Source organism: Pinus tabuliformis, chromosome 1_1 (assembly GCF_031772625.1).
Source record: "Pinus tabuliformis cultivar Carrire ecotype Pingquan chromosome 1_1, CPIR1, whole genome shotgun sequence".
Lineage (NCBI taxonomy): Eukaryota > Viridiplantae > Streptophyta > Pinopsida > Pinales > Pinaceae > Pinus > Pinus tabuliformis.
The window spans coordinates 976,173,103-976,317,281 of NC_142297.1; the positions used below are offsets into that span (position 1 = coordinate 976,173,103).

At 38.0% G+C, this 144,179-nt stretch overlaps 3 pseudogenes; all 3 read left to right on the top strand.

Moving 5' to 3' along the window:
* The first annotated feature begins 592 nt into the window (after positions 1–592).
* Positions 593–96,754, top strand: LOC149217777 (uncharacterized; annotated as a pseudogene).
* A 4,010-nt stretch (positions 96,755–100,764) lies between these two features.
* On the top strand, positions 100,765–102,092 carry LOC149217778 (uncharacterized; annotated as a pseudogene).
* Positions 102,089–116,197, top strand: LOC149217779 (glycine dehydrogenase (decarboxylating) 1, mitochondrial-like; annotated as a pseudogene).
* Positions 116,198–144,179: the final 27,982 nt, after the last annotated feature.

Sequence of the window (144,179 nt, forward strand, 5' to 3'; positions counted from 1 at the left end):
CCAAAATCACACTGTCATTAGAATCTATGGCTGTGAGCTCTGTCCTTACAGGCTCCCAAGGTATGTGCCAATGAGACTTTTTGCCTTGGAATACTATAGGCAGCTCATTAGTTCTGATCTCACTCATTTTCATAGTGCCAAGAAGAAAGCTCACCTGAAATTCAAAGACCATCTAGGCCCCTTCATTATGAACAAGAAAGAAGGCTGGCAAAATGCTGATCAAATATTGAGGGAGAAATTTAAATTGAAAAGGAGTTTCTGGTGGGTTCCCTATGACCCGGATGGCTTTATCAGTGCCAGAAGAGTTAAATATAGGCTGACAGCATATAAGCACTGTAGAACCCCACAAATTGAACAATATGCCAACAAAGATGAGTGGGTGGCAGGGACACTAGTTGAGGAGTTTACTAAAGAAGAAATTATGGAGAAAAATGTCAAAGATTTAGAAAAAAATCTTGACTTAGATTCTTTTGACCATGTAACTTTCAAACTGCCACCACAAGTTGGAGAGGGCACATCCACCGCTGCAGCTTCACAAGCTGCCCAAGGAGCATCTACATCAGCGACAGGTACAGCAAAAGGAAAAGAAGTGATGGATGCCGAGCAAGAAATAGTTGCAGAACAACCTGCCACTTCAAAGGAGCAAACTCAAGAACAAGCTCCTCCACAGCAAACAGAGGCACTGCAAGTGCCAGCTTTACAAACACCGGTTAATGAAGAAAGAGGTAAGAAGCGAGACCGAGAAGACACCACACCTGCTAGTGGGTCTACCCAGCAGCCCGAAGCCAAGAGGCAAAAGGTTGATTCTCCAATTGAGGAGGAAGTTAGTGAAGAGGTCCTGGAAAGTCCAAGAAGAGAAAGGGAATCAAGCCACCAGTCACCTACTATCTCTTTCCAGCAAGAGCAAGAGAGGCAGCATGGCATGGAGGTATCTTCCTCAACACAACAAAGCAAGCGGCCACCTGGTATCAAAACTGCTTTCATGGAAATCAAGGCTCAGAATGAGCTGTTAAGAGTACAATTATATGATCAATTTCTTAAGGCAACACCTGCCAAATAGCAGAGGTTGATGGCAGCATATGATTTCAAAGAAGAAAAAATGATTCTCAGCCATTTCAAGCCCAAGGTACAGCAGCCACAGTCAGCTGCAGATTATGTGAAGACAAATCTAGAGGTCCTTGCCAAGGACATTCACCCCATGGATCAAATAGAGTTGCATAAGCAGACAGGTGAGATGGTTTATGCTACTTTAGCAGATAAGGCCATGCTGGCCCATGAATTGAAGGAATCTTTAAAGAATACAAACACTCAGCTAGATTTGGAAAGAATGTCCTCCACAGCCAAAGACAATAGAATAAAAACATTAGAGGACATTATTGTGGACTTAGGACATGATCCTAAGGATCCCAAGGGTGTCAGAGCCCTTATGAAGAAAAAGGAAGATGATATTGCTGCCCTCAGAAAACAATTGGGGTTGCCTCCTACTGTGCACGCTCAAACTGCAGAGCTGGTACAAGAAAAAGATGTTGAAGATACAATGGATCTATTGATGAGAATGAACCAAAGAATAATTCAGATGGAGAAAGAATTGGAAAGAGTAGTCCAAGGCAAGCAGGGAGAGTCGTCCTCCCAGCCACCTCAAACAGTTCCAACTGATGTCCCTGTTCCTCCTACACAAGCAGCAGCAGTCCCTCCAGTCATCCCAACAACTACTGCAGCAGCAACAACAACAACACATGAGTCTAGCATGAGCATGGATGAATTGATGAAAGCTGTCAAAGAGCTGGAAGGCCAGGCAACAGAGATAAAAGACACTAAGGAAAAGTTGGCCAAACTGGAAGTGAGCTACGATAAGTCAAAGGTGACGGTAGCTAAAAAGACAAGAGAAATTAAGGCCCTGAATGACAAAATAAAGGCCTTAGAGAAGGAGCTGAATTTGGAAAAGAATCTAGCTGAAATAAAAAAGATTTTGTGGACCAAACTTTACCACTCTATCACTAGACAATGGAAATCAATCCGATTTGTGCATGAACAAATTGAATTAATAGGCATAGCTCAAATTGAGAATCAAAAGGCTAGAGCAGCATTGGGAAATATGCCTGAGCAGGCTAGCAGAATGATTCATTTCCTAAACACTCACACCAAAGAGGAGTTGGCAGCCTTAGACATCAGTAATAGGACAAAAACTGTTCTAACAGAGAAAAAGGTGCTAACCCTTAGAAATTTTTTGCAAATTTTGGAGAGAAAGTGTCAGGAAATGCAGGCAGAGGTAGATGATTACAAGCTGAGGATTGGAGCATTGCAAGGCAAAGGATTGCCCAGCCTATTGACCAGCGCTGGAAGACTGCTGACGCGTGAGCAGTATGCCACCAGGATGAGTAACTTTATTTCAAATCAGATCACAACATCCACAAGTAACTCAGAAGAAATAGGACCTCCATCAGGACAGAGCCTTTATGATAAGCTGGAAAATTTATTTTACATTGAGCATGAAATCAATCACTTTTTTGAGGTCCCACCCAATTTTTACAGGTATACTGAGGCAGATGAGACATTGATAAAGATACAAAGACATCAACTGCCTAAAGAAGAATGGTGGCAAGCAATGCTGGAAATTTTGCCAAAGTAATCTCGGTCCTTTCTCTTTTTGGTCAACCTCAGGTCATCTACAGGTCAGCAGAGTTGAGTATGCAGGCAGCATGCATAGCATGAAAGCAACAGGCAGAGCAGGTTGAAGTAGTGACTCAACAAAATGCTGGGACAGCAAGCCCGAAAAGGAAAAAATGCAAATTTAAAAGCGCAGCCCCAGCCGACTCAGTTGGTCACAAAAGTCAAAATTATCTGACAGAATGGACATCTAATACATTAATATTTACTGCAGCATTTACTCTTTCAGCTACTATTCCTCAAGAGTTGGCAAAGAAGTTATGAGCTATTAACTCATCAACTAGATATTTTGTATCTTATTTTTTGTATATATACCTCCCCACAGAACGTATTTGGGGTTGGTGATTTTCTCTCTAAGACACTGCGCTGTAAATTTTCAGACTCTCTAATACAAATGGCTGGGAAAGTTCATGGTCTCTACACTGTTTGGATGTGAAAGTGATGATCTGTGTTCTGCTACAGAATTCCTGTGTTGTCTAATGGAACAATAAGTTATCCTAAACCACGTTTTGTCTTTCTGTGTTTGCCAAATTCACATACATGTTTCATTATCTTAGCAATAGAGAAGAAGAATAGCTCAGGACTTGCTTGAATGCACCCTCTGCTCAATCTCTGTTGTTAACTGTGTTTTCTTCAGAATTAATCATAAATATGAATTCTTAACTGCTCATGTTTGTATTGATTCTCTCATTATGAATTCTGTTTAGGAATTCTTAAGTGCTCCTAGATAATATTCCCACATTTTCCCTCTATCAGCATAGTGAAAGATCCTTGGCTGCCTTTCATTCCCTGATTTCATGCCATCATATTCCAGATTTGAAGAATTGTTCCATGGATGCCTATCTGGCTCTGTAGCATTACCTTTTTCCCAAGAAATACTTTCAGCAGTACACCATCATTGACTACATTGCCCAATGGTCTGGACTGTTCTGAGACTACATACCAGATCTGACTGAAATCATCATCCAACCAAATTTATAACAAAGCCTATTACATCATAACTAGCCTAAAATTATTCCAAAGCAAAGCTAAATTATACAGAGAGAGCCCTCTCTGGTTGCAGGTAGGCTAGGACCTGCAGCTAAAAGATTGGTTAGTGGTTACCTCGGCCGTATTCCCTTAGGAGCCAGGGAACAACCTGAGTGATGACATCATTGGCGACTCCACTGGAGACTCTGAATGAATTGCTACAATCACTATCTATTCCTTAAAGCTACAGATGAAGCCTGAATGTCAGCCAAGAAGCATTTGAAACTGTTCTTGCTTTGCATTTACAGGAGTAAAAAGCTGCTTCAGTCAATCTTCATGCTAGTTCTAAGCTACAGATAGCTGTTCCAAAAATTTGATTAGTTCCTTCTTAATTCTAAAGCATTCCTAGAAAATACCAAAACAGATTTAGAAGTTGGCTCCAAAGAAGAAAACTCGTTATACTAGGTCAAATCCTGACCCAGACCCACCAGTTGTTTTTTACAATCCCAACTTAATCCCAAAGATCCTTAGGAAACAAGAGGAACAAGAGGATTTTGCTGATTCAAGCCCTGAAACAGTTCAGAAAAACTATATTCCAACCCCTGTTAAACCTTTATTTCATCCTCACATTGTTCCTTCTTCTCCTTCTCCCTCATCCACCTCTCAAAACACATTCTCCACACCTCCATCCACTACACAAATTTCCATTGTTGTCCCTGTTGTTCCAGCTGTTCCATTCCTTCCTCTTGTCCCATTTGTCCCTGTAAATATGGCAAATAGATATGCCCCTTTACAGTTACCTGGAAATCCTGGGGCTATGCCTCAGGATTACCAAAGTAAGATCACCTACTTTGACGGTATAGGTACATATACTGCCTTACATCATACCAAGAAAATGCAAGACTATTTTGAGAACTATGAAATAGACGATGATGATGTAAGAATGAAGATTTTCGTCCAAAGTCTAACAGGTGAAGTACGAACTTGGTTTAGGGCACTTGCTGCAAATTCCATAGCTAACCCAGATGTTGTTTACTAATCATTTCTCAACATATGGGAAAATAAAAAAGATCCACTACATATCCTATCTGAGTATGACAGCATAAAAAGAGGCCCACAAGAAACTGTTCTAGAATATTGTGCTAGGTTCAATAATGTTTATAATGTTATCCCACAAAACCTTAGACCTCCACCCGACTTAGCCTTAATCAAATTGCGTGATGGATTTGATTCTGACATGGCATATCAACTAAGGGAAAGAACCCCTCCAACCTTAGTAGACATGCAAAACATAGCTGTTAGTGTAGAGGAAAACCTTATTGATAAAAGAAATCGGGCAAGAGCTGAAAGAAGAACAACTTTCAAAGAGGAACCTTCAGCGTTTGAACAAAATCTTGATGCAATCATCAAAGGCATGGACAGACTTGGGGATAGGGTGGAAACCATCGAAAGGAAATCATCTTCGGAAGGGCGGCCAAGCAATACAGCAAGGAACCCAAATTTTAGAAAAAATCAAAATCCAAATGTTGGGAGAACCGGCCCCGACCAGAACATCAGATTTCAAGAAAATTATGCCGAAGCCTCAACATCTAGTGAACCAACAGAGGACCCTCACATCAACTTAATGGGCTTAGACAGTGAACAACAAGTCTTTCTAACACAAGTAGATCAAGAGGCCCATAGTTTCAACCAATTTCAAACCAAATCAGGAGAGTCATTTGACTTTAGAGAAGGTTATGGTGCAGCAGTCTATGAGGTTCATAAACAGTACAAGTTAAGAAGCAGAACCATAGATGTGCCTGAACCTACCAAGCTCAAGGATACTAAACAGCCAAATAAAACAAAAGAGAAAGTTGTCCCACTAGAACCCTCTTCTAAAAAAGGCCCAGACCCAAAGGAAGTCTCTGTGGAAGATATATCAGATGTACAGCCTTTAAAAAAGTAGCCAGTTGCCTCCTATCCTGCTGAAGAAAATTCAAACAACACTCCTGAAACTAATTTCAAAACAGATCTGACTCATAACAGCATTAGTAACCAAGAGAATATCACTGAAAGTTCAGCTAAAAAAGAAAAGTTTGTTGCCCATAATGCAAAAACACAGATAGAAAAACCATTCAATTTAGAAGCAGAAATAGGTAAGTTGAAAACAATTATTCCTCTTTCGGAATTGGCTAAACACAAGGTTTATAGACAACAGATCAATAGGTCACTGCAAATACCAGAGAATAGGGATGCTGTAAATGTTCTAGATGATCAACCTGAGTTAATTTTTGGTCCTGAGGTCAATGGTAAGGCAGTAGATGGAGGAGTTCCTCCATTTTATGTGAGCTTAAACATTCATGACAAAGTGCTGCATAATGCAATGTTTGACTCAGGGGCTTCCCACAACCTAATGCCTAAATCCGTGATGGAAAGTCTGGACCTAGACATCACAAGACCCTACAAAGACTTGTTCTCATTTGACTCTAGCCAGGTTAGGTGTCTAGGCCTAATAAAAGACCTTTGTGTATCCTTAGTCCAATATCCGGCTAAGACAATCTTGATGGATGTGGTAGTAGCTGACATTCCACTCAAGTATGGCATGCTTTTATCCAGATCTTGGGGTGCAAAACTCCAAGGATCCTTACAACTAGACATGTCATATGCCACTATTTCAGTCTTTGGACAGCCAGAGAGATTATACTGTGAAACACTAATGAAATACGTGGTTAGTAGTCATGAAAAGCCCAAAATTTCCCCATATATGCTATGCATTCCGACATGGATTCATTCATTTTATATAATGCCGACATGTGTCCCAAAACTGACATCAAATTACTAGTAGCAGCACAGACAGAGGGTTTGAATGAACAATATGCTGCTCAAAATCAAATTTTTTTTGATATGATTGATACAACAAAGGAGGATGACACATCACATGAATTACATGACCCAAAACTGCCCATTGAACCAACTTCTAAACCTCTCAAGGATAATCATAACCAAGACATCTTATGGTACTTAGAGTTTGATGGCTCTGTAAACAAATTAGGAGCAGGGGCAGGGGTTTGGATTCACAACATGCAGAATGACCAGGCTGAAGGTCATGCATATAGGTTAAACTTCCGATGCACAAACAATATGGCCGAGTATGAAGCCCTTTTGTTAGGTCTCAAACTCATCAAGAATCTAGGTGCAACCAAAGTCTCAATTCTAGGGGATTCAGATCTGATCATACAGCAGATAAAGGGAAATTTTGTCACAAATGATCTGAGATTGAGGGCTTACAGAAGGGTAGCCATTAAAATACTTGACACCCTCTCAGAATCTCAGTTAACTAAAATTTCTAGAGAGCTCAATTTACATGCACATCGATTGGCAACTTTTGCTAGCACTTGCAAGCTACCTTTTGAGCCTAACCACCATTTCACTGCTGAAATCAAACATAGGCCTGCAGTCCCAAATAATGTAAAAAATTGGCAGATCTTTGAAAATGACACACAGATAAACAACTTCCTGACTTTGAAAGAGGAATTCTCCAACATGAACATTGATACAAGCACTATGGATGATCAACAACAAAGTCACAAAATTGAACAAAACATATCTGCTGAAACAACAAATCTGATTTTGCATCCAACTACTTTTAATGACAGCAATTTACAACAGCTGAAGCAAACAGATTTTGATGAAATAGCTTAGGCAGAAGCTGAAGTAATTGATCTAAAAGACAATTTTCTGCCCATAGGTTTAACCCCTTTGGAGGATCTATTCGATTCAAATGACATCTCAAGGAAGCCAAAAATGCAACCACTGAATGCTGAAATTGAGGACTGCAATATTGGAACCACAGAAAATCCCAAAATGGTAAAACTATCCAAGGCATTACCCGCTGATCAGAAGTTGAAATACATTGAATTGTTCAAGGAGTTCCAAGATTTCTTTGCCTGGAGTTATGAGGACCTCAAGTCCTATGATACTTCGGTCATCCAACACACTATACCTTTGAAAGAGAATCAAAGACCTTTTAAACAAAAGCTTAGAAGAGTGAATCTTTTCCTCCTTTCCCTGATTGAAAAAGAAGTTAAACGTATGTATGAAGCAGGAATCATTGCTCCAATCAGGTTCTCAGAGTGGATCTCAAATCTAGTGCCTACTAGGAAGAAGATGGGAGAGATAAGATTGTGTGTTGATTTGAGAAATTTGAACAAAGTCTCTCTCAAAGAACACTACCCCTTACCAAAGATGGACCATATCCTACAAAGGGTAGTAGGATCCTCTAGGATCTCATTGTTAGATGGATTCTCAAGATTCAATCAGATCTTAGTGCACCTAGATTATCAAGACAAAACTGCCTTTACAACGCCTTGGGGAACCTTCAAATATGTGAAAATTCCTTTTGGGCTTAAAAATGCAGGGGCCACTTTTCAAAGAGCGATGGACATAGCCTTTGCCAAAGAAATCCATGATTTCCTAGTAGTCTACCTTGATGATCTTACTGCCTTTTCAAAATCAGACCAAGAACACTTAGAACATTTGAGGCAAGTGTTCCTAATTTGCAGAAAATATGGCATATCATTGAATCCAAAGAAATCACTGTTTGGCCTAGAGGAAGGCAAGCTCCTAGGTCACATCATTTCAAAATATGGCATTAGGATCGACCCAGACAGAATTCAAGCTATCCTTCAAGTGCCTCATCCAAGAAACATCAAGGAACTACAAGATTTTCTAGGGAAGATTAACTTTTTGAGAAGGTTCATTCCTAATTTGGCCAAGCTCATAAGTCTGTTAAACAATATGCTGAAGAAAGATTCTAAAGTAAAATGGACCATGGAAGCCAAACAAGCCTTTGAGGACATCAAAAGAGCTTTGACAAATACACCAGTCCTCACAAGTCCCCGGTTTGATAGAGATTTCATCATTTTTTCCTTTGCATCTGAGCATACTATTGCTGTTGTCCTGTTACAAAAAGATGACCAAGGGTGTGAAAAGCCCATTTCTTTCTTCAGCAAAGCTCTTAGAGATGCTCCCCTAAAATATCAGATTATGGAAAAGCAAGCTTATGCCCTTGTAAAGGCCATCAAAGATTTCAGAATTTACATTTTATACTCTCATGTGATTGCCTATGTTCCAAACGCTGTGGTTAAGGATATTTTAACTCAAGAAGGAATTGAGGGCAAAAGTGGCAAGTGGATAGCCAATATCTTAGAATATGAAATTGAAATCAAACCTACAAAACTGATAAAAGGACAAGGGCTAGCCAAACTGATGACTGAAACCAATTTCCAAGCCCTTGATATCAATGAACTGGACAACGAACAGGAGATGGCGACTCCATAGATCAATCAAGCCTTTTTACAATCCCCATGGTATGCTAACATATGTTTTGTATTGTTAAACCTGCAAGCTCCTCCAGGGTTGTCCAGAACCAAAAAGAGATTCTTGAAAATGAAGGCATCAAAGTTTTGCATTATAGGTAGCACTTTGTTTTGGAAAAATCATGAAGGAATCTTACTTAATTGCCTAACATTGGATGAAACTGACAATGTCCTCAGGGAATTTCATGCAGGTGACTGTGGAGGACACTTATACTAGAAATCAACAGCTGATAAAATCCTAAGGGCTGGATTTTATTGGCGCTCCCTGTTCACTGATGTGAAGAAATTTGTTGTTTCATGCCATAAATGCCAGATCTTTGAGGGCAAGAGGAAGTTGTTACCTTTACCCCTCAAACTTATTTCGACTGAAAAACCATTTCAGCAATGGGGTTTAGACTTCATTGGTGAAATCCATTCCTCATCCTCTGGCCAACACAGGTGGATTTTGACTGCCACCGACTATTTTACCAAATGGATAGAAGCCATCCCATGTAGGCAAGCCAATGATTCAATCATCATCCAATTTTTAGAAACCAACATCCTGTCAAGGTTTGGCTGTCTAGAAAAGATTATCACAGACAATGCTGCTGCTTTCAAATCCAAAAAAATGATCAACTTTTGCCACAAATACCACATGAACTTGGGCCATTCCATAGCATATTACCCCCAAGGCAATGGCCTAGATGAGTCCTCCAACAAAAGCCTCATCAACATCATCAAAAAGGTCTTGGAGGAGAACAAAAAGAATTGGCATAAAAAGTTGGTAAATGCCCTATGGGCAGACAGATTGACCACTAAAAGATCTATTGGTACAAGTCCATATGAGCTGGTTTATGGAATTGAAGCAGGATTCCCTTCATCCTTTGGAATCCCTGTGATCAAGTTGCTGCAGGAAATACAAGAAGAGCCAAATGATATCTAAAGAAGGATCAATCAAACAATTCACTTGCAGCAAACAAGAGAGAAGTGTCTCATAGAACCTAGGTTCTACAAGATAAACTCAAGAAGATATTTGACAAAAGAACAAAGGCTGAAGATTTCTTCATAGGGAAAAAAGTGCTGAGATGGGATTCTAGAAGTGAAGACAAAGGGAAACATGGAAAATTTGATTTCTTGTGGAAGGGACCTTATGTCATTCATGTTGTACAAGGTAATAATACATATTTTCTGAAGAGTTTGGATGGTACAAATACTGAAGAAGGCCCAGTCAATGGGTGAATGCTCAAGCATTATTTTGATTCCATGTAATAAGCATAACACCACTGTGTATTGTACATAAATATTTGTATTTCCAGCATTTTTTTATTTTCACAGCAGTTTTATAAGGAACCAAGTACAACAAATTTGGAGGAAAATCATGAAATTGCACCATTTTTGATATATATTTTGAGTCTATCATAAGAAATCAAGAAGAGCACTTGGGAAGTATGGAGATGATGACAAACACTCAAAGGAACCAGCAAATGCAGAGCTGTATTTTCACAGCAGATCAGCTCAAAGGATACTCCATACAAGTTACAAGGATTCAAATCAATGGTCTCCAAGACAAGGAGGTTTCAGACTACAGCAAGAATGGAAAAATAAGGCAATCTGACCTGCTGTTCTTGGCCTTTCACAAGGAAAGGCCATCCCCAAGTGGAGCCACTGTTAGGTTCCTATACCAACAGGTTTCATTTTTCATGATTGACCTAGGAAGTGCTAAATATGTTCATCTTTTCATGCTGCAAAGGTTCCATATTTTCTATGCAGAGAGACAACATTAAAAAATGTGAAGAGGGCATGCCCTAAAAGAATTATCAAAGGGAAAAAAGAGTAAATTGGTCAGGAAAATAATAAAAATGAAACCCAAAGAATGACCAGGAAAGTGGCTAGCCAAGATGCCACCACTAGCTTGATGGATGGCCCAACAGTTCAATCTGAACCATGCCATGTCTAAATTGATGTTGTAGAATAGTGAAAGAATGCCTGTCCAAACAGTTCAAGCTTGGCAGAATAGTAGATAGGCAGGGAAATGAAGGAGCCCAACTGCTTAATTTGGGCCCTTGGAAGAGATAAGGGTAGATTTAGATAGGAGGGCAGTCAAAAGAAAAGAAGATAATCAGGGTTTGCAAGTCTAAGTACACCCATTCAAAGGAAGAAAAAATGTTAGTTGTATTAGGCTAAGTAGGTAGTTTGAGGTTACAGAAGTAGGGTTTTGATCACCTTATGTATTATCAATCAGGTCTCATCTCATCAATCACAGAAATGTCAAAGCAGTTGTCTAAATGGAAGAACTATGGAAGCATGTCTAACTTCCTTTCACCTCCCCCTCAAAATTTCTTATTAACACCCCATGGAGGACCTTGGTTTCTGCCCAACCAGTCCTGCATTCACTTCATTCTTGAGAAATATCAAGTCAAGTGTTGGCTTTCTTCCATGAAAAGAAGCCACATTTCTTGTGTAAAAACCACTCCTCCACTTTCCATTCAATTCTTATGTCTAAGTTTCAGTCCATAAACTTAGCCTCTGCCCTACTCTTTCACCTCACCAACTCATATTAACTTCTAATTCTATTATATAGCTCCCTAACTACTTTCCCATCCCTATTGCTATAAAAGCTATATAAAATTCCAAAAAAAACTAAGTATCCTACCCTAAAGCACTATAGCTTTGTAAAGTTTTGGGAAATAATAGTCCATTTGGGACTAGTATGAACCCTTCCGCGTCTTAAATCCAGAGTTAACTTAGCATTTGGTTAAGTTAATAACCTTTTCCCCTCCCCCTCACTCATAAGCCTTACCATTTTACCCTCTGCATTCATTTTTCAAATGTTTGATGTTTAAATATTTCAATTAAGCATTAAACTGTGTCCCCCCGCATAACCCAAAAACCTACATTTCCAAAGTTTGGACCCCCCCTCTGCTTGCAATAAAATATTAATATATCAGGCAGGTCCCGCGCCTAACTGCACGCCACCCTGATCGCCCCGTCTGCCATCCGATTTCCCGATCCCCAGATCAACGGTGGGCGGTCAATCTAAAACCCTGATCTGCCAGAGGTTAACGTCCAGGGGATGGGTGGTTTCCCTGCCGTACCCCTGCCATGTGTCGGCCTCCCGGCGTGTTCAGAGGCCCCTTCCCCAATACTGCCTATGCTGAAAAGCGGTGCGGGAGAAACCATAAACCGCCCTCTGCCCTTGCCGTTAGCTCCACGTCGCCACTGACGTCATGTCCCCGCGTCCCCGCCGCAACTCCGTGTCATTGCCACTTCATCCACCCGTGTCCCCACCCTGCCACCGTGTCACCGCCACATCACCATCCCCGTCAGATGCCACATCATCCTTTCGTACCCGGGACCCGCCGATGACGTCATCGAGGAAAAGCTCAAAAAAGCGCCAGAAGCGCCAAATTTTCATAGAAACACGCACATTCGACCATTTCATGTCATTTTCATTGTCGAGTTGGAGAGTTGCACACACTGTTTCATGCCATTTTACCTCCAGAATTTGAATTCGAACAATTGAACCGCAACTGCCTGCAGATTCACATCCGTTGTTCACCACAATACCAGCTCAATTGCCCTCGGCGACTTTAACCAGGTATTTGCCAACTTTCACCCATTTTGCCCTACTTTTCACAATTTTCTCCATTTTAGTTGCTTGAATACCTGCAAGTACCCAAATTAAAGACACCTCTTGCACCTAAATGCTGCTTAAAATCCATTTGATAAACCCCCAGCTAAAAAGAACCCGGTGAACCCGTGCCCACCTGCAATTTCACCATCAAAAAATGGTTTTTAAGTTTGTATTGCCGGCAAATTTTCGTATTTACCGTGCATTCACCCCTTTTTGCCAAATCCTCTGCAAAAAACTTCACTCATTCGGCTAAAATAATCCCCTTTCCCCTCTGCATTTTTCCCACAGTCCCTTAATCCACATAATTCATTCAAGAGAAGAGAAACCTATCTATACTCTACAGAAATTTACCTCTTTCATCATAATTTCAGACAGCCAAGACTACTGATTCACTTAACTCAGTTTCAAACTCATTTGCAAAATCTCAAAAGCAGTTATCCTCAGTCTGTTACTGTCCTACACCTGACTTCCAATATAAGCTCAGAAAGTCTCAAAATGGCCACTCCAACAGCTCTAAATATCACTCGTATGAATCCACCAAACAAAGAGCTTGAAGCCATGCCCCTAGCTGATAGAGATTACCTTATTCAAGATTTGGTTGGAGGCAGGAATCACTTGCAGACCTTCTGTCAGTTGAGGAACAGTTTTCTAAACAACTGTGACACGTATGGTATATGGGAGTCCAATTTTCCTTTTTACTTCCTTCCCTCTGTTAATATTTTTCCTGAGATTATCCGTCTGTGTGCTAAGAACTATGAGCCAACTTAGAGAGTTGTTAAGTCTCCATCAACCAGATTCTTAACTTCAAACAGACTCAGCTATTGTTTCCTTTCTCCATGAACTATTTGCTAGATGAAGGCTCCAAGCTTTCCAGCTCTGAGACTGCAAGAATTACCAAGACATTCATGAGGGCAGACCGCTAGCCTACAGGGCCACCTCCTTTCTTATATGACAATTTCAATGAGGTGGGAAAGCTGCTTGTAGATATGATTTCCTCTGTGCTGGGTTTTAAAACAAGTGAGCACATTGATGAAACAGTGTTGGTTTTATTGTCTGCATATAGTCCAAGACAGCCCCCTGCTTACAAGTATAACTATGCCAAGTTCATAGCCAATAAAATACATGATCAGCTAGTGAAGCTGGATAGGGAGGGAGTCTTCAAATATTCATCATATATCTACCATTTTTTCATGTATTACCAGTCTGAATGCTTCCAATGCCCCATCAAAAAGTTGGATTCTAAGGGTGAAAGAAGGTCTGTTATCTTTTGGTCATCAGTTTTTCATGAGGTTCAAAACTCTCCATTTTCCTACTGTGAGTTTATTGACCAATTTGTATACCCAGTCTCTTGCCTCCTAATGACGACTCCGGCTCCTAGATTGTCATATGACTTACAGAAGATCTTGCAACTGTCCAGGAGTTACAAAATAGGTGATTAGTATCTTTACCAAAATCACACTGTCATTAGAATCTACGGCTGTGAGCTCTGTCCTTACAGGCTCCCAAGGTATGTGCCAATGAGACTTTTTGTCTTGGAATACTATAGGCAGCTCATTAGTTCTGAAATCACTCATTTTCATAGTGCCAAGAAGAAAGCTCACCTGAAATTCAAAGACCATCTAGGCCCCTTCATTATGAACAAGAAACAAGGCTGGCAAAATGTTGATCAAATATTGAGGGAGAAATTTAAATTGAAAAGGAGTTTCTGGTGGGTTCCCTATGACCCGGATGGCTTTATCAGTGACAGAAGAGTTAAATATAGGCTGACAGCATATAAGCACTGTAGAATCCCACAAAGTGAACAATATGCCAACAAAGATGAGTGGGTGGCAGGGACACTAGTTGAGGAGTTTACTCAAGAAGAAATTATGGAGAAAAATGTCAAAGATTTAGAAAAAACTCTTGACTTAGATTCTTTTGACCATGTAACTTTCAAACTGCCACCACAAGTTGGAGAGGGCACATCCACCGCTACTGCTTCCCAAGATGCCCAAGGAGCATCTACATCAGTGACAGGTACAACAAAAGGAAAAGAAGTGATGGATGCCGAGCAAGAAATAGTTGCAGAACAACCTGCCACTTCAAAGGAGCAAACTCAAGAACAAGCTCCTCCACAGCAAATAGAGGCACTGCAAGTGCCGGCTTTACAAACACTGGTTAATGAAGAAAGAGGTAAGAAGCGAGACCGAGAAGACACCACACCTGCTAGTGGGTCCACCCAGCAGCCCGAAGCCAAGAGGCAAAAGGTTGATTCTCCAATTGAGGAGGAAGTTAGTGAAGAGGTCCTCGAAAGTCCAAGAAGAGAAAGGGAATCAAGCCACCAGTCACCTACTAGCTCTTTCCAGCAAGAGGAATAGAGGCAGCGTGGCATGGAGGTATCTTCCTCAACACAACAAAGCAAGCAGCCACCTGGTATCAAAACTACTTTCATGGAAATCAAGGCTCAGAATGAGCTGTTAAGAGTACAATTATATGATCAATTTCTTAAGGCAACACCTGCCAAACAGTAGAGGTTGATGGCAGCATATGATTTCAAAGAAGAAAAAATGATTCTTAGCTATTTCAAGCCCAAGGTACAGCAGCCAGATTCAGCTGCAGATTATGTGAAGACAAATCTAGAGGTCCTTGCTAAGGACATTCACCCCATGGATCAAATAGAGTTGCATAAGCAGACAGGTGAGATGGTTTATGCTACTTTAGCAGATAAGGCCATGCTGGCCCATGAATTAAAGGAATCTTTAAAGAATACAAACACTCAGCTAGATTTGGAAAGAATGTCCTCCACAGCCAAAGACAACAGAATAAAAACATTAGAGGACATTATTCTGGACTTAGGACATGATCCTAAGGATCTCAAGGGTGTCAGAGCCCTTATGAAGAAAGAGGAAGATGATATTGCTGCCCTCAGAAAACAGTTGGGGTTTCCTCCTACTGTGCATGCTCAAACTGCAAAGCTGGTACAAGAAAAAGATGTTGCAGATACAATGGATCTATTGATGAGAATGAACCAAAGAATAATTCAAATGGAGAAAGAATTGGAAAGAGCAATCCAAGGCAAGCAGGGAGAGTCGTCCTCCTAGCCACCTCAAACAGTTCCAACTAATGTCCCTATTCCTCCTATACAAGCAGCAATAGCCCCTCCAGTCATCCCAACAACTACTGCAGCAACAACAACAAAAACACATGAGTCTAGCATGAGCATGGATGAATTGATGAAAGTTGTAAAAGAGCTGGAAGGCTAGGTGACAGAGACAAAAGACACTAAGAAAAAGTTGGCCAAACTGGAAGTGAGCTACGATAAGTCAAAGGTGATGCTAGCTAAAAAGACAACAGAAATTAAGGCCCTGAATGACAAAATAAAGGCCTTAGAGAAGGAGCTGAATTTGGAAAAGACTCTAGCTGAAATAAAAAAGATTTTGTGGACCAAAATTGACCACTCTATCACTAGACAATGGAAATCAATCCGAACTGTGCATGAACAGATTGAATTAATAGGCCTAGCTCAAATTGAGAATCAAAAGGCTAGAGCAGCATTGGGAAATATGCCTGAGCAGGCTAGCAGAATGATTCATTTCCTGAACACTCACACCAAAGAGGAGTTTGCAGCCTTAGACATCAGTAACAGGACATAAACTATTCTCACAGCAAAAAAGGTGCTTACCCTTAGAAATTTTGTGCAAAGTTTGGGGAGAAAGTGTCGGGAAATGCAGGCAGAGGTAGATGATTACAAGCTGAGGATTGGAGCATTGCAAGGCAGAGGATTTCCTAGCCTATTGACCAGCGCTGAAAGACTGCTAACCCATGAGCAGTATTCCACCAAGATGAGTAACTTTATTTCAAATCAGATCACAGCATCCACAAGTACCTCAGAAGAAATAGGACCTCCATCAGGACAGAGCCTTTATGATAAGCTGGAAAATTTATTTTACATTGAGCATGAAATCAATCACTTATTTGAGGTCCCACCCAATTTTTACAGGTATACCGAGGCAGATGAGATATTGATAAAGATACAAAGACATCAACTGCCTAAAGAAGATTGGTGGCAAGCAATGCTAGAAATTTTTCCAAAGTAATCTCAGTCCTTTCTCTTTTTGGTCAACCTCAGGTCATCTACAAGTCAGCAGAGTTGAGTACGCAGACAGCAGGCACAGCATGAAAGCAACAGGCAGAGCAGGTTGAAGCAGTGACTCAGCAAAATGCTGGGACAGCAAGCCCGAAAAGGAAAAAACACAGATTTAAAAGCGCAGCCCCAGCCGACTCAGTTGGTCACAAAAGTCAAAATTCTCTTACAGAATGGACAACTAATACATTAATATTTACTGCAGCATTTACTCTTTCAGCTACTATTCCTCAAGAGTTGGCAAAGAAGTTATGAGCTATTAACTCATCAACTAGATATTTTGTATCTTATTTTTTGTATATATACCTCCCCACAGAACATATTTGGGGTTGGTGATTTTCTCTCTAAGACACTGCGCTGTAAATTTTCAGACTCTCTAATACAAATGGCTGGGAAAGTTCATGGTCTCTGCACTATTTGGATGTGAAAGTGATGATCTGCGTTCTGCTACAGAATTCCTTTGTTGTCTAATGGAACAATAAGTTATCCTAAACCACGTTTTGTCTTTCTGTGTTTGCCAAATTCACATACATGTTTCATTATCTTAGCAATAGAGAAGAAGAATAGCTCAGGACTTGCTTGAATGCACCCTCTGCTCAATCTCTATTGTTAACGGTGTTTTCTTCAGAATTAATTATAAATATGAATTCTTAACTGCTCATGTTTGTATTGATTCTCTCATTATGAATGCTGTTTAGGAATTCTTAAGTGCTCCTAGATAATATTCCCACATTTTCCCCCTATCACCATAGTGAAAGATCCTTGGCTGCCTTTCATTCCCTGATTTCATGCCATCATATTCCAGATTTGAAGAATTGTTCCATGGATGCCTATCTGGCTCTGTAGCATTACCTTTTTCCCAAGAAATACTTTCAGCAGTACACCATAATTGACTCCATTGCCCAATGGTCTAGACTGTTCTGGGACTGCATACCAGATCTGACTGAAATCATCATCCAGCCAAATTTAAAACAAAGCCTATTACATCATAACTAGCCTAAAATTATTCCAAAGCAAAGCTAAAATATACAGAGAGAGCCCTCTCTGGTTGCAGGTAGGCTAGGACCTGCAGCTAAAAGATTGGTTAGTGGTTACCTTAGCCGTATTCCCCTAGGATCCAGGGAACAACCTAAGTGATGACATCCATCATGGTGGACAATTCTTGCTTCATATCTTCATCAAAGATTCTGATGAAGAGAGCAGAATTTGAGGACCCACTTGTAGAAGTTGTCATTATGCCAATGAACAAAAAAAAACTTCAACAAGATAAATAAAGAGCTTATTTAAGCAACCTCTTGCAACAAACCTCTTGTGCTTTGGATTGCCTTGAGGTCCTTTGGGATACAAGGATGCCTTCATCCCTTCTCCTTCTTGTCCTTCCCGGACTGAGCTATCAATAGCTTTCCCTTCACCTCTACAAACTCAACAAATAGTCAGTTTGCAAACAAGCATACAATCAACCTCTTATTATTCAAACACCTTTCAGATAAGCAGTCTTTGCTCTGTCAATCAAGCATTCTGATATAACTTTATTTGAAGGTGGGGTTAACCAAACTTAAGCTCTGACACCACCTGATCTAAAAATGGGGCTCTTAGGCTTCTTGTCTAGCTTACAAGAACCTCTCCCACTTCCAAATCTTGAATATTCCCATGTCTTTAATGATTAACCAATGCAAAATTAAGAAATGCCTGAAAAAATGGGTGTATGCTTGTATTTGTTTTCAACTGATTACTTGCTTTAATTTCTGTTATTATGATGTAAATTAGTGTGCTGATACTGATCTATAAATACATATAAGAGAAAAAAATAGCAGAGATAATGCAGCAATAGAACACACATAAAAACAACGATTTAATTTCGATTTCACCCACAACTCTTGGGCTTCGTCTTCGTGAGCTCTAGTCAACTCAACTAGACTCTCTAGGATTATGGTATTAGTCTTTTTTACAAGCTCTTGGCCCAACTCCTGCTTTTCTACACAAAAACAGCGAGTTCAGGCACCATTTAATCCCCTGGCTCTTAAAGCTCTGGCTCTTGGCTCTGGCTCTTGGTTCTAGCTCTTAGATCTGACTCTAGCTGTTTGGCTCTGGTTCGGGCTCTTGGCTTTGACTCTGGATCTTGGCTCTGGCTCTGGCTCTCTGGCTCTCCACGTTGGCTTCTTTCTACCTTCTGCAACCTTCAACTCTTTGGCTTTTCACTTGAACTTCAAGTGACCCCAAAGGCTCCCTTAGCTGCTCTTTTCTTTTGTGCTACCTCTTTGGCTTCTACGCTACCTCTTTGGCTTCTACCTCGTAGAAAAGCCCCAACAGTGACCTTCAACAGCAATAGCAACCCCGGCCACCATCAACAATCCAGTAGCCCACAGTCTTTGACATTCATGGCTTAAAAGCCAAATCAACGTTGTCTATTGGTTTTCCCTTTTGGGCTTTCTGTCTTCCTGCCACAGTTCGTTCAAATCCCGTCTCTGGGCCTTAGCAATATTTGCTAAACACCCTCGGGAATGAATGCCACCTATTTGGTAACAAAAGGGGTCTATCAACACTTTGAATCCTTCAAAAACAGTTGCTCTGTGTTTACCCAGAGAACGCTGAATACATGGAAAAATCCGCAGAACACTGTTCATCTGGACTTGAAATTCTCATAACCCTACTTTATAGCGCCATTGGGTCTGCCTAGGAATCGCTATTACATATCAGAATTGGCCTACCCCTTTGTATTTTGTTAAATAACGAAATATGCATAAATACATTGAAAAATGGCATTTGGTGGATCTCAAATCTCATGAGATAGCGCCTATTTTTCCATCGGGTCTGGCTGATCGCATCGCATATATATAACATATGTGGCCCCACTCCAATGTGTTGTGTCGACGCAATACTGCGATGTGACAAGTCGTAATCACAGATCACACAAGTCTGAGGCCTCTTCATATGATAGGGTCGATGCAGCGCCGATTGCGATCCGCCGATATTGGCAATCATGGTATCGCATCAGCCTAGTCCCCTCGCGTATTATGCCGCCGATATCTGCCAACTGCCACCGCTAATTGCGATTGCCGATCTGATCTAAACCGTTGATCGGCCATATCTGACGGTTCCTGTTTATTGCCTCCAATAGCCTTGTTTTCATGGTTTTCTTCATGTTTTTAAGGCCCGATGGTGTTATCTGATAAGTCCAAGACTTCTCCTTTTTCGGTGGTTTTGCCCTTTTGGGAGATTTGGAAGACTTAGAGGGTTTTTATACCCATTATTCAAGGGATTTTGCCTCTTTTCCTTTGAAAAAGGGCAACTGCATTTTATAATAGCTTTCCCATCTGAAGTTTGTTTTCTCCCATTTAAGTTATGTTGGATTCAAAATAGACGGATCCTTGCAATGAGACTATTTCTGAGAGCAACCTGTGATTCCCATTTTCCTCTGATTTACAAAGGATTTGTACCATTTGGCACCTTTTGCCTCTTGCATGAAGTCTTTTAGACTTAGAGGTTTATCCAGGATCCATTTTTGGATCATTTCCTTTTGAAATGTATGAGTGGATCGCGATGTTAGCCGATAGCCAAGGAAGGTATAAGCTCAACCAACCGATAGTGTGGACTCTGGAATTAGTGTGCAGACTAGAGGCATAAGATGATAAGATCGCATGCGCTGTGGACCAATGGCTCGACTGGATAATAGGGGGATTTATCACTAAGTTTGCGATAAACATGACCGTGAGCTACAACGAAGCGAAACGATTGGGACCTACACATACCTGCCGTATTATGGCAATACAGGACCACGTGCAAGAAATTGATGGGTCAGACACATTTCAGGTTAGTCTATGGCACGGAAGTAGTCATGCCAATGGAATACATCGTACCTAGTTTGTGGATAGCAGCAATTACAAGCATGTCAGACCGTGAAGCCTTGGAAGAGAGACTTGCACAATTAGAAGAACTCAAGGAAGAACTATTTCTGGCGGGATTCAATCAGTAGGTATAGAAATAGCGCGAGAAATCCTGGCATGATCACCATATCAAGTTGCACACATTCAAGGTAAATGATTTAGTATTGTTGTATGATAGCAAGTTCAAAAAATTTCCTGGAAAATTTAGAATGCATTGATTAGGACCATATGTAGTAAAAGAAGTCACAGACGAAGGTGTGGTCCAGCTAGTCAAACTTAATGGAGAACCCTTCTTAGGAAGAGTAAATAGTAGTGACCTGAAACCCTACATGGGTGGGCCGAGTGTCTGACTAACCGACCACAGTACAGTCTTCGTGACTCGACAAGCTGGATAAAGTTGCGGGGCTATAAACACAGGTACTAGAAACCGGCATCAAAGTAGAGAATCAAGTCAAACGCAAATGATTCAGAAGAAGAAATGGAGTAGATCCAGATGACAGCAGCGTGGTTCATTGTGGACCTTCGCGCAACATACGCATAGTTAGATGGACTTCGTGCAAAGATCGTCACACCAGCAGAGTGACTCAAGATGAGTCATGATGATTGTGTTGGGGGTCTGTTGGGCAACGAATCCCCCCATAGTGGGTTTTTAGGGCTTGAAGCCCGAATTTTGTTCAAGTATAATCTAAAGACCCCGTGAAATGCGGGTGTGGAGCATGAGAGTCTAGGGTTGTCTGCCCTAAAATAATGTAAGTTAATGTATGGTATCTTGGCCTACCCATGGTCCGTGGACCATGGGATTGTATAAATAGAGCGAGGCTCTAAGTGTAAAGTCAGTCTTAGCTTTGAGAAGAAACAAGAAGTTTTGGATAATGAATTAGCTCTAAGTCTGTAAGTCCGAGGCTTGGGTTGTAGTAGTAGGAAGAGGCTATACATCTATGTGTGCAGAGGCCTGGTAGAGTCCGTAGTTGTGTGCGCGGACCCCTGTAGCTGAGTGTGTAGAGTGGAGTTGGGATTGTACTTGGAAAAAGAATTAATAAAAGATAAGTTGGTTTTGAAATATTGTGTGTCTATGCTTTTGTTATATTTCTGCATCTCTTTATAGTTTTATGTTTGTGCGCACTTGTTATGAATGTTGAATGAGTAATACGAATATTGGGCCCACACAATTAAGTTAAGATCTTTAATACTAACATAGTAAGGGTAAAGGATCTAGACAACACCTCTCTGTGCTCTTTACAGAGCTGCTTAGAAGCAGTTGCAGAAGTTGCGAAGTACATACGGCTGCGATGAGCAGCGCAAGCGTGCAGGTTGGGTTCACGAACTTCATAGAGTTCATCAAGACATCGCTAGGGTGCGGAAACCTACTTCCAGCACCCTCCCATACTACCTCGGGTGAGACTTCAGTCTGTGCACTGTGGATTGTTACCGAAAGGGCTGGTAGTTTCGGGATTTGTTTGGCTAAATCACTTTTCAACCTGGGTCAGGCCCCAACAAGCCAACATGCATATATGATGATTTATATATGAAAATAAACAATCTCAACCAGGCATCGTAAAATAGTGCAATTAATGCTTAATAGAAAGAACATATCTCATATAAAATTCATGAAAATAAAGTGTTGTCACTAATTAAACAAAAACACAACTAATCATACAAGATAGAAGTACCATATATGTGCATTTCTGCTAATTTGACTAATGGCATAGATCAAATCCTTTCTTCAGATCAAATTATCTTCCAAGTATACAATAGTGCATCAAAAAAGGAAAGTAGTCTGATATTTAAAATAAATGATCATGTTCCATAAATGCATGATAAGGGTATAAATACTATTCTAACTAATGTTCAAAAATAGATTATACAAAATTTGAGGAGGCTTCAAACAACCTTCCTCCTAACTAGTTAACTAACTCTAAAAATAAAAAGTTACTTTATGAGTAGAGGCCATGATAATAATTTGTTGTCTGCCAACTTGTCTTTCAAATCACATATATCGGCCATTGGCTTGACTTGAGGAGGTGCCCCAAACTGTGTTCTGACCTGTCCTGTGAAAATTGCATCTGTGATAGGTGGCAACATCCACTGAGTTGAATGGGATGAGAAGTTAAGGGCCATGATTTGATTGTGTGGCTTGATGAGGTATTGCCAATATGACTCCCAATCAGTTGTTGCTAACTTTGCGATTGCTTCCCTTTGAGTTTCCACTCTTTTCTTTCATCTTTTATGCAAGTCATTTAGATTGGACTGTTCATTTTGGCTGCCTTCCTTCACCAAGTTGGTGGCAAACAAACTATGGTTTACCACCTTTACTATGTTCTTTGACACCCTGGCCACTCTTGCCACTGCTAATTTGGCTTGTTTGATCCTTGCATCCCAATCCATGAAAAGAATGTCCTTGTGTGTCTCCTCAATCTTAGGAAGATTAGGTTTCCTTCCCTCTTGTGTTTCTTGCCTTTTGATGAACTCTGATATTCTTGTGTTTAGATCAATAAACTCAGTTCTCTGGTCAATCGCTTTATCTGTTAGCTAGTCACTAGTGATCACATAAGAAGCGATATGTGACATCTTTTGGAAAAAGTGTTCTTGATGTTCTAATAAGAGAGAATTTATCTCTAGCACCTCTTTGATGAATTCCTCGACAATAGGAACATCCTTATATATTTCCATGGCTTGTTGCAAGTCTTGGAGTTGTGTGTTTTTGGCCTATATGTCTACTTCATGGATTATCTTCAGCACCTCCATGCTCTGTTGCAATTGGGCTAGCTGCTCAGCAGCTTGCCTGTTCAAACCTACCTTCTCTGTTTTGATTTGTTGCTCAAGCTATGCAATCTTCTCTTCCTTTTCCTTCAACAAAATAGATATCTCGGTAGCTTTGTCCATGGTGGCAGTTGCATACACTCCTGTAAACTGTGACAATATAGTCAAGTTTTTAGCTGGGTTGGAAGGGATGTCCTTCCAAACTATGTCCATCGGCTCATTCTCAGGTGGGAGCTCAGGTGTTTCTATCCTTCTCCTTTTCCTTTGTCTCCTTACTACAGGATTTTGTAGCGAGCTGTAAAACACATCAAGAGGAGGGATTTTAGTCACCTTTAAGACAATTTCCAATGTGGGCAGAGCGAGAATGATTTCAGTCTACTGAGACGTCATCGCTTGCTCCTCCATCAGTTTAGACTCTGCGTTTTTTTGAACATGCAGAGGAGTTTGATACTCCATAATTTCCTAGGCATCTGTTTTCTTGGGAGTATCTTGTAGTTCTTATTGAATTGATCCCACTCCTGCTCCAAACTTCTACTTTTGATCTCAGAACTGATATCTTTAGGTGGGGTACTCATACCCTACTTTTCGGCTAACTTCCTGCTAAATTCTACTATATTCTCGATGTCTTGGGCCTTCCCTGTATCCAATGCTTTCCCTGTATCTACTCTATGTGAAAATTAGGTCCCTCATTGTTGACAGTCACATGGGCATAGGCTTGTCCTTGATTTTTAACAAATGCAATGGAATTATTTTAAGCCTTTTGTTTCTAAACTCTCGAAAGCTTTCAAAATCTTCAAGACTCAAATTTGTCCTCGCCCATTCGAACGATTGTTCAAAGGATTGAACTGACTGTAAAACGTCTTCAAAATCATTAGCCTCATGGTTATAAGGCTTGATCTTTAATGTAGTAGTGATGTTATATGCTATCTTGTCTAGATCAAATTGCCTTTTTGGCAAAGTATGGAGCATGAGGCTTTCTAGGCTTACTAACTCCTTGATTTCACGGTTAAAATTTTCTAATGAAAAGGAAGTGCACCTAATAGGAAAACATGGCCATAATAACTTCTTGTTTTCTTTTAGGAGCTTGGTCGAGCCTTTTCCCACAGTCTGGTGGGCTATTTCTCTTGCTAATAATTTATCAGAGACATACAAAGGGAGGACATGTGGGTTTGTTGTACTACCAAAAACCCTGATGTATGTAAACCATTCTTCAACAAAATATTTTCCGACTGCGAGAAGGTATGTAGCAGCCCCTTTGGAAAACCTAGGGCCTTTCTTATTGAAAACTAATTGATGTAATGGCAAAATAACAACGTTGCATATTTTATAAAAATGGGGTATATAATGGGATTCCCAAATTTGTTTATGGCTAAGATGGATAGGATAGGGGTCCTGCAAGGTCCATTTCCAACCCATGATTGGAAATTTAGTGTAGAAACATTTGGAATCCATGATGTAGGCACTAAAATAGAATGGAGGAAGGTTCTTTGTAGAGGAGGATCTCTTCTATTGATATTTAGTGATGACAATGGCTAGGTTATCATATAGGATGGTGGCCCAATTCATAATGTGGGAATTGACACAATCATCAATCAAAGGAATCCATTGTATGGAAAACTTAGCATTAATAGGTAACCTATATAGTCTACATAACATAGCAGTTGCATAGTTGTAGGGGTTTGCCAAAGAGGCTACAGGATACATACCCATTTTATCAAATTTGAACTTGTTCTCCAGTACCCTCCAGCCCTGGATCATCTTGAAAGGTTCTTCGTTCTTCTTTGCAAAGTTGGCCACGTATGATTTATCATATATGTCTTGAGGGTCAGGTATATGGTACATTTGCTTCAGGTCTTCCGCTTTGAATGACCCCATGAGTTCCATTCTCGAGTTCCTGAATTGCCTATCTTCAATAGTGAGGTTTTCCACCACCCACCTAATCATATCAGTGTATGGGAGGATTTTTTCTCTCGCTCCTATTCTGTGAAGGAAAGAATAGGAAGCATCCTTGAATTGGAGTCCCGAAGGTTTTATTGAGTCAATCGTTGCTTTTGTGACAGTAATCTTGGGATGCTCATCCTCAAGCCTATTGTATATGACCTCCCAAGCTGTTGCTCCCCCATCGACACTGCAGACTATATCAAAGAATATAGGAGACATTTCTGATAGCTTGAACTCTGTAATGCTCTACTTTTTCTATTTCTATATCACTTTCCACAATGACATGTCTTTTGTAGCTTTCATGAAATGGAAGAGATATATTCAGTGTAGACAATATAGGGTTAAGGTTGAAAACTTTCTGAAATGACTTTGAATCGTGGGAGGATTTCGAATGAGATATTCAGTGTTAACTAACCATAACTTCAAACATCATTACCTCTCCTTGGGCCACTAAACATTAATTACCCTGTCAAACCATTCATTATTATATTAAAACACAGGTACTTCCCACGCTTGGTGCTTTATTCCCGCATCGCAACTTTTGAAACGATGTCATATAGTTTTTTTAGTTGATAATACGAAATGTAATTGAAAACATCGCAATATTGCATTTCACAAATCGTTAACGGATGATACAATGGCATGACTTATTTATTTGGGACTCTTGCGAAATGCAATTGTGAATTGCTAAGGCATTTTGATCGGAATGTCGCAGCGGGGGGTGGTTGATCGCATTTCACAATTTCTTTAAGGTGTTTATGATTATCACATGGAAAAATGTGATTTGCAATTTGTGATGAGGATCCTAAAATTCGGTTGTTTTCTAAGAGTTTTCAAGGCAATTTCTTAGAGTTAGGATTTATTTTTCAAAGACTAAAAGATTAAAAAGGTTCCCCATTTATATGTCTAATATTAGCTATTACTATATATAAATGGGGTTTTGTTACATAATACAACATACATGTAGCTTTCATGTTTTTAACATGTTTAAAAAAATGCTTATCATGGCTAATAGGGGTCCAATCTAGTCCTTCTCAATGTTTTTTCAAATGTAACATTGTTTCAATTTGATAATTCAGTTATGAACTCGTCATTGAGTTTTGGGAAATTACCTGGGCTCTAGGCCTGAGAAAGTGGCACAAATCCTAGAGTCGCAGGCATAGGTCTGAGGAGAAAAGTTGCCATATGCATGCATAGCCATGTTGTGGGAGCGTCTAGAGCCTCCTAGACGCATCCTTATCCATATCAAGGGAGCACCTGGGTTTAATGGTCTAAAATATCAGTGGGACCCAGGGGTTGATTACGTGAATGGTTAGGATGGATCTTGGGAGTTTTTTAATTGATGTGGAAGGTCTGTGTGGTGTGTTTCCATCGATTCCACTTCCTTATGGTCACCTAGGCGATTGAATCATAACATAGTAGCCTCTTGTCACATGTTTACCCCCGTTGGCCAGTTATTTTGGTAGATGTGGGAGGAGTGTGCTGCAGAGTGGTATCAGAGCATGGTTTACCCCTTGGACTGGATGGGTAGTGTGTTTTGGTCATGCATTCATGTCAATTTCACAGGTGTTAATCATCTTGGTGATATATATGCTTGTTTCATGTGCATGGTGTCAGTCATGGTTGTAGTGATGTTTCCATGAGAAAGAGTATGTTGTTGTTGTCAAGTGTGTCGTCATGAGTGTATACCGGGTTATGCATTTCTATGTGTGTCAGTTATTACATGTTGTCAAATGTGCATTGATATGATTGTTGTTTTCATGCATGAGGTCATGCTATGTGTAATTGATATGGTCATATATTGATGACTAGACTCTAGCTAGAATGATGGTTATATGCTTATATTCTTATGTGTTATATGTATATATGCTTTCATGATTATGTTATACATGTATTACATTGATAAATTGAACTTGCAAACGAGGTGTCCTCCCTGAATTATGCTAAGTTATGTTGGTTTATTGTGATTTGGTTTAGCTGACATGATATATCTTGTAGGAAGAATATCAAAATGACTAGAAAGATGGTAGACTACAAAGATTCTCCCTATGAATTAGACAAACAGTGTGGTGTTGGGAACTCTTATGATTTAAGAGACACATTGAGAAGATTGAAGGAATAAATAAGGATTTGTAAGGCAGACAATGACAAAATCATGTAGGCACAAGATAAAAAATCAAAGGCTAATGCAATACTCCTTCATAGTTTGTCAGAATTGCAGTGACAAGGGCTACATCGGATCAGCCATGGGTAGGAAATAGGTCTCCTGGTGGGTACAGGTTAGATAGAGATGACACGATCAGAGATGGTAGGTCCTTGGATACTTTGGATAGGAGAGGTGATTGACACAGGTAATATTCTAGTTTTCCTCATGACAGGCATTATTGTCAACATCTTTATCATCCTTAGAGGAGGAGTGACAGAGAATATTTTTCAAAGAAGTTTAAGAAAAAAAACCACCTTATCTGATGGAGAGATGAATAAATCACAGGATGTAGAAGCATGGTTTGTTGGTATCAGGAATTTCTTCAGGTTGCATGATTACTCAGAGAAAATGAAAGTCAGAATAGCTAAATTTAGTCTCAAAGGTAAAGAAGATATTTGGTTTCAAGATATGAAGAATGTCAGAGGTATTCATGAGGAGGGCTTGACTTGGAATGAGTTCTAGATAGTATTCAATAAGAAGTCCCTATCAAAGAGATACTTTGATGACTGGGCAAAAGAATTCTATGAGCTAAATATGGGATCACTGACAGATGAGGACTATACGACCAAGTTCCTCGAGCTATAAATGTATGTACCATATCTTAAAGATGAGAAAACTAAAGTTTAGTGATTTGTCAGTGGATTTCTATTAACATTTAAAGATCGTATTGAGTATGATGAGCCTCTGTCACTTAAGGAGGTAAATTGGGAAACTAAAAAATTGTTATGAGAAGTCAAAGCGTAAGAATGAATCATAGCAGGGATGGAAAGGGGAGGCAAAGGATAAAGGTAAGGGTAAATGGAAACCGAAAAGAGAAAGGCCTTGGAATGCAAAAGAGAAAGAGAAAGTGGCACCTTACAATAAATTCAATTTAGTTAGATAGGGACATGGATCCCAACAGCAAAATAGAAGTAATGGTATAGGATGATTGGTGTGTCAGACATGCGGTAAGGAAACACCTTAAGAGAGAGTGTCCACAAAATCAGTGTGGTAGGCCTCATATCTATAGTGCACAGGAGGTGCAGAATATTGGGGATGTTGATTAGAGCATTCCTCGTATCTATGGAGCGTTGGATAATAAGAAAGCACACCATCATGCATCTATCATTGAGATGGATGGTAATCTTTGTGATTAAGTAGTTTCTATTTTGATTGAACCTGGATCTAATTATAGTTATGTTAGTCCTTACTTGGTGGATAAGTGTGGTTTGAATAAAGAATTGCATGTAGAATCATGGTTAGTGCAGTTGGCTACAGACACAAAGAAAAAAGTTCATCATTGGGTAAGAGCTTCTGCATTTTAGTTGAATGGAATGTCTACATCAGCGCACTTGAATGTATTTTCGTTGGGATCATACAATATGTTATTGGGCATGGATCAGTTGTACCTTCATAGAACTAAGGTGGATTGTTATGACAAATCCATTTAGTGCTTGGATAATGATGGGGAACCAAGAGTCTTGGCAGGTAAGAAGAAAGAAACATCAGTAAGGATGGTGACAACTATGCAGGACAAAAGTAGTCACAGGAAAGGGTGTGTGCTATTTGCAGTACATATCTCTAGTGACAAAGGTAAGGACGTTGAGTATGAAAATGTTTTGAGCAGTTACCCAGTTCTATAAAAGTTTTAGGTTGTATTTCCTGTACATATCTAAGAGTTGCCACCTCAGAGGGAAGTAGACTTTTCTAATGAGTTGGTTCCAGGGGCAGCTCCAACATCAAAGCCACCTTATAGGATGAGCACACCTAAGTTGGTGGAGTCAAAGTTACAGTTGAAGTACATGTTCAACAAGGGATACATTAGGCCAAGTGTATCACCTTGGGGCGTATCGGTATCATTTCTAAAGAAGAAGGATGGTACTCTTAGATTATGCATTGACTAAAGGTAATTGAACAAAGTGACAATCAAGAACAGATATTTGTTGGCAAGGATTTATGACTTGTTCGACCAGTTGAAGGGAGCAACAAAGTTCTCGAATATTGATCTTAGATTCGGATATCATCAAGTACACATTAAAGAGGAGGACATTTACAAGACAACTTTTCAGACCACGTATGGGCATTATGAGTTTTTTGTAGTTCCATTTGGTTTAACTAATGTTCCAGCTACCTTTATGTGCTTTATGAATAGTGTGTTGCATCTGTATTTGAAAAAAAAATTATTATGTTCATTGATGACATATTGGTATATTCTAAAAATGAGGAAGAGCATGTCGAGCATTTACTGTTGATGTTGTTGATAGAGAATTATTTGTATGCTAAGCTCGTCAAGCAGAATTTCTTTCAAACTGAGGCACACTACTTGGGACATGTTGTCTCCAAGGAGGGAATAGAAGTGGATCTAGAAAAGGTAAGAGAAATCATGGAGTGGGTAGATCCTAGGAATGTGGATGATGTGAGATCCTTCATGGGATTGGTAGGTTATTATAGGAGGTTCATCAAGAACTTCTCATAGATTTTTTATCCTATTATATAATTGTAGAGGAAAGGTATGAAGTTTGAATGGGCATATTAGTGCGAGTCTAGTTTTGAGCAACTTAAGAAATTGTTGACACATTCTCTAGTGCTAAAGGTCACAGATACAGAAAAAGAGTTTTTAGTATTTATAGATTCTTTCAAGAGAAGACTTGGTGGAGCCCTTATGTAGGAAGGATAGGTAGTGTGTTATGAGTCATGGAAACTGAATGAGCACGAGAAGAACTATCTGACATATGATCTTGAGTTGGCAACGATCATACATGCATTAAATATGTGGAGGCATTATCTTCTTGGCAGGAGGTTTGTATTGATGAGTGATCACTATGGTTTGTGGTCTCTATTTGACTAATTGAATTTGAATCGCAAGCATGCTCGGTGGTTGGACATGATCATTGAGTTCAACTTTGAGATCAATTATATCTAAGGTAAAGAGAACAGAGTTGTAGATGATATTAGTAGATGATATAGGTGAATCATATAGTATCAATGAGATCCTACGGGATAGATTTATAGGATAGGATCTTCTAAGTAGGTCAGCAAGATGACAGGTATATGGAGATTGTGACCAGGTTGCAATCGAGTTCAGGTAGTGGTATAGGTACAGGTACAGGTCGTGGTACAGGTATAGGTATAGGTGATGGTACAACTATAGGTGCAGGTAGTGATATAGGTACAGGTGCAGGTAGTGGTACAAGTATAGGTAGTGGTACAGGTACAGGTAGTGGTATAGGGATAGATACAGATGTAGGTGCACATGATGTGGATGATCATCTCATGGAAGATGGATTGGTTAGATTTAGGGACTGGATATATGTGCAAGATAGAAGTGAGCTCAAGAAGGTGATCTTGAGGGAGTTTCATGAAAAACCATATTCAGGTCACCTAGGATATCAGAAGACACTGACAAGAGTGAAGAAATTATACTATTGGCCAGATTTGAAGAGAGACATAGCAGAGTTTGTGGCTAGGTGCTTGGATTGTCATCAAGTGAAGGCAAAGTGTAAGCATCGAGGTGCACTACTACAGCTAATTGAAATTCCATAATTGAAATGGGAGGTCATTTCCATGGACTTTATCATAGGTTTACTGAGGACAGTGAGACAACATGATTCTATCATGGTAGTGGTGGATAGATTGACAAAGGTAGCGCACTTCATTCTAATGAAGTCTACATTCTCAGCGAGTGATGTAGCACAAGTCTTCCTCAGGGACGTGGTCAGATTGCATGGAGTTTTGAAGAAGATTGTGTCAGACAGCGAAGTGAATTTCACTTCCAAGTTCTAGAAGGATTTTTTTACAGGATTAGGTATAGAGTTGGCCTTCATCACATCTTATCATCTACAAATAGATGTACTGGCTGAGAGGGTCAAAAAGATACTGGAGGACATGTTGAGGACATATGTGATGCATCAACAACAAAAGTGGGAAGAGTATCTTCCATTGGTATAGTTCACTTACAAAAATGGGTATGAAGAATCCTGAAGGATGAGTCTGTTTGAGGAATTATATGGGTAGAGTTGTAATACTCCCATCAGTTGGAGTGATCTGGCTAACGGGGTGTTGATTGGACCAGACATGTTGGTGAAAATGGAACAGAAAATGTAGATAATCAAGAAGAACTTGAAAGCAGCACAAGATAAACAGAAGATCTATGCAGATTGGAGCAAGGTGTTCAAGGAGTTTCAGGTTGGGGAATAGGTTTATTTACGCATCAAATCAAAGAAGAGCTCCTTGTGGGTTGGGTCATGTGCCAAGTTGGCACCACAACTTTTTGGACCTTTTAAGATTATTGATAGGATTGGTCCATTAGCCTATTGATGTGCACATCCTCCGACAATGAAAGTCCATGATGTTTTCCATGTGTCATTTCTTAAGAAGTAAGTTAAACATGATGATCATGGAATTAACTGGTCTGTATTGCATGTGGAGCAAGATGGAGAATTCCTTTTGGAACAACAATGTATATTGTAGAGAAAGGTGCTCATGCTCCGAAACTGAGCAATCGAGAAGGTTAAATTTCAGTGGAAGCACTTTGGGCCCGATGAAGCTACATGGGAGATGGATAATCAGATGCGAGGTACATATCCTTCCTTATTCATTGGTTAAGCGGATGTTTTGGTATATCTCTTTGGTATATGTTTTTGGTACATGTTTTGGTGATGTTTGGTATACGTACATATGCATATGGATGTAAATACTACCATGAGCTATGTTATAAAACTCCAATAAGTAGTATGGGTGTCATGTCATTATAGTTGTCATGTTGTTATGTTGTCATGATGGTTTTCTTTTCAACAGGGTGATCATTGTAAATACTGCATCGAGTTACGTTATAAATCTCCATAGGCAGTATGTTTTCTTTTCAATGGTTTTGCTAAGGTATAGGTGTGTTCAAACACCAAGGATGGTGTCCCCCAAGGGGGAGGGTTCTATAACAACCCTGGTGAAAATTCGATGTAATAAAATTTAATAAAGGAAAAAATAATAACCATGATTGATGGGACACTTATTCCAAGTTGAAAGTTGGGCAAGACATCTTAGTGTGGGTGTTCATTTGGTTTATTATGGCTAAATAAACTCACAAAGGAAATGGATAAGGCTTTAGAAAGGAAAAATGGCATTTTTGGCAAATTTATTTACGAAAATAATGGAAATTTGGAGAAAATGAAGGTGAAAGGTTGCAGCTTGCATGTGAGCAAGAAAATGAAGCAAAATAATGGTAAATGAAGAAAATAGAGGCCTAATTGATAAAAAGGATTATGAGGATCAGTTGTTACCTTTTGTCAGTTCAATTTTGGAGTTGTCTCATTATTCCCTCTCTCTCTCTCACTCTTATAAACTTAGAGTTTTCTTGGCGCACTTTGGCATTGGATCAAGAAAGGAAAACGAGGAAACATGAAGGAAGGAGTAAGAAAGGAAGAGCAGGATCAAGTAGCTACATCAGGATTCTTTACAAGTATCAATTTGAATATGTGTTTTTCTTGCTAGATTTGCCATGCATGGTATTGCATGTGGTTCTTTGTTGTTATGGCATGGGTTTTTCCAGGTTTCACTGTATTTTCAACCGAACCTTACCATTTCCAGATAGCCATGGTGTCATGGGGTTCTCATGTTTTGGTTGAGCTCGATTTCCAGATGGATTTTAAGCTGAGTGAGGTGGATCTCTGAAATAAAGAACACATGGCCTAGTTATCCCTGAACCAGACTATGGATTTCAGTATATCCATTGGCCTGGTGTAGAAAATCTTGTAGATTCATAAGCTCATGCAATTTACTAAAGCACTTGACAAGAATATACTTCTACTTTCAACCAGCGGAAGCCAATAGATCGATGAAAACAATAATTGACAAGAAGAAGATAATCAAAGACACATAACACAATATTTATCTGGGGAAAGCCATAACTCAAAAGCCCGCTATCTGTATTGAATATATCGTAAATCCAAGATGATAATACAATGCTTTTTCTCACAACAACAATCACACCACTCAGTATAATCAATCCTCATCTCACAAGCAAGCTCTTGGCCAACACTTAGCCAATTTTGCGGCTCTCCAAGTCCCTATTTCCTTTCGTGATTCCTATAGTAGAATATCCCATATTAATGGGAATCCACTGCATCCAAAACTACACAATCCAAACTAGGTCTAGTTCCTGACTACATGCATGATCTATATAGCTCATAGTAAATTGTCCCTGCACTCTTGTCTCAACTGGGTCTTTCTCATAATCGACATGCATGAGCTTTTGATGAGGGAATCTTCAGTTAACTGGAGTAGAACTAGTGGATGCATTAGTGTACCAACTAATTGTTAGTCCTCTATTAGTTCCTCAAACAGTCTGGAACTAATTTAACTGAAATTAACTTAGTAAACTAGGTTATCTAATTATAACTCACAATTAACTCATACTAGAACCCTAAAATATAGGGAGAACATATACATGAATTCATAAAGACTTCCAACTCGAAATTACTAAGCTAATTAAGCTAATTAAACTTAATTAACTATTTACAAGTTTCTATGACAATAGAATTAAAATTCAATTCTCAGTTTAATTCAAGGACAAATTAAACTAGAATTTTGTGTTTCCATTTCTCAAGGATTATCTGCCTTTCCTTCACCACACACTTCTTCCATTCGACCAAATTTTGTGTTCCCGATGCTATTGGCTTAGGGATTTCTTGATCAATGAATTCCTTCAAGCCATTATCCTCTAGCACAGCCTCCATTCTGTCCCTCCAGGCTATAAAATTTGAGTTCCTTCCAAGGCATACTTGACCCGCAAAACGTAGAATGCCATCTGCCGATCCTGAAGTATGTATTGCAAATTCGAATTTCACCTATAACCCAAAACTAAAAACTTCGAAATCTCCTCTAGTATACTATTCTCAACTCCAATACCATGTAGAAAATCACGTAGATTCTTAAGCTCATGCAATTTACTAAAGCACAGGACAAGAATCTACTTCTAATTTCAACCATTGGAAGCCAATAGATCGATGAAAACAATAATAAACAATAGGAAGAATCAAAGACACATAAAACAATATTTATATGGGGAAAGACACAACTGAAAACCTCATTATCCTTACTGCATATATCATAAATCCAATATGATAATACAATGCTTTTTCTCACAAGAAAAATCCCAGCACTTAGTATAATCAATCCTCATCTCACAAGCAATCTCTTGGCAAACACTTAGCCAATTTTGTAGATCCCCAAGCCCCTATTTCCTTGTGTAATTTCTATGGCTAAATATCCCATATTAATGGGAATCTAGTGCATCCAAAACTATGCAATCCAAAATAGGTCCAGTTCCTGATTGTATGCATGATCTATACACCTCAGTAAATCATACAATTGGTAGTTCATTGTCCATGCACTCTAGTCTCAACTGGGTATTTCTCATAATCGACATGCATGAGTTTCTAATGAGGGAACCTTCAGTTAATTGGAGTGGCACTAGTGGATGCGTTAGTGCACCAACTAACTATTAGTCCTTTATTAGTTCCTCAAATAGTTTGGAACTAATTGAACTAAAATTAACTCAAGAAATTGAGTTATCTAATTATAACTCACACTTAACTCATACTGGACCCCTAAAATATAGGGAGAACATATACATGACTTCAGAAAGACTTTCAACTTGAAATTCCTAAGCTAATTAAGTTAATTAAACTTAATTAGCTAATTACAAGTTGCTATGAGAATAGAATTCAATTTTAATTCTCAGTTTAATTCAAGGATAAATTAAACTGGAATTTCTCGTTGCCATTTCTCAACACCTAGTGACCCCTGAACCGCACTGTGGGTTGTGGTAAAGCTAGGTATTGTGTGCCTCAGTAGGCCTAGGAATCCTTGACCATGAAATGGTGAGATAAATGGTAAAGCATAGAGGTGGTTACCCTTTATTAGGCCTAGGAATTCCTGTCGGTGAGTGGTGGGATATACGTTAAGTCCTAGAGGGTGGAGTCTCAGTTTAGGGCCTGCTGATCTGGTGTGGATTGTTGTAAATCCTAAGAGACTTGTATCTCATTTTATGGCCCAGTGATCTCTATATCGGACTTTGGATTGTGGTAAATCCTGAGAGACTAGGAATTAGGAAAATTCCTCAAGATGTAGGTGGAGAAATCCGGTGGCATCCATGCTTGTTTTTTCCTAGTGATCTAGTGGAGATCATGGCAAATCCTGTGATTGCATTTTTATTGTGTTAGCCTAGTGATCTGGTATGGATTGAAGTAAATCTTGGTTTCCATTTATGAAGGTGAGGTGGTTTAGCCTCAGGATGCCCTGGTCAGTTCTTTTGGTTTAAGTCCCACAATCATGCACTTTGGTTGTCACAGTCTATCCTTAGAGGTCATTGTACTAAACCCATACTTGAACACAATCTCTACAACCAAACAATTTCCTTGCTTGTATGAGTGGTTTCCATGTATTCTACCTCTGTAGTTGAACGTGCCACTACAAACTGTCTCTTACTAATCCAACTCACTGCACCTTCAAATAGGTTAAACACATACCCACTTGTAGATCTTCTTTGATCTAGATCTCCAACCCACTCTACATCAACAAAGCCACAAATGTATAAAACTTTGTCCAATCATGGTCTTCCTTGGTAGCACATACCATAATCGTTGGTGCCATGAAAATACCCGAAAACCTACTTCACTGTTGTCTAATGCTCCTTCCTTGATTTTGACATAAACCTGCTTAATACTACCACTACATGTGCAATGTCTGGTTTAGTACAGACCATTGCATACATCAAGTTACTGACTGCACTTGCGTATGGAACACGGGACATGTCCTCTTCCTCTTCTTGTGTCTTGGGACACTATTCAGAAGATAAATTTACACCTACAAGAATAGGAACCTTCACCAGTTTACTATCATGCATATTAAACCTCTGCGGTATTGTCTCGACATACTTCCTCTATTTTAACTAGAGTTTCCTCTTTGCCTGATCTCGTTTAATTTCCATGCCCAAAATATAGTTTGTAGCACCAAGATCTTTCATGTCAAATTTGGAGGACAATTGGGTCTTCAATTCTTGGATAATTTATTTTTTATTTCCAATTAGCAACATATCATCAACATACAAGACCAAATAAATAACATGGTCACCAATTAATTTAAAATACACACAGTGATCTATTTGGCTTCTGGTGAAGCCTAGTCCTCATATATATGTATCAAAATTCTAATACCACATCCTTGGTGACTATTTTAACCCATACAGAGACTTTTTTAACTTGCATACTAGTTCTTTCTTACCCTTCACTGCAAAGCCTTCACATTGCTTCATGTATATATCTTCTTCCAGATCTCCATGAATACATGTTGTCTTCACATCCATCTATTCTACCTCAAAATAAAAAGAAGCAACAATGTTGAAATAAGGAATTTCTAATGGGGGCTGAATCAGTAATTCAGAATATTATTTTTCTTTTTCCTATTATTCTTATAGTCCCTTCTTATGTTATTCAACTTGTGAGAGCATTCATTCACAAAATAGTGAATCAAAAATATTTCATACTCACATATTCAAGCAACAATCACATGAGCAACACACATTTGACACAATGTTTTTCACGTTGAAACCCAGAGGGAAAAAACCACCAATTTTTTGTTTGTTTATGATGTAAATTAAGCAACCACTTAATTACATATGTTTTTTGTGAGAACCCACTAACAAGAGGCACCGACCCCCTTTTTTTAGCAAGAACCAACTTTCTAAGAGGCACCAACCTGCCCTTGCCATTTTTCTATTATTTTATACAATTTTCAAACTGAAAACAGAGGCATGCAATTTTACAAGTAAAATACCAAACAATGGTTGTTGACATATTTGACTTATGCACTCTACATTCTATGATCACTTGCAGCAGATCTCCTCTCACTTCTCACATCAACACTTCCTCTGTGATCTTCCTTCACTTTCAAGGGATATTCACTGACTACACTTAGCACTACCCTTGTAATTCTTCACATAGTCCTCACATTGATCTTTTCATTTTATTACACAGTGTCATCTTAGGAGCTTCATCCTCTTTGCTTCAATGCTCACACTAACAACATTTCTCTCTCACACATATGCTCACTTCCCCACTTTTTCCGTTGATGGTGATGGTTCTGTTCCACTGGTGCACTCTACACAAGGGGGTCTCTCCATACCGTCATGTAGATGCCAATCTATACTTAGACATGGATTCACTTACCATTCTTGCATATTCTAAATTGTTTATTTTCATAGCGCTCAAAATAGAAAGGGTCCTCGCAGTTCTTTATAGTCTAACTGCATAGAGCTCCTGCAATGAGAAATTAATTCTCAGATGACCTGCACACTGCTTTGAGAGTCCCATGTTTATTTATCATTCTACAGATCTTGATAGTCCACAAAGGTGATCGTTCTATTCTTACTTACCACAACCATTGGTTCATGCGAGGCAGTGGATAGCTTCTTTTAAGCTCTCAAATTCATCTCTACTACTAATGTTGTCCTCAGTTCCTTGTTACAGAGTCTTCCATAGGATTAGCATTTTTCAAATACCAACTCCTTTATTCCTTCAGTCAATATCGCATTTTTCAGCCCATACATTCTTTAAATCTCTGTACTTCCTTATCAGAGCAATCCCATATCACAACTTTCTCATTGGTGTAGTGTTTCGATGTTCTAAACTTCCAATTATCAAGCTCCTTCTGCTTAGCCCTCACAATGCTTCTCATCATAGGACTGCTAGTTGTGACCTGTTGCTTCGCATTAAGGTGTTAAGCCTTCAAAATCCTTCCAGGGGCCATTCTCCCTATTTAACTACTCTATGCCCTTGGTTTGTTGAGCTCTTATGACCATGTCCCAGCCCAATATCAAAAGCCCTCTATATTAGAACTTTTCAACACTCCAACTGTTATAGAGTTCTGACATCTTCAATCCTCTGATCACTAAATTTTGATATGACATCATCACTGCATGCAGTGACTCTTTAGTGGTGACATGTGTCACCTAGTTCTAGCCCATTAGCCTACCCAATACGGTTAAATATGCTTTCCATGTTCCATGTTGTACTTCCACGTCATACTGACTTCAGCTGCCACTATAGCTTATCAGAGTCAATCATATGTCGCCATGTGTCTAGCTAGAGGAGAGAGAAGGGGACCTATCATCCTTGGTTTTGTGCCGAAATTGTTTTTTATTATTCGTTTGGCATTCCTTAGTGCTTCTAAAGGCGTATCGGCACTTACCCATATCGCAACTTTATGTGCTTTACTCACTTGAAGAAGTTCTGATACTCCAATCTTTGAGGTTCCAATTTCCTCCAACCTCCAATACAACCCTCTCTGATGTAAAAAACCTTTGATTATTGATATTGTTGATTATGTTGATATGCTAACATCTTGATCTATGATATTTGACGTGTGGACATGTTGATATATGATATTGTGTTGATCTTCGATATCCCAGCCTTCTTAGGACTTCAAGTCCCTGAACATCGGAAAACCATAACTTTTTACCCAGGAGTCCATTTTTGGACTTCTACATATCGTTGGAAATATTATTCAAAGCACTTTCCAATAGAGAGAGTTTGATAAAGGTTTTGAGTCCTTGAACTACATGGAAGGTCACTACAAACGTCTCTTCCCATTGACTCTTTGGCTATTTTATCAACAACTACCATGATGATCATTTTATGGCTTCTTCAGTAAGCCTTCTACTATGATGATTCTCTTCAAGAAGCATGCAACTACCATGGAGTTCCATCTGGCCCATAACTGTAGTCATCATTTTATGGCTTCTTCAGTAACCCTACTACTATGATGATTCTCTATAAGAAGCCTGTAGTTACCATGGAGTTCCATCTAGCCCATCACTATAATCATGGTTTTATGGCTTGTTTAGTAAGCATACTACTATGATGATTTTATACAAAGAGTCCTACAGCTACCATGGGATTCCTCCCAAACACTCATTTATCATGTTGACCTTTGTCTAACATCAATGCCAACACTTACACAACCACCCATACACCATCAAATGTCAAACAATCCCCCCCTTTGGCATTGATGACAACACCATAATCTCCCCTTTGGTCTAGGCATGTCTACTTCGATGCCAATCTTCTCCCAATTTGACATCACTGACAAAGAATACTTCACAAGAACTCCCCCTGAACCATTGCAACCTATTCTCCCATGAGTTCCACATGCTGAGTAACTGCCACCACCTACCAAAATGAAGTCAATGTTTTGCGGGAGGAGTCACAACTTCTATCTATTTCCTTAGATACTCAAATGGTTCCCTTGCAAGTGGCTTGGTAAAAATCTCTACCAATTTCTATTTAGTGGGTACATATTCAAGTTTTACAGTGTTGGTTGTAACATGTTCCCTCAAGAAATGATACTTGATAGGAATATGCTTAGTATTTCATGTGTGACTAGATCTTTAGAGATGTTGATGGCACTTGTGTTGTCACACATTATTGGTATGGGATCAAACAACTCTACCTTCATATCTTTCAAGGTTTGCTTCATCCATAGAATCTATGTATAGTAGGTAGTAGCAGCAATATACTCTTCTTCAATAGTCAATAGACAGATAGAGCCCCATTCCTTGCTAACCTGCAACACCAAGCATTCACCCAGGAAGAAAGTTGCACTAGAAGTACTCTTCCTGTCATCAAGACTTCCAGCCCAATCTGCATCTGTGTAGGCCTACAAATTGAAATCTTTGTTCTTATCATACCACATTCCATACTTTGTTGTACCTTGAAGATATTTGAAGATCTTATTGATAGAAATAGCATGACTTTCTCATGGAAAATCCTAAAATCTGGCCAAAATCCCCACTGCTTGCACGATGTCTGGCCTTGAAGCCATGTTCCATCTTCTTTGCACAATTTGCACCCTGTAGTCATGGGCATGCTGACAAGTTTGCAATATTTCATTCCAAATTTCTTTAGACTTTCCTTGAGATATTTAAATTGGAATATAAACACTCCTTGTGGAGACTAAGTGATTTGCAGACCTAAAAAGAAGGGTAGATCTCTAATTGTGGACATTTCAAACTTTGCTTGGATACAATTTTCAAAGTGATGCCCCAACTTTTCCACATCGCTACTAGATATTATATCATCCACATACATAACCATTATCAGTATATGGTTGCCTTCAGATTTTACATAAATATTACCCTCAAATGTGCCTTTCTTAAACCCTTGTTGCTAGAGATACCTATCCAGATTTTCATACCAAGCTCTAGGGGCCTATTTTAAACCATATAGGGAATTTTAGTTTACATACAATCCCTTCATTAGAGGAGAGAAGAAATCCTTCTAGATTCTCATTCTAAACCTCCTCTTCTAAATCTCCATTGAGAAAGGCATATTTCACATCAATCTGATATACCTTGGTATTCTTATGGATGGAAAGAGCAAGAAAGATTCTTATAGTTTCCAGTCAAGCTACTGGTGCAAAGGTTTCTTTGAAATCTACCCCTTCTATTTGGGCATACCCTTTCCAGACCAAAAGAAAATTGTTCCTGATTACTTGGCCCTCTTCATTCAGTTTGTTCTTGAAAACCCACTTGGTTCCAATCACATTTTTCTCTCTTGGTCTTGGAACAAGCACCCATGTATATTTATTTTCAATTTGGTCAAGTTTTTCATTCATGGATTTCACCCAGAACTTATCTTCACTTGCTTAACAGAGGTTCTTTGGTTCTATCTATGATAGTAGAGCCAAATTTTCATAACTTGTACTGCCCATGAGTTTCCTTCTGGTTTGGACACCACGTCTTTGATCTCCAAGAATCTAAATCTTAGGATTTTCCTTCTATACATTATTGGAGGGTGTCTTTGGGCTTGAATATATCCCTTATTCCTCACCTTCACTGTCTAGATCTGTTTCATTTAGATTGGCAGACCTCAAATCTGAGCTTTCTTCATCATCTGAGTACTTATTACTTTTGGAGGACTTAGGTTGCAAAACTATTTCATCTACTATTACGTCAATGCAATCCTCAATCTTCCTTGTCCTCTTGTTGTAACACTTATATCCTTTGCTTTGAATAGAGTATTTGAGAAATATTCCTTTGTCAACACGTGAGTCAAACTTCCCAAGGTTCTTTTCATTCCTTTTAATGAATCACTTTCTCCCAAACACCTTGAGGTGTTTAAATGATGCAGGTCTTCCCTTCCATAACTCATAGGGATTTTTATCACTATTAGGCCTAAGTTGATTTCTATTTGAAAGATATATTGTTGGTTTGGTTGATCCTCCCCAGAAGTTGTGAGACACTCTTGCTTCATCTAATATTTCCCTTACCATTTCTTGTCTTTTTATGTTCTTCCTCTCTACTACTCCATTTTGCTGAGGAGTTCTCACCACTAAGTACTACCTCATAATGTCATTCTCTTCACAGAATTCCTCAAGCTCACTTGAGGTGTACTCTCCCCCTCTGTTTGATCTTAAGCATTTAATATTTAAATATTTTTCATTTTCTACTTGAGCTTTAAACTTATTGAAATGATTCAATGCTTCTTATTTTTATTTTAAGAGAACAATCCAAGTAGCACTAGTAAAATCACCAATGAGAAATAGGAAATACCTCTCTCCTTTTGAGGTTTTTGCTCTGTTTGGGCCACTAATATTTGTGTGAATGAGCTCCAGACTTTTGAATGAGGAGAACTCTTTCGATTTGAAATGAGTCATAGTATTCTTGCCAAACTGACACAACTTGTAGATTATGTTATCAGGCTTTGAAAGTCTTGGTAATCCTCTCTCTGCTCCCATCTTGCTTATCTTTATCAAAATGTCAAAATTCATGTGCCCGAACCTCTTGTGTCATAACCTTCCTTCACTCATTTTTCTCAAATAGAAGTTGACCCTAGAATCATCAAACACATATACATTATTGTGGGTTCTGATTGCTTTTCCCACTAGTTTTACATCCTGTATGTTGTCGATCTCACAGTATTTAGATCAAAAGGCCACATCATAGCCATTGTCACACATCTCATTAACACTAAGTAGATTGTGCTTGAGACCTTCTACATATAGCACATTATGTTCTTACATTTTTTTATCTAGACTGGCTACTCTTTTTCCCTTGATTCTTACTAGAGCCTTGTTTCCAAAAGTAACATTGCTTCCGCTATCCTTTTCCTTAAGCGACAAAAATTTGCGTTTGTCCCCAGCCATATGTTTGGAACAATGTTAGTTTTAGTCTTTAGTTTCCAGCTCCCTTTATCCTCTTGGATAGCTATCTATCTGACATTTTGGGACTTAGAAAGATATTCAAATCTATTTCTGCACTCACTGGATTTGTGCCCAAAATTATTACATTTGAAGCATTCTACTTCACTTAGAAAGGGAGAGAAGACATTCTGATTTCTGAGAGAAAAGTTTTGAGACTTAGAAATATGATGTGTATTATATCTGGGATTTTCATCTCTTTCTACTTTGATCCTTATACAATCATTGGTTTTATGACTAAAGATATGACACTTATAACAGTGACCATAAAAAAATAGGCATGCCTATTGTGAGAATCATTATGAGGTTATGCAGGAAAATACCTTGGTCGTATGATTGATTGGTTTGTTCTTCGTTGACAACTTCCTCTTTGCATAGCTTCTCTTTTGTCTTCATTCGTTCTTTCATGATGCTTCTTCTCATCGCTCTGTGATTCTTCATATCTTATAGACCTTAAGTTTATATTCCCAATAGAATATTCTTGTGTCTTAGAGTATCCTAGACCAGTTCTAATTCATGAGGGCCTTTGACTATTCAGGATCCGAGCTAGTCTCCTTGTTGCTTCAACAAATTTTTCATTTAGAACCTTATCAGTCTTTATCTTCTCAAGATCGGTTCTCAGAGAGAAAACCTTTGCTTCAAGACTCTAACAATTCTCTTCACATTCTTGAATCGGGTCTTGAAGAACTTATTCTTTTCATTTGGCCTCCTCCAGCTCAACCTTCAAATAAAGAATATCATCTTTGCATATCTATGAGATCATTTCCGTTTTTAACTTGAGCATCTCCTGTTTTAACTGCTTGTTCTCCTCTTCTAGTCTCTCATAGTTTCCTTGTTTCTCTTTCAGTAGAAGGGCTAGATTTTCCTTGCTCTTGATAGCCTCTTCAAGCTCTTCCTTTAGGAAAACTCCTCATTATTAGATTTATACATACATTCCTCTGCACATTGTAATTGTTCCTTTAGTTTCTTATTTTTCCTCTTTGCTTTCTTCAACTCGTCGAGGGCACTAATGAGTTCCCCTTCAAGGTATAATACTCTTTCGTCTTCTTCCCCTTTAGAGTCCATCATACCCAAATTTTTGGATTTTGTCTCAAAGGCCACAAGAAGATACTTATCTGACTCATTTTCCAATGATTCTTCACAGTATAACTCTGGTGTTAAGCTATCCTCTTTGGAGTAGAACCCTTTCTTCTTATAGGGATTTTTCTTCTGATGTGTCTAAGACTTGTTTCCAAATTTCATATCCTCTTCTCTTTTAGCCTTTTCTTTGTAAGGGGATTTGAAAGAGAAATGTCCAAGTCTTCCATCGTCAAAACACTTAAAGGGAAACTTCCCTTTATATTTTCCTTAGCCACACTTTAGTTCTCTAGCTAGTTGAGCCAACTCCTAATCAGATTCATAGCTAGAGTAGTCTTGATGATCTTTGTGCTCCTTTCCCTTTCTCGATACTTTGAACATTGCTTCCTTCAGTTCATATTTTTCTCTTCCTACTCTCATCTCATAGGCTATGAGAGTACCATGTAGCTGATCCATCTTGAGATCCTTTAAGTTAGCCATTTCCTCAATGGCTGAAATTTTGGCATTAAAACTCATGGGTGGAGATCTTAATATTTTCTGAACAATCATCTCTTCCTTGACTTCTTCACCAAGTCCTCTAATCATATTAGTCACTTCATCAACTTTAAGGAAGTGTTATTTTATGCTTTCATTCTCATTCATTATCAGGCTTTCAAACCTCATTCTGAAAGTCTAAAGTTTCACTTGCTTGACTTTTTCATCTCCTTCATGACTCTAGCTAATATTTACCCATACTTCCTTAACAAACTTACAATGCATAAATTTTACAAGTTCTGGTTGACTAAAACCAAATAGAATGGCATTCTTGGATTTAGAATTGTTCCCATATATTTTTTACCATCTGCATCAATGGGGGGAATATCATGGACATTTTAGTCTACTACTACTGAAGTCCAAACATCTATTCCCAAGGACATAAGATATGCTTCCATTATCACTTCCCAAAAAACATAGTTGGTCCCATAAAAATTTGGTATTCTACTCAAGTAAGCCTCTTAACTCTCCTTCCTAGCCATAATTCCTTATAGATCTACCTCCTAGTGTTTAAACTATTGCTGAAGGAACCTTTGCTCTGATACCAATTGCTGAAATAAGGAATTGCTGAGGGGGGGGGGGGGGGGTGAATCTGTAATTCAAAAACTCTTTTTTCTTTTCCTTATTATGATTACATCCCCTTCTTATGTTCTTTAACTTGTGAGAGCATTCATTCACAAAATAGTGAACTGACAATATTTCAGACACACATATTCAATAAAAATCATATGAGTAGCACATGTTTGACACAATGTTTTTCACATGGAAATCTAGAGGGAAAAAACCACCAATTTGTTTTTTTTATGATGTAAATTAAGTAGCCACTTCATTACATCTATTTGTTTGTGAGCACCCACTCACAGGAGGCACTGACCCCCTTTGGTTAGCAAGCACCAATTTTCCATGAGGAACCAACCTGGCCTTGCCATTGTTCTACTATTTCATAAAATTTTCAAACTAAAAACATAGGCATGCAATTTTACAAGTAAAATACCAAACAACGGTTGTTCCTAGATTTGACTTTTGTAATCTTCCTTTTGTGCTCACTTGTAGTAGATCTTCGCTCGCTTCTCACAGAAACACTTCCTCTACGCTCTTCCTTCATTGTCAAGGGCTCTTCACTAACTGCACTTCAACACTAGCCTTGCAATTCTTCACACAGTGCTCATGTTGCTCTTGCCATTGTATTACATTGTGTCCTCTTAGGAGATTCAAACTCTCTTCTTTGATGCTCACATTCACAGTACTACTCTCTCACACATATCCTCACTTCCCCACTTTTTCCATTGTTCGTTATGATTTTGTTCCACTGAGGCACTCTGCATAAGAGAGTCTCTCCACACTATCCTGTAGATGCCAATATGTAACTAGTAATGGCTTCACTTACTATTCTTTCATATTTTGAATGGTTTCTTGTCACAAAGTTCAAAACAGAGAGGGTCCTCATAGTTCTTCGTAGTTTGACTGCACAAAGCTCCTTAATTGAGAAATTAATTCTCTGATATCCTACACACTCCTCTTAGAGTCCCATGCTTATTTATCGTTCTACGGATCTTAACTGTCCATAGGGGTGACCGTTCTATTCTTACGTACCACAACCATTCGTGCACATGAGGCAATCAATTTCTTCCTTCAAGCTCTCAAATTCATCTTTACTGCGAATGTTGTCCTTAGTTCCTTATTATAGAGTCTTCCATAGGATTATCTCTTTTTAACTACCAACTCCTTTTTTCCTTCATTCAATATCACAGCTACTAGCCCATACATTATTTAAATCTTTGTACTTCCTTATAGAAACAACCCTATATCACAACTTTCTCAATAGTGCAATGTTATGATATTCTAATCTTTCGATTGTCGAGCTCCTTCTACTTAGTCCTCACAATGGTTCTCATCACAGGACCCCTAGTTGTGACCTGTTGCTTGGTCCATTGAGATCTTACTGCCATGTGCCAGCCCAATATCGGATGCCCTCTATATCGAAACTTTTCAACACTCCAACTACTATAGAGTTCTAACATCTTCAATCCTCCAATCACAGAATTCTAATATGACGTCATCACTGCATGTGGTGAACCTTTAGTGGTGACACATGTCACAAGGTTCTGGCCTATTTGCCTACACAATACATTTAAATATTCCTACTATGTGTCTTGTCGTACTACCATGTCATACTAACGTGAGATGCCACTGTAGCTTATTGTTATAGCTCCAAATCTCACTCTTGATGTTTGTGATGCTACACTCGTGGCCTAGGGCAACCCCTCCTTTCAAACCTGGTCCAAATATTCAAAAAACAATGCTTTACTCCCTATACGTGACATTGCCCTGAGCTAAACCCGTGTGTATGCGGGTCTATGTATACCCAACCCACGTATATGTCTTAAAACACTTAAAAAATTAAAGCTCCTTAATTTTAGGCAGAGATCGCGAGTTTTACCTGCTGATTACCTATTAGTGCCCGTGGCCCAGCTGTTCCCAATGAATTCCCAGCTAAAAAACTACTCTGGGAGAAGTATAAAAAGGCTTCAATGGGAAGGCCTAAGGGAGGAGAGAATAGAGAGAAAGATCACTCTGCTAAGCTTATCCCTGACCAGGTCTGAAGATCCTAGTGCTTCCAACACTTCCCTCATTTACAAGAAACCCTTGTTTCCTTGTGTGATGATTTCTTTCTACTACTTGAGATATCATGGAGTAAGTCATGGAAGGAGTTTGTTGAAGCCTTGAGACTAGAAGAATCCGGAGGATGATTCCGCTTGGAGCCTGCGAAAGGACGACTCACGTGAAATCATTCCTTTCTGTACTTTAGTTATTTATAATAAAAGAAACACTTGTCTTTGTTCCTGATATAAAGCTTCTTCATGTTTATGATATCAATGTTATGATTCTCATATGAATGGTTGTTTTAATTTTGTAACTAACTACCTTTCAATATGCTATGAAGATGATTTCTTTATGATGCTTGGTCCATATATTGTTGTACTTTCTTGAATTGATTGTTTTGCAGGTTGAAGGAGCAAAAGGAACTCCAAGAGGGTTTGGACCCTGGCCGGATCTTCCCAAACAAAGGACCCCTAGCTATGCTTCTCATCGTCGAGTTTGTTTATATTAGCATCATGGTTGTGTTGAATGTGTGTTTCTCTATGTAGATAACCTCTGATCTTCTAGGATATCAACCCAAGACCCTACGGAAATTTATCCCTTAACAGAATTGGTGACTCCACTGGGGACAACAGTATTGTTGTTCCTAGTTTGGGTTTATTCAAGCCAACCAAGGCTCTACTGTCTGTTGCTTGCTGTTACTGTGTAGTCTCTTCCTGTAGGAACTTGAATTGTAAGTTTGATCAGTTTCTTGAGACTGTTTTTGTTTTTCCTTGAAATCTTTTATATACGTTGTTTTTCTAGTTTACAGAAGTGTATATACGCATGTCTCCTTAAGTAAACCTATGTATACGCATGTTTCCTTAGGCTGAGTCGCGTATACACGCAGTTGTGCACTAACACAGTCGTGTATATCTTGTAATTTTCAAGATTTTTCAAATCTTTTTGCTTCTAAAGTTCTGTCTGCTGGTATGATTCAGTCCTGAATAGTTACTTTCTGTGTCAGTCTTTAGTTTTACAGCAAGTATCTGATTTCAAATTCTCTTTGATTGTGGAAAGTGTTGGTCTTATTTGTTTTTTCAAGCATCATTGTTTCTATTTAAGAAGGCAAGATTTCTTGCTGGGAATCTTGGCTTCTCTGATTCCTCATGGCAGGAAGATTGATCTCAAATCTTTGTGTCAAATCTTGTTTTGGCGACCTTTTTGTTTGCTTGTCAAAACTACATTTTTGTGACCATCTACTTTTCTTGCTTTCCGAAAGTTGTTGATTGACACTTTCTTGAAGATTGTCTTTTTGATCTTTTGGTCTTTGTTGCCAAGCTCTTATTGCTGCTTTTGATTGTGAAGAGCATCTTGAAACACATTTTTTTGTGGAGTTTTCATCCATTTTGTGTTGTCAGCTTGCAAAGTGTTTTGTTGCCAATTTTTCAATCATAAAGTTTTAGTCTTGTTGAGAGCACTTTTGAAATGACGTTTTTGTTTTTGCTTTTGAAGAAAACTTCTTGAAAAACTTGGTTTTTCCTTCTTGAACTTTGTTTTGATTTAGTTTTGCATTTTTGTTTGTCTTGAAACTTGCTTTTAGTGTAGAGATGAAAATGAGCATTAGCAACTCATATTCCATCAAAACATTTTAAGTGGCAAATTAGTATTAATAAGCAAGTTACTTTCATTTCTTGATTTAGAGTAGTCTTAAGTCTTGCATCAGCATGTACTCATTGCATTAGGATAAATTTGTGCATCTTTTTAGGACATCCATAGTTTTGTTAACTTTTGTGAGTGTGAAGCTTGAGTAAAAGAAAAGAAAAGAAAAATTTCTTGCTTTCTTTGAAGTTTCTCTAAACCTAGTAGAAATTTCTTTCATCGAAGAACAAAACGAGTGCATTTTCATATATTTTGGTTTTTATTAATTTCTTTTGCGTCAAAACACCACAAGTTTCATTTCTGCTTATCCCTTGACTTATGAACAACCCATTTAAAAACAAGCACTAATTAAAATATACTAGAACTTTTCATAATTGTCAAGTTAGACACACTAACAAGTTTTAGGATATTTTAGGGCCTTGGATTAGGCGAGTGGAGAGAAAACTCTCCACGGCCATTTAAACTGTCAAACATAGGAGTTTGAATAGTGAGTGAAAATCCAATAGCGTCAGGAAGACCAGGAAAACTCCGGATCTAGGAGTTAAGCACGACAGTTTTTGAAGATAAGGAAGAGAGATACCCCCTCTCCTACTTGTCGGATCTAACCTCAAGACTGTTCCACCTGGCTTCTGACACGAGTTGGTAACCTTAGTTGCTACTCCTAGGGATCTACATAGATGGTTGCGGAGGGGAATCCCGTGTCACTTGAGGTCGACGTTGTATCACTCTCAACGGTACTACTGGAGGGCACCCTTGCGACGCTTGGGGGCTTGCACCAGCGTAGGCTGTTGTTAGAAGGTCAGCGTAAATTCCCCTGTTACCTTCGTTGGTAGGACTGGGCCGTCATTATCCCAAACTATCTTCGGAAGGCCCCTTACTTCACTTTCTTATATTTTGGTGTCCGGTCCTCACCACCCGGAGCAGAAATACTTGAAAGTTGTTTGACTGGCTAACATCTTTTAGGGACTTTTTAGTGAGTGCTCTTTGCTACTTGTATATAGTTGGCTTTAGGTATTTTTGTCTAGTCATGTTTGGACTTTGTGTTCTAAGTGACTAGCTTACCACTCTATTGATCTTGAAAGGTTTTTGGTCATTCTTTCAGAAGTTGTGGAGTTGCCTCCTCAAGGGCAAAGGTTTTGATTGCCTATCTATCTTCCTTGAAAAGTTATTTCTACATTCCCGTAAGGGAAGGGTCTATGAATTGGTTAGATATGGCCAATATTCCTGTAGAAACCAACCAAGGTACCCTTCCAAAAGGGGATCCTTGTGCTTTTCCTTTCTTTGGAAACGTTGGTACTCCCTTGATGGCCACTTTGAATATTCCTGGGTTGACTGTTGGACTACCCGTTTGGCTATGGTCCACTTTGAATATTCCAAATGCTCTTGAAGCTTCTCAGTTGAATGCTTTATTTCAAGGGCATCACATGGGTGCTAATTGTTCATCTTCTTTAAAAGAGAAATCTGGGATTCCTTTTTCTCCTCCTTCTTGTAATAAGAAATCTAAAAAGAGGAGAAAGAGGAAGTCAAAGAAGAAGAATCATTCTATCCCTTCATCATCAATCTCTGCAAGTCATGTTGAAGATGAGCCTTCAGTCGCTGCAAGTCATGTTGGGGGCAGGATTCTAGTCACTGTAAGTCATACTAGCACTTCATCATCAACCTCTGCTAGTCATGTTGGAGATGAGCCTTCAGCCGCTGCTAGTCATGTTGGGGGCACATGTCTAGTCACTGCAAGTCATACTAGAAAAGAGTTGGGATCATCTGCAAGTCATGTTCAGGACTCTCCAAAAACCACTGCTAGTCATGTTGGCGGAATGGAGGTTGATAAGAAACCTAGACGTAGAAGTTTTAAACCTAAGTTCCCTTGTAAGATATGCAAGGGAGACCATCTTACTCATTTATGCCCTGGTATTCTAGAGGTTCAAAGGATATGGTACGAGTATGAAAGTACTTCTACTCCTACCTCTGATATGGTTTCTCATCAATCCCATCAACCATTGGTTGATAATGTGGTAGATCCAGTGCAATCTCTGGCTGATTACACTCCTCTTTGGGGGGGTGAAGTGCCTAACAAAAGAGTCTGTTTGATTTCTAGTATAGAGTCTTATAGTATAGGGGGCATTCCAGTTTCTTCAAATGTTCCTCCTCCAAGTTCTAAGAGTGTTTCCTTTGATTGGGATAGCCTTGTTGAGCCTTGTCTTCCTTCCGCTACACCTTTCCAAATAAAGGTCAGAGTTAATTCCACAAATGTCTATCGATGTATGGTGGATGAAGGATCCTCTGCAAGTATTATATCCTCTTTGACTTGGAAAGCTTTGGGTTCCCCAAAGTTGTTGACAACTTAGAGTCAGTTGTTAGCCTATGATAGAAGACCTAGTGAATCTATGGGTGTTCTTCCTCAATTGCCTATCACTTTAGGTGGGAAGACTATCCTGATCGATATGATGGTGGTTGATAGCCCTTTAGACTTTAATATGCTACTTGGGCGTGATTATTTCTATGCTATGAATGTTGTGGTGTCTTCACTCTTTCGAGTAATGTGCTTTCCTCATAATGGGAATATTGTCACTATTGATCAGCTTGCATCTGATAATTACCACCCTAATTCGACTTTACTACAAAATACCCCTTGGTTTGTTTCGAGTGTTCAAGTAGACTCTACCCCTCCACGGGTCAATTATGTGGCATTCAATCCTCAATCTTTAATCGCTTTTAAGAAGGATCCTTTGACCTATTATTCTCCTTCTTGGGACTTGGTCCCGGCAGTTGACTGAGAGATTCTTCCTATAGGGACATGGATTCCCTTAATTCCCTCTTTTGATCCTTGTAGTTCTCATGATTTCTCAGAACTTGTTTTGCCTTCACAGGAGGAACTCTTTGAAGCCATGAGTTTCGACTACCAAAGGAATCCTTGGCCTGAGCCCTGCAAGGGGTTTGTTCAGATGAACTATTATGCATAAGCCAGAACGCTGCGTGGTTCCCTATACCATATTGTATATATGAGGTATGCATTTTCAAGTTTTGTATTCTATAACGCAAGATTTTATATGAAATTTATATGTGGGATGTATTAACTTCTTGTCTAGTGTTCCTCTTTATGTATACAGAACTTGGAAGATTTCTCCTTTGGAAATTTTTATGGTTGGTCCATTCTGACAGGTATTGGTCCTCGAAACTGGCATATAGGTTAGGTTTTTTTGCCTGCATTGTGCACTTATCAGTTTCCTTTTCCATTTTGGCCTTAGGATTGACCCCACCAAGTTATGGTGCAGAACCTTCTCATTGCTTAGAAGCATCATGACTTGTGTGGTAGAGCATACCTTATTATGGGTGCCCTAGTTAGTACCTTGTTGTCACTTGGCACTCATGCCGATTTTTCGTCCCTAGGCTTGGGAATCCTCTCTAGTCCCACCATGACTTATGCAATGAAGACTCATTCCTATTTGCTTCTTCGCTTCGTTCTGGCCTCATACACTAGAGGCTCCTTCGTGTTGAGTTGTACTACTACATTGCATTTTGACCACTTGCACCTTTTCGCCTTGATCCGGCTTCACTTGGACTCGTGTTTAAGCCAACTTTTGACCATGACGACTGCAAAATCAAAATTGCATGCCCTTGACTTCTGCAACTTGACACACCTTGATCCGTGGAAGGAACACACCTTTGAGTGCCTTTGACCAGTTTTCGCCTCCCTGCATTGAGCATAGGATTGTTCTAATCCCAGGAACTAGATCATCTGCTTCACCGACACTCGTTCTTTCCATTGTACTATAACATTCTTTTATTCTTTTTCTGGCTTAAAGAAAAAGACAAAAAAATTATATATTACAAAAAAGAGAGGGAACGGGACATTATTTCCACTTATTGTTGGAAGCTAGAGTCAGTCGTGTTTCCCTTGAACAAAGCACTCAAAGCAAAGTCTCCCCCATTTGGGCGGGATTTAGTTTGACTTAGGTACGCCTTAACCTTGTCATTGAGTCAGTTCTCCCCCGATTGGTTATCTCTTCTAATCATATGGAGGGTCCGTTCATTCCTCCTGCATGGCGAACTTATACAGAGTCATCATATGCTGCCGCATAGTCACATTGATTCGTGCTTTTGTTTAAGGGAAGTTAGCCTGAGTCGGCCTCTCTACGGTGTCTCTTGACTCATTTTTCAGTCAACCATCCCTGGTTGTCAGTGTGATGTCTATCATCACATCAGCTATACTGGTCCTTTACTCATGCCAGTTTGAGAAGGTACCCATTGACTTCTTGCTGGTGGGTCTTGTCCTTATCGACGACGACATCTTGCTCTGAGGACAGGCCTAGAGATGCACCCTGGCCCTATTTTCATTATTGATAGGTCACCTTGTGCTCAGCATTGATCAGTATCATGGGTCTTTGACTGAGTGGTTTCCCTTGTGTTCGACATTAGCTTACACTATCACACATTGGGATTCGTTCAGTACCTTGGTTTCCATTTGACCTTATTGATGGATACCTCGCCTCTGTGTCAGCTTTCATAATTGGTTGGTTCAAAGGGTTTCTGTCGTGCGCTAGCTACATCTTATGTATGCCGGAAACGTGCTTTGGTTGGGTTACTACATCTTTTTCATCTGATTCCTTCCACATTATTGGCCTATGGGTTACACTTGTGCTAGATTGATGAAGGATGCCTTAATGCCTTCCTTCTAGCGAATCTTTCCCTATCGACTATGAATCATTGCTCTGGGGCAAAGATCTAGAGTCCATTTGGCAGTACCTTGGGGTTTACAGTCATTAGTGGCAGATCCTTCGCTATCGACAGTGGGAAACCATCATTGTCTCTTGATTGATAGATTCTTATAGGTGTTCGAATCCATCTCATCCATTCACACTTGTTAGATTGTACTGCGTACCTTAACGCTCACTATCATTATTGGTGAGCAGTCTCACGTTTGTTAACGGTATACATAAATGACCGGTAATCAAACAATTTCTCACATGGTCAACTCCAAATAATTTATTCCCATAGTGTAGAAATGTACCATGGTGGTCGGTGAAGACCTCAAGTTGCATCAACATTCATTGGGTCACTTGACAGTTGTTCCTGTTGCTAATAGTTGATACCACTCTACCTTATATGTTGCAGTCATTCATGGCGACATTATATATGCTGGCACCTGAGTTTGCAGTGTAGTACCATCCTACTCCATCATGTCCATTTGGTACCTTTCGTGATCAGTCTTTGATGTTAGTGATCCGGTTCATTCTTTAGCATCATTGGCATTCTTATATATGATATTCAGACATGTACTTGTTCGATCGTGATCAGATGATCCATTATGTATTTTCCAGTTCTTTATACTTGCATACTTAGTGGATCCGCTTGTACTTGATATGAATACATGCTTTACTTTCTCTGAGCATGGGTATGCCCACCTCAAACAGTGTTTCTTTTTGATCTCCTTTTGTGGCTTGGCAGGTTGAACTCTGGTGAAGTCCTTCTCAGTTTTTGGCAGATTTCCTTTCCATGAACTTGCTTAATACATTTCGGCCATCACGTACCCCTTCTGACCTCATATATTAGGGGGCATCTGTTATAGCTCCAAATCTCACTCTTGATGTTTGTGATGCTGCACTCATGGCCTAGGGCAACCCCTCCTTCCAGACCTGGTCCAAATATTCAAAAAACAATGTTTTACTCCCTATACGTGACATTGCCTTGAGCTAAACGCATGTGTATGTGGATCTGTGTATACCCAACCCACGTATATGTCTTCAAACACTTAAAAAAATTAAAAAATTTTAATTTTGGGCGGAGATCGCGAGTTTTACCTATTGATTACCTATTAGTTCCTGTGGCCCAACTGTTCCCCACAAATTCCCAACTAAAAAACTACTTTGGGAGAAGTATAAAAAGGCTTCAATGGGAAGGCCTAAGGGAGGAGAGAATAGAGAGAAATATCACTCTATTGAGATTATCCCTGACCAGGTCTGAAGATCCTAGTGCTTCCAACACTTCCCCCATTTACAGGAAACCCTTGTTTCCTTGTGTGATGATGTCTTTCTACTACTTGAGATATCATGGAGTAAGTCATGGAAGGAGTTTGTTGAAGGCTTGAGACTGGATGAATCTAGAGGACGGTTCCGCTTGGAGCCTGCGAAAGGATGACTCAGGTGAAATCATTCCTTTCTGTACTTTAGTTATCTATAATAAAAGAAACACTTGTCTTTGTTCCTGATATAAATCTTCTTCATGTTTATGATATCAATGTTATGATTCTCATATGAATGGTTGTTTTAATTGTGTAACTAACTACCTTTCAATATGCTATGAAGATGATTTCTTTATGATGCTTGGTCCATATACTGTTGTACTTTCTTGAATTGATTGTTTTGCAGGTTGAAGGAGCAAAAGGAACTCCAAGAGGGTTTGGACCCTGGCTGGATCTTCCCAAACGAAGGACCCCTAGGTACGCTTCTCATCATAGAGTTTGTTTATATTAGCATCATCACTGTGTGGAATGTGTGTTTCTCTATGTAGATAACCTCCGATCTGCTAGGGTATCAACCCAAGACCCTAGGGGAATTTATCCCTTAACACTTATCGAAGCCAATCATATGTTACCATGTGTCCGGCTAGAGGAGAGAGAAGGGGACCCATCACCCTTGATTTTGTGCCGAACTCCTTTGTTATTCTTCTTTTGGAATTCCTCGACTCTTTTAAAGGCTTATGGGCACTTACCGATATCACAACTTTATGAGCTTTACTCACTTGAAGAAGTTTCGATACTTCGATCTCTGGGATTCCAATTTCCTCCAACCTCCGATACACCCCTCTTCGATGTACCGAACATTTGGTTTTTGATATCGCCGATTATTTTGATATGTCAACACCTCGATCTCCAATATTCAATGGTTCGTCATGCCGATCTCTAATATCCCAACCTTCTTAGGACTTCAAGTCCTTGAACATCGACAAGCCATGAATTTTGACCCAGGAGTCCATTTTTTGACTTTTTGCATATCGTTGGAAAGCTTATTTAGAACACTTTCCAATGTAAAGGGTTCAATGTATGGTTTGAGTCCTTCAACTGCGTAGAAGGTGACTACAAACTTATCTTCCCATTAACCCTTTTCCCAGTTGAACAATAGCTACCATGATGATCATTTTATGGCTTCTTCAGTAAGCCTGTTACAATGATGATTCTCTACAAGAATTCTATAGCTACCATGGAGTTCCAGCCGGCCCATCACTGTAATCATCATTTTATGGCTTCTTCAGTAAGCCTGCTATTATGATGATTATCTACAAGAATCTTACAACTACCATGGAGTTCCATCTGGCCCATCATTGCAATCATCATGTTATGGCTTCTTACATAAGAATGCTACTGTAAGGATGTTCTAGAAAGAAGCCTGCATCTACCATGGGATTCCTCCCAAACACTCACTTATCATGTTGACCCTTGTCCGACATCAATGCAAACACTTACACAACCACCTATACACCATCAAATTTCCAACAAGCAACATATACAATTAATCTAATGGAAGCTAATTTGGCAACATGAGAAAACGTATTACCAAAATTGATTCCCGACACATGGGAATAACCTTTTGCTACCAACCGAGCTTTTTATTTATCCACCTTTCCTTCTACATTCATCTTCATCTTAAACACTTATTTGATTCCAATGGGTTTCCTTCCTGCTGCCAACTCCACTAGCTACCAAGCCTCATTTTTTTCCAAAGATGCCATTTCATTAACCATGGCCTCTTTCCATAGTTTTCCATCCTCTGAATCCACTACCTCCCTGTCAGTTCTGGGATCATCATCAGTAATAGATAAAGAAAAATTTGAACAGAGATCAAATGGGCTATACCTTTCTGCTTTCCTTCTTTCTTGAATTGATCTTCTCACAGCTAGAGTTTGTGGCTCTTCATCTTATGATTCTTGTTTTTATGTAGATTCTAATTCTTCCTCCTTTATATTAAAATCCATCTTCTCAGGTTTCTTTGGTAGGACTTCACGTTTAATAAAATATTTCACCTCTAAAAACCACATCTCGGTTGTACACAACCTTCCTTGTTTCTGGGTTCCAAATCTTATAACCTTTTAAACCATCCTTACACCCAGTAAAGATGCACCTTTCAAATTTACTATCTAACTTGGTTCTTTTCTCCTTTGGAACATGTACATATGCATCGCATCCAAATACCCTCATATGTGAAAGAGAGGGTTTCTTACTAGTCCATACCTATTGTGGAGACTTATTCTCCAACGCTGATGAAGGTGATCTATTAACTAGGTAACATGCAATATCCACCACCTCTGCCCAAAATTCTTGTCCTAACCTGACACCACTGAGCATGCTTCATGCATTTTCCATCAATGTCATGTTCATTCTTTCTACAACTCTATTTTGTTGAGTTGTGTATGGAGTACTCTTTTGTCATGCTATACCACACTTCTTACATAACTCTTCAAATTCTTTCTTGCAAAACTCTCCACCATTATCTATTCTCAACACCTTTATCTTACTCTCTGTCTCATTTTCCACTAGAGCCTTAAATTCTTTAAATCTGTCAAAGACTTTAGATTTCTTCCTAAGGAAATATATGCATGTATTCCTTGAGAAGTCAATATATAAATGATACATAGTACATAGACTTACCTATTGATGAAACCAACACAAGTCCAATTAACACATCACTATGCACAAGCTCTAATATCCCTTTCACCCTCTTAGCACGAGAGGAGAAACTCACCTAATTTTACTTCCCATATACACAATGTTCACAGAAATCGAAATCCAGAGAGAAATTAGACATACCTTCTACCATACCATTGCCATGAAGTATTTGAAGGCCCTTCTCTCCAATATATCCAAGCCATTGATGTCATAGCATGGTCTTTGTTGGCATTATGATACAAGTGTTGTCCTTGATGGCAACTCACTCACAGGTCAGTTCAGTTTTGATGAAAGGAAACCCACAGTGTAACAGAACCATTCAGATGTAACAGGGCATTGGTACAGAAGAACGGGAAGATGGAACTAAAGTCTACTAATCAGAACGAAGAAGTTGAAGGTAAAGGATGGTAAAATAAGTTTAAGATGTATATGCAGGTCCACTTAGTCAAAACAATGTATACACACTGGTTCACTGAATAAAAAGAGCGTATACATATACATGCACTCTCACAAGAAGAAAAGCACATATATTTTGTATTATCAAGGAAATTCAAGAGGAGACAATACCAGGGGTCAATACCATGGTATTAGCCCACAATATAGAGTGGAGTAATGACTATTTGATCCCATCCAAGAATACCATGAGTCCTAAGTGCTTTTGGTCCGAGGTATTGAGAAAGGCATAAAACTATATAAGGAGGAGAAGATCATAAGGCCAAGGTGTGCAAGTGAAAAGAGTTTCTAAGGAATACTTCTATTTGAAGTACATTTTATGTTGCAAGGGCTATGTAGGTGATTTGATATGAAATATTGTGTGCACCTTGAATTGAATGTTGGATCAGGATCATGAGACCTGAAATGACTTATCATTGAATGATCTGATATTAGTTGGGCTAGATCTGATTGTGTACACCTGTTTTATTCTTTAAATGTCATGATCTGGGTTTCTCTAAAGTCTGGAATAGCAGCAAAGTTATGAGTTAATATTTGCATATCTATACACTAGTTCGTCTCAGTAAAAGCGCATGTACATGCAGGTTCTACTCTTCCAAGTAGCATATACAAAGGAAAATCCTATTTTTAAGATATGACTGATCTATCTGATTAGTTATGTTGTTTTATTGTTGTCTATCAATGAAGTCTTGTTAGATCTGAATGTAAAACTGAATGAATAAGGAGTTTGATATCTGATTGATTGATTGTATAAGTGAGAAGGGTGATCTTTGATACTACCTATGTAAAGCTCTATAAATTGATAGTAGATGTTCAATATATTGCTGGTTGGTATAGACTTGATTCAGAAGTTTTATGTTTCAGTAGTTTTGAAGGTATACACTGGTTTGATTAAAGGAAGTAGTGTATACACGCAGGTTGGGTTTAATAAAGTAGCGTATACATTCTGATGCATGATTTTTGAGGTTGCAACTGGTTCTGAATGATGATGCAGGATTCTGAGTTCAGCACAGTGTTCTGGTGACATTGATCTGATTGTTCAGATTAACTGATTGTTGGTTGATGGAGTTTGATTTTCAAAGTTTCTAATGGTTCCAATATGAAAATTTGATGAAATGAGGCCTTCATGTGTATTTTTGTGTACCAAGAGCATCCAGTCTAGAAATTTATGAAACGTGGTCCCTGGAAGAAAAGAGAAGGTCGTAGCCTTTTGTAGGTCGGCACCTACATACTAGTAAACGCATTGGCTAGTACAAGAGATAGGGGGTTGTAGCTCCCTTCCAGTAGAAGCTGGAAAATGAGAGAAGTTTGTAGCCTTCTGCAGGTGGGTGCTTGCGTACTGGTATAAGTATGCACTAGTACAAGATTGTAAACAAATTTTCTTATTATTAAAAGAAGACAGAGATGACAACAGCAGGTGGTTTTCACCCACATTGGGTTTGCACCTTAAATCTTGGTGTTCATGTGTGTTGCTTATGTGTGATGGTTTATTCTTCTTTTACTGCACTGTTTGATAAGTTATTGATGCATTAGTTATAGATCAACACATGGTAAATTAACTAAATCATAAGTTCTCTGGGTATACATTGGTTTTACTAATCACAGTAGCATGTACATGCTAGTTCATTTCATAGAAGTAGCATATATAAATCTGTTTGGGAAATGAAAAATTATTGATCTGATAATACTGATTCACCACCCCTCTCAGTATTATTTCCAACAATTGGTATCAGAGTAGGTCCTTCAAAAGAAGCTTGATCGCTTGAAGGAAGGTCTTTCAAGATGAATAATCACAAAGCCATGGGATCCATCAGACCACCAATCCTCAATGGGAGAAACTTAGTATATTGGAAAATAAGAACCAGAGACTATATAAAATCGCTTGGAGCCGATATCAATTTCCAACAGCAATTCCTACAGACTCTGTAGGTAAGAAGTTATATGAAACCAATGCCAAAGCTGTCAATATGTTATTGGGAAATCTGTAAGAATTAGAATTTGTCAAAGTCATGCAGCTTAAGATAGCTAAAGAGATATGGGACATAATCATTCAAATCTATGAAGGAAACTCTCAGGTAAAACGTGATAAGCTTCAAACTCTCAGAATTCAGTATGAAACTCTTAAGATGCATAGTGATGAGAGTGTTGCTAGTTACTTTTTAAGTATAGATGAGATTGTTAATTGTATGAAGAATCTGGGTGAAGAGATAAAGGAAGCTACTTTAGTTGAGAAAATTTTGAGATCTTTGTCTTCTAAATTTGAGTCAAAAGTGTTTGCCATAGAAGAAAAATAGGATCTTCAAACTATTACTGTGGCTCAACCTGTTGGGTCCCTATAATACTAGTGATTACCCCATTACTATTGTAGTTATACCCCTTATTTATATTTTTGTGCCCCTATTACCCCCATATTGTTATTTCTGTGCCCCATATAATCCCTCTATTGTTATTTTTGTGGCTTTATATTATTATTGTGAGGTCGGCTGGATTATATTGTGACTCCTTAGACTCCTATATATAGAAAGGAGGATTTTTCATTTGAATCATCCAATAATTGTTCATTTATGTAATGTAAAGGAGGTTGCCCCCTCGAAGAGGCTGAATTCTAAGGCGTTGATCTATCTTTTCTATCTTTTCTTGAGCTGGTTTCATAACATTTGGTATCAAAGCTTTGGATTCTAGGGTTTCGCTGCTCCAAACAAGTCATCCTGGAATTTTCGCTATAACTTTTTTTCTGTGAAGTTTCAGAAGTCACAAAAAAAACCCATTTGATACGAAATCGCGTTGAACCTTGGGTCCGAATTTCATAGCTTTGCGCATGATATTTGCGGAGATATGATCTGAGGAAGTTGGTCTTTTTCCAGACTCCTGAATTACATTCAAAACAGGTGACCTAGGGAAAATCGTCGTAACTTTCTCTCTGGGTATCAGATTGAAATTTCGTAAGAAGGTACAAAAATAGGACGGACTTTAGTTTCTTATATATCGTTTTTAGAACCAAAGATTGAAAATTTTACACGTGGCACTTCATACAAGTTCGCTCTTCTGGAAAGGTCTATAATCAGGTCATCTTGGGAGATTGTGCATAACTCTTTCTTGGCGAATCCAATTTGGATCTGATTGGTGGCATTGGAAAGAGGACATAGAGAGCTACTACAGATCACAAATTTAGAACTAGATAATTGGAAAGTACAGAGATACATCAGAGGCAATATCGAGCTCCTACAAAGTGAAAAAAGGTGTGTATATTTTTTAAAATGTTTGCTTAAGCTTGGTTTGAAAATTTATTTTGAAGAAATTCAAAGGGCATAGTAGAGCATTATTATCAGTAACTGATGCCCCGAGGAAAGAAAATGCGAACACCTAGTAAGGAACCTGAAAGCTCTAGCATGACTCATGAAGAAGAGGAAGAAATGCTACATGATATATCAAAATTACAAGAACAAGTGCAACAAATGTCACGCTCACAAAAGTTAACAGAAGCTAAGATAAATGGCATGGAAGCTAAGATGGATAATTTGAAGATAGATTTGAACACAAATTTGAAGACAGGCATGGCATATTTGAAGACATATTTGACAAATTTTCTACAAGAAATACTTACTAATGGTGAAAAGGTAGTAAAGGAAACTCATGATGAGAACAAAAGAAATGTTAATCATGATTCCATAGACGCTAATGTTGGATCGAAGAATCACCATATTCCAAAAATCGATATGAGGAAGTTTGATGGCAAGGATCCTGCCACATGGATATTACAGATGGAGCAATTCTTCGATCTCAATAATGTGCAAAACGCACAAAAGGTACGTATGGCAACTGTATATTTGGAACCAAATCAGTTTGTATGGTATCAATGGCTTTCTTCTCGTAAACAATTTATCACTTGGGCAATTTTTACGAAAGAATTGATAGCACATTATGAGGATACAAAAAGCAACACTTTTTTTAGCCAATTGATAAGTCTCAAACAAAAGGGTTCAATAATGGAGCACATTGAGGAGTTCCAAAAATTGAACATAAGGGTAAAATATATTCCAGAGGAGTATAGTATTGATGTGTTCATTGGGTCTTTAAAGGATAATATCCAACATGATGTTCGCCTTTGGGAACCTGATTTATTAGAGAAGGCATTCAGATTAGCAAGAAAAATGGAAAGCAAAATTATGGCAACTAGGAAGCATACCACTCACAACTATAAAGACAGAATTGTTGTTGCCCCTAGTCTTCCACAACCTACAAGGTTGACACCACAACAATTGGAAGAAAAAAGAGCAAAAGGGCTTTGTTACAGTTGTGATAGCAAATACACAAAAGGTCATAAGTGTGCTGAGAAGAAATTATTCTACATAGATTGTGAAGAGGAAGAAGAAAAGGAGCAAGAAAGGTCAAAAGAAGAGGATATACTCCAGGAACAAAGCCTAGATGAAGAACAAATAGATCCGACCATATCTTGTAATGCATTGGCGGGAATTACCACTCCTCAAACGATCAAGATAGAAGGACAAATCAAGAAGAAAAAGGTAATAGTGTTGATTGATTCAGGCAGCACCCACAATTTTATTCATTGTAGGGTAGCAAAAGAATTGAATTGCTTCCTATATCCAGCACCAGAGTGTCAAGTGATGATTGCAAATGGAGGAACAATAAATTGCTCTGGAAAGTGCCATAATATCAAGCTATCCATGGGAGAATATGTATTGACTAGCCCAATGCTTTCCATTCCAATGGGAGGTGCTGATGTTGTACTAGGAGTCCAATGGCTACAATCCTTGGGTACAATAGCTTTTAATTTTCAAGAAATTTTCATCAAATTTTCTACGGAAGGAAAGGAAGTTGAACTAAGGGGTATTGCAGGGAAACCAGGAAAGATAATCCGCTCTAATGGCATGGCAAAGCTTCTAAAAAAGGAGCAAATAGGTGTAGTTGCACAATTATGTTCGCTAGATGTTTCCACATTGGAATCATCTATTTCTCCAGATCTCCAAAAAGTCCTGGACAATCATTCCAAGGTATTTGAGACTCCCAAAGGTCTCCCACCTATGCGTGATCATGATCATGATATTCATCTGATTCCAGGAAGTGTTCCTCCAAACATCAGGTTGTACAGATATCCCTATGTCCAAAAAGTGAAATTGAACGTATGGTTGCAGAAATGCTAGAGGCTGGTATAATTCAACCGAGTCAAAGTTCTTTCTCAGCTCCAATAGTATTGGTGTACAAGAAGGATCGATCATGGCGCATGTGTCCGGATTATAGGGAGCTCAACAAGCTCACTATTAAAGATAAGTTCCCCATTCATGTCATTGATGAATTACTGGATGAATTGCATGGATCAATTTACTTCACCAAGTTGGATCTTCATTCGGGATATCATCAAATCAGAATGAAGATTGAAGACATTCCGAAAACGGAATTTAGAACTCATGAGGGTCATTATGAATTTTTGGTCATGCCTTTTGGCCTTACCAAAGCACCTTCAACATTTCAAGGTTTGATGAATTCAATTTTAAAACCATTCCTTAGAAAATTTGTGTTAGTATTTTTTGATGATATACTAATCTACAACAAGTCTTGGAAGGATCATGTTGAACATGTTGACAGGGTGCTACAACTATTGGAGGAGAAACAATTATATGCAAAAAGATCCAAATGTTTCTTTGGAGTCCAGGAGGTGGAATATTTGGGTCATATTGTATCTCATGAAGGAGTTAAGGTAGACCCTAGAAAAATTAAAGCCATTAAGGAATGGAAAATCCCCACATCCATAAAGCATCTGCGAGGATTTCTTGGGTTGACAGGGTATTATCACAAGTTTGTTAAGAATTATGGGAGAATAGCAGCACCTCTAACAACATTATTGAAGAAAGATTCATTTTCATGTACTCGGGAAGCAACAAAGGCCTTTGAACATCTTAAAGAGGCAATGTGCCAAGCACCGGTCTTAGCTACACCGGACTTCACAAAAACCTTTATTGTGGAATGTGATGCTTCAGAAATGGAATTGGTGCTGTTCAAATGCAAGATGAAAGACCCATTTCTTTTGAAAGTCGTCCAATCAAGGGAAAGTTTTTAAGCAAAGATATTTATGAGAAGGAAATGTTGGAAATACTCCATGCACTTAAGAAATGGCGACCCTACCTAATGGGAAGACACTTCAAGGTAAAAACGGATCATGATAGCCTTAAATACTTTTTAGAACAAAGATTATCCTCTGAAGAGCAACAAAAGTGTGTCACAAAGATGTTGGGTTATGACTTTGAAATCATCTACAAAAAAGGGAAGAAAAATGTGGTGGCAGATGCACTCTCAAGAAAGGATGAGGATGTGGAAGCATTGTTTTGTGCCATTCCTATTATCCAACCAGATTGGATAAACGAAGCAAGGGAGGAATGGAAGAATGACGAAGAAGTGTGGGCACTTATTTGAAAGCTACAACAAGATTCCAGTACTTCTGATACATTTAGCTGGCAAAATGATTCGTTATGGTACAAAGATCGCTTATACCTCTGTAAGAATTCCCAGCTAAAACAAAATATTCTTATGGAATTGCACACTTCTCCCTTAGGAGGGAACTCAGGATTTTTAAAAACTTACCACATGGTTAAGAAGGAATTTTTTTGGGATGGCCTTAAATCAGATATTCAAAAGTTTGTGGCGGAATGTTTGGTTTGCCAACAAAATAAAGTTGAAACAATTAAGACACCGGGTCTATTAAAACCTTTATCCATTCCAAGCCAACGTTCGGAGGAGGTTTCAATGGATTTTATCACAGGTTTACCCAAGTCTGAGGGAAAGAGTGTCATCATGGTGGTAGTTGATAGACTTACCAAGTATGCACACTTTTGTGCATTATCACATCCATTTAAAGCCAGTACAGTTTCTACTGCATTTATGGAAACAGTTCAAAAGCTACATCGAAACCCAAAGATTATTGTAAGTGACAGAGATCCCATTTTCACTGGAAATTTTTGGACAGAATTATTTTCTTGTCTTGGTACTCAGTTAGCTCATAGCTCATCTTATCATCCTCAATCTGATGGGAAAACTGAGATAGTAAACAAATGTTTGGAAGGATATATTTGTTGCTTTGTATCTGATAAACAGACACAATGGGTCAAATGGTTGCCTCTGGCTGAATGGTGGTATAACACTTCCTTCCATACAACAACAAAAATGACCCCATTTATGGCACTTTATGGGTATCAACCACCATCCATCACATCATATTTAAGATAAAATTCTAAGGTTCAGGCAGTGGAACATCACATCGAACATCAACAACAAGTCCTCCAACTCTTAAAGGATAACCTCGTGTTGGCACAAAATAGAATGAAACAACAGGCAGATCAACATCGCAGTGAAAGAAGTTTTGATGTAGGTGATTGGGTATTCCTACGGCTACAACCATATAAGAAAATGTCCCTAAAGCAAGATAAGAAGGATAATAAATTACCACCAAAGTATTATGGTCCGTACAAGGTGTTGCAAAAGATTGGTACTATGGCATACAAAATGGAGCTTCCTGTAGCTTCTCGATTGCACCTAGTCCATGTTTCATGTTTAAAGAAGGTTATAGGCGACAAGCTCCCAATTCAAACAATATTGCCAGAACTTGACAAGGAAGGAAAAATTATATTGGAACCGGAAGCAGTCACAGAAACAAGAACTCGACAGCTACGAAATCGATCAATTTCAGAGTATCTTATCAAGTGGAAGAACTTATCCGCTGAAGATTCCACATGGGAGGATGAGAATTTTATGCAAAAGTATCCAGAACTACTCAAGCGTTGAGGACAACACTTTTTTGAAGGATAGGGGCGTGTTGGGTCCCTATAATACTAGTGATTACCCCATTACTATTGTAGTTATACCCCTTATTTATATTGTTGTGCCCCTATTACCCCCATATTGTTATTTCTGTGCCCCATAGAATCCCTCTATTGTTATTTTTGTGGCTTTATATTATTATTGTTAGGTTGGCTGGATTATATTGTGACTCCTTAGACTCCTATATATAGAAAGGATGATTTGTCATTTGAATCATCCAATAATTGTTCATTTATGTAATGTAAAGGAGGTTGCCCCCTCGAAGAGGCTGAATTCTAAGGCGTTGATCTATCTTCTATCTTTTCTTGAGCTGGTTTCGTAACACAACTCCATGGAATCCTAACTGCTTTTGAAATGAGAAAAGGAGGTCCATCAGATATGAGAGAATCTACTTTTAAAGTATCAGCAAAGGGAAAAGAAAAGGAAGAGCACAATGAATCAAAACACATTTCATAAGAAGAAGATGACATAAATTTTGTCAAGAAGCTTCAACAGGGATCTGGAAGATTCATATGTAAGCTACCTTTCAAATGCTTTGCTTGTGGTAGAGTCAACCATTATGATACCAAATGTCCTCATAAAGATAAATATGAAAAAGGAAAGGAATATGAAAAAGGAAATAGAAAACAGGTTGTGAATAGAAGGAGTTACTATATGCATGAAGATAGTGATGGCTTATCCAATAGTGATGAAGATGAAACTGACCAAGATTATAGACTACTCATGAATTATGACAGTGATGATTTTTTGGATGTCTTAGAAGAGGAAGACTTTCTTGGAGAAATCATTAAACTCAAAATATGTTTAGAAGAAAAGAATATGATCATCAATATGTTGACACACAAACTCATTGAAAGAGAAAAACACAATGAAAATCTAGAATGTGAAATTGTGGGTTTAAGAAAAGAACTTGAGAAGACAAAATCTCTTAATCTTAGATTTGCTAAAGGATTTGAAACTTTAAATGAAATCATCAAAGTTCAGCATTCTCCTTTGATAAAGACAGGTCTTGGATATACTGAAGAATCATCTCAATCACAAAAGTTGTCAGCCTCCACTAGAAGCTATCTTGACGTAGCAAAGACCAGTAAACAGTATGTCAATCATCAGCAAAGGCCTAAAATTACTCATCAAGTAAATCATACCCAATTTACTCTAAGGTTGAATATCAGTAGAAGCTTCAACCAATAAGTAAACAATGCCAAAATATTCTATGATCATAGAAACTTCTTTAATGGGAAATGTTTTTCATGTCATAACTTTGGGCATAAGGTTGCTCAATGTGCTGCTTACAAAACCATCATGCCTAGAGAAGCACAGAATCAAAGGAGTGTAATAGGAATCAAGAAAATCTCCTATAATAAATTTTCTCCTCTTGAAAATGAAGTAGAATGTTCGATTTGTAACAACTTTGGTCATGAAGAAGATGAATGCAAGAGCAAATTTAAGCCATCACTTCAAAAGGAGCAAACATCATTAAATCCCAAGATATGGAGAAAGAAGGAATGTCAATTAGAAACATGTGGCATAGCTCTATATGCATAAGGACAAACAAATCAGTGGTACATCGACAACGGATGCTCCAAACACATGGAAAATGATGAAGAGAAACTTTATTCATATAATGCTTTAGAAAAGGAAAAGAATGTCTCATTTGGAAATGACACTCCAGTTGTAATTAAAGGTAAAGGTTTTGTCTTCTTCAAAGAAAATTTTAAAGCTAGAAATTTCATGTGCATAGATGGTTTAAAGAATAACCTATTGAGTGTCAGTAAAATGTATGATCAAGGAAATGAAGTAGTGTTTCCATCAAAAAAAAGTGTGCTTCATGAGCTTGATACAAGAAATACCATGATCAAAGGAACAAAAGCACCAAACAACTTATACATACTCAAAGGAGGACAACAACAATTCTATCTAAGCAAAATAGATGAAAACTAGCTATGGCATAGAATATTGGGACATCTAAGCTTTTCTCAAATAAGAAAAGCATGCAGGCTTAAAGCAGTTCATGATCTTCCAGATATCAACATCCCAGAAAATACCATATGCAAACCATGTCAAGTCGGTAAGAAAACCAAATTTCACTTCAATGAAAAAGAAGGATTAGCAAGTAAGACTCTTGAACACATCCATACTAATTTATGTGGACCAACAAGGAAAAAGTCACCTCATGGAGAAGAATACTTTATTTTATTATTGAAGATTTTTCTAGGATGTGTTAGATAGGTCTACTAAAGCAAAAATATGAAGCATTTGAAAAGTTTAAAGCCTTCAAAGATTTAGTTGAAAATGAATCAGATCGAAAAATCAAATGTCTCAGATCTGATCGAGGGGGAGAATTCATATGACATGAATTATCTGACTTTTGTGAACAACATGGGAAAAAAAAGCAATTCTCTGACACAAGAAATCCTTAGCAAAATGGCGTGGTGGAAAGAATGAGCAGAACAATTCAACAAATGGCTTGAGCAATGCTTGATGAATCTGGAACTCCTGCAACCTTCTATCAAGAAGCTACATTTACTGCCGTGACTATTATCAACAAAGAAAATGTTCTGGTAAATAGCAATAAAACTCCATATGAACTTTGGTATGGTAAGCCTGCTACTGTAAAACACTTTAGAGTGTTTGGAAGAAAATGTTTCATCAAAAGGACTAATGAAAAACTTGGTAAGTTCGAACCCAGACCAAACGAAGGAATTCTTCTTGGTTATTCATCTAGAAGTAAAGGATACAAATGTTATAACAAAAGACTTTGGAAAATTGTTGAAATAATTGATGTTGTAATTGATGAAGCATGCATAAATACGGAACAAATGAAATCAACAAAGGAATATGACAATGAGGAAGATGGGGAATGATTTCTCGCATCAAATCAAAATGATATAGGAGAAGAATCCAACGAAGCACCAGAAGAAGATATAACAGACAGGGAAAAGGCTCCATGTAACATACCTCGGTAACCTCACATGTAAAAGTAGGGACGTATATTTTTTTTACACAAATTACCCACAAGTAATTATCCAAAATCACTACTCCACATTCCTCATTAACCATTAGATATAATGTTCATTAGTACATAAACTAAATTGCAATAAAGGACAGTAAGTTGCATAACCATTGAAAACCAATGTTGTAGTATATTAACTTAAATTGTCTCATGAACCTTGAATCCATTTCATGATTCCCTTAACCATATTAATTAATCACATACTTGACATTATGATTATCACATCAAACAAGGAATCAACATCATCAAGGATTCAACACCATCAAACTGACACAATAAGCAATCACATCATTGAACACTGATATACCCTGGAAACCCTGTAGGGTGAAAACCAACAAACATTTAATCTTATTATTAAACGCTCATGAGGGTGTTCACCCCTCACTCAATGGTTTACAAGGGAGTCCATCCCTTATCCATTGTTATAAAAGTTTACAATGAAATATCATTAAAATACCACATACCTAGCTAAAAGCTATTACAATTACCACGAAACCATTTACCCACATATCACCACTCTCTACATCCTTGTAGCATGATTGTACCATCAGTGGACCATCTTTCACTCGTGCTCATTAGCATGGACCACTAGTTCTTATCTACCACAACGTTAACATAATTTGTCTTTTGCACAATTCACCATCATTTCCCTATTACCATGATCATTCTCATGCCAGCACATGTTCATATCCAAAGGAAACCATTGTAATCATCCATTTCACTTAGAGGATACTAGAAACTTATCTTTGTTTTCTATGCACATAAATCCATGTTTATCTTTAAAAATATCTAATACAATAGTTCTACAAATCCATGTTTATCTTTAAAAGCACTAACACAATAGTTCTACAAATCCATGTTTAACTTTAAAAGCTCTAACACAATAGATCTACAAATCCATGTTTCTCTTTAAAATATCTAACACGATAGTTGTATCTTCATACATGTAATCAACTAATGTTTCTATGCTTTTGCATATGTGTTCATTTCACATAGTTATTTTCAAGAAACCAACATAGTTTCTCTATCATTTATGTACAATGTTATTATGTGTTTGTTTCAAGGATAGTGCCATAACAAAGTTCTCATGGATTTGTTTTCAACCAAGTATCATAGTCAACCTTTCTTTTGTGCATAAGAACTAAGATAATAATAACGGTAACCGTTTATGCATTAAAACATGCAATTAAATCAAACTATCCAATATGCAACACACAAATCATTTATCTTTTTTTTCTCACAACATGTAAGTCTTGCAAACTCTTGCGAAGGACTTAACACAATTAACTTGTCGTTCACATACAAGAAAGACATATCCTTTCCAAAGAAGATTCCTATGACTTATATTATCTCTTTGCATTTCATCTATGCACAGGTTATTATATTTCTCATAACTAAGTATTCTTCTTCAAAAGAACTTTCTTACCCATGAGAATATTTCACAAATTACCCTCTTTAATTTAAATTAATTTCCAAGAAAATGACTTGGATTTTTTATTCCTTTTTAAGAAAGAGCATACATACATCTTATCTTTGCTTAATAGAATTCATATGAAATGTTATATAAAGACAAGAAAGTTTACTTATCTTTTAATGCTACAAATAACAATATTTCTCTACATGTAATAATATATTTTCTTTACTTACCATGTAGTATTTCTAAAATAACATGGCTAATATTTTATGATATTTGCATAATCAATTTCACTTTTACCAGGCTTTTATGAAAGAATATTCTTTAATTTGAAACATGCAAACACATGTTTACTTATATATATATTTTTAAATAAGTCAAACATAATATCCCTCCAAAGGCATGTTTCTTATCTAATGCCACAGAACATGTAAATACATGTTTCTTTTCAAATGAGCTTTTACCACAATTATTATTTACTGTATGGTTTACCAAGGAATTTATCATAATGAATTATTCTTTTTAAACAAGAACAACATATATAACACAACATAATATTTTCCAAAAACCAATTAATCCTTTCATACCAAAAAACAACATGATCTCTTCCCAAAGAAATGAGTATTCGTTTCCATGAAAATCTAACACAGTAACTTATTTTTCATGCAGATATTTGTTTCTTCCTCAAGAAAACTTATTAACTATGTGCATTAAGTACATATTCCTTTTTCAAAAATCTATTAAACAAAATCACACTTTCGTTTTAAAGAAACCTGGCTACTTATCTTCTTTATGCACCTGATTCTCATACATTATTTTCATAAACCAACACAATTTCTCTTTCTTTCTATATGTAAGATTCTCATGCTTTTTAACCCATTTTTTTATGCATTAAAAAAAATGACAAGTAAACCTTTTAAAGCAATAACGTTGAATTAACTTCTATCCATACAAATCATGCATTTCACAAGATAAGTTAGCCATGAAAACTTTAGAGGATTTAACACATAGGACACTTAACTTTTCTTTGAATAATTTTCCCCTTGCGTTTATGCATTCTCTCCTTATCGGCTAACCTTTTTCTGTTTTTTCTACCGCCTTTTGTTAAGCCCATAAGTAATTATCTCCATATTCTTTCATGGTCTCATCCTATCAGATTTCAACTAACTATAGAACCAAGGCATAATTGTTAACTGTAATTGCTGGAAACTCTTCCCTTTTAGGTTTCTTTATTAAGAAAAAGTTTATCGGAAAAAGGTAAGACCCCGCAGGCATTGTGTTCATCCCTTCCATAAAGAATGTAAATTAGTTATTCAACAATCTGTTAAACGTTTTCCTATCCTCATGTAAAATGGTTTTCCTGAATAAAGAAAATAAAAGTAGTTATCAAGAACTAATTTTAACTTCTAAATATTCTTGGTGGGAACAGTTAATAATAATTCTCTTTCACTCATGTAAATATATATATTTTATGGAATATTCTACATAGGGTTATTACATACTCCCCCCCTTAGAGAGAACACCATCCTTAGTGTTCATCTCTCACTAAGATTTTAAATTTTACTCATTATATAACATTCTAAACCACCTAATAGGGGATCCTTCCCCTTCAAAATTAAGGATTTCATCTCCAAAAAAAATACCAATAACAAAAAATGATAATGTTTTTATAAATAATTATAGGCATTGATGAGCCCCAAAAATGGGTAACTTATTGGGCTCATTTTGCCTATTGTTATCCATTTATCCACCATTCTTCATAGTTTATGTATGCTTTTGAAGTATGTTTATGTTAATTGAATGAATGAGAATAGTCACTAGACCATGAAGGCTAATACGTGTTTGCTGCAGATTTTTGGACAAAATTTGGACCAAGTTCAAGCATTTATGGACCATTTGACAGCCAAATACGAGGGGACAAAGGTGAGGATTCAAGGAAGGGTGTCTCTTGCAATAAATGACCCCTTCCTCAAGTTCTCCACCATCAGCTCGGAGTTCAGCAGCCCACCAAAGTCGATTTCCAAAGGTAGCCGAGCAACTTTTATGAAGTGGTTGAGTACTGTAGTTTTGAGCAGCCAAGCCCCTTGAATTAAGGAGGACTGTTGGAGGTCCTCGTAGTGCATAAGTAGGGAGGCTTCCAGCCTTTGTAGGTTACTTGTTGAACATTTGTGTTTCGCACTATAGTGTTGCTTTGTTTCTCAGCCCATTTTGGAGCTTTTGCTGTAACACATTTTGGACATGGTTGTTTTTTGAGTAATGGAAACCAATTTTATGTTGCATCAGTTCTGAGCTTCTTTTAGGATCCTGTAGCTCTTGGTGTTGGGCCCAACCCAAGTGCCAGGACCTCCTCCATGTACTGTTATATGTTTTTCTTTACTGTCTTCATAAAGTAGTTTCTGTTAGTAGATTAAAATCTTGCTTGGTTATCTCGGCCAGTTTTGATGATTGAAAAAGCTTTCATGTTTCAGAGTGATGTGATAGGTTGATAGTAGAAAAGATCTTCGAAAAGGGCCATCAGGCAACCTTGGATCTCACCTCTCCCTCCTCGGGACCATGAGCTAAGGCCACGGTTTCCTTGCTACCACAAAAACATTGTTCTTGCTTCTTCATGCAATTGCTCGTGTTAGTTTCTCATTTGTAAAAGTTGATACCAGATGTGATTACATGCTTAGGTTAATTATTTCTTGGTTTTCATAAGTGTTTCACATGATTTTCCACCAAGGGATTTCTGTTCATCATGATTTCTAGTTCCTATGTCAAATTAGGTTAGAATAGCTAGATACTTGGTTTGCATGATCTCTACTTGGTCAGTTTCAAGAAGTAGTGTATAGAACACCTAAGAAACCTCCCTGCCTACCCTCCCTCCATCAGTGCAACCTGTTCCATCCCCTAGCTTAGATTCTTGCCCTTCGTTTGCCACATTTCCTCACTTTGACCTAATCCCCATATTTTTGTGCAACACTACTCTATTCACCCTTGAACAAATCCAACCATCCTTATCACTTCTCAGCTTCACCTGCTAGGTTCTAAACCTCTTCACACCCTCATCCAACCTCCATTTCCACTTCTCCACCTTTCTTCCACCATCAACCCTCCAAAATCTCCTTTCAGAACATCCTATAGAACAACCTGTAGAACCCCTGCAGACTTCCTGTAGAAGATCACGAGAGTTGTTTTTCGACATCCGATCAATATGAAACTCTCTGGAAGGGTGTTAGGGACCCCTTAGGCCCTCTTCTCACCTTCCCAACCTCCTGCAAGTGCCCTCACCATTTCCTTCCATCAATCAACCTCTGCACAGTCAACACAGTCAAGCACATGCATAATAATTCTACAAGATTACTCAAAAATACAAAAAGACATTCCTTTTCAGATTTCACTACAAGAGTAGCTTAGGCACAAGCATTCTACATTTCTAGAAGTCAATGGCATCCATTTCCACTACTTTCATCTTTTTCCTTGCACCGGTAGGGTTAGTTTGTAGAACTAGGGTTTACTAGGGTTTGCATTCCTTCTTCACTTTCAGCTTCTTTCTGCAAGTAGACTAGCTTCCCTTGAGTTAGATTTCATCCATCACCATTAAAAGCTTCTTCTCAAAGCTCATAGAAGTTGGCTTAAGCTCCTAGCAGACTTGTGCCAGCTGATCCAGTGACAGTTGCGGCAAGAGCTAGTACTTGTGCATATAGCACTGTCGCTTCCAATTTTGTTACGAACTACCAGGTTGATAAAAGTAAAGAAGGGAGTCCAAAGAGTTGCAGCATTATTGCTGCAATACTGGAGCCCACCAGGCATTTATAGCTACAAAAATACACAAGTTTCATTTTCCATCACTAAGTCATTATTCAATACTTTTAGAGATAAAACATAATATCTATATCAACTTACCATCACTTACCCATTACTCTTGAAAGTCATGGTCACATTTCTGTAAGTTCTCTAAGGATGTTTTTGGAAACCCATCCATACTCCATGACAAGCACCCTGTAATATATGACTAACAAATGCAACATAATCATATTAGTCTCAACATTTTCAATCAAATGAAATACTTTTAACTATCAATCAATTATGCAACATTAGGTGATATTTCAATCGCAGTACTTCTACAAATACGTGGAGAGAACCAACACTCTAATCATCAAACTGATAAATCACTGCACCATGTGTACTTTGTCTTCTAAAAGTACTCAAAGTGCACCTAATGCTCTGTAATCATCAAAGTGATCAATAAATGCACCAAGTGCATATTGTCTTAGTCCCTACTAAGATATTGAAAAGATTGGTAATACAATAAAGGAACTCAACTACCAATAACTCTTTAATAAGCACAAGACTCTTTCCCTATCAAGAAGTACATAACATTTTTACACATTTACATATAAAATTCATTCTTAACACAAAACATAACTGGCTAGTTAATTTTCCTGCTTTGAGAACTATAGTGACAAAATAATGCTCCTCCCAACCCATGGAAACTAGTTTCCACAACCAAATTCAATAATTTTCACATCTAGACAGTTATTTGACAAAGGCAATACCAAGTCTAGTATGGAATTCCACGGGCCAACTAGCTCAATAATTCCAATGACCGCAGAGGGTCCAATATAAGATTCCTCTTGGCAGCGTCGTACCTATTCCTCTCTGACAGCGTCCTATCTATGAGGAATTTTTGGCCTCCTCCAATAGGCTCCAAATCAATAAAGTTGCCTCCCGCTTTTTACCCTCTTCACCATCTTGGCTAACTCTTTTCCCTTATTGAGATCATTTATCTCTAAGGAGAGGAAATCCGGGCAAGCAAGTACCATCAACCCCTCCGGGCAGGTAACTGCCATCAACCCAAGGCATTCTAGTCTTTCACATCTATCCATGACTGTTTGACATGTTAAATTTCTCTTTTATCACTCTTACCCACAGTAATTTACATAGTGAAACATATGCGCATTACGATTAACAAAAGAAAATTCATGTACACCATACTCAACATGGGTCCATAATATCTTGATTAATAGGAAACATAGCTAACATACATGTTGTATGCATTCTGATTTTCCAAATATCACAATCATGCATATCATATAACATTATAATTTCTCATTTATGATTGCAATTCACATTGCAACATTTTACGTGACGAGTTTTCTTGTTGTCATTAAGCTACCACTACTTAATCCCATCAGCAACATTAGTTATAAATATGCATCATTTAACAAGTATTCACTTTCCAAATCATTTTAGTTTCATGCATACAATATTGTCATGCATAAAAGTATATGCAAATATTCATTAATGTGTAAATGTCAATAATAGTTGAGTTAACAATCTAAACATTTCCAATTCCCCATAGTGTATTGTCATCAACAGACCAATACATGAAGTAACTACCATAATCGCTTGTTTACGAATTGTAATAATATTAAATCAATTTCAATTAATGCATATAAGTTCTATTAGTTAGTCATACAACACTAACCAATCACAACTACCAACCATCTTAATGCATCCATGACAAGACTTAATCAAAAATTAGTTATTACAGTCAAGTCTCATTACTTGACTCATTGTTTATTTTCAATATCTAAAGGGGTTCTTACAATGTCTTTTTAAAACACTATATCGTCATATTCAAGGACATTCCCTGTATTTTACATTCATGCATTGACTCATTAAAATTAGTTCATTGTAACTTCAATCATGTTCATTAAATGTATCATTATTATTGCCATATTTGCAAAGAAAAAGTTGGTAGTTGATTGTCACTTTCCTTAATGAGTGTTCAATATTGTTCATAAGTGTAATGAGTGTTCAATATTGTTCATAAGTGTGACAAAAGTTTTATTGTCTTTTATCCTCATCAAGAATCCAATGTCATGAACATAGTTTTGCAGCAAACTTTATTACTTACTACTCAAAGAAGTTATAAACATGAATCACACATATCATGTCAAAAGTAGTGTACTACATAAATCAATATGTAGATTGTTAAACTCATACCTGAGTTAATGCCCACTGGTGGCATACCTCAATTTCTTTTCCACTTACCAATTCCCAAAGGCGCCAGTGCTGCAACCTTTAGCTTTGATACCACTTGTAACATACCCTGGTAACCTCACATGTAAAAGCAGGGAGTTAGAATTTTTTACACAAATTACCCACAAGTAATTATCCAAAATCACTACTCCACATTCCTCATTAACCATTAGATATAATGTTCATTAGTACATAAAGTAAATTGCAATAGAGGACAGTAAGTTGCATAACCATTGACAACCATTGTTGTAGTATATTAACTTAAATTGTCTCATGAACCTTGCATCCATTTCATGATTCCCTTAACCATATTAACTAATCACATAATTGATATTATGATTATCACATCAAATAATGAATCAACATCATCAAGGATTCAATACCATCAAACTGACACAATAAGTAATCGCATCATTGAACACCAATATACCTTGGAAACCCCGTAGGATGAAAACCAGCAAATGTTTAATCTTATTATTAAACGCTCGTGAGGGTGTTCACCCCTCACTCAATGGTTTACAAGGTAGTCCATCCCTTATCCATTGTTATAAAAGTTTACAATGAAATATCATTCAAATACCACATACCTAGCTAAAAGCTATTACAATTACCATGAAACCATTTACCCACATATCACCACTCTCTACATCCTTGTAGCATGATTGTACCATTAGTGGACCATCTTGCACTCGTGCTCATTAGCATGGACCATTAGTTCTTATCCGCCACAATGTTAACATAATTTGTCTTTTGCACAATTAACCATCATTTCCATGTTACCATGATCATTCTCGTGCCAGCACACGTTCATATCCAAAGGAAACCATTGTAATCATCCATTTCACTTAGAGGATACTAGAAACTTATCTTTGTTTTCCATGTGCATAATTCCATGTTTATCTTTAAAATATCTAACGCAATAGTTCTACAAATCCATGTTTATCTTTAAAAGCTCTAACACAATAGTTCTACAAATCCATGTTTATCTTTAAAAGCTCTAACACAATAGATCTACAAATCTATGTTTTTCTTTAAAATATCTAACACAATAGTTGTATCTTCATACATGTAATCAACTAATGTTTCTATGCTTTTGCATATGTGTTCATTTCACATAGTTATTTTCAAGAAACCAACATAGTTTCTCTATCATTTATGTACAAAGCTATTATGCATTTGTTTCTCTACATGTAATAATATATTTTCTTGGAAATGAATATAAATTAAAGAGGGTAATATATTTTCTCTACATAATTTATATTCATTTCCAAGAAAATTACTTTTAGAAATAATACATGATAAGTAAAGAAAATATATTATTACCTGTAGAGAAAATATATTTTCTTTACTTACCATGTATTATTTCTAAAATAACATGGCTAATACTCGATTTCAATTTTACCAGGCTTTTATGAAAGAATATTCTTAACTTTGAAACATGCAAACACATGTTTACTTATATATATATATATTTTTAAATAAGTCAAACATAATATCCCTCCAAAGGCATGTTTCTTATCTAATGCCACAAAACATGTAAATACATGTTTCTTTTCAAATGGGATTTTACCACAATTATTATTTACTGTATGGTTTACCAAGGAATTTATCATAATAAATTATTCTTTTTAAACAAGAACAACCTATCTAACACAACATAATATTTTCCAAAAACCAATTAATCCTTTCATACAAAAAAACAACATGATCTCTTCCCAAAGAAATGAGTATTATTTTCTATGAAAATCTAACACAATAACTTATTTTTCATGCAGATATTTGTTTCTTCCTCAAGAAAACTTATTAACTAAGTGCATTAAGTACATATTCCTTTTCCAAAAATCTATTAAACAAAATCACACATTCTTATCTTCTTTATGCACCTGATTCTCATACATTATTTTCATAAACAAACACAGTTTCTCTTTCTTTCTATATGTAAGATTTTCATGCTTTTTAACCCATTTTTTTATGCATTAAAAAAATGAAAAGTAAACCTTTTAAAGCAATAACGTTGAATTAACTTCTATCCATATAAATCATGCATTTCACAAGATAACTTATCCATGAAAACTTTAGGGGATTCAATGCATAGGACACTTAACTTTTCTTTGAAGAATTTTCCCCTTTCGTTTATGCATTCTGTCCTTATCAACTAACCTTTTTCTATTTTTTCTACCACCTTTTGCTAAGCCCATAAGCAATTATCTCCATATTCTTTCATGGTCTCATCCTATCAGAGTTCAACTAACTATAGAACCAAGGCGTAATTGTTAACTGTAATAGTTGGAACCTCTTCCCTTTTAGGTTTCTTTATTAAGAAAAAGTTTATCTGAAAAAAGGTATGACCCCGCAGGCGTTGTGTTCATACCTTCCATAAAGAATGTAAATTAGTTATTCAAGAATCCGTTAAATGTTTTCCTATCCTCATGTAAAATTGTTTTTCTGAATAAAGAAAATAAAAGCAGTTATCAAGAACTAATTTTAACTTTGAATATTCTTGGTGGGAACAGTTAATAATAATTCTCTTTCACTCATGTAAATATATATATATATATTTTGTGGAATATTCTACATAGGGTTATTACACTCCATCCAGGTATGTTCAGAAGAATCATCCAGAATCTCAAATTCTAGGAGAAAAAGGGGCTAGTGTACAGACAAGAAGGAACTCTTACAGGGACCTCAAGTTATCTACCATTAATATCCTCCACCAAACCTCAGAATGTAAATGAAGCCTGCAAAGATGAATGTTGGGTCAAGGCCATGGATGAAGAACTCGACCAAATTGAAAAGAATGATACTTTGGAATTAGTTCCTAGACCTCATGATAAAAATGTTATAGGAACAAAATGGATATTTAAGAATAAACTTAATGAAAATGGAGAAGTTATTAGAAACAAGGAAAGACTTGTTTCTAAAGGGTATGCTCAACAAGAAGGTATATATTTTGAAGAAACTTTTGCACCTATTGCCAGACTTGAAGCCATAAGGATTTTTCTTGCTCTCTCTGGTTTTTGAAAATTCAAAGTATATCAAATGGATGTAAAATCAACCTTTCTTAATGGAGATTTAGAAGAAGAAGTTTATATTGAACATCCATAAGGATTCATTCTTGGAAATGATGTAAAACTCGTATGCAAGCTCAAAAAGGCTCTCTATGGTCTAAAACAGGATCCAAGAGCTTAGTATTACCACCTTGACAAATATCTACAACAATAAGGTTTCACAAAAGGTTCTACATATAGCAATTTATACACAAAGATTGAAAATGATAAACTGCTAATTATTTTTGTTTATGTTGATGATATCATCTTTGGTAGCAATGAAGAATCCATGAGTTAGAATTTTGCTTTAGTAATGTAGCAATAATTTGACATGTCCTTACTTGGTGAACTTATTTGTTTTCTTGGTCTACCAGTACAGCAAAGAAAAGATGGTATCTTTCTTTCACAAACCAAATATCTCAAGCATATCTTCAAGAAATACAGAATGGAAGATTCTAAACCAATATGTACTCCAATGGAAACAGGATGCAGTCTCAGTTCTAATATCTTCAAGTAGCTCAAGACTTTGGTCTATGGTATCCTAAAGATACGGATCTTACTCTTAATGCTTATACAGATCCTGATTAGGTAGGAAATTTGGATGATCGAAAGAGTACTAGTGGAGGACAATTCTATATGGGTTCACGGTTGGTGTCTTGGTTCAGCAAGAAACAACGTTCAGTTGACTTATCTACAACTAAAGCAGAATATGTGGTTGTTGCATCTTGTTGCACATAACTACTTTGGATGATGCAAACATTGCAAGACATTTGGATCACATGTAATCCACCTATCTCCATTGTATGTGATAATACAAGTGCCATCAGTATTTCGAAAAATCTAGTCATGCACTCCAAGACCAAGCACATACCCATTAAGTACCATTTTCTACAAGAACATGTGCTTGAACAAAAGGTTAAATTGGAGTATGTTACCTCCAAAGAACAGGTTGCTGATATATTCACTAAACTGATTCCCAGAGAAACATTTGAATATCTCAGACAAAAGTCGGGTGTAGTTGCTACATCATCCTGCTGTTAAATCTAGTTTTCAGAGGAAGGTTATTATACACAGGTTTCATGAAGTAAAGTCACGTATACACGTGGGTTTCTATGGAGGAAGGAGAATATATGTTTTCTGATAGAAAAAAAGTGGGTCAGACTCTGATATGGGTGCTCTGTCTGATATTGATGATTACAGTCTGAAGATATGATTTTTTCATGGATTTTTATCTGACTGACAAATATGCCTTGATGAATGACTTGTTGAAAATGCACAAGTAACATAGGCTCAGGGGGAGCATTATCCTTCACACATTCTACATTGTTGGCATCATGGTTGCTGATTTCAGCTAAGGCTTCAAATACTTATATCATTTATTGCATAAGTCATGTAAAGATCTAGGGTGTGATATGACTTCTTCAGTCATGGTCTATATTTCAATGAGTCCTATTGAACATATGATGTAATCTGTATCCCCACTTTGCATGGGATGGATGGCGTAATAATTTTTGTATTTCTGTCATGTATAAACAATTGGTACATCCCCACTTGGTTTGTTGGATGAGTCAAATATGGTGTTCCCCACTTGGTTGGTTGGATGAGTCAAATATGGTGTTTCCCCACTTGGTTGGGTGGATGAGTCAAATATGGTGTTTCCCCACTTGGTGGGTGATTGATGTATGTATGAGTCATTGGTCATAGGGAGGTCATACTCACTTAGTTGAGTTATAGAGTCATGTTGTTCTTTTGAAACATATCTCTGTAGACTCAGCATGTACTTAGGGGTGTTGTGGGGAAAAGTATTCGACTCGGATGACCCTATCCCTACTCTAAGGGTGACAGTCCTTAGCAACAACTGAAAGTAAAGCTTTGATTATTTTCCTTTATGAAAGTACAGAGAAGGAAGAAAAGATTAACCAACCGGTGTCTTTCGCTTTTGTCGATCCTGTCCTCTCTCTTTGTCTCTTGTTCCCAGCTCCTTGCTCCCTTTGCCGGCCCAGCTACACACAGATCCTGCACAAACAAAAGAGGGAAACTACAAGAAACATGTACTCATAACTGATGCATGGATTAGAGTGAATCAGATATACAAGTAAATACAATACATCAATGCAATACAAGTATATAGGAGAACATTCAAAGCTTTATTGATAGAAGTAAAAGGGTTCTGAGAAGGTTACAACCATCAATGGCTCCAATCCAGCAACACCTCCCCAGCAGCAAGAAATCTCCTCTTCACCTCTATAAAAAGCAATCACCCAATAGCTCTAACTGTAAACCAACAGCACCTCCTTGCTTTGCACAAAATTCCAGCCTCCTTAGACCTCATAGAAGAGCTCTATATATAGGAGAGAAGAAGAGAGGATGAGTCAGCTTGAGGCTGGCATGAAGCTGACTAGTGTCCTCTCCCTCTTCAGTTAAACTTCAGTTCTTGAGTCCACTTGGAGATCCTTGCTTACACATGGAGATCAAGTACCTCTTACTCATCACAGGGCGAATCCCTTGAACCAAGTGTCAGTTTGGAAGCTTCCTGGGCAATTGACACCTTGCAGAATGATTGTGCCACTTGGCCAATCTCGCCCAGCGCAGGTAGCCTTCATTAGATTTGACTTTCAGCGCAGGTACAAGGAGGAGCAGTTGCATTCCAGCGCAGATGCTCAGTGGAGCAGCTGACATGATCCAAAAATAGCCTGTTTCTGAGTGTTTTCAGGTGGATAACTGATAGGAAGTGCTGTGGTTTGCTGACCTTGTTCCTCTAGGGGTAAGAACAACATGTTTAGGGACTGAGGATCCCTGTAATTATTGACATTTCATGCTCCATGCTGCGAGGCACAAAAATGTCTATAACAAGGGGGAGCATGGACAACATAATGTATATCAAAGGGGAAGAATAGCTTGGTCCAGACTTTTCCCTTGATGTCAAAGGGGGAGAGTATTTTTGGTGTCACTGGTTATCTCTAACAGTTTCTACAGCTTGCAGTAATCAACACCAGCATGGTAGCCATCAAGTCCAAAGGGGGACATTGTTGGCATTTTGATACAAGTGTTGTCCTTGATGGCAACTCACTCACAGGTCAGTTCAATTTTGATGAAAGGCAACCCATAGTGTAACAAAACCATTTAGATGTAACAGGGCATTGGTATAGAAGAACATCAAGATGGAACTGAAGTCTACTAATCAAAATGAGGAATTTGAAGTTATAGGATGGTGAAAAGTAGTTTAAGATGTATACTCAGGTCCACTTAGTCAAATTAGCGTATACACACCAGTTCACAAAACAAAAAGAGAGTATATGTATACACGCACTCTCATAAGAAGAAAAGCGTGTATATGTTGGAAAATCAAGGAAATTCAAGAGGACACAATACTAGGGGTCAATACCATGGTATTAGCCCATAATATTGAGTGAAGTAATGACTATTTGACCCCGTCCAAGAATACCACGGGTCCTAAGTGCTTTTGGTTTGAGGTATTGAGAAAGGCCTAAAACTATATAAGGAGGAGAAGATTATAAGGCCAAGGTGTGAAAGTGAAAAGGGCTTTTAAGGAATACTTCTATCTGAAGTATATTTTATGTTGCAAGGGCTATGTAGGTGATTTGATCTGAAATATTGCGTGCACCTTGAATTCAATGTTGGATCAGGATCATGAGACCTGAAATGAATTATCATTAAATGATCTGATATTGGTTGGGCCAAATCTGATTGTGTACACCTATTTTATTCTTTAAATGTCATGATCTGGGTTTCTCTGAAGTCTGGAATAGCAACAAAGTTATGAGTTAATATTTTCAGATCTATACGCTAGTTCATCTCGGTAAAAGCATGTACACATAGGTTCTACTCTTCCAAGTAGCGTATACAGAGGAAAATATTATTCTTCAAATACAACTAATCTATCTGATTAGTTATGTTGTTTTACTATTGTCTGTCAATGAAGTCTTGTTAAATCTGAATGTAAAACTGAATGAATAAGGAGTTTGATATCTGATTGATTGATTGTATAAGTGAGAAGGGTGATCTCTGCTACTACCTATGTAAAGCTATGTAAATTGACAATAGATGTTGAGTATATTGCTGGTTGGTATAGACTTGATTCAAAAGTTTTATGTTTCAGTAGTTTTGAAGGTATACATAGGTTTGATTAAAGGAAGTAGCATATACACACAGGTTGAGTTCAATAAAGTATCATATACATTCTGATGCATGATTTTTGAGGTTGCAGCTGGTTCTGAATGATGATGCAGGTTTCTGGGTTTAGCATAGTGTTCTAGTGACATTGATCTGATTATTCAGATTAACTAATTGTTGGTTGATGGAGTTTGAGTTTCAAAGTTTCTGATGGGTCCAATATGAAAAATTGATGAAATGAGGCCTTCATGTGTATTGTTGTGTACCAGGAGCATCCAGTCTAGAAATTTATGAAACGTGGTCCCTAGAAGAAGAGAGAAGGTCGTAGCCTTTTGTAGGCTAGCGCCTATGTACTAGTAAACAATTTGGCTAGTACAAGAGCTAGGGGGTTGCAGCTCCCTTCCAGTAAAAGCTGGAAAATAAGAGAAGGTTGTAGCCTTCTGTAAGTGGGTGCCTACATACTGGTATGATTCTACACTAGTACAAGATTGTAAACAGATTTTCTTATTATTAAAAGAAGAAATAGATGAAAACAGTAGGTGGTTTTTACCCACATTGGGTTTCCACCTTAAATCTTGGTGTTCATGTGTGTTGCTTATGTGTGATGGTTTATTATGTTTTTACTGCACTCTTTGATAAGTTATTGATGCACTGGTTATAAATCAACACATGATAAATTAACTAAATCACAAGTTATCTGGGTATACTCTAGTTTCACTAATCACAGTAGTGTGTACATGCTAGTTCACTTCATAGAAGTAGCATATATAAATATGTTTGGGAAATGAAAATTTATTGATCTGATAATACTGATTCACCCCCCCCCCCCTCTCAGTATGATTTCCAACAATTGGTATCAGAGCAGGTCCTTCAGAAGAAGCTTGATTGCTTGAAGGAAGGTCTTTCAAGATGAATAATCACGAAGGCATGGGATCCATCTGACCACCAATCTTCAATGGGAGAAACTTAGTATATTGGAAAATAGGAGCCAAAGCCTATCTAAAATCGCTTGGAGTTGATGTTTGGGAAATTGTGGAAGGAGGATATCAATTTCCAGTAGAAATTCCTACAGACTCTACAGGTAAGAAGTTATATGAAACCAATGCCAAAGTTGTCAATATGTTATTGGGAAGCATGTGAGAATCAGAATTTGTCAAAGTCATGTAGCTCAAGACAGTGAAAGAGATATGGGACAAAATCATTCAGAGCTATGAAGGAGACTCTCAGGTAAAACGTGTTAAGCTTCAAACTCTCAGAATTCAGTATGAAACTCTTAAGATGCATATTGATGAGAGTGTTGCTAGTTACTTTTTACATATAGATGACATTGTTAATTGTATGAAGAATTTGGGTGAAGAGATAAAGGAAGCTATTTTAATTGAGAAACTTTTGAGATCTTTGTCTTCCAAATTTGAGTCAAAAGTGTCTTCCATAGAAGACAAATAGGATCTTCAAACTATTACTGTGACTCAACTCCATGGAATCCTAACTGCCTTTGAAATGAGAAAAGGAGGTCCATCAGATATGAGAGAAGACGCTTTTAAAGCATCAGCAAAGGGAAAAGAAAGGAAAGAGCACAATGAATCAAAACACATTTCAGAAGAAGAATATGAGGTAAATTTTGTCAAGAAGCTTCAATGGGGTTCCAAAAGATTCATAGGTAAGCCACCATTCAAATGCTTCGATTGTGGTAGAGTCGGCCATTATGCTGCCAAATGTCCTCATAAAGATAAATATGAAAAAGGAAAGGAATACGCAAAAGGAAATAGAAAATAGGTTGTGAAGAGAAGGAGTTACTATACGCATGAAGATAGTGATGGATTATCCAATAGTGATGAATATGAAATTGACCAAGATTATAGACTACTCATGGCTTATGAAAATGATGATTTTTTCGATGCCTTAGAAGAGGAAGACTTTCTTGAAGAAATCACGAAACTCAGAATATGTTTAGAATAAAAGAATATGATCATTGATACGTTGACACACCAACTCACTAAAAGAGAAAAACACAATGAAAATCTAGAACGTGAAATTGTGGGTCTAAGAAAAGAACTTGAGAAGACAAAATCTCTTAATCTTAGATTTGCTAAAGAATATGAATCTTTAAATGAAATCATCAAATTTCAGCATTCTCCTCTGATAAAGATAGGTCTTGGATTTACTGAAGAATCATCTCAATCACAGAAGCTGTCAGCCTCCACGAGAAGCTATCTTGATGTAGCAAATACCAGTGAATAGTATGTCAATCATCAACAAAGGCCTAAAATTACTCATCAGGTAAATCATACCCAATTTACTCCAAGGTTGAATATCAGTTAAGGTTCAACCAATAGGTAAACAATCCCAAAGGATTCTATGATCACAAATACTTCTTTAATGGGCAATGTTTTTCATGTCATAAATTTGGGCATAAGGCTGCTGAACGTGTTGCTTACAAAACCATCATGACTAGAGAAGCTCGAAATCAAAGGAGTGTAATAGAAATCAATAAAAGCTCCTATAATAACTTTTCTCCTCTTGAAAATGAAGTAGAATGTTTGATTTGTAACAAATTTGGTCATGAAGAATCTAAATGCAGGAGAAAATTTTGGCCATCACTTCAAAAGGAGAAAACATCATTAAATCCCAAGATATAGAGAAAGAAGGAATCTCAATCAGAAAGATGTGGCATATATCTGTATGCAGAAGGACAAGAAAATTAATGGTACATCGACATTAGATGATCCAAACACATGAAAAATGATAAAGAGAAACTTCATTCATATAATGCTTTAAAAAAGGAAAAGAATGTCTCATTTGGAAATGACACTCTAGCTGCCATTAAAGGTAAAGGTTTTGTCTTCTTTAAAGAAAATGTTAAGGCTAGAAATGTCATGTATGTAGATGGTTTAAAGCATAACCTATTGAGTGTCAATCAAATGTGTGATCAAGGAAATGAAGTAATGTTTTGATCAAATAGATGTGTGGTTCGTGAGCTTGATACAGGAAATACTATGATCAAAGGAACAAGAACTCCAAACAACTTATACACACTCAAAGGAGGAAAACAACAATGTTATCTAACCAAAATAGATGAAAAATAGCTATGGCATAGAAGATAGGGACACTAAGGTTTTCTCAATTAAGAAAAGAATGCAGGCTCAAGGCAGTTCGTGATCTTCTAGATATCAACATCCTAGAAAATACCATATGCAAACCATGTCAAGTCGGTAAGACAACCAGAGTTCACTTCAATGTAAAAGAAGGATTAGCAAGTAAGCCTCTTGAACTCATCCATACTGATTTATGTGGAAAAACAAGGAAAAAGTCACCTCGTGGAGAAGAATACTTTATTTTATTTATTGATGATTTTTTGAGGATGTGTTGGATAGGTCTACTAAAGCATATAGATGAAACATTTGAAAAGTTTAATGCCTTCAAATATTTAGTTGAAAATGAATCAGATCGAAAAATCAAATGTCTCATATCTGATAGAGGGGGAGAATTCATATCAGATGAATCCTTTGACTTTTATGAACAACATGGAATAAATAAGCAATTCTTCATCGCAAGAACCCCTCATCAAAATGGCGTGGTGGAAAGAATGAATAGAACAGTTCAACAAATGGCTTGAGCAATGCTTGATGAATCTGGAACTCCTGCAACCTTTTGGGGAGAAGTTGCATTTGCTGTCGTGACTATTATCAACAAATACAATGTTCGGGTAAATAGAAATCAAACTCCATATGAACTTTGGAATGGTAATCCTGCTACTGTAAAACACTTTAGAGTGTTTGGAAGAAAATGTTTCATCAAAAGGAGTGATGAAAAACTTGGTAAGTTTGAACCCAGAGCAATTGAAGGAATTTTTCTTGGTTATTCATCCAGAAGTAAAGGATACAAATGTTATAGCAAAAGACTTCGGAAAATTGTTGAAAGCATTGATGTTTAATTGATGAAGCATGCAGAAATCCCTAACAAATGAAATTAGCAGAGGAATATGACAATGAGGAAGATTGGGAATTATTTCCTGTATCAAATCAAAATGATATAGAAGAAGAATCCAATGAATCACTAGAAGAAGATACAACATACATGGAAAAGACTCCATCCAGGGTTGTTCAGAAGAATCATCCAGAATCTCAAATTCTAGGAGAAAAAGGGGCTGCTGTATAGACAAGAAGAACTCTTACAGGGACCTAAAGTTATCTAGCATTACTATCCTCCACCGAACCTCATAATGGAAATGAAGCCTGCAAAGATGAATGTTGGGTCAAGGCCATGGATGAAGAACTTGACCAAATTGAAAATAATGATACTTGGGAATTAATTCCTAGACCTCATGATAAAAATGTTATAGGAACAAAATGGATATTTAAGAATACGCTGAATGAAAATGGAGAAGTTATTAGAAACAAGGTAGGACTTGTTTGTAAAGGGTATGCTCAATAAGAAGGTATAGATTTTGAAGAAACTTTTGCACCTGTTGCCAGACTTGAAACCATAAGGATGTTTCTTGCTCTCTCTAGTTTTTGAAAATTCAAAGTATATCAAATGGATGTAAAATCAGACTTTCTTAATGGAGATTTAGAAGAAGAAGTTTATATTGAACATCGAGAAGGATTCATTCTTGGAAATGATGTAAAACTCGTATGCAAGCTCAAAAATACTCTCTATGGTCTAAAATAGGCTCCAAGGGCTTGGTACTACCACCTTGACAAATATCTAAAACAACAAGGTTTCACAAAAGGTTCTGCAGATAGCAATTTATACACAAAGATTGAAAATGATAAACTGCTAATTATTGTTGTTTATGTTGATGCTATCATCTTTGGTAGCAATGAAGAATCCATGAGTCAGAATTTTTCTTCAGTAATGCAGCAAGAATTTGAAATGTCCTTACTCAGTGAACTTACTTATTTTCTTGGTCTACAAGTACAGCAAACAAATGATGGTATCTTTCTTTTACAAACCAAATATCTCAAGCATATCTTGAAGAAATACAGAATGAAAGATTCTAAACCAATATGTACTCCAATGGTAACAAGATGTAGTCTCAGTTCTAATGATGAATCACTAGCAATAAACCAACCAACTTACAGATCTATGATTGGGAGTTTGCTTTATCTAACAAGTACCGGACCTGATATCATGCATGTAGTAGGAATTGTTGGAAGGTTCCAAGCAAATCCAAAGGAATCACATATGCAAGCAGTCAAAAGAATTTTCAAATATATTCAAGGAACTCATGACTTTGGTCTATGGTATCCTAAAGATACAGATCTTAATATTCATGCTTATACAGATGCTGATTAGGCAAGAAATGTGGATGATCGAAAGAGTACTAGTGGAGGAGAATTCTATATGGGTTCATGGTTGGTGTCTTGGTTCAGCAAGAAACAAAGTTCAGTTGCCTTATCTACAACTGAAGCACAATATGTGGCTGCTACATCTTGCTGCACAAAACTACTTTGGATGATACAAACATTGCAAGAAATTCAGATCACATGTAATCCACCCATCTCCATTCTATGTGATAATACAAGTGCCATCAATATTTTGAGAAATCTAGTAATGCACTCCAAGACCAAGCACGTACCCATTAAGTACCATTTTCTACGAGAAAAAGTGCTTGAACAAAAGGTTGAATTGGAGTATGTTACCTCCAAAGAATAGGTTGCTGATATATTCACTGAACCGCTTCCCATAGAAACATTTGAATATCTCAAACAAAAGCTGGGAGTAGTTGCTGCATCATCCTGTTGTTAAATCCAGTTTTTTGAGGAATGTTATTATACGCAGGTTTCATGAAGTAAAGTCTCATATACATGCAGGATTCTATGGTGGAAGGAGTGTATATGTTTTCTAATAGAAAAATAGTGGGTCAAACTCTGATATGGGTGCTTTGTATGATATTGATGGTTGCAGTCTGACAATATGATTTGTTCATTGATTTTTATCTGACTGACAAATATGCCTTGATGAATGACTCGTTGACAATGCATAGGTAACACAAGTATAGGGGGAGCATTATCCTTCACACACATTCTATATTGTTGGCATCATGGTTACTGAGTTTAGCTAAGGCTTCAGATACTTATATCATTTGTTGCATAAGTTATGTAAAGATCTAGGGTGTGATATGACTTCTTCTGTCATGGTCTATATTTCAATGAGTCCTATTGAACATATGATGTAATTTGTATCCCCACTTTTCATGGGATGGATGATGTAATAATTTTTGTACTTCTTTCATGTATAAACAATTGGTATATCCCCACTTGGTTGGGTGATTGATGAATGTATGAGTCATTGGTCATAGGGAGGTCATACTCACTTAGTTGAGTTATAGAGTCATGTTATTCTTTTGAAACATGTCTCTGTAGGCTAAGCATGTACTCAGGGGAGCATGGACAACATAATGTATATAAAAAGGGAAGAATAACTTGGTCTACCCTTTTCCCTTGATGTCAAAGGGGGAGAGTATTTTGGTGTTGCTTGTTATCTCTAACAGTTTCTACAACTTGCAGTAATCAACACCATCATGGTTGCCATCAAGTCCAAAGGGGGAGATTGTTGGCATTATGATACAAGTGTTGTCCTTGATGGCAACTCACTCATAGGTCAGTTCAGTTTTGATGAAAGGCAACCCACAGTGTAACAAATCCATTCAGATGTAACAGGGCATTGGTACAGAAGAACAGGAAGATGGAACTAAAGTCTACTAATTAGAATGAAGAAGTTGAAGGTAAAGGATGGTGAAAAGCAGTTTAAGATGTATATGCATGTCCACTTAGTCAAATCAGCGTATACACACCAGTTCACAAAACAAAAAGAAAGTATATGTATACACGCACTCTCACAAGAAGAAAAGCACGTATATGTTGGAAAATCAAGGAAATTCAAGAGGAGACAATACCAGGGGTCAATACCATGGTATTAGCCCACAATATTGAGCGGAGTAACGACTAATTGATCACGTCCAAGAATACCATGGGTCCTAAGTTCTTTTTGGTCTGAGGTATTTAGAAAGGCCTAAAACTATATAAGGAGGAGAAGATCATAAGGCCAAGATGTGCAAGTGAAAAGGGTTTCTAAGGAATACTTCTATCTGAAGTATATTTTATGTTGCAGGGGCTATGTAGGTGATTTTCTCTGAAATATTGCATGCACCTTGAATTCAATGTTGGCTCAAGATCATGAGACCTGAAATGACTTATCATTGAATGATCTGATATTGGTTGGGCCAGATCTGATTGTGTACAGCTGTTTTTTCTTTAAATGTCATGATTTGGGTTTGTCTGAAGTCTAGAATAGCAGCAAAGTTATGAGTTAATATTTATAGATCTATATGTTGGTTCGTCTTAGTAAAATCATGCATACATGCTGGTTCTACTCTTCAAAGTAGCATACATAGAGGAAAAACCTATTCTTGTGATCTGACTAATCTATATGATCAATTATTTTGTTTTATTGTTGTTTGTCAATGAAGTCTTCTTAGATCTGAATGTAAAACTGAATGAATAAGGAGTTTGGTATTTGATTGATTGATTGTATAAGTGAGAAGGGTGATCTCTGCTACTACCTGTGTAAAGCTCTATAAATTGATAGTAGATGTTCAGTATATTGCTGGTTGGTACAGATTTGATTTATAAGTTTTATGTTTCAGTAGTTTTGAAGGTATACGCAGGTTTGATTAAAGGAAGTAGTGTATGCACGCAAGTTGGGTTTAATAAAGTAGTGTATACATTTTTATGCATGATTTTTGAGGTTGGAGCTGGTCCTGAATGATGACATAGGTTTATGGGTTTAGTACAGTGTTCTGGTGATAGTGATCTAATTGTTCAGATTAACTAATTATTGGTTGATGCAATTTGAGTTCCAAAGTTTCTTATGGGTCCAGTTTGAAAATTTGATGAAATGAGGCCTTCATGTGTATTGTTGTGTACCAGGAGCATCTAGTCTAAAAATTTATGAAACATGGTCCCTGAAAGAAGAGAGAAGGATATAGCCTTCTATAGGCCGACGCCTACGTACTAGTAAACACATTGGCTAGTACAAGAGATAGGGGTTGCAGCTCCCTTCCAATAGAAGTTGGAAAATGAGAGAAGGTTGTAGCCTTCTGTAGGTGGGTGCTTGCATACTGATATGAGTCTACACCAGTCAAGATTGTAAGAATATTTTCTTATTATTAAAAGAAGACAGAGACGACAACAGTAGGTGGTTTTTGCCCACATTGGGTTTCCACCTTAAATCTTGGTGTTCATTTGTGTTGCTTATGTGTGATGGTTTATTCTATTTTTATTGCATTTTTTTATAAGTTACTGATGCACTCGTTATAGATCAACACACCATAAATTAGCTAAATCACAAGTTCTTTGGGTATATGTTGGTTTCACTAGTCATAGTAGCATGTACACGCTATTTCACTTCACAAAAGTAGCGTATATAAATCTATTTGGGAAATGAAAAATTATTGATCTGATAATATTGGTTCACCCCCCCTCTCAGTATTATTTTCAACAGTCTTTTCTCCAGAAACCACAAGTTTTTATGCTCTACTTTTAGCAACCACAGAACTGTTGCACCCATCAATGATAATGCTACCCAGAAGCTTGTACAAATTTCCAATCTGAACTCCTCGCATCAATACCATTTCTCCTCGAACCATCTTGCAAGTCTCTATCTCGAAAACTATTTTTACACCTGCATCATCCATCTTTCTTACAGAAATAAGATTTCTGGCCAAGGCAGGAATATGAAGAACACCCAGAAGTTTTCTAATGCTTCCACCTTGCAACTTCAACTTGAGTTTTCTGCAACCAATGATTCTAGCCTTCCTGTCATCCCCAAAGAAGACATCACCACTATCATATTTCTCATATTTGCATAACCACTCCCTATGGGGAGTGAAGTGAAAGGATGCACCTGAGTCAATCAACCATGCCTCGTGATCTACATGTGTACTTGAATAAGAAGCCAAGTACACATCCCCACATTCAACTGAGGTTGTTTTCAACTCTGTGGAAGGAGAATCATCAAATCCCTTTCCTTTCTCAGGAGATTTAGATATACAATCCTTTTTGAAGTGCCCTTCCTTTTCGCATTTCCAACACCCCTTTATAGGTTTTCCTGGAGATTTGGATCTCCCTATAGATTTAGATCTCCCAATGAAGGACTTATTTGTATTTCTGTTTTGGGACAATACTCATACAGACAAGGCATATCCATTTTGTCCCTCCTTATTTTTCCATCTCATCCCCTCTGACAACAAGGATGAGACTATTTCATCAAACTTCAAGGTAGTTGTATTGCTACCAATTGCAACAACCATACTATCCCACGAATCTAGTATAGAACGTAGCAAAATGATGCACTTATCTTCATCTGAAATTTTAATATCAATAGATAACAACTTCCACATTATTAAATGCGTTCATATGCTCCGTCACCAAGTCTCCATCCTTCATATTCGAGTTATACATTTTTTCCATAGGAACAGTTTGTTCATGAGAGACCTAGATTGGTACAAAGTCCCTAACATTTCCCACAAAGGCTTCATTGTAGCTTCCCCTAATACATTCAACAATACTGAATCTGAGATACACAACCGTATTGTGTTCTTTCCTTTCTGATCTAAATTTGTCCTGTATTCATATGACGTTGTCATTGGTTTAGTACCCAGATCTACCACAATCCACTCATCTTTGTCCACTAGCAGATCCTCCATCTTGATTTTCCAGAACTCAAAACTCTGACCATTAAATTTCTCGATCTCTATATTTCCACTGCTTGCCATCTTCTTTCACTGTAAGAATTAATCCCACAGATCTCCCACTAAACAGGGTCTACCACAGGCCCGAGAAAAACCCCTCAGCAGCAAAGGCGTCCCCTTGAAGCCAAAACAACTATAATACCAAATGTAGGTTTTAACCTTGTATAGAAATTACCTACATACGAATTCTAAAAACAAAAAATAAACAATGGAGAGAGCATAAAACATAAAATAGATATACACATAGATTTCCCCTAGATCCCAAAACCAAGACTACGAGATTGATTTTTCATTATATTCCTTTCAATGTTACAATACATATATATACATGTCGAAGCATCCATAAATGCCAATCCATTATCCCTATAGTAGAACATAACCATAGTTCCCTTGGACAAATCTATAAGATACCATGGGCAGAAAACCATCATTCCTAACACATCACAATGGTCGCATATAACCCTTCCTTCATGCATTAAGACTAATCCCATGACCTACCCACTTGCATGCATCTCCACTTTGAAGGGATGTTGCAAATTAAGTAATACAATAACCCTTTCTTGGCTAATTTTTCTCTTCAACTCATAAAAATTCTTCTATTAAATCTTATCCCAATAGAAGCTTTTGCCACTTGCTATTATGGCTTGGAGTGGGAAAACTACTATTGAAAATGAAGTTATTAATTTCATTCATTAGTGTGCTTGCACAGAAAAAAATACTTACCTCATAGACATTTGTGGGAATTCACCATGTCATGATGACCTCCATCTTAATAATATCTATGTTGTTATCACTCAAGGAAAAAATTTTAAATTTTTCACAACAGTTCGATTGTTTGTCAAAGGCACATAAATCCTTTCTATCAGTTTCGCAGCGCAGCATGTTTTAAGTGATTTCGTAGCGCATAATTCATATTTTTCACTAGCTATGCTACGAAATCGGAGATTTATCCTAATCCATAGCAGACCTTACCCAACTGTCATGGTTATCAAAATCCATTTGGTTTGCATCAACAGTTGTCAGCTTATAAGGTTTTTAGTACCCCAGCAGATGGTGTTTTAATAAGTTTATCTGGAGCACTCTTTCCTTGGAAGAAGCCTTCAGTGGTAATCAGTGGAATCAACAAGGAATCAGACTGTGGATATCACATCATTTATTCTGGTACTGTTGCAAGTGCAAGGGAAGCTCTCATGTCAGGGGTTCCTTCTATTGCAATATCTTTGAATTGGGAAAAGGATGAGAGCAGCTACAGTGATTTCAAGGAAGCAGTGTAAATTTGACTATAAAACAAGAATAGATTAATTTTTGAGTCTGTTGAAGGATTCAATCACAACTACAAGGTTATCGTGGTTGTCTTTGATCAATCTGGAGATAAAAGCATGGTTTATGGCCTTCTTGCAATGATTGCATCTGGTTCTACTCTAACAAGACATTGAAAAGTTGGTTTCTTCAGCTATACAGATTACTTTTTCAGCTGCTTTCCCGGGGTTTGAAACACATGCAGTTACAGGCACCCATATTCGGCGTCATAACCAAGTTGCAAAAGTCTTGAAAAGAGGTCTGCGCCATATTCACATCATTTTCTTTTGAGAGTCTGGTGGGTCTCTAGCTTCATCCTGTGGGTATATGAAAAGCTTTCACGTGTTGTTTTGTTCATGAGTAACAACTCCCATTCGTTTCATAGCATATTTGATGATTGCATGTTGTTCGTGAACCTTCCACCTGTTGTGTGTATTTGAAGTCATTTCTGCCACCGCAGTCCCTTGGTCCCGTGGTAAATTCGAATTCTTCAATTCAATGCTGTATTGTCGGTGGCATAGCAGCACATCTGTCCTGTTCTAAGATTGCATCCAGAGATTGTAAATGTGTTGCGCAGGCCAGAGAGACACGTGCAGAGCATCTAATACCAAATGTGACCCATTCAGATGCGGCTTCAAATATTCTTACAAATAAAGGGTCCTGTGATGTATAAATGCAAATAGAGAAACCAAATTGTTATGGAAGATATGGAGTCCGAGTGCTGTGGATCAGGTTATTACCAAGATCGAGGTTTATCATTCCTCAAAGCTCTTCTTTGGAGATTTGTTGTCCTCTGCGAGTTACGCTTTCCTGCATTCATTGGCTGTACATAATTGCAAGTATATTGTTCTGCAAACACACCAGAAGCCCTCATGCAATTCCTTGAAAAGGGCTTTCTGCTAAGTCCCACAGGTTGATGAACGTATTATCAAGGCAGTTTCCTTGGAGCACCGAATGATGTTGATTCAGCTGTGGAATTTATCCTTAAAGAGGTGGTTCCTAACCAAAATGACCAAATAGCTGATGCAGAACTTGATAGTGAGCGTGGAATTGTGGATGGTCCAATTACTGAACATGACTATCGTTCAGGTTCTGAGCAATTGGCACCAATTTCGTCTCATTTATCTGTTTGCGGCTCTATATCAGATGATGATGCGTCTGAGGTGTCTGATGAAATCATATTGACCGATAGAAGATCAGATAGTGAACGCATTGTTGCTCATCTAATGCAAACTAAAATTAATGAAGAACATGCGAGCTCTTTATTGTCAGTTAATTCTTTGACTGACCAGGAAACTATTGATAGCATGGAAAAGAGTGCTTTTCTTGCGTCAATGTTTTCACATCTACCTAATCAGTCCTGTGACGAAAACACCAACCAAACCTCTGGTTCATCAAGTCAGTGCAACTCTAGTCAATCTCAAACTAGAATTGAAAACAAAGGATTCAGTCCTCATTTGGATGATATGGGTGAAATTAAAGGTGACCAGCTATCTTGCAATGAAAAATCTTTAATACAGTTTGAGGATGGGAACATCCTTGAAGATGTCAAGGTTGACAAATGTGGCAGCGATTCAAAAAGTACTGAGGTTAACTTAGTGGTAATAAAACTCTGCAGCTAGTAGTACATTTGTTTCAGATACTCCAATAGAACAACCTCCTTGTACTGATGCCACAAATATTAGCAGTTATGAAGAAGCAAATCAATGCACTGAAGAAGTGGTGGTAAGGACAAGTGAGTCCCAACTGAACTTTTCAGTTGTCGAGGGACTAATCAAATCTCTTAATACAACTGAGTCCTTCTATAAAGAAAGTATGGACAGTCTTCCTCTTATTTTGATAACTCATGATTCTGTTGGCTCGGGTGGGTTCAAAAATGACAATACCCTGAATGTGGAGCTAGATATAGGCTCATTTATCAGTGTTGAAGATGGTTCACTTTCGTGCAGTCAGGCTTCCAGCGCCAGTGAAATCGTAAATATTGATACACTTGAAGGTTTTGTTACTGAAGAGCTTTTTCAACTATCTGAAGGAGAAAGCTGGTTTGCTAAAGTAAATGGTGGTTGTGTTAAACATCCTGGATTAAAAAAACTTTCGATTTGAACAACAGATCACTTCCAGATATTGAGCTTGGATCAAACAGAGACATAATTGCAGTTGCTTTGGCAAATCTTAAAAGGCTTTATTGGAATCATGCATCAAGAGCCCATCCTGGCTTATTGCTAACTTCTCCTCTTCGACCAGTGTCTCATACCTTTGGCCAAAGCACCAGTTGTGTGAAGTGAATTTTATAAAGGCAGGGAAGAAGTTAGGATTTGAGTTTGATGTAATTAGACCTGGAGAGAATGATATTGATGGCAGAATGTCATTGAAGAAAGTGTTACATGGAGGAATGGGCTATTTCTTTGTGGAGCACCTGATTCAGCTGGTCATTCTGGAAATGCTATTGCAACTGATAAAAGGGAAACAGGCAATGCATCCATTAATCAGCCAGTGAGGTACCAGCCAGCTTCATAGAGTTATATTGGGAACAGTCAATGGTGTTATTAATGTCATTGCATCTTTTCCTCAGGAGAAATATATATTTCTTGAAAAGTTGCAAGCAAATCTTTTCAAAACAATCAAGAGAGTAAGTTGCTCAAGCCATGAACATTGGCGATCATTTAGCCATGTAAGGAAGACTGCATTTTTGAAATTACACAGTAGTTTCGTAGCGCACTATGAAACTGCTATAGGTGGTGTTTTCAACGCAAAAAAACAGTTTGGTAATATGTGCGGGAATTTTCAAAAGGAAACACCTAAAGGACATGTAAGGGACCAAATGAAGCCATCACAAACATTCAGATCAAGACAACTGTACCTTTAAAAGGTGGAATGCTTTAACTCAAGTTTGAAGTTTCTGTTATAAAGCCACTTTATTACCGGTCATAGGGTATTGAATGAGTTGCATACAAGGAATTTTGGCTTGCACACTTGGCCATCGATGAAGCCTCCAACACATCAGGAACATGGTGATCTCGTATCTTTTTGGGTTATTAAAAGGGCTAAAAACATGCTGCTGTATATTCGAAGTTATGGAGAACTGGAACCGAAAAGCAAGGGATATCACCTAACATCACTGAGCAGGTAAAGTATTCAGCATCCGAGGCCAACATGGAGCTTTAAATAATCATCTCAGCCATCTCAGCCAAACTGCAAGGAATCCAAGTGTCAAAGAACAAGAAGGAATCATTCTACGAAGAAGATAGAGTTAGAGTCATAGTCAAATTAGAACTCTTTAGAACTCCAATTAGCACTAATTGTATTTAATAGTTTGTTGTAAAGCAGATAGGTGTCATCATAGGCAGAATTCGAGTTCCCCTCATGTTGGAGGAGGAAGCTCGAAGTAGTTAGAATAAGGATTTTCTATATATAGCTGGAACATCTATGTAATGAGGGTTGGATATTTTATAAAACAGAGGACTGTTTTGGCTTATGTAAAAAACAGAGTTCAATTATATAAATGACTGTTTTACTTCTCAGGATTCATAAGGGATTTACTTGTTCAGAATGTGTGATGGTATATGTTCTTTAGTGTTCTTTTACAGTTGTACAAATGCATAATCACTCAAAATTCATTGATCATGCTCTGACTTCCTGTATGTCTTTGTAAACTGTGGTTTTATATAAGTGGTATTCTGAACATCCAAATGCTAAATGCCCTGACTTCTATGTAAGGCATCATCATTGTTTGCTGTAGTATGTTTGACTCCATAGGCCCAATGGAAACTTATGTAATGTTTGTCCAGCCTTCATATTTGTTAATGTTATTTCAAAAGAGTTAGCCATCTTATTAATAGTCAAAATCAATGACCCTTTGAGAGAGCCCTCTCAGGCTAAGGAGGCTAAGCCTTAGTCAAAAGATTGGTCTGAAATAGTTACTTGAAGTCTTCCTGGTCAGCAGCCTTCCAGGCCTGATTTTGAGATAACATTTTGGTGCGTCTGCCGGGAGCCTGAAGATTACTCATTCCCGAAATTATGAAGCTGAACTTCTGAAGGTAGCAGGATCTCAGAAGGTTTTTGAGGCTGCAAATCTACCTTGGTGACTCCATTGTTGAAGAATTCAAAATTCATACATTCATGGTGATTCCACTGGAGTTATGAAGGACCCAAATGCTACCATTCTTATCTCAAGGTATGCATGCATAGATTTTTCAGGAATTCATGGTTTCCCAAATCATTTTCCCAAGGATGCATATTTTCTAAGGAATGGTCCAAAATTTAACGGAGAAGATTTGAGTTTAACTTTGAAGCATATATCAGATTTCTGTGATTTTACTAAGCTTCTTAGAGTTAAACATGAGGATGTTTGCATTATGTTGTTCTATGATTCATTTCAAGGGAAATGCAAACAGTGGATTGAAAGCTTTCCTGCCAAATCCATTAAGTCATTTGAAGACTTTTGGCTTATGTTTTTGGATGAATGGATAGATAGATCAGATGTGGTGGCAAACTCTCCTTCAATTCAAGGTTTCAAACAATGGAATGATGATCATATTAATGAAGAAATAGTTGAAATTTTTTCTTTGTCCTTGTCTTCGTATCTAAAATCATTTGAGTGTAAGGCAGAGGATAAGATGAAATTTTTGGATGAAGTTGCTGAGGACATTGAGAAAGACATTGAAGGTTTAGAAGATCAGATTCAGGCATATAGTTTTCATAATTATGATCATTATTTTCAGAAGCTTTCTATGGCAGAACACAAGGAGAGAGTGTTGCTTCCTTTATCTTTCACGATTGAGGAATTGTACACTGTTGTTGAAGATCAATTTGCACAACCAGAAAGTTACAAGAAACATCAAGCTGATCATGTATTCTGGGATCCTATAGCTGACTACATGGAAGAGTTTTACTCTCCAGTGTTTCAGTTCTTCTATGAAGGTCAAAGGCAATTTCAGTGGCAGTGGTCATCGCCATATCATAGTGGCTCTGAACTCCGATGCAGTCAAAAAACTCAAATATCAGATAAGACAAATGATTGGCTGCATTGGAAATTTCACATTGATTGAGCTGAAAGAAGTTTGAATTGATAGGGTAGGTAGGTAGGAAAATGCAAATAAGCTCAAGGTTGACTGAGCATTTATTTTTTCAGTAGAGGTAGATTTCTTTCTTCTACAGTGATCATCAAGTTTAAGCCCGAGGTGAAGGCCCAAAACGCTGGAGAGGGATGTTTGTCAAGCAAAGTTCTGTTTGTCATAAATGGATAAAGCACTGGAGCTACAAGTTCTTAGTGTACTACAGGAGCACACTATCCCAAGTGGAGCCACCGTTATCACTCAAGGAAAAAATTTTAAATTTTTCACAACAGTTCGATTGTTTGTCAAAGGCACATAAATCCTTTCTATCAGTTTCGCAGCGCAGCATGTTTTAAGTGATTTCGTAGCGCATAATTCATATTTTGCACTGGCTACGCTACGAAATCGGAGATTTATCCTAATCCATAGCAGACCTTACCCAGTTGTCATGTTTATCAAAATCCATTTGGTTTGCATCAACAGTTGTCAGCTTATAAGGTTTTTAGTACCCCAGCAGATGGTGTTTTAATAAGTTTATCTGGAGCACTCTTTCCTTGGAAGAAGCCTTCAGTGGTAATCAATGGAATCAACAAGGAATTAGACTGTGGATATCACATCATTTATTTTGGTACTGTTGCAAGTGCAAGGGAAGCTCTCATGTCAGGGGTTCCTTCTATTGCAATATCTTTGAATTGGGAAAAGGATGAGAGCAGCTACAATGATTTCAAGGAAGCAGTGTAAATTTGACTATAAAACAAGAATAGATGAATTTTTGAGTCTGTTGAAGGATTCAATCACAACTACAAGGTTATCGTGGTTGGCTTTGAGCAATCTGGAGATAAAAGCATGGTTTATGGCCTTCTTGCAATGATTGCATCTGGTTCTACTCTAACAAGACATTGAAAAGTTGGTTTCTTCAGCTATACAGATTACTTTTTCAGCTCCTTTCCTGGGGTTTGAAACACATGCAGTTACAGGAACCCATATCTGGCGTCATAACCAAGTTGCAGAAGTCTTGAAAAGAGGTCTGCGCCATCTTCACATCATTTTCTTTTGAGAGTCTGGTGGGTCTCTAGCTTCATCCTGTGGGTATATGAAAAGCTTTCACATGCTGTTGTGTTCGTGAGTAACAACTCCCATTCGTTTCATAGCATATTTGATGATTGCATGTTGTTCGTGAACCTTCCACCTGTTGTGTGTGTTTGAATTCATTTCTGCCACCGCAGTCCCTTGGTCCCGCGGCAATTTCGAATTCTTCAATTCAATGTTGTATTGTCGGTGGCATAGCAGCACATCTGTCATGTTCTAAGATTGCATCCAGAGATTGTAAATGTGTTGCGCAGGCCAGAGAGACACGTGCAGAGCATCTAATACCAAATGTGACCCATTCAGATGCGGCTTCAAATATTCTTACAAATAAAGGGTCCTGTGATGTATAAATGCAGATAGAGAAACCAAATTGTTATGGAAGATATGGAGTCCGAGTGCTGTGGATGAGGTTATTACCAAGATCGAGGTTTATCATTCCTCAAAGCTCTTCTTTGGAGATTTGTTGTCCTCTGCGAGTTACGCTTTCCTGCATTCATTGGTTGTACATAATTGCAAGTATATTATTCTGCAAACACACCAGAAGCCCTCATGCAATTCCTTGAAAAGGGCTTTCTGCTAAGTCCCACAAGTTGATGAACGTATTATCAAGGCAGTTGCCCTGGAGCACCGCAATGATGTTGATTCAGCTGTGGAATTTATCCTTAGTGAGGTGGTTCCTAACCAAAATGACCAAATAGCTGATGCGGAACTTGATAGTGAGCGTGGAATTGTGGATGGTCCAATTACTGAACATGACTATCGTTCAGGTTCTGAGAAATTGGCACCAATTTCGTCTCATTTATCTGTTTTCGGCTCTATATTTGATGATGATGCGTCTGAGGTGTCTGATGAAATCATATTGACCGATAGAAGATCAGATAGTGAACACATTGTTGCTCATCTAATGCAAACTAAAATTAATGAAGAACATGCGAGCTCTTTATTGTCAGTTAATTCTTTGACTGACCAGGAAACTATTGATAGCATGGAAAAGAGTGCTTTTCTTGCGTCAATGTTTTCACATCTACCTAATTAGTCCTGTGACAAAAACACCAACCAAACCTCTGGTTCATCAAGTCAGTTCAACTCTAGTCAATCTCAAACTAGAATTGAAAACAAAGGATTCAGTCCTCATTTGGATGATATGGGTGAAATTAAAGGTGACCAGTTGTCTTGCAATGAAAAATCTTTAATACAGTTTGAGGATGGGAACATCCTTGAAGATGTCAAGGTTGAAAAATGTGGCAGCGATTCAAAAAGTACTGAAGTTAACTTAGTGGTAATAAAACTCTGCAGCTAGTAGTACATTTGTTTCAGATACTCCAATAGAACAACCTCCTTGTACTGATGCCACAAATGTTAGCAGTTATGAAGAAGCAAATCAATGCACTGAAGAAGTGGTGGTAAGGACAAGTGAGTCCCAACTGAACTTTTCAGTTGTCGAGGGACTAATCAAATCTCTTAATACAACTGAGTCCTTCTATAAAGAAAGTATGGACAGTCTTCCTCTTATTTTGATAACTCGTGATTCTGTTGGCTCGGGTGGGTTCAAAAATGACAATACCCTGAATGTGGAGCTAGATATATGCTCATTTATCAGTGTTAAAGATGGTTCACTTTCGTGCAGTCAGGCTTCCAGCGCCAGTGAAATCGTAAATATTGATACACTGGAAGGTTTTGTTACTGAAGAGCTTTTTCAACTATCTCAATGAGAAAGCTGGTTTGCTAAAGTAAATGGTGGTTGTGTTAAACATCCTGGATTAAAAAAACTTTCGATTTGAACAGCAGATCACTTCCAGATATTGAGCTTGGATCAAACAGAGACATAATTGCAGTTGCTTTGGCAAATCTTAAAAGGCTTTATTGGAAGCATGCATCAAGAGCCCATCCTGGCTTATTGCTAACTTCTCCTCTTCGACCAGTGTCTCATACCTTTGGCCAAAGCACCAGCTGTGTGAAGTGAATTTTATAAAGGCAGGGAAGAAGTTAGGATTTGAGTTTGATGTAATTAGACCTGGAGAGAATGATATTGATGGCAGAATGTCATTGAAGAAAGTGTTACATGGAGGAATGGGCTATTTCTTTGTGGAGCACCTGATTCAGCTGGTCATTCTGGAAATGCTATTGCAACTGATAAAAGGGAAACAGGCAATGCATCCATTAATCAGCCAGTGAGGTACCAGCCAGCTTCATACAGTTATATTGGGAACAGTCAATGGTGTTATTAATGTCATTGCATCTTTTCCTCAGGAGAAATATATATTTCTTGAAAAGTTGCAAGCAAATCTTTTCAAAACAATCAAGAGAGTAAGTTGCTTAAGCCATGAACATTGGCGATCATTTAGCCATGTAAGGAAGACTGCGTTTTTGAAATTACACAGTAGTTTCGTAGCGCGCTACGAAACTGCTGTAGGTGGTGTTTTCAACACAAAAAAACAGTTTGGTAATATGTGCGGGAATTTTCAAAAGGAAACACCTAAAGGACATGTAAGGGACCAAATGAAGCCATCACAACCATTCAGATCAAGACAGCTGTACCTTTAAAAGGTGGAATGCTTTAACTCAAGTTTGAAGTTTCTGTTATAAAGCCACTTTATTACCGGTCATAGGGTATTGAATGAGTTGCATACAAGGAATTTTGGCTTGCACACTTGGCCATCGATGAAGCCTCCAACACATCAGGAACATGGTGATCTCCTATCTTTTTGGGTTATTAAAAGGGCTAAAAACATGCTACTGTATATTCGAAGTTATGGAGGACTGGAACCGAAAAGCAAGGGATATCACCTAACATCACTGAGCAGGTAAAGTATTCAACATCCGAGGCCAACATGGAGCTTTAAATACTCATCTCAGCCATCTCAGCCAAACTGCAAGGAGTCCAAGTGTCAAAGAACAAGAAGGAATCATTCTACGAAGAAGATAGAGTTAGAGTCATAGTCAAATTAGAACTCTTTAGAACTCCAGTTAGCACCAATTGTATTTAATAGTTTGTTGTAAAGCAGATAGGTGTCATCATAGGCAGGATTCGAGTTCCCCTCATGTTGGAGGAGGAAGCTCGAAGTAGTTAGAATAAGGATTTTCTATATATAGATGGAACATCTATGTAATGAGGGTTGGATATTTTATAAAACAGAGGACTGTTTTGGCTTATGTAAAAAACAGAGTTCAATTATATAAATGATTGTTTTACTTCTCAAGATTCATAAGGGATTTACTTGTTCAGAATGTGTGATGGTATATGTTCTTTAGTGTTCTTTTACAGTTGTACAAATGCATAATCACTCAGAATTCATTGATCATGCTCTGACTTCCTGTATGTCTTTGTAAACTGTGGTTTTATATAAGTGGTATTCTGAACATCAAAATGCTAAATGCCCTGACTTCTATGTAAGGCATCATCATTGTTTGTTGTAGTATGTTTGACTCCATAGGCCCAATGGAAACTTATGTAATGTTTGTCCAGCCTTCATATTTGTTAATGTTATTTCAAAAGAGTTAGCCATCTTATTAATAGTCAAAATCAATAACCCTTTGAGAGAGCCCTCTCAGGCTAAGGAGGCTAAGCCTTAGTCAAAAGATTGGTCTGAAATAGTTACTTGAAGTCTTCCTGGTCAGCAGCCTTCCAGGCCTGATTTTGAGATAACATATGTTAAGCACCCTCCACAAATCACATAGTCTAAATACATAAAAGATTATTGTGAAAATTCACATTTCTTGACATCTTCCAATAATTGGGGCTTTTTCAAAGTTTCTAACACTTCTATCAAGTGCAAGATATGATCCTCTCGAGTAGCATTGTAAATTAGTATATATCCCAAATAAAAAACAAAAAATGAATCAATATAAGGGATTAGTACATCATTCATTACTCTCATAAAGTAGTTAGTGCTCTTCAAAGACTAGATGGCATGACCAACCACTCATACAAACCTTGCTTGGTTTTGAAGGTGGTATTCAAAGTGACTCCTTTGAATTGAACTTAGTGATACCCTTATTCTAAATACATCTAGGTGAACTATTTCACTTGCTATAACTGATCTAATGGATCATTAATATTAAGCACAACGTACCTATTCTTGAGAGTAATCTCATTTAATGCTCATTAATGAATGTGCATTCAGCAAGTCTCACCCTACTTTGGCACAATTACAATGGGTGACCATAGCATGAGGTACTTGGTCAAATAACATCTTTCTCCAATAACTATAACTTCTTCTTCATTTTACTTGCTTCTAGAATATACTATATTTATAGCCTAATATTTAGTAATGGAGGGTCTAGAAATGATTTAATTCCATGCTCCACTTCCCTCGGGTGGTACCCCTTTAAGCTCCTTGAACACTCCCTTGTAAATTTCCTATTGATACCCTTTTAGTTCTTGTTTCTATTCTCTATTATACCCCTCCAAGGATGGCTTTTCCCTTCTTTAATCATCACTAGATTTATCTTATCTTAATAAAGGTAAACGATATTTTTTATTGGAACTAATAAACTTCTTGGCTTGGAGTGCACTTACTGGTGAAATTTTTTATTTTCCTTTATGTGTGCTAATGATGAATATGTTCACATTTTTTATAAGGTAATACTCTTAGGTTATTTGCATGAATATTCCATCATTCATATCCATATAGGGACTCCCAAACATAGCTTCACATACATTAAGTGGTACTACATCCAATTCTATTTCATCAATATAACGAACGCTGATAGAAAATTTTATTCTACACAATATTGTTACCTTGATTTTTGCATCCTTATTTACCCATCCCAATGGATACGGGTTAGGATGATCATTAACCTCCAATCCAATTTTTTCAACTAGATACACTATTATGAGATTAGCCTATGAATGTGAGTCAGAAAGGGCATCTATATTGGTCTTCTTGACCTAGATCTTAATATGGAGGACTTTAGTCATCTACTTATCTTATTGGTTATGAAGGCCTTCTATACTAATATAAGATAACCTTCTCATCCACATTAGAGATACATTCCACCTAATTGTGTGATTTTGTGGCTAAATGATTCTTTTCCTTCCCATCCTTCTTGTAGTTCATTGGGTTTAGTTCCACATGTAGTTTGTAGTACTTCTCCTTAGTATGACCATCAATGTTGTAGTGTTCGTAATAATTGTTGAGATACTTGCATTGATGTGTAGTGGCTATTGTCTTCTAATTCTTCCCCATTTTACACTTCTTCTCCTCCCTGGAAGATTCCTAGTGATATTTTTTTTAAACCAATTACCTACCCTTTCTTTTGGTGATCAGAATAGAAAGTGGTATCCAACCCTGGTATTGAATGATATAACTAAAGAAGGTGCCAAATATAATATAAATAGTGGTCCTAACCTTTACTAAGAGGGGAGAGGATTTTCATGATGTAGATGTAAAATGTTTTCTCATTCCATTAATAAAGTGTTGGGTGTTAACTTGTTCTTTGTATTTTATTTTCTATATCGTGTGGTGATATTTATCCTCATTCCTCTTATGATATAGATAATTGGTATCAGAGAAGGTTACGACTACATGGAAATCAAGGTTTGCATAGTAGTTGTGTAAGGGTTTTTGAAGGTTGTCTCTTTGAATTTTCAAGGTTTATCAAGATCAGTTATAGAAGTAGTTCTCCCTAATGGTTTCATTCTTGCAATTATATGTTAATATTATCAGCAAGAGACCCTACCCTTTGTCCCACCTATGAGGTAGGATTTGTAGAGGAATTAAGCAATGGAATTTTGATCTCTCAAACAAACCAGTGTGAGGGATTCTTAATGGAGCATAATATAATAATATCAAGGTGGCAGGTAGGATTTCAATGTGTGGTGAGATCTATAATGGAGTGAGCATGATGTGTTTCTTATGGTGCACTGGTGAAGCAAATTTTCTTCCATTCCAAATTCCACTACCAAGTTCCTCTGATGACCAATTCCACTATGGTCACATGGGATCTATTGTCTTTTCTCTTCCATATGTTGATACCAATCCTGGTATCTTTCTCATATTTCCATTAGGGAACGAGGTAAATATTTGTCGAGGTCATAAATCCAAGTGACCCATTCCCCAGGTGGCATAATGGATCAACACCATAGGAACATGCCTCTTTTGTAGAGTCTTGTAGTTTCCCCAACTTGGACATGCTCATCAACCAACCATGCCTGAGGCCATCCAAAGTGGACCCCTAAAGCTCTCTAAGTTCCACTAGGGCCTAAAAGAGAACTATATGATAACCCACATGAAGTCCATAGAGGCCAAGAAAAAGGTCATCAAGTCATTCATAAGTATGGGATACTACAACACCTATGTTCCCACTATTTTTCTTTGCAATATACTATAGAATTGTGGGTGGTATACATAGTATACCACTTACTAGGGAAATATTCCATACGGGAGGATGGAGACCCTCTTGAATTTCCAAATTGTGGTTATAGATATCACCATATCTCCCATGTCCAATGCTTCTCTTTTCAATGAACAGACTATTGTAGTAGAGGCCATGTCAACGTGAAACAACTTTTATGTAAGACTCTGAAATATTCCATTAATATAAAGGTTGTCAAGGTGGATCTGAAGGATTTTGATTATAGTTCTAATGATGTTTATGGGATTCTTGTGAAATATCCTAGAACTAACGGGGATATTATGCATTACTGTAATTTTGTAAGGAATGTGCATGCCAATGTTGTTAATTTTTTCATGATAAGATTTGATGATGTTGAATCCTCTAGGGGAGTTTTGAGCAAATATGGCCATTGGATTTGCATAAAGGTTTGGGGTTTTGATGGGATATGGAGGGCCTCATGTGGCTTTTTCTCCTACTTCGCAAGATTATACGAGAATCATTCCTCCTTATTATCAAACTTGTCTTTTATGTACACGATCTATCATGGTCTAGAAGGGTTGAAAATGATTGCAAAGTGCATACATGGTTTGACAAGAGTGCTTGCAATTGGATTGAAGAAATTGAGAAAGCGAACATTGAGGATATTCCCTTCTTTGATATAGTAAAGATCAAATGTCCATATGCATGTTGCTTTTGGTTAGCATCAAATGTGATCTAGCAATAAAATTTGGTGGAGAGGTTGGGGCAAATGAGATCTCCAATACCTAGAAAGGGTTTGGGCAGATTCTAAACAGTTCAAGGGATATTAAAATAATTAATATTTTAATGGAGTCCCTAAGTCTAAACTTAGGAAAAATCAATTATTAATGTGGATTAATATGAAACTGTGTTAGAATGGTCCAAAAGACATAGATCAAGCCAGATCTAATCTTAGTCATTGATTAGGGACTTAATCTCAGTCGTTGATATGTCAACAGGAAGAGTATAAGAGGAGGCTTGAGGGTCACTTGGAGAATACACCAGAGTGATCAGTGATTCTATTCTTTACAACGGGGTTTGCTAAGAGAGATAGAATTAGTGATCGGGAGATGTAGCTAAGGGGCATTTGAGTACAGAGAGGTAGAGAGGCAGAGATAGTGCCGGGAGAGCAGCACAGTAGCAAAGGAGGCTGACGCAGAGCTAGTCAGGGCTCACGTAGGGCCACGCAGATGCAACTGGGAGCTGCGCAAAGCCTCAAAGAGGCCAGTGTTTCTAATGCAGAGGGTTGACACAGGGCCTCCCAATGCTGACACAGACCCATCCGAGGTGACGCAGGGCCAGTGTGAGGTAGAGATGGGTTGACGCAGTCCAAAGAGAGGCTGATGTTGGGGTTTCTAGCACAGATTTGTGATGAGTAGATACCGGAAGGATTATCTAGGGTTTCAGCAAGAAGATTTGTCAGAAACAGAGAGTTATTACTGCTAAGGAAATTCTCTGTTGGGTAGGCCAGTTTCGGCACCCAGATTGTACTATGATATTTCTTAATAAGAAAACCCTCGAATAGTGTTGTGGCCAGCACCAACCCCCCTTTTTATTTAGTGTTATTCCTAATACTAAATAAATTAGGACCCTTAGTTAAAAATTCAAAAAGCAATTAGTGCTGAAAATTTCCTTTTTGAATAAAACTTACAATCATAAGCTTAGGAAATCCCTTTTAAAAATCTAAAAAATCTAAGTTCTATGATAAGGTAACACAAAAATCTTTCCTTAGGAAATATCGCATCACAAAACAATAACAGGATACCTCCTTATAAGCCGAATTCCAACATTGCGAGATCACGATACGTGATAATAAAATATGGCATCGGAGACATCAAATACAACTTATGTTGAAACACCTTAAATTGCCAATGTGCGATGACACATATTGCAAATCGCATTTCGCAGAAAATAGGTTAACAAAGATTGTCATATATTACATTCCTGCGATATTGCGATATCACAGTTTTGCGATAAAAACGGCAATGCGATAACGTGATCTGCAATCTTCGATATTGTGATTTCGCGATATAACGAGCTATCAATTTTGCGATGTCATGATTCTGCGATGTTGCGATCTGCGATATTGTGAAGCAAATCACAAAATCGCTTCATCGCAGATCTTTCGGGCGCGTGTTTTGAAAGAGTATTTTCCATAAACTGACACCTAGTTATGCGCTTTAATGCTAATAAATGAGTTAGTTGCCAGTTATTAATGGAATATGGTTTCGTGCTTATCAAAAAATCATTTCACGTAAGGTGGTATATTTGATACGTCTTCGACATTTAAAACTTTCCCATCACCCTGCCTTACCATTATTTTCACTTCACTTGTGAATTGCAGGAATGGAGAACAGAAAATGATACAAAGCAATACGCAAAGTAAAATGGGGAAGAAAAGCAAAGTTCCGAGCTCTGAAGAGAAAGAAATGGCACCCTTGTATACAGGCACAGCCTGTAACAGAGACGCTAGTATTGCTACTTGGGAAGGAATGTATAATCTGCTTGAGGAGGAGAATCCTAGAGTAATGGAAGTTACTACTACTATGGGCTCACATAGTTCTTCTGAGGCATCCATCACAGAGCTAGCTTGCTCATTCCTACACCGGATAGCAGCAAGGCCCAAAATTCTCCCATACACAGATATGGTTAAGTGGATACCGGACAACATTGATATCAGAAATAGACAGTTTAAAACTCAGGATCAAGAGCTTATGGAAACATTATTTTCACAAAATTTGAACTTTATATCCGCTAAAAGAAAAAAGCGCAAAAGGCGAAAAATGCATCAAGGAAGCCCGGATCAAAAAATGGAGGCAATTTCCGATGCGCGATTAGCGCCTAGCGCTAATCGCACATTGCTGAGAAATTTTTTTCGAAAAGGAAAGCTTCTAATTGCTCAGTCACCTACAAGCCCCGAAAAATTGCAAGAAAGCAATGATAGAGACAGAATGGAAGAAGAAGGCTCAAGAAAAGGCAGAAGCAATCCAAGGGTTAACCAAGTTGAACTGGGATTATTACTGGGCATACTTGGTAAAGCCACATAGCCAGTGGATGACTCTCAAGTACATCATCAATTCGACCAAAAAGATGGCGCCAGCTCTCGTCGATTCTGTTTTCTCAGCTCAGCTAAAATTGGAAGTCGGCCAGCTGACTCTTCTCAAACAGATTCTGCTTACATGCGATTTCAAGGAGTAGATACAGAAGTAGTTTTAATTTTAGATTCAATTTTAGTTTTAATTTTGTTTTATTTTGCCTGAAATAAGGACAGTCATTTAAACCGCATCCTACATTTTTGTAATAAGTTATTTTTAGATTTAGGTAGTAGTATTTAAAACCTTCTCATGCATTTAGAGAAGGGTCCTAAAATTTATCAAAAACTTATCCCCAGAACATGCACTTTTGTACCCTCTGAGGGAGTTTTGATGAATGAATGGAACAGGATTTATTGATATTTGCATTTGATATCTGCTACTGATGTTGCACTTTTGTACTCTTAGTGGATGTTAGATCAAGGAGAGATAAATCATTATCGCTTGAAGCTCGTGAGTAGGACTAGTTATAAATGGTACTTCTATCTCTTAATTATTTCTGCCTTTGTGTTAAAGTGATATTCATGTTCAATTGTTTATATATTGTTGCATGAATGCCTGAGTTATCATTTGGCACTTTTGTACGGTGATAGCTATTTATTTATACTTGATATATGAGTAGCTTATTATGCGATATGTTTTTCACAACTGTTTCGTCTAACTTTTTATATGAAGTGGTTCATCTTTATTGAATTATTTTCTCATAATAGTTGAATGATCTTTATTACCAATTTTTATTTGAAATCATTTTAGATTGCATAAAAGAAAGATTACACCCTGGGTTAATGTAGACTTAAATATTTCTTCTCATTAGAATACAATTTCTATATTATTAGATTAGAGTTAGAGTAAAAGTATTCCATTTAGAAACTGTTAGAAAGAGAAATATCAATCCTTCACACACACACACATAGATTGGGAAACTGGTCCCATATCCCTAGTCGAACCCACTATACCAAACGGAAAAGGAGCTGCTAACCAAGTTCCGGACTGGGTGGGTATCCCCCTTGTTGTAGACCCGATTTTCGGGGCTTCAACAGATAGCTGCACCAGTTTTCCCACATTGGGTTTTTCCAGGGACATTAGTCCAAAAATAATGGTGTCATATGGTGTGTTTATTTCTATTTATTTTAGTTGCTAATCTGTAATATGTTGAGCATGCACTAGTGTTTATTTTTAGTATTTACATTGCAAATAAATTGTTAATAAAAACAACAAGTAGGTAGGAATAAATCAGATAAAGTGCATGGATGGTTTCTAACTAAGTAAACTTAGAAACTTCAACATGGTATGAAAGCATGATTTCAGATCATAGGAGGACTAAGGACATCAGCCGAGTGGAGAAATAGAAGCAAAAAACAATTGTCCCGAGGTGACAAAAGTTGTTTCTAGCAGAGCAGCAACAAGGGAAGGGTGATGCAGTTCCTACGTCATCAAGGGTGAGCCGAGAAGAGGCAGCATAGAAGCTAAGGAGGAAAAGGGAGCCTCACGCAGAGCCACGGAGTAGCTAAGAAGGCTGACGCAGTTGGTTGAGGAGGTCGGATTGTTGGTGCTGGATTGCGCAGAGCCTAGGAGCTTTCACCTTCAGGTTGTTGGGGTTTAGAAGGCTGTGGGAATATTGCAGAGTGGAGTTGGTGAGGTACTGTAGTCAGAACAGTACTTGACAGAGCAAGGCCAGAGGAGTTTCTACCAAGGGTTTCTAGCTGAGGAACCCCGATCAGTGGTGTGGTTACACAAAACGATCAGGGTAGGGAGCATCTCGACAGTGGCAAAAAGATTTCCAGGAGGGAAATCATGACTCAGAGGGAGTGCAGAACAGAAGTTCCAGACAGGAAGTAGAGACTCAGAGTTAAATAGAGAACTTCCAAGAGTGAAGTAGAGGAGCATCATGGCACTATATAGATTAAGGGACCAGGATAGACTGGACGGAGTCGAACTTCACAGTTTGGAAGGCCAGAATCTTATCCGTACTTGACAAGAATCGTGTCAAGAACTTCGCCTTAAAGGTAATAGCTATCCCAGTTGACCCCAATGATAATGGAAAGTATGAGGAGGTAATGGCAAGGGCCAAGAGCATCATCCTTGATGAGGTCAAGGATCATGTAGTGCCACACATAGCCGAGAAGGAAATAACATTTGAGATGTGGGAGGCTCTCAAGAAATTGTACCAGAATACTTATGTGTAGAGAAGAATTCTACTTGAGAATCAATTAAGGCCATATCAGATGAAGAAGGGAGAAAAGATTGACACTTTCCTTGGAGGACTGAATGAGATCCAAGATCCATTGACTGCTATAGAGGTGACACTAGATCAGGAGTTGATGGTGAGGACAGCCCTAAATGCTGTCTCAGAAGACTGGGAGGTATTTGTCTAGAGTATACTGGGCAGAGGGACTCTCCCACCTTGGAATGAGATGTGGGCAGCTCTTCACCAGGAAGAGATCAGACGACAGTCGAAGACGGGTAGCAGTGGCAAGGGGATCAAAGTCAAGTAGGAGGAGGAAGATGTGGCCCTAACATCTAAGGGAAAGTAGGAGAGGCAGAAGAAGAAAGATCTCTCCAAGATCAAGTCCTTCCTCTAAGGGGAGCTGGGTCATTATGCGACCTAGTGTCTAATAAAGAAGAGTAAGGGAGAGTCTTTTGAGACTAAGGTAGCGCCAACAAGGGCAGAGAAGGAAATTTTGACAGATGATGATTGTGCCATGAGTGTACATGCACCACTTGAGAAAAAGTGGGGAGACATCGAGCTACAGTCAAGTGGACTACATGGGATGAGAAGCAAGATACTTGAGGTACCCAAACCTCTTGGATTAGACCTTGCTATGAGATCCCCAAAGAGGAGTAGTAGGACTAGCTGACTCAGGTAGAGATGGATGCAAATGGAGCGGCAGAGAGAGCTACAGTGTAGGAGTCCCGAGACAGTGCAAGGCTAGCAGGTTGTAGCAATACGAGAGGCACGGGAGTGTTGCACCAGTGCAGGATGGCACAGAGAGGTGTGCAACGGTGTGAGATGAAGGGAGTTGTTGCAATAGCATAGATGTCAAAGAGGGAACACTTTTCAGTGGCAGAGGCAGCTTCAACATCAGTGGATGTCTCTGGCCCAACAAGGAGGTCAGATTGGGAGATCAATTACTTACTTCTCAGTAACTGAGTTGCAGTGCAATAGTGGGTAGCATAGATGCAGAGGGAGTTGTCGTAAAGATGAAACAGTGGTAGTGGTGGACCCATGGGCAATAGTATAGGGTGCAGTAGTGCAAACGATGTTGGGCAGGAAGGCCTAGCATCAGCATAGGTACCAATGCTGGATGATCAAAGTAATACTCAGTGAGGAGTATTGCTAGAGCACAGTCCTCGCTAAGAGGGAGTGTTGATTTTGGGTAGCATCATATGTGCTCTAGCCACGAAATTTTGTGGAGAGGTTGGGGCACATGAGATCTCCAATACCCAGAGAGGGTTTGGGAAAATTCTAAATAGTTCAGGAGATATTAAAATAATTAATATTTTAATGGAGTCCCTAAGTCTAAACTTAGGGAAAATAAAGTATTAATGTGGATTAATATGAAACTATGTCAGAATGGTACAAAATACATGGATCAAGCCAGATCTAATCTTTGTCATTGATTAGGGACTTAATCTCAGCCGTTGATATGTCAATAGGAAAAGTATAAGAGGAGGCTTGAGGGTCACTGTTATATACCTAGGGGGGATAATATGGGGTACCAAGGGAGGTACCCAAGGTAATAATGTAGTAATGGGATGGGCCATAGTAATAAATAAGGTGGTTAACCCATGTCATGTAAGGGACCACAAGTAGTTAATAATAATGTAATGGGCCCATGGTATTAGTTTGATGGTATGAGGGAACCATGGTAATGATCCATGGTATTGTATGTATGAGGCCTATATAGAGGCTAGAGACTCCATATGGGAGAGAGGGAAGGAATATTGTATGAACATGCATATGGCTTGTGGAGTGTTCTCCTTCATCCGGACTCTGATTCGACCAATTTTTTTTTGAAATCAGGTATTTTTTCACATAGAACCCAGATCTGCAATTAGAATTTACAGATCTTGCACCAAAACTTACAGATCTGATCTGCAAACTCGCCGCACCTGAAACCTTGCAAAAAATAATAAAAAAATTCTCCATGGTTTGCCCAAGAAAGTGCACTGATACCACTTGTTGTAGCTCTGATACCACTTGTTGTAGATCTGATCCAAAAGATATATGATAATAGAAATAACCCAAGAATAACAAGATAGAAATAGATAGAAATGATTCACTTTATTGGTCAAACCCTTAAGGTAGGGCAACACCATACATTCACTCCTTAAGGAAGGAGAACTCTCCACAAACCATATGCATGTTCATACAATATTCCTTCCCTCTCTCCCATGTGGAGTCTCTAGCCTCTATATAGGCCTCATACATACAATACCATGGATCATTACCACGGTTCCCTCATACCATCAAACTAATACCATGGGCCCATTACATTATTATTAACTACTTGTGGTCCCTTACATGACATGGGTTAACCACCTTATTTATTACTATGGCCCATCCCATTATTACATTATTACCTTGGGTACCTCCCTTGGTACCCCATATTATCCCCCCTAGGTATAAAACAGTCACTTGGAGAATACACCAGAGTGATCAGTCATTCTATTCTCTAGAGTGGGGTTTTCTAAGAGAGATAGAATTAGTGATCGGGAGATGCAGCTGAGGGGAATTTTAGTACAGAGAGATAAAGAGGCAAAGATAGTACCGGAAGATCAATGCAGTAGCTAAGGAGAGTGACGCAGAGCCAACCGGGGCTCACGCAGGGCCACACAGGGCCACGCAGAGGCAACTGGGAGCTGCGCAAAGCCTTAGAGAGGCTAGGTTGTTGATGCAAAGGGCCAGGGGGCTCACGTAGGGCCTCCTAGTGCTAATGCAGACCCATTTGGGGTGATGCAAGGCCAGCATGAGGCAGAGAGCGGCTGATGCAGTTCAGAGAGAGGTTGACGTTGGGGTTTCTGGTTTAGATTTGTGCTGAGTAGCTTCCGGAAGGATTATCTGGGGTTTCAGTAAGAAGATTTGTCAGAAACTGAGAGGTATTACTACCAAGGAAATTCTCTATTGGGTAGGCCAGTTTCGGCACCTAGATTGTACTCTAATATTGCTGAATAAGAAAAACCTTAGATAGCTGCACCAGTTTTCCCACATTGGGTTTTTCCGGGGACATTAGTCCAAAAATAATGGTATCATATGGTGTGTTTGTTTCTGCTTATTTTAGTTTCTAATCTATAATATGTTGAGCATGCACTAGTGTTTATTTTCAGTATTTACATTGTAAATAACTTGTTAAGAAAAACAACAAGTAGGTAGGAATAAATCAGATAAAGTGTGTGGAGGATTTCTAACTTAGTAAACTTAGAAACTTCAACAATGCCATGCCCATTTATGATACAACTCTTGAGAATGAGATAAATATCAAATTATAGATTCAAAAATGGTTGTTGTTTTGTTTGATTAGACTGCTATGTTGGAGGATGTAGATAAGCTGTAAAAAAAAATCTAACAATGAATCTGTACAATTCATAGCAAAATCCCTTGCCATAGAATTCCAATTTCCGATTCCAAATTTTTTTATCCATGTGGGTTATTATATAACACATCCAATTTTCAACGTGTACTACATAGAGAATGAGCTACTACACTACATCCATAAGCCATAGGAAAAATATATTTCTTTGCTCCATAGTTTGATTTCCTTAAGATCCCACACTATGAAATTGAATGAAACTATGGAGATGATGGTTATTACTTGGCCAAATTTTTCTGAAATTCATGCTTTTGCACGTCAAGATCAAGTTGTTGGTTATCAGGAAATGTTCAAATATTTGGGAGAGTTTCTTTGTGACATTAATGGGTTTGATTCATTCTCTCTACAACCAAATGTTGGTGCAATGGGGGAGATGTTGGATTGATGGTTATTCATTTTTATCATCAAGAAAGAGGACAAGGGCATAGGAATGTCTTTATTATTCTTGTATATTCTCATGGAACAAATGTTGTAAGTACTACTATGTGTGGGATGAAAATTTTCTTTATTGGCATGGATGCTAAAGGAAATATTAATATCAAAGGAACTAAGGAAAGCTTCTCAAATGCACAAGGACAACCTTTGAACACTTATGGTGATCTATCCTTCAACCATGGTTTGTATGAGGAGGGTATTGATATCATATGGAAGATCATCCATGAAAATAGGGGTCAGGTTTACATTGGCCTTATTCAATGGAGTGTCTTATCAAATTGTTCTCAAGTTTCATTTTCCTCATATAATTCAACATCATCTGCTTCACACTACATAGTGTAATAGCTTACAAGGTGTATTGAAGGCTTTGTTACTCCTCATAATCACTCTGATATGAATTTAATGTAGGTGAACTATCTCAAAGTCCCTTTTCTTGGCCATACACTATCAGTATCACAGTTAGCCCACAACCATTACATGGTAATTCTATCTTCAAACCTTTGTTTGCCGTGATTATGGGTCAACCACACAAAAACCTTCCATTGGAACGTGATGCATTGTAATCATCATGGTTATGGGTCACCCACAAACCCATGGTTATGGGTCAACGACACAAAACCATTCTCAAAGCTTTCCATCGCTAACTCTATTTTGGGTCATCCAAAAACCATGGTTATGGGTAAACCATAGAAAAAAACTTGTCTTCATCGGCACCTAGCACATTATAATCACTTTGATACGTGTCATCCACAAACTCACAGTTATGGGTTATCCACACAAAACCCTTGTTGTTAGAATGGAAATTATTGGAAAGTGTACCAAAAAATGTTTCACTTAAATTGTTGGTGACATGCAATCCTAAAAACAAAATATGAATGTGTTTATGCTTCAAATCTGCTACAAAACATAAGAAAAACTCTACAGCAAAAAATCATATGCAAATAGAAACATATAACAATAAACATAAAATTGTAGTAACCTAATGGATCATATTAATAAGCCATTTTTATTAATCAAAATGATACACCTAGTGAGGAGAACTTATAAACTTGGGTCTATAGATTCCCCTTCGTGGATGGGTCCTTCTTGACCTTGTGCTTTCAGCAATGTGATTCTATCTCTCAATATGCAATGGGCAGAAGAGAAAATAAAAGGTGCTTGAACTCAAGTGGAGCTCAAATGTTATGAAACAATAATGGGGACAATGAAAATGGTCATAGTGAATATTGGAGAGAAAACCCTCTTTCTATAACAAAATATTGGAATAGATTGAGAATTAGAAAATAATAAAATATTATTGACCAAATCAAAATCTAACCGTTGTGAATAATTTATTATATTTTTTGAGAGGGAAAAGATATTCAAAATGGTAAAATATATTTCTTTAGAAAGTGGTTGAAGTAATTAACAAATAAAAATGATTTATTAATCACTTTGTGAGAATTAAGAAACAAATAATTTCTATATTCAAGCTTCTGTGATCCATAATGAATTAAACAAAGTATTTCGGTAGAAATCACATGAGAGAATTTTTTGGCTGACGCATTTCGAACCAACAAGTGTGGTTCATCAGCAGGACCAAATGAAGAGGAAGACCATGCCAAAGGCTTAGATAGAGAGCAATGTAGAGACATCATTTCAAGTAACAGCTATATTTGAACAATAATGTTTAAATTATAATATTAATTTATTAATATATTAAAAACAAATAGTATTAAGTAAATGCGTCAGCCAAAAATTCTCTCATGTTATTTCTACCAAAAGACTTTGTTTAAAACAAATAATTATTAAATAATAGTTTAATAATTATCTCATAATGAAAATAGGGGATAAATATGGAATAATAAACAAAAAATGGTTTAGTTAATCATTCCAATGTGATTAATTCAAAATTCATAAGAAATAATTATCAAATAATTATTTAATAATTATTTCTAGAGAATATTAAATAAATAATGATTTATTTAATTATTCTTATGGGGTATTTTGGATTTTAATGAGAAATAATTTAGAAAAATGATTCAATAAATTATTTCCTATGGTTAAAATGGATTTTACCATGGTTAAATTAATCCTACACGGTGTATTTCAATCTACCTAGTAAGAAATGGCTAGGTGAACATTTTTGGTTGATAATAGATTTCCCCCCAACATAAGAGTGTCAAGAAAAAATTGTATGACCGAAATACATTGTAGGTTACACTTTCACGAGACACTTAAGAGGAGTCAGAGAGAGAGAGAGAGAGAGAGAGAGAGAGAGAGAGAGAGAGAGAGAGAGCTTAAGTGAGGCAAGGAATGACTAAGAATGGAGGGGACAAGGCCTACTTAGTTGATATAAGTCTCCTTTTATTGGTAATTACATAATCTCAAATGGGGTGGGGGAAGCATACCCATACCCGTCGAGATAATTGAGTACAAATAACAATGATGTGCCCAACAACGTGGGTTTGAGAAACAAAGTACATGATACATGATATGATGGCATCAATGGGCTGGAAAGTGATACAGTTGTACAATGAGTCCCATATACTATGCCTAGAAAACAAAGCCCAGGACTAGATACAAAACATTTTTTGACTTGAGTACATGAGACATAATGCCCCCTCAAGTTGAGAGGAGTTGTGGGGGGAGGGGGGGTGGTATAATCACAACCAAAGAAGCCCTACTAATTAAGAGAGGGATTTGAAGATCTGAATTAACTATCTAAAGGAGACACGCATGTTGTGGGCTTTGTAAGCAGTGGAAACTAAGCCAGCCAAATCTACGGAACTTCATCTGAGGCTCAAACATAATCTGTTTTCATTTGGGAATGTGGAGGGATACATAAAGGGTCCCCCCTCATGAGGTCTAGAAAATTTCATACATACCCAAGAAATCTTGGTACAATCTGATGGATCATTGGACCGTCAAGTGTACGATTCTCGATCGTGCGATAATGAGATGGAATTGAGCACCAAGAAACAGCCAAGTCAAGGGGTGATGAGGATTAACTTCGCTTGATCTGAGGCACCAAACAATGATGAAGGTTGGAACCAAGGTACACCACCCTCCAAAACACTCTCCTGGAATAAATATGTTGAAGTCGACAGAAGAGGGCCTGTCAGAGTTGAGGCAATAAGGATTCTTGAACAAAGGGACGAGGATAATAGTAATAAGGCTGATAGACTGACACCAAGGATGATGATGGAGGAATAAGCTTAGTGATAGACTAAGTACTTCCCTTGTCATAGCATAATATGCATGGTTGACATGGAAATGACTGACTCGGTTCTAGAGGGGATGGTTAATTACACAAATGGAGGTTTTTCAAAGACAAGCCAGTATAGTTGGAGGCCAAATGTGAGTGAAATGGGATGAGTGTGACATAAATATGGATGATGTAATATAACAGGACTCGATGGGACTCTGAACAAAATCCATGGTTGCAACGGTGACTCATCTCTAATGCTCTGAACAAGGGTGACTCTATGATGCTGCCACAGGAGGGAGGCCCAAAGGGGACCATAAAAAACATGAGTAAATAATGGTTACTCATGATGAAAATCAACACATAAGTCCACAAGTGCAAAGGAAAAGTGATACCAGAGTACATGAGACTTATATGAAGAGATTTTGTTTTGATAGGCAACCAAATGAGAACTCTTGGAAAATTGGTTTCTTGGTAAAGTTTCAAATTACCAAAAACAAAGAGAGACACATTAAAGAGCTCGGTGAGAGGTTTCCAATTGTGCTACCAGTTTTTCAAACCAAGCTATGGTTTGATCGTAATGGTCAATTAAAAAAAACATGGTTTTTCTTATAAAATGGCTTCTTGCCCCCAAATCCAATTCATTTGCGCATTGAGTTGTTGGAGAATTTGGAGAGGAGGAGAAGACCATAAATCTTGGCAAGCTTGTAGAAGACAAATTGATCGTCAAAATCTAGATTTGCGACTTTCAGGTAGGTGGCCTTACTTGTCTAAGGATGGCCTTAATTCTTCTTCAAAGGATGGTTCTTGGTGAAAAATTAAGGGAATAAAAGATCATAGGAATGAACTACTAAAAGAGGTCTAGAATCATCCTTGTCCACCAAGTCAAACATGGTGACCAAATGGTAAGTGTGGTATCACATAGGGTAGAATATTTGAAGATAAGGTATCAAGCATCTACAATATGCGATGTGCATATGGCTCGTCGGAGAGAGCAGTTGGACCATACCTATATCGTTGGGGTCTAGTTCGAGACTTATGTTAATATAGTGAGAAGGTTTCCAAGGGTGCCATCATTCCCCCAAGCATGAAATATATCCCCCCCAGAATATGATGAGGGAGGGGACTTACCGGGTATGCAAAGTTGGGAATGATGACCCTTAGTTGGATGAGTTTGTGGAGTGCCATTGTGTTCCAAGTGCTCAAATAATGGATTCAAGCATTCGACCCTACTGGTAAGAGATCCTGTAGAGGAAGATGAGTAAATGTAGGGGAATATGTTCCCCCCAGATTTATATGTATGGTTACAGAATGATATGGACATGCTAGATGTATTTAGAATAGTGGAATCTAAACAATTATGATGGATATTTTGATACATAATATGGATATGCATCATTTTGATGATGTGGTTCACCATTCGTTTGATTATGGTTATCTTCTTATGGGAAGAATGAATAGATGTAATAGGAGATAAGAAATGGTGGATTACGAATCTCACTTGGCACTACATATACTAATTCAAAGGGATTGAATTTATAGGTTCGCATACATGGTGTCACCATACCAAAGAGTGGCTTTAGATACAATGAATTGATGCTCACCTAGATGACATGGGGGTTAAAAAACAACAATGTTTAAGGGACTAGGTTTTGATGGAAGATGGAGGAATGATTAAGTGGATCATCCCTACAAGGATCTGGAGTGTTATGGAACTCTAGAGGTTCTTTGATATGGGGAAGAGTTATGGTACTAGATTCAAAACTAATAGATACAATACGATGGTTGGGGAGAAGGTGGATGTGGTTCGAATACATGAGTTTGAAGTAAGGGGTTTATGAAACAATCATCATCATGGGATTCAAGGTTTAAATACGCATCATTAGAAGGTTTGGAAATATTACTAGTGGTTGTGACATCCATCGATGTTGATACCAAAGTGTCTTCCGATGATGGTTCAAAAGAAGCACAATATTGTTAAGAAATTTACGACAAAGAGATAAATTATTGTTGAGATTTACCGAGATTCATAGAGAGGAATAATAAAATAACCAGCAATAATACACCTAATATTTATCTAGGAAAACCCCAAAATTGGGGAAAAACCTAACCCAATGAGATCTCATTAGCATTGGCCAAAACACTGGCCAATCCGACGAAGTGAGCCTTCACTGATCACCTCCAGGCCAACATTACAATGAAGTCTTTCTAGCCTTTTATAGGCTCCATTACATGCAATACCACGGACCATAATACCATGGGTACACTATACCATGTGCCCAAAACCACTACTATTTAACTAGGTCAACCTTGACTCAAACCCTGAGTCAATTTTACCTAACAATTCCCCCCTTAAACTTGACTTGGGGTTCCTTGACTAAATCTAGCCAAAACCTACTAAGTGAGACAATCTCGCTCACGCTATCCCTTACCCCCTTCAAATTTTTTATTGAGGATTTGTTAACTTGACATCCCCCTATTACCTATATCTAACTCAAACTTTACTAGTAATTACCCAGGGTACACATGCCTTACCAGGTCTTACAACAGTATGCCCATTTACATGCAAATTAAAAATTTCACTCCATTATAATATTTTTTTTTTTATTACCCTTGTTGTTGTCTTTGTACATATGACATCAATGTCCATATAAAAAGAACCCATCTACCAAATTACATGGGTCACCAGGCACTGTAACCGCTAATTATCTAGGTGTTCTTTTCAGATACATGGTTCTTCAATTAATTAATCCACGTGCACATATCATCATCATCCACTGAATCTCTCATGACCCAATAGTGTGCAACTTTGCTTCACAATCTATGGCTTTTGATCCAGATCTACAAGGAAAACTCAATTATCTCTCTATCTACCAAGCTAATACAAACCCTTGGCAACAAAAAACGTCCAACTAAAGCCAACTTAGCTCTAATACCAGTTGTTAGGAATTTTATAGTAGAGAGATAAATTATTACTGAGATTTACCGATATTTACAAAGAGGAATAATCAAATAACCAGCAACAATAAACATAAATATTATACACATAATATTTATCCAGGAAAACCCCAAATCTAGGAAAAAACCCAACCTAATGAGATCTCGTCAACATCGACCAAAGCCCTAGCCAATCCGGCCAAGTGAGCCTTCACCGCTCACCTCCAGGCCTACATTACACTGAAGTCTTTCTAGCCTTTTATAAGCTCCATTACATGCAATACCACAGACCATAATACCATGGGTACACTATACCATGTGCCAAAAACCACTACTATTTAACCAAGTCAACCTTAACTCAAACCCCAAGTCAATTTTACCAAAAAAATACAAAACTCCTAAAGATTTTGAATAGGGGTTGAATTATTCGTCATATCAACATCAAGAGGGGGAATCATGATGGTGGGTTGAGAAACCTCTTGTCCTGGCAAAGTATTGGGGCCAAGACTCGCAGGTAGAGGGAAAGTAGAATCACTATGAGCGAAATCTAACTCGTGAAGCATTTGAAGTGTATCGCAAAAATCTTCGAGATGCGAACAGCGATGGGAATAATGTCCATAATTATCACACAAAGCACAAGGGTGATTCATGTGTAAAGTTTTGTTCTTCTTGGCATACTTGGGTAAGGTAACATGGACCTCAGGAGTGGTAAGGTTGGGAAAAGTATCAAAGACCACATTCTTAATATGGGGAAGTTCATGACAATTATTGGTGGCATGAGCAACAACATCACAAAAAGAACATGCAAGAGTGGGAGTTACTTGGGTTGCCTTGTCCTTGTTTCCATTTTTCTAGGCTTTGCCCCCCTCACCAGATGCTTTCGCAATAGGAGTGGCTTCCTGTTGTGGTTGCTGGGGAACTGAAGTAAAGGAAGGGGTGGTAGGAACCAGTTGGACTGGGGCCAAAGTTTTATAAGGGTTGAGTTAGTGTTGACTTGAGGGGGATTGGACCTAGGTTTAGAGTTAGCTACGCTAACCAACAAAACCCTACACTACCACCATTTCAGAAACAACTTGTGTAGCGCAGGCTGCAGTCTCACTGGAGGGAGTATTGGGGGATGGTAAAACCAAGCTTCTACATCTAGAAGGGTATGTGATGTCATTTAAGTCATTTTCTGCAATTTAGGCCATATCTGACCTTTGTGAACCCTTATTCATGCAACTCAAGTGATTTTCAGTTAATGAGAGTTATAAGCTCTACGTAAGCATATAATCATGCATGAAATAACATATACGAGTAGATCTAGATCTTCGCAGGGTAATTAAGATAAAATACTGATAAATATCATTCAGTTGCGTGTAAATACAAAAAATCAAGTGCATAAAAATAGACACATAATTTCTTAAAATATATTTTATTACTTCAGATCTTCCTTATACAACTTTCCAGGCCCTGCGCACACAGCTGCAGGGGCCTGCGCACTCAACTGCGGACTTACCAAGGTCTCTGCGCACTCAGCTGCAAGAGCCTTCCCCTTTGCCAAACACAAAAATATCTACAATTACAAACTCAAAATTATTTCATCCATCAAGTAACTGATTCCCTTAGACCCGCTAAGACACCTTTTATACTCTTTTCTATTACAATACCATGGTCTACAAACCATAGGAGGATCTCAAAACAATACCAAAATATAAGGGCTTTTGACCTTCCTAAAACCCCTTGACTCCTATTTAACATGCGCTACTCGCGCTCTGCTCCTCAAAATGTGAAGACTTACAATATTTTAACAAAATTGACCCAAGGGACCCTGTCCCAACAGGCCCCTAACACAATTATGCGACTCATCCTCAAGTCACTCTACAGGTACGCTTTGTATCTTTGCTTTCAGGCTGGTGAACAAAGAATTCACTGGGTGAAGCACCTTCGTGCATTTAATGACTACTATCGAAATTCTTCGACCAACTTTTCCATAGTTGGCCCTTTTTCTTCTAAGACGATGGTTCGCTACATCTGCTGCATATTCCTTAGCATTCCTTTCACAGTCTATGATATATGCCCTACTTCTTCTTTCCACGGATGCATTCATGTGGTGATGATCTGCATTTTTTTCCGCAGCTCCTCGATCTATCCTTGCAGGGATGTCCCCTCTTTCAACTGAGCGAACCATTGCACAGGGGCTAAGGTGCACATCGTTGCCTTTATCTCGTCATACTGTAGCTGCTTATTCTGAATGGCGACTTCGATCTTTTTCACCTGTGGGTCCTCCTGTAGCGAGGCCCACAGTTCTAGAGTCTTTTCAAACAACTGGCTACACTCCTTGACTGTAGCATCGAGCTTTACCCTGTATTTTTTGATGGAAGCCTCGCGTTGCTCTCGGATCTTTGGTGGTGTGGTGGGCTATAGCTTCAAATGAAGTTCAGTAATTTGTAGTTGTAGATCAAAACGAACTTTAGCCACCTGCACCTTTGATTCTCTAAATGCATCTGCCAGCTACTACACTTTTTCTTTAGAAGTGGCCTCCAACTGAATATGGAGCTCGAGGACCTCACTACATACTCTAAAAATGGCCTGCTCCAACTACGCCCTTCTTGCAACTACCTCATCGCAATCTTGGAGAGATTTGTACTTTTCATCGCACATCTATTGACTGGTGATCTACACATCCTTGATCACCATGAGATTCCATTACTCTCGCACCTCAAGCTCATTGGATACACCTTGGTGTAGCTCATGCAATGTGGATAGGGGGAGCGTCGTGATGTTAATAATTGTGTCTTTAGGCAGCTGGGAACTCTCCCATTATATGGCATCATTCAAATGTAAAGATCCATCAGGTAGAGGTATAGCACAAAGCTCTGAAGTGAGGACCGACTACACACAACCCAATGTTGTTGGTTTCTTGCTCGCTTGAGACCGGATATCTTGAACCACGCTCACCTAAACCTGGTGTTGGTGGCTAGATTTGCATACTTTTACTCACCCTTTTTACCCTGTTCTTTTATCCATTTCATGCCAATAGTAATTAATCGATATCTTAAATTGCACAGGTATACATCTCGTCATGTATTTATGGATTATTAGTTGATGAAGCATAGTCGTAGGGGATTATTACCTAAGTGACTTTCTAATTCAGTTACTTCTGCATATTTAAAGGGAGAATGACCAGGATCGTGATTCAATGAACAATGCTATCAAACTTGCAGCGCTATTCTTGAATATTGGCTGCAACGGTGAATCAACCCTTCGATTGACACTGCTATTTTCTAACATTATGTTTTCATTCTAAAAACCACCATGTAATTAAGGGTATATAGTGTCATAATTCTAGGAGCTATATCATTGAAAAATTGTATAAAGTGAAGTTGCAGGCTGTAAAAGGAAACACTATTAAGAGGTGTTAATTTGCAAGAGAATACTCTAACTTTGAGTCTGTAACAACATAGTTGTAATATTTCTTTTATTAATGATAAATTTATCTTTTGAGCATCTCGTTATTCTTTGATATCACCACATCCCTGATCAGAGAGTTGGGCCCACTCTCCTGACCAGGTGCTGCTGGATTAGATGTGTGTTAGGTTTATTTATGTAAGTTTATTATTGTTGTGAATGTTTATCAATGCATTTCTATGAGTCCTTATTGTTGTTATTCATATTTGTTGTTACAATTATTACTTGTTATTACTCTTATTTGTTGTTACAATATTTCTTGTGGTTACACATTGATGAATCTATAGTTAATGTTCACTGCTAGGTAGGGAAACTGTGGCCTACAAATACAATGCATGATAGCCTTGAAATAACTCGTAACTACTTGGGTTGAAAACTAAATGTGGTTTGGGTGAATTGCATGCTTCATACAGGACACCAAGATTTTGGTGCCATTGTTGGAGAGGCTATCAAAGGCGTTAAAGTACAACCAACATTGACTATAGGACTATTCTCTCATCCTGGGGAAGGAAGCTTACACCTTGCTCCAGGTCCTGGACATTAGATTGTTTTGTTGTTTAGTGCTTTGCTTTTCTTGTTTTTGTAGGATTATTCTCTCATCTTGGGGAAGGAAGTTTTTATGAGCTTCCTCCAAGTCTAGAGCTTCAGATTTCTTTGTTTCATTTTTTCTTAAGTATTTTTCTCTCGTCCTCAGAAGGAAATTTTTATTTTTCACCCTGTTTCAGGTCCCGAGCTTGATTTTTGTGGTTTGCTTATTTTCTTTCTTTTGTTTTCTTTTAGAGCCACTCTCTCATCCTGGGGAAGGAAGTTCTTATTCTCCTCTAGGTCTTGAGATTTTAATTTGTTTGAATGTTTCCCTTTTATTTCTTAATTGTATGAATAGAGACACCAATAAAAGGGGCAGAGGGAGACCCCGAAAAAGAAACAAGGTTGATTTGGGCAGAAAAACTTACATCCAAGAGATCATCTCAAGGGATAAGTTTGGAGAATCGTAACGAGCTGCTACTAGGGTAAGATCTCATACGAGATATGGGGGGCAATCAGTTTCACAACCAGAACCTCCTCCAAGAGTGGAAGTGAAATTTAGGGAAGAAGAAGTAGCAAGCAGAGGATCTGAGGAATTTCATATTGCAAGTTCATAGGAAGAAGATTTGAAGGAATTTTTGGCACCATTGGATCAAGGGAGTGCTTTCAAACAACTTCCATCACCTGTTATAGAACAACCAGAGCCAGAACTTGTTGAAATTCCAAGTGAGTATTGGTAGATATTCATGGCTCCTGGAACTTCTTCAATTGAATTCCCCATTGGAGATATCAGAGGTGATGCACCTATGAAGCCTATTCCTTTGACAGCGCTACCCAAATTCCATGGTCTTACTTCTGAGGATTCAGACACATTCCTCTTTAAATTCAACATTGTTTGTCGAGGGTATGATTACATTTCTGATGCTCATAAATTGAAGATATTTCCCACTACTTTGAAGGGCACAACTTTGAGATGGTTTAAGAGTTTGGGAGGAAAATCCATTGCTACATGGGAATATATGAAGACAATTTTCCTCGAAAAATATTAGGACTACGAAAAATCTCGGGATGTAAAGGAAGAAAGTTTTAAGATTATGCAGAAAGAGAATGAGAATATGGAATATTTTGTAGAACATTTTCAATATAGTTTGTAGAGATTTGGCCACAGTGACTTGGACAAGAATATCTTGAAGATAATTTTTCTCAAGGCACTGAGGGAGGAATCTCTAGAGTTATTGAACGTAGTAGGGAAAGGAGATATATCAAAGGAGGAATTTGATACCATCTATGAATTATGCATCAAGTGCTCGTAAGGGGCTACGAGATAGAGGCAGGGAATCTGAAATCTCAAAACATCCAGCGGTGGAGTTACAAAGGCTGAAATTGGGAATCTGCTAGACAACATGAGAACCAATATCCTGAGCACATTATCATCACAGCTAGATGTGTTTCAGGTGAAGAAAAATCAAATTGAAGCAGAGAAGGTCATGTTTATTTTCTTCCCTCAATGCAGGAAGAAGAATTTTTTGAAGGAATGTACATTAAATTGTATGGAGGATTGTGCTATATGTGAATAGAGTCATTCCAAGAGAACTTTCCTGTCTCTTCCTGGATTGAAGGTAGTCTTTTAGGGGATGAATGAAGAAGCAGAATAACTCTATTTTTGGGATCGAGGAAACCATGGCAACCATGGCCACCAAGTATGAATCAAGGTATGCCTCAAGACCCGTCTCAGTATTTTAATAATATGAATTTTGGTCAGCAATCAGTAACTTTGTCACCCTCTTGCTCACAGTCTTACCAGTATCCAATGCCCTAGCAACCCTGGTATCCTCAATCTGGTATGAATTCTTCATGGTCTCGGAGATGGAATGGACCTCCTCCTCCTCCTTCAGGACATTTCTCCCAACCTATGTCGTAACATCAGCTACATCTGCTAATACACCCACTAGTAATCCTCCTCTTCATCCTCAATTTCCCATCCAACCCAATCCGAATACAAATAACAGAGGAGCTCAACAGGTTGAGACACTCAACCTCCCTGCATATAGTATTGCCACTATGGAATGTAATGAATTAAATCTTTGATCTGGTCAGGTGGTCAATACTTAGACTTCACCTATAATTTTTGAGAATACCGGTGATGAAGTCTCAGAACCAAAACAAAAAATGATAGGGGAAGAGCCAACACAGGTTCTTATAAAAAAAAAACCCCTTCACAAATTATTGTTGCTAAAGGGTGTCAGACTAGTCCACCCTATCCTAAAAGACTATCTTTGAGCAAACAAAGTCTTCATCCTGAATTTGACTTTTCGGGAGAATTGTAGAATTTATTCGTTAAAATTTTGTTACTTCAGGATATGAAGCACGTACTGATTTATGCTAAGACAATTAAATAATATTGTTCTAAGAAACCCGTTAGAAAACCAAAGGAACCACTTACTATTCATGTCATGCGAAAATTGTCAGATATAATGCTAGGGAAATCTACACCTGTCAAATATGGGGATCCTCGAAATATAATTCTCATAATGCAGATTAATGGGGTGGATATCCCAAATGTACGAGTAGATTTGGGGGCAGTGCTTAATGTTATAACTTCTGCTACTGTGATTACCTTGGGTCTACAGAACCTTAAACCAACTCCCACCATCCAAGAATTGGAAGATCGGTTTACTATTAGACTGGTAGGGAAGCTGGAAGACATCGCTATTTCAGTAGACTCATAGCAATACCCTGTTGACCTTCTAGTTTTACATAATCAATCCCCAGCTAGTGGGCACCCATTGGTTTTAGGAAGACTTGGGCTCACAACTACAGATTCTTACATTGGTTGTCAGTCTGGAAACATGGTAATATCCAATGGGGAATTTACAAATGACCTTATCCTTTACCCCCCTGCAAAACCAAGTTCATCAAATAAACCTAGATTTACCTTGATACAAAAGTATCTACCTGCCAAAGAGCCTAAATATGAAGATGAAGAAATTAAACCCATCCTTACCATCAGCAAGGCTCCCTATTTTAAAGATGAAATGGAGGATGATGTCATTAACATCTTTCTCAACGACCTCGACTTCATTTTTTATTTAACTTGTCAACAGTTAGAAACTACCATGAGCTGCAATATTCAGGAAGATATCAAACCAGAAATAGAAATAGAAAACATTCCTGAAATTGTGCCTCGTAATAGTGTTCCTATAGAAATTGAACAAGGGAAAACATTAAATATTAATCTTGACCTTTCACACTCCCAATCTGAACAGCTGCTAAAAGTCCTTTGGGAGCATAAAGAAGATATTTCTTAAGAGTATATTGATATGAAAGGCATCCCTACTGATTTATGTACTCATCATATATACATTAAAGAGAAATTTCAGCCTATTAGGCAACCACAAAGAAGAATGAATCTTGCCTTAGAAAACGTTGTCAATGATGAACTGCATAAGCTATTAGATGTGGGCTTTATTTATCCGATATCGGATAGTCAATGGGTTTCCCCACTGGCATTTTTTCCTAAGAAGAATGGCAAGTGGTGGATCTACGTCGATTACAAGGAACTAAACAAATAAACTCAGAAAGACCATTTTCCCTTACCCTTTACTGACCAAGTCCTTGATACATTAGCCGGGAATGACTTTTTCTCCTTTCTGGATGGATTTAGTGGATACAACCAGATACAAATAGCTCTTGAGGATCAAGACAAAACCACCTTCACATGCCCTTAGGGAACCTTTGCTTACCGAGTCCTCCCATTTAGCCTTTGTAATGCACCTGCTACCTTTCAAAGGGAAATATTAGGAATTTTTTGTGATCTAGTTAATGATAGTGTCGAGATTTACATGGACGACTTTACCCCATATGGGGATTCCTTTACAGAAGCTTTTAAAAACTTAGAGAAAGTACTTGAAAGATGCAGGCAGACACATGTTTCTCTAAGTATAGTCAAATGTCATATGATGATGAAGGGATAGTGTTGTGACACTTGCTTTCAACTGCAGGAATTTGGGTTGATCTTGCAAAGGTAGAGGTAATATCAAAATTTCCTATGCCGAAGACACTGACACAGGTACATAGATTTATTTCTTACGCTAACTATTATAGGTATTTTATAGAAAAAAAATTCTGAAATAGCATTCCCACTTTTTCAATTGTTGCTTAAAGATGCAGAATTTGTGTGGGAATGTGAAGCAACTTTTGTAGAAATCAAAGAACTAGTCTGTAAGGCTCCAATATTACGCAGTCTAGACTGGAAGCTCCTATTCCTCATCTATACTAATGCTTTTCAAATAGTAGTAGGGGCAGTTTTGGGGTAGCATGATGACAAGAAGCTGTATGAAATTTACTATGTCAGCAAGAATTTGACCCCTGTTGAATTAAATTACACAGTAACTGAAAAGGAGTTCTTGGCTATTATTTACGCTATTAATAAATTTGGGCACTACGTCACAAGATATCCTACTTTCGTGCACATTGATCATACAACTATCAGGTATCTAATGAAAAAACCAATAACCCCTGGTCGTGTTACAAGATGGTTGTTGTTAATTCTAGAATTTGATATTACCATTGTAGACAAACCAGGGAAAGATTTCCTATCTAGGATGGATACTAGTGATGAAGGTACACTTGTAGAGGATAGTTTCCCATATGAACATCGTTTTGCAATTTATAATCACATTCCATGGTATGCAAATATTTCTATCTTTCTTGCTACAGTGAAAGTGCCTCAACACTTGTCTTATAGAGAACAATGAAGGATTATCCATCACAATGCTCGTTATTCATGGATAGAGGTATGTCTCTTCTATATAGGATCTGATCAAAAAATCTGGCAGTGCATAAGTGGAGATCACATCTATGATGTTCTGAGAGCTTCTCATGATGGCCCCTATGGGGGACACTTTGCATATAAGCGAACAGGTCATAAGGTGTTACAAATGGGATACTATTGGCCTTCTATTTTTCGTGATGCAAGGAAATATATTAGTGGGTGCAATAGTTGCTAGTGGATGGGTCGGGTTGGTTGGGAAGATGAATTGGCATTATAACATCAACTAGATCTTGGGCCCTTTGAAAAATGGACTACTGATTTTGTTGGGCCATTTAATCCACCTTAAAAATAGAAAGATCACATTCTAGTTTGCATGGATTACGTAACAAAGTGGGTAGAAGCCAAGGTTGTTGCGAAAGCAATGGAACGGGTTGTCTCAGACTTTTTATTTGAATAAATTCTTGAATGATACAGAGCTCCTAGAGAGATGGTTTCGGATGGAGGGGAATATTTTACATCACATATGATAGTAGGACTCATGAATAAATATGGAATCAAGCATAGGGTAACATCTCCATATCACCCTCAAGTGAATGGTCAAGTCGAAAGCACAAACAAGGTACTAAAGAATATTCTTACAAAGACTCTAGAACATCGTTGAAATTGGATTGAAAAACTTCCTGAGGCACTGTGGGTGTATAGAACAACATGGAGGAACACAACAAGGTTTTCACCATATGAGATTATCTATGGGAAATCCCCTTTGTTTCCAGTGGAATTCGAAATTAAGATGCTCAGGATAGCCCTTAAAGTATGTTTATATCTTACAAAAGCCCATAAACACTAGTTGGAAAGGATGAATGAGTTGGATGAAATTTGTTTGGTAGTTATCTAGAATACTACTGCGATTCATCAACAACGAACTAAATGGCATGATAAATTTATTAAGAAAAATGTGTTTCAAAGAGGGGTTTGGGAATTACTCTATGATTCTTAGTTCAAGTATTTTAAGGGAAATCTCTGCTCTAGATGGATGGCTCCATATGAAGTTGATATGGTGTTTGATAATGGGACTGTTAGACTTATCACAATTGATGAGGCACATACTCCTTAGATTGTGAATGGACATCACCTCATATTATATCACTGTCGAGCTTCAAGAGACTCCTTTATCAAATATCTCTTTGATAACTCTAGTTTTCAAGTTATTGGTGTAGGGAATTCCTCCTCTGCGCTCATTATATATATATATATATATATATATATATATATATATAGATATATATATAGATATAGATATAGATATATAATGTTGTTACTACTCTATCATTTTTTCTTGCAGGTACCTCACTAGCATTGTTACTCCTCCGGTGTTGTTACTCTAATGATGGAAATTTCGCCTTAAGTACTTGACTGGTGTTGTTACTCCATGGTGATGATGATTTTGTATGAGTATTCTGATGTTGTTACTCCTCCAGTGTTATTACTCCTCGGGTGTTGTTACTCCCGCGATGCTATTACTCCCTCGTTGTTGTTACTCCATCAAGGTAAGTCACCCAGGTACGTCCCCGTTTTACTTTGTGGATTTGATGAATAATTCACGTGACATGACTCGACATGACCGCATATGTTCATCCATTAGTTGGTGGGAGGTACTATAATGATGTATCATTATTACTTTTATCAAACCTTGTGCTAGGAGCTATGTCCATATACATTTGGACTTGAAGTTAGTATTGTTGTACTAATGGATGTTCCTTTCCAATGTTGCGAAATAATTACCATTCTTTCCTTCCATTATTTGCCATTATTTTTACATATTTTAATCATTATCTTTCCGAGTTTTACTCTCACTACGCTCCATCCCTATCACAAAATTTCATTGCACTCCATCCATCTCACAAACTCTCACTGCAAATCTACCTGTCGGCACTCCTTTCCGATAGTTTCTTGTTACTCCAAAGTGTTGTTACAAGCCATTGTAGAATGGGTGGATAGGATGTGAGACATGAACCAGAGAATATAGAGCATGTTCAACATAATGCAGATGTTTGGCAAGTTTTCTTAGATGCAGGGTGGCATGTGTATTTTGAGAGACTACAAGGATTTGATGAAGCCATCACAGTGGAATTTACATTAAACTTGGAAGGAAATCACTCTAGACTCCATGGATTGGATATTTTTTCATGGAGTAAGCTATTTCAATTGTTAGTGTATTACAGTAAAGAGGTAAGAAATGGTTCTCTCAGAAGTCTCCTCTGCTAGAGTTTCTGGAATTGTTTTTATAGGCTGGGGAGACAGTAGTCCAAAAAGGAAGAGGGTATGATCGTAAATCACTTCCATATCCATGGGGTGAGGTAAAATATTTTGTAATGAGGTATGTTACCTACGAAGGTCATTTCTATACATTGTTTAAGTATCACTTCAAACTTCTTGCATGCCTTCAGTTTCGGCATGCACAGGTTCATCCTTTGGACATGCCATGCTTCCTATGGAGAAGCCTTCACTTAATGGCACAATCTTCCTGGCTGTCTCGACAACCATTAGCAGTTCTTACAAATCATGGGTTGGTGATATTATTGGTGATGCATTCTTTTTCTTGGACCTTTTTGGCTTGGCCACAATTCACCAAATTGGTGGAGGAAGAACTTGTGGGCATGCTACCTACTGGAGAAGAGGAAGAAGATGTAGCAATGAAAGAAGAGCCCACAGATGATGTTGTTCCACCATCGCCTATTGGCCCAACAAAGATGGATGTAATGGAGGTAGAAGAGAGTGTATTCAACGTTACTCCACAAGAACCAGCGTCAACTGACAATCAAGGAGAAAAATCACCACCCATGGGTGTGGTTACAGGTGGTGCTGACACACAAGAACCAGCATCACATGTCCGAAAAATTGAAGAACATGTGAGTGAAAATGTAGGTGGTGTTATCACACAAGAACCAACACCACCTATTCAATTGAATGTGGAACCTTTGGGGGGAACAAGGGCCATAGTCGACACCACTCCATAAGAGATAGTGTTGGTTGCTGAGTATAAGGACAAATTGGAAAAAGCACAAGCAGGAAGAGAAAAGGGGAGCATAAAATAATCGGTGGATATAAAAGAAGAGGAAGGAGGTCTTGCATCAGTAGGCATTCAGAGAATGAAAATTGATGAAATCATTACTCGTTCTCCTTTTCTTGCACCCTTTCCTAGAGGGGCAAGGAAAACACATTCCTTTAGATGTATGGAGAAAGAAGAAGCTTCTCCTCCGATCCTATTTTTTTTGGTAAAGTTAAGGGCACCATTATCGACACGATTATTCAAAAACTAGTGTCGAATGGTGAAAGAATTGAGAAAATTGAAGGGTTAGAGGTCAACACTATCACACAAGAACCAATGCTGACCAAAAAACAAAACAAAGAATATTTGGCTAGTGTTATCCCTGTAGAAACTTCTGTTGAGCTAATGGAGGAAGATTTAGCTGAACAGCCTGACCCACAAGGCCCAAAACTATTCCTGAGCTGATGGAAAAAGATGTTGAACAAACTGACCCGAAAGGGCCAAAAACTATTAATGAGTTGATGGAAAAAGATGTTGCTGAACAGACTAACTTGCAAGGGCCAGAAACTATTCCTGAGCCAATGGAAAAAGATGCTACATAATAAACTGACCTGCAAGGGCCATAAACTATTTAGGGATGATGGAGGAAGGTATTGATTATCAAACTAACCCACAAGGGTTAGAGACCACTTCTGAGCAGATGGAGAAGAATGTTGCAGATGAGCCTAACCCACAAGGGTTAGAGACTTTTCCAGAGAAGAAGAGAGAGGACACTGCTGATCAAACTAACTTGCAAGATTTAGAAACCATTCCTGGTCAGCTGGAAAAGGATATCACCGACAAAACTAACCTGCAAAGGTTGGGGACCATTCCTACATAGGTGGAAGAGGATGGTCAGGCAACAAAGAAATTACAAGAGGAGGGTGTAAAAGACACTACTACATAAGACCATGCGGTGAATCCAGAAGTGCAGAGGGAATATGAAGAGGTCCTATGACTTGAAGAAAGAGATGGTGGGATTTTTCCTCGAGTTGAGAAACAAATGGAAGAAATTAGAGCAAAAAAAGAGTCGGTTGATGATTTTTTCAACGTCAATCCGCCAAGCCCTAGACCAACTGTGAGGCCTATAGAAGAAGTAGCTATAAAGCAAGAGTTTATTGAACAATGTGCGAGAAGGAGAGATGCTCTTAAGGAACGATATCAGGCACAATTTAGATAAAATATGCAGTTGAAAATGGAGGTTTTGAAATTGAGAAAATGGTTGTGGCGCCTACGAAGAAAAGTAAGAAAGCACAAGAAAGATGCTACGAAGCCCCAACCTAAAACTGTTTTAGTGGCAACATAGATTGACGACAGGACAACGACTTTAGCAGCTACACAGATAGAGTTGTTTTTGCATATGATCGAGGCATAGGAGTTTGTCATGTCTACAGAAATCTAGAAGTGGCAATCTATAGCAGTGTGTTTTCAAAGAGGGCCCATTCCTTTAGAGGCACACCGGGAAGGAATAAGGCAAAATCGCTTGCAAGATAAGAAAACAATCTCTGGTTATATAGAATGAATAGAAAAGGAAAAGTAGAAGCGGGAGAAATAGCAGAAGAAAATTGAGGCGTTGGAAGAATAGGTGAAGTTACTCAAGGCTGATAAGGAAGAGATGTTTACCTTTGCTCAGTGGGTAATGGCTTGCCACCCCCTGCTCATAGCTACACCTTGTTCCTCCATGAAAAATATCTATTCTTTTATTTAGAAAGCATCTACCAGGATCTTAGTCATGATATAGAAGATTCAATGCAGTTTTTGTGCATCTTGAGATGCCACAATATTTTGGACCAACATTTGATGTGTGAGTTGTACATGCATGACTACTTCCTCAGAAATGATCAATAATTTAACCTAGTGCCATATGTAGGAGACATTAAACTTAGATATTTTACCTCCTACGCCCTCAACTAGGTTAAATGGAAAAAGGATTTCAATACATTTGAAGAAAACCAGGTAAATAGGCCACTTGTCATCAAGATGGAGAATTGCCAGTCTGTGAATGTTTATAATAGACACAAAACCCTCTTGGGGATTGAAGGATGGAAATAATAGATTTTGGAAACTCACCATTGGTGTGTTGATATATGCACAAAAAATATCTTCGCATGTCAGGAGGAGGCCCAGGAAAATTGCTAGAAAAGGTGGATTCTCTCGTCATCAGCTGTCAGAATATGTGAGCCTTTCGGTGCCCCCAATTTCACTTGGGCTCTAAACCAGGTACCCCAGTATATTGTGTGCATGTAGCTTCATGGGGACTGATGGATGGGTTTGAGGTTTCAATCTCCCATCATCTAGCTTCCAGCTAATCAGTACACCCCAGCTTACGAGGTAAGCGAGGATTGGTGGAAAGAAGTCATCCAAACAAATGGGTATAAGCCTCCAGGGATAGAGATGTCTTCCAAATATGATCTTTCACAACTTCACGCTAACCATCACAGCTCAAAGCTAGAATTGCACAAGCAATAAACTACATGAGGAAATGCAATAAGGCCAATTGGGGTGAGATTTTAGTGGCTAGATTTGAATACTTTTACTCACCCTTTTTACCGTGTTCTTTTATCCATTTCACGCCAATAATGGTTAATCGATATATTAAATTGCACAGGTATGCCTATCATCATGTATTTATGGATTATTGGTCAATGAAGCATAGTCGTAGGGGATTATTACCTAACTGACTTGCAAATTCAGTTATTTCTACAAATTTAAAGGGAGAATGACTAGGACCATGATTCAATGAATGATGTTATCAAACTTGCAGCGTTAGTCTTGAATGGCTGTAACGATGAATCAACCCTTGAATTGACACACTGCTATCTTTTAATATTTTGTTTTCATTATGGAAACCACCATGTAATTAAGGGCATACAGTTTCATAATTCTAGGAGTTGTATCATTGACAAATTGTATAAAGTAGAGTTGCAGGTTGTGAAAGCCAACACTATTAAGAGGCGTTAATTTGCAAGAGAATAATCTAGCTTTGAGTATGTAATAGCACAATTGTAATATTTCTTTTATTAATGATAAATTGATCTTCTGAGCATCTCATGATTCTTTGATCTCACCACAGCCCTAATCAGGGAGTCGGGCCCACTCTCCCAACCAGGTACAGCTGGATTAGATGTGTGTTAGGTTTATTTTTGTAAGTTTATTAATGTTGTGAATGTTTATCAGTGCGCTGATGTGAGTCCTTATTGTTTTTACTCATATTTGTTGTTATAGTTATTACTTTTTGTTACTATTATTTGTTGTTATAGTATTACTTGCGGTTACACATTGATGAACTTATAGTTAATGTTCACTGTTGGGCAGGGAAACTGTGGCCTACACATATAGTGCACGATAGCCTTGAAATAACTCGTACAGCCCTGGGTTGACAATTAAATGTGGTTTGGGTGAATTGCATGATTCATACTTGGACATCAATGCTTGGCTCGCCTCAACCTGAAACTCGGTGAGGCCCACCCAGACCTTCGTCAAAATGGACTGATATTGTTCTTCAATATGGCCCCAAATTTCTTTTGTCATAGACTTATCAAACTTGTGCTTCTTTCGTGTGCCTTCCACACTTGACTTGTGTCACCTTTTAAGAATAAAGGGACAATCAACATTCTCCAGGTCTATAAAGGGGTCTTCGATACCCTGATCCTGTTGTTTTGCATGTTTCTATTCATCGTGCTCACCCTCTGGTTCCTACACGGTATTTTTATCTAGGTCGATGGTCATTGTCTTCTTTTCCTTCTGTGCCTATTTATTGGTGCTTATTGCACCTTCTGCACTAAACCTTGTTATACCTTTGACAATATCTATTGGAAGGAGCTAGTAAGTCAGTGACTGAAGGACTAACTGCGTGATATCGTCTTCAATGACAAAAAATAACAACGCCATCCATTTCTTCATTAAATCGCACCTCGCACAGATGTGTACATGATGGAAATCAGCCTTAAAATCTGCAATGTGCCAATATTATTTGAACAGACTAGGTGACAACCGTGGTTTTTGGTTAATCACCATATGCAATTCAATTTCAAACATTACCCAAAACATCTTATTTTCAATGACACAGGCAAGGTCCTTCATTCCCCACAGCGAGGAAAATTTGGCAGCCTCACACAACTCCAGATCTATTGTTGGGAACTGGGAATCCTATGGCATCCTCCAAGCTATCAACGTGATCAATAATAACATCCATGCATATTGGAATGTTTTTCCTTCTTCCTGTGCATCGAGAAAATCATCCAATCATTCATCCATGCATATTGGAATTTTTTTCCTTCCTCCTATGCATCGAGGAAATCATCCAATCATTCTTGGCATAGGTATTTCACCCAATTGAATTGGACCCACTTGCTACACTGTGTAGCCAAGGATACCATTGGTGTCAGTACTTCATCGGCACGACACTTTCTCACACTTTTTCCTGCCAAGATCTGTGCAACAAACCACACAGCTTCATTCGAGATAGAAGTAATGGCATATCCCTGTGACTTCTTCACCAACTCAAAATCACTTTTCATTTTTTCTGTGAAATGTTTTTTTCTCTCGTGACTTCCCCACAAAAGCATCTGCGAGGTTCGCACCTTGATATTGTAGCACTATGATCTTACAAATCAACATATCATCAATTGGGATCGGCCCTCCCAACCAAAGGCACCCATCATGAACCAGCGCCAACAAATGGTGTACACAAATGGTATTAATAATGTTGTGGCTAAAATGTGGGACATATATCATATTGAGCAACCCTGCACACTCAATATCATTCGCCCACTTCATCAGTTCAAGTCTTGTAATGGCCGCCTCCTCATAGTAGATTGTCTTCAAGTATTTATTGGGTTCCAATTGTGGAAATTTCTCATGATCGCCCAAATTCCAATCCTCCATCTTCAAAAATGGTAACCAGGCCAACAGGTCACCCTCAATAGGTACTTCCTCCAGCAGCAATGGCATGAATACCTTGAATTTCATAGAGTCAGGGTCCCTAGTGTTGGAAATAATACTGAGACGAGGGCGTGAATCAGTATTATCGGGTCAATTATTTTTCATTTCCCAGTCATATTTGCATATGCTACTTCAATCAATGAAAACAACATCTATATGCAACTATAGTTAAGGAAGCTTGTGTATAACTTGCAGACTTGTAATTCAATTTATTCTTCTGATGTTGATCATTAATCAGTGTGTCAGAACCATATAAATAGTAACCAGGAACAATAAAACAGATCAGAAAGTCACACACAAGAACACAAGATATAAGGTGGAAACCCAATGTGGGTGAAAACCACCTGCTGCAATTCGTCTCTATCTTCTTTCAATTAGAAACTTCTTTTTACAATGGATCTATACTGGTGCAATCTTATACCAGTACACAGGTTTCTACCTGCATAAGGCTGTAACCTTCTCTCGTTCTCCAGCTTCTCCTGGAAGGGAGCTACAACCCCCTTAGCTCTTGTACTAGCTGAGGTACTAGTACATAGGTGCTGACCTACAGAAGGCTACAACCTTCTCTTTTCTTTCAGGGACCACGTTTCATAAATTTTCAAACTGGATCCATGAATAACATCAATCAAACATCAAGTATATCTGCATCAACCAATCTCCTTTGCATCAAACAAAACTGAATCAAATAGTCACTTCTTTGAATGTTGTACCCAGAAAACAGTAACCAAACACCAATTCTGAACCCAGAACACTACAGTAATAAATAGAAGTAGCTAAAACATATTTCAAGAGACGTACGCTACTTCAATGTGTACAACCTATGTGCATACGCTTCTGAATTAAGGCCAACCTACGTATATGCTATTTTGAATTACAGAACCAACGTGTATACATGCCTTTGCTTCACTGAAACTACGTATAGATCTATAAAAGATAATTTATCCTTTTCACTTATTCAGAAATCAGTTATACCCAGATTATCAGATTTATAGATCAAGTCATGCACCAAGAATAACATATCAAAATCACACAAAGATATTACTATTCAATCCTTAAGATCTTGATCCATGAATAGTACTTATCCTTCTTCTTGCGCTCAGGTTCCTCCTTGATTGAGATCCAGCTATGCATCATAACCCAATGACCAGTATTCCAGATCTAGTTCTTCATAAGATATTCAATTCTTGAGTCAATGCCTTTTCCTAATGATCTCCTTCCCCTTTTATAGTCTTAGGCCTTACACAATACCATGGTCCAAAACCATGAAGAATCAATACCTTGGACCAAATACCTGGGTTCAACACTTCAGATGAGATACCATGGTCCAAAACCATAGGTCCAAATACCAAGGACTAACTATCATGGACCAAAAATAAGTTTTCCCACACGTACACACTTTTCTTTGCATGAAAGTGCGTGCATACGTATACACTTCTTTTGATCATTTAACATGTGTGTATATGCGCCTTGGTTAAGAGGAACCTACGTATATCTCTTTTTCCTTCATTCTGAGAGCCTGAACTGTGATCTGTCATTTGAGTGAGTTGCCATCAAGGACAACACCTATGTCATAGCGCCAAACCCGTGTCATAATGCCAACAATATCCCCCTTTGGACTTGACGGCAACCCCAAGTCACTCAAATTCACTTTCCCCCTTTGTCATCAAGTGCAAAGGGTTATGCTCCCCTGAGTTCATGCTGAAATCTCTGCTATGTTATGTTGTCCATGCTCCCCCTGACTATAGGCAAGGTCTGCAAGAAGATGTTCTACAAGAAGATACATAACTTTAGACATCATAAATGACCTTCCTTCCACCAAGAACTCATACATACATCCATCTCCCAACCAAGTGGGGATTGACTCATCCACCCAACCAAGTGGGGATACACCAAAAGTTTACACAAGATAAAACAAGAACATTACATTATCCATCCTAGGCATAGTGGGGAAACCAAAGTAGGCCATTACATGACCTTGATAAGAAAAGAAATACATGACATAGAGACGAAATATCTACAACAAGACTATGATAGTTATCAACAACTATCATCAGCAGCATCTGTCAATCATCATTCAGACCAGCAACCATGTTCTCCTTCTGCACCTGTTCCACCTGAAACCAAAAACACTGTGAAGTTGAACCAAGATCTTCTAGGATAATGCCAACAATGCATTATTAGAAGAATATATATGCTCCCCCTGAACCTGTGCCAGATGGTCTCTGTCAGACCCATATCAAACTCTTTTCATCCTGAGCCTGGCCCACTGTTTGTCTTCAAACCAATATATACGCAATTGTATCCACATAAACCAGCGTATGTACACAGATTCTCCTCATTAAAGTCACATACAACCTCTTTTCTATGAAACATACAAGTTTCAACAGAAATATGATGCATCAACTACTCCCAGCTTCTGTCTGAGATATTCAAATGTCTCCCTGGGCAGTGGTTTGGTGAGTATATCAGCAACCTGTTCCTTGGAGGGAATATACTCCAATTTGACCTTTTGTTCAAGCACTTGTTCTCAGAGAAAATGATATTTGATAGGTATGTGCTTGGTTTTTGAATGCATGACTAGATTTTTTGAAATGTTGATTGCACTTGTATTATCACATAAAATAGAGATAGGTGGAGTACAAGTGATTTGAAAATCTTGCAAAATTTTCATCATCCAAAGGAGTTGTGTGCAACAAGATGCAGCAGCCACATATTCCACTTCAGCTGTAGACAAAGCAATTGAACTTTTTTCTTGCTGAGCCAAGATACTAATCTAGAACCCATGAAAAATGCACCACCACTAGTGCTTTTTCTGTCATCCACTCTTCCTGCCCAATCTGCATCTGTATATGCATGAAGTGTGAGATCTGTATCTCTAGGATACCATAAGCCATAGTTTTGTGTCCCTTGAAGATATTTGAAAATTCTTTTAACCGCCTGAAGGTGTGCTTCTTTCGGATTTGCCTGGAATCTTCCAACTATTCCCACTGCATGCATGAGGTATGGTCAGGTACCTGTCAGATAGAGTAGACTACCAATCATGGATCTATAGGTTGGTTGGTGTACTGCTACTGAATCATCATTTGCGCTGAGGGTGTATCCTGTTACCATAGGGGTACATACTGGTTTTGAATCTTCAATGCCATATTTCTTCAAGATCTCCTTGAGGTACTTGGTTTGTGATAAAAAGATACCATCTTTATTTTTTTGGACTTGTAAACCAAGAAAATATGTCATCTCACCAAGCAAGGACATTTCAAATTCTTTCTGCATCACCAAAGCAAAGTTTTGACTCATGGCTTCTTCATTGCTACCAAAGATGATATCATCGACATACACGAAAAGTATTAGCAATTTATCATTATCAATTTTTACATATAGATTGCTATCTGTTGATCCTTTTGAAAAACCTTGTTGATGGAGGTATTTGTCCAGACGTAATACCAAGCTCTTGGAGCCTGTTTAATACCATAGAGTGCCTTCTTAAGTCTACATAAAAGTTTTGGATCATTTCCAAGGATGAATCCATCTGGTTGCTCAATATACTCTTCTTCTAAGTCTCCATTTAAAAAGGCAGATTTCACATCCATTTGAAATACTTTGAACTTCTGAAAGCTAGAAAGAGCAAGGAACATTCTTATGGCCTCAAGTCTAGCAACCGGTGCAAAATTTTCTTCAAAGTCTATACCTTCTTGTTGAGCATACCCTTTACAAACAAGTATGGCATTGTTTCTAATAACATCTCCATTTTCATTCAACTTGTTTTGGAATATCCATTTTGTCCCTATGACATTCTTATCATTTGGTCTAGGAACCAACTCCCAAGTGTTATTCTTTTCAATCTGCTCAAGTTCTTCATTCATGACCTTGACCCAGCATTCATCTTTGCATGCTTCACTTACATTTTATGGTTCAGTGGAGGAGAGCAATGCTAGATAGCTTGAAGCTTCTAAAATAGTTCTTCTTGTTTGTACACCTACCTCTTTTTGCCCCAAAATTTGAGTTTCTAGATGATTCTTTTGGACGTACCTAGATGGAGTCTTTTCTTCTATCCTTATCTGTTCTTCCGGTGCCTCATGGGTTTCTTCTTCATCATAAGTCTGATTTGATGTTGATGGATAGTCCTCATCATCTTCGAAATCTTCATATTTTACTTGCCTAGGAATGTTTCCTTCTTCATCAACCACTACATCAATACTTTCAACAATTTTTCCAAGTCTTTTATTGTAACACTTATATCCTTTGTTGTGGGGAGAGTAATCAAGGAGGATGCCTTCATCTGCTCTAGGTTCAAACTTGCTAAGGTTTTCATCAATCCTTTTGATGTAACATTTGCTTCCAAAAATTTTGAAGTATTTTACCATGGGAGTCTTACCATGCCAAAGTTCATGAGGAGTTTGAGTGTTGTTTACCCGGACGTTTGTATTGTTGATAATAGTAACTACAGAAAATGTAGCTTCGCCCCAGAAGGTTGCAGGAGTTCCAGACTCATCAAGCATAGCATGAGCCATTTGTTGAACCGTTCTATTCATCATTTCCACTACTCCATTTTGCTGAGGAGTCCTTGCAGTAGAGAATTCCCTTCTTATTCCATGTTCTTCACAAAAATCGAAAAATTCATCCGAGGTAAATTCCCCTCCTCGATCAAACCTGAGGCATTTGATTCTACGATCTGATTCGTTTTCAACTAAGGCTTTGAATGCTTTGAACTTTTTGAAAGCTTCATCTTTATGCTTCAGAAGTCCTATCCAACACATCCTGGAAAATTCGTCAATGAACAATATAAAGTATTCTTCTCCTCGAGGTGACCTTTTCCTAGATGGACCAAATACATCAGTATGGACAAGTTCAAGTGGCCTGCTAGCTAATCCTTCCTTCTCAGGGAAATTAGTTCTGGTTTGCTTACCAAACTGACATGATCTACATATTGTATTGTCTGGAATTCTGATGTCAGGGAGATCACGAACCACTGATATTTGCATGCTTTCCTTATCTGAGAGAAGCTTAGATGCCCCAACCTTCTGTGCCATAGCCAGTGTTCATCATTCTTGCTTAGATAGCATTTTTGTTGTCCTCCCTTGAGTATGTATAAATTATTTGGAGTTCTTATGCCTTTGGTCACTGTTTCTCCTGTATCAAGCTCACGAAAAATACATCCATTTGATCGAAATATTACCTCATTTCCTTGATCACAAATTTGACTGACACTCAATAGATTATGCTTTAAGCCATCAACATACATAACATTTCTAGCTTTGACCTTTCCTTTCAAAATAACTTTACCTTTTATGAGTGCAATGGTGTCATTTCCAAATGAGACCTTCCTTTCCTTTTTTAAGGCACTATATGATTGAAGTTTTTCTTTATCACCTGTCATATGTTTTGAGCATCCACTGTCGATGTACCACTGATTTTCCTG